Source organism: Podarcis melisellensis (assembly GCF_964234715.1).
Source record: "Podarcis melisellensis genome assembly, chromosome: 14".
Taxonomy (NCBI): domain Eukaryota; kingdom Metazoa; phylum Chordata; class Lepidosauria; order Squamata; family Lacertidae; genus Podarcis; species Podarcis melisellensis.
The window spans coordinates 17,184,563-17,314,573 of record NC_138546.1 but is presented as its reverse complement, the minus strand read 5'-3'; the positions used below and the strand labels follow the sequence as shown (position 1 = coordinate 17,314,573).

The window sequence follows — 130,011 nt, the reverse complement described above, 5'->3', positions numbered from 1 at the left end:
GATGGGGCTGCATGCGTGCTGGTGCACAAAGCTCATGCATTTCCATGCATATTAGGATTTGCGCATCTGAAGATTTTACATTACACGTTACATTACAGTAATTGCTCTACGTTGGAAAAAGGCAAGAAAATGCATTTAAAAGTGCTTAAAAGATTCTTCACTTTTATTGTGTGTGCATCCCACCTTCTCTCTGGGAACACAAGGCAGCAATACATGGCATTACAAGTTATTTCCCATTCTGGCCTGGGCCAGCCCCAGACTGACTTTGTTTCAGCAAGGTCGCTACCTCGTGGACCTTCAGACTGTTGCCTGCTCCTTATCAACTGTCCCTCTGGAACTGAGTAAAACACATGTCTGATACAGAGTAGACACTACAAGCCTTCAAAACTACAAACTACAAGCTTTTGATATTGTGGTTTTAAAGCCTCTCTGCCCCCCATTACAAATGTGCTTTTCTGCTGCTGGGGAAAGATTCAAGATGATGGGGGGAGGTACACAGAACAGAGTAATATAGCACATTCATTTGAATGCCTTTCAAGATTAAGGTTTAAATCCACCCAGCATTCCTGCCTAGGTAGTTATGTACTGGTTAGAGCCAAGGTTACAGCATTCACCCATGAGAGGAAGAAGAACCCAATCCGTAGATGTATTGTATAGCAGAGTGGCTAAGCCTTAAATTGCGTCCTGTGGAGGCCCGAATCAAGTTCCACTCCACCGCAGACCTCCCCATCATCTATAGCACTGAGCAATAACAGCAACCTACCTTTCTGAATTGTACTCCTTTCCACAGGTTTCATGTATGTGAAATAAATGAAAGCACTTCTTAAAGAAGCTAAGTATGGGCATGTTTCCTTCTTGTAATCCACTCTGGAACTTCAAAAAGTGGCCAGGTTATGTTCCAGATCTTAAAAAATTAGCCTTCAATTCTGCACCCATTTTGCTAATTTCTAGTATGGAGCACATTGGAAAATATAATGACCCAATTTTATTTTTATTTACTGCTAAATGGTTTAGTGTTACATGCATGAGCCTGGGGCTACTAACAAAGGAGAACAGGGTGGGTATAAGCCCTGGCTCACTCATGTAGCACTAATACATAGTTTAGCACTGTCTCTAAAATAGCCAAAACGAGCTGCTTAAATTGGCATCCTAGGTTGCATGCAAGTTTCTCCACACTGTCATTTGAAAGAGTGCATCAGGGACTGCCTACTCTAAAAAAATTAATATTAATGTGTTCTTTCTTTTTTCAGGCTTTCCAGCAGGTATGAAAGCAGCAATTTCTTTTTCTTCTCACCATGTCTGACCCTCCAAGCACCCCTATTTCCCAGGGGTATTCCCAGATTTACAGAAGCCATCCAAGTTTCTGATTTGATCCCAGAATGTCCCACTTTTCCTTAGGACGTCCCTATTTTCATCAGAGAATTGTTGGGAGGGTATGGAGTTATGCGACCCCTGAGCCAAGGACATTAGTAAATATACAACCTTTAAAAGACATATGAAGGCAGCCATGTATAGGGAAGTTTTTTTAATGTTTAGTGGGCAGCATATAAATAATAAAATTATTATGGAATAGGACATCCCTATTTTCACTGGAGAAATGTTGGAGGGCATGCCATGTAAGCTGGGCTCAAAAGGAGAGCAAGGCAGAGACACTGGCTCGTTCCATTGCTGCTGCAGCTCAGTGGTGCAGCGCATGCCTTAACACAAAACAATTGCCCTAGTAAAATCCATGTGGGGCTGCAGCTCTGGAGAACAGCTATCAGTCAGTGTTAGACAACATGGAGCATTGAATTCTGAATTTATTGTTATAAGCTGTTTTTTGTTGCATCAATTGTTTTAAATTTGTTGTTAGCCGCCCTGGGCGCAGTTTTCTGAACCAGGAAGGGCAGGGTATAAATAAAAATTTAGTATTATTACTAGATGGAAGGTCTTCAGGCAGGGGTCAGCAAACTTTTTCAGCAGTGGGCTGGTCCACTGTCCCTCAGACCTTGTGGGGTGCTGGACTATATTTTGAAGGGGGGAAAGAACAAATTCCTATGCCCCACAAATAACCCAGAGATGCATATTAAATAAAAGCACACATTCGTGTAAAAACACGCTGATTCCCGGACAGTCCGCGGGTCGAATTTAGAAGTCAATTGGGCCGGATCCAGCCCCTGGGCCTTAGTTTGCCTAACCATGTCTTAAGGCATTCTCCATTGCTACTAACTTAAGCTGCTCTTCAGCAGCTACATAGTTTTAAGTGGTGGTAAAGGGCAGAATGATAGGGAAGAGTAAGCAAACAAGTGCATTAATGCTCCCCTTGCGGCTTCAGGAAGTACCCTGCACACCCTCGCCCTACGGAGCCTAATCAAAGGAGCTGGTGTGATTTCAGGTGGGTTTGGGAAACAAACAGTCGGAGCAGATGACGCTCTCCTTGTGCAGGACGTTCTGTTTTCTGTACAGATGTCCTCTCTATGTAAGGGGGTGTGGGGAGAGATTTGAAGCAAAACTTAACTGTTGCATGCCTTGGTCACCTCTTCCTCCTTCAAGCACTCCTTAACTGCAGCTGCTGAGAATGGGCTTCTGGATATTTTTTTACATTGAAATCCTCCCAACAAATCAGACAATACAAATGTCTGCTTGATCCAGTTATTTGCAAAGCTCGTTTTAAGGGGAGAAACGTGTTCAACTATCCCCAGGTGATTCTTATCTTTCAAATGCACCGAGAACCGTTGTACCATTTCTGGTTTTTTTCTTCAAGATCCAAGAAGATGCCCAATGGTGATAGTTTGGGTGTTGCTGGTTTTGGGGCTGCTTTCAGTTGATCTATAAAATGTATGTGTATAAACTGCAGTGCTTCACGGGGTTTTTTAAAACAGAGAATCCCTGTCAATTCTGCAAAGAAGCACTAGATATTTCAAAAGCTTACACTGAAAATAAATTGGGTAAGATCTGGCTCATGGAATAATGACTGAATCATGCCTGCTGAACTGTCCTCTGCTCGTATTTTAGTGCATTATCACGTAATTATACGCCATGCTAGTGTGCATTTGCCCCTTGAGAGAGAGACTTGTAAAAACAGATCCTGAGTCTGGCCTGGCTGTCACTCAGGAATACTACAGCCCATAAAATCTCACGGCAGGAGAAATTGCCTCCCTTCTGCCAATTACAGTTTTTGTGCTTTTATTCTCTCTCATCACTTGGAGCAACTACAGTAGTTAAAAATTGAATTGCTCCTGCATTATTATTATTATTATACAAACATCTCTCCTTTTATATACCTACATTTGAAGGATTTATCTAATGTTCAGCAATGAGTTGACATGTTGTAAGTGAATGACATCATAGGAAATAGATATAAGGAAAGAATTATATAAACGGGACCCACTCAGCTGCGGGCTGTTGTCACTCTTACAAAGTTCATTTGAGTGTGGCGCTCCTGTCGTTCAGCTGAGTATCATACTGCGGGTATCATACTGCGGGACGCGGGTGGCGCTGTGGGTAAAACCTCAGCGCCTAGGACTTGCCGATCGCATGGTTGGCGGTTCGAATCCCCACGGCAGGGTGCGCTCCTGTCGTTCGGTCCCAGCGCCTGCCAACCTAGCAGTTCGAAAGCACCCCCGGGTGCAAGTAGATAAATAAGGACCGCTTACCAGCGGGAAGGTAAACGGTGTTCCGTGTGCTGCGCTGGCTCGCCAGATGCAGCTTGTCACGCTGGCCACGTGACCTGGAAGTGTCTGCGGACAGCGCTGGCTCCCGGCCTATAGAGTGAGATGAGTGCACAACCCTAGAGTCTGGCAAGACTGACCTGAACGGGCAGGGGTACCTTTATCTTTACCTATCATACTGCTAACAGCAGCAAAACAGTGTATTGCACAAAAATGGAAAAAGAAAGATCCCCCTACCATAACTGATTGTTTAAGGAAAACTTGGCAATCTGTGTTAATGATAAAACTTACAAATGAGAGAAACACGATACATAATCAAAACAAAAAAAATTCCTTCCAGTAGCACCTTAAAGACCAACTAAGTTAGTTCTTGGTATGAGCTTTCGTGTGCATTCACACTTCTTCAGATACTTCACTTCTTTTTTTGTTTTGACTATGGCAGACCAACACGGCTACCTATCTGTAACTGGAACAATACATAATGTTCAAGAAAACAAAATTAATGAGAGGCGGGCCTTGTTTTTACATTTCTGGAGTGACAAAGTATATGTCAACATTTTCCCTTTTAATTTATTCATGGTGCTATGGAGTTTTGGTTATGTTGTCCTGCTTCCCTCTTCATATACCATTTCTTTGTTTTTTTATTTTCTATTTCACGTGTTTTTTTCTTTGTTTGTTTCTGTTGCATGAGAAGCCAGGCTGTTAATGGTTTTTGCTACATATGGTTACAACAATTTAATATTACTAAAATTTAAAAGGAGAGGAGGAGGAAGAGCCCTGCTGGATCAGGCCAAAGACCCATCTGGTCCTTCGTCCTGTTCTCACAGTGGCTGCCCGGGTGCCCATCGGAAACTGGCAAGCGGGACCTGAGTGCAGTGGCGTAGCGTGGGAGGTGCAGGGGGGCCGGCCGCACCGGGCGCAACATCTGGGGGTTAGGGTTAGGGGGCGCAAATCCACGGGTTAGGGGGTGCAAATTACTTGCCTTGCCCCGGGTGCTGACAACCCACGCTACGCCACTGCCTGAGTGCAAGAGCAATTTCCCCTCCTGCAGTTTCAGCAACTGGTATTCACTGCCTCCAACAGTATTTGTCTAATACTGTATTTGTCTAATCGCTGCCCCCCACCCACCCAAGAAAGAGTCCTAGCCCCAGTTGTATGCATTTTGAGCTGGGCTGTCCCAGACACTGTTGGGCCTGAGGGTGTGTGTGTGTGTGGATGTGCTATCCTTAGCCTCTCTTGTTGTTCCTCCTCTGAGAAAGAGGACAAGCATCCTGGGTCAAAGGGTCACGGCAGAGGTCGTCGGAGCACCTCTGGATCAAACACCAGAGGCAATAACTTCCTGTGGTTGGTGGGCCCCTTTCTCTCTCTCTCTCTCTCTCCCACCCGCCCTGCTCCATTCCTCCAGCACGGCCTGTCTCAGCTCCCTTGATCCTGCGCTCTCGCTTTTGATCTCTGTGGCATGGGTGTGAGGTATCTAAGGATTGCTTGTGAAACGCAGGCGTGGGGCAGGGGGAGCGTCCAACCGCACTGCTGCTGCTGCTCCTCTGTTAAAAGGCCCTGTTCCTCCTTTCTCTCTGGACACAGTTTCTTCCCTCTGTTTTTTTACACCGGTGGAAGAGACCACAGGGGAGATTTTGATGGATTGGAGAGAAGGAAGGTGTTTGATGTGAGCTAGGCTTTGCCTGGGAAATCCTCTTCCTGTCCCCCATTCTATTAATTTGTAACTAATATCCTCCTATTACAGTGGTACCTCAGGTTAAGTACTTAATTCATTCCAGAGTTCTGTTCTTAACCCAAAACTGTTCTTAACCTGAAGCACCACTTTAGCTAATGCGGCCTCCCGCTGCTGCCGTGCCGCCGGAGCACGATTTCAGTTCTCATCCTGAAGCAAAGTTCTTAACCTGAGGTACTATTTCTGGGTTAGTGGAGTCTGTAACCTGAAGTATCTGTAACATGAAGCATATGTAACCTGAGGTACCACTGTATATGGGGCCCATCGGGCTGACACCACTCAACTTTGGCAAGTCTGCAATTTCAGGTCCTCCTCTCAAATTGCTGTATTTCTCCCTTCCTCCTCCTCCTCCTCCTCTACCCCACCCCCCAGAGCCCAAAGCAGGTGGTCTCTAAACATGTTCAGAGTGTCTCTCACCACTCAGAAGCTTGATGAAGACAAACCAAGCACCTTTCTCACAAATCTGCGTGGTTTTTTGCTTAGGGAAGTTCTCAACAGTAATTTTAGTCTGACTTACCCATCGCTAATGTATTCAGCTTCCAGCCTGAGAGCTTTGATTCTGGCAAAATCCTCCTTTTCTTTGCACTCAGGAGGGCATGTGTTTGAAAAACTCTCTTGAGCAGGAATTGGGAACCAATAGCCCGCCAGATGCCGTCACTCCAACTCCCATCAGCCCCAGCCAGCATTGTCAATAGTCAGGAGCGATGAGAGTTCTGGTCCAAAATATTTGCAGGGCACCAAGTTGGCAAAGGCTGCTTTCTGCTCCCAACGCCTTCTACTTGGGTTTTACACTGCCATAGCTATCTGTATGTTGTCAGGGACAGATTGAGGGGCAGGCGACTCAGGTGCCCGCCTTGGCTGCCAAACTCGGGGGAATCCTATCAAGGACTCTCTGTTCAACTATTTACTCAACAGCTGAAATAAAAATAGTACAAACCTTCGTTTGACCCACATGGGCAGCATTGCATTAATGCTTTGTGTGTTTTTTGATTCGTGGGAAAATTTACGATGTGGCTGCCTGCTCGACAAACTGTGTGTGTGTGTGTGTGTGTGTGTGTGTGTGTGAGAGAGAGAGAGAGAGAGAGAGAGAGAGAGAGAGAGAGAGAGAGGAGAGAGAGAGAGAGAGAGATTTGCACACTAGGATCTCATCATCTTAAATGACAGGGATAAGCCACTTGCACAAATCATGCATCCAAGCCTGAAAATGCAATTTAAAAAATGAAAGAGTTCAAAAAGTTGTACGAATGATGGAGTGTGTGCATGTGCAAGATGCATCTCACCTGGGCCATCATTTGCTCTATGGCTGGTCCTGTATGCTCTGTCTCTGCACAAGAACAGAATATGTTATTGGGTGTCATATTTAGGTCCCCAAGAATCTCTGCTCTTCCTTGATTAAGAAGTCAAGTTTCTAGTTCTTATTGTTCATGTGTGTGCACACATTAGTGCTTTCTGGCAAAATCTCAGAAGCTCAGAGGGATTGCTGAATCAGATCAGGGAGTGGGGTTTCAGTGGCTTAAAGCTCTGCTCTCTGCTTCTCCTCTGTCTCTTGCAGAAGCAGAACAAATGATGAAAAATGCTTTTAAAAGGAAAGGGAAATGAATGCAGCTGTGCAAATTTGGATGTTGAGTGACAACAATGCATTGGTGACACATAAGGTGGCCCTTTTTGCTCTGGCGGCAAAAAAGATCAGGAAGAAGGAATTGGATAAAATAGCCATAAACTGTAAGGGGATTCAGAGGACTTAGTTGCCACTCAGTAGTGTAGACGCGGCGGCATCCCTGTTACTGGATATCTTCCACTGCCTCTCTACTGCTTTTATTTGCAGGTGGCTGAATTATATTTTAAACCAATTGGGATTGTATAGAATTGTCATGGCCTTTGACTAGTACAATAAACTTATTTTGAGGTGTGTAAATTAAATAAATTTGTGTAATTAATGCATGTCATGGAATATGGGTTCAGGCTTCCAATTGTCCCTTTTTTTCACAGAATGCATTCAAGACACACTTTGCACTAGGGCTGTCTCTATTACAGTGATACCTTGGGTTAAGTACTTAATTTGTTCCGGAGGTCCGTTCTTAACCTGAAACTGTTCTTAACCTGAAGCACCACTTTAGCTAATGGGGCCTCCTGCTGCCACCACGCCGCTGGAGCACAATTTCTGTTCTCATCCTGAAGCAAAGTTCTTAACCCGAGGTACTATTTCTGGGTTAGCGCAGTGTGTAACCTGAAGCGTATGTTACCTGAAGTGTATGTAAACCAAGGTACCACTGTAAAGGTAAAGGTAAAAGGACCCCTGACCATTAGGTCCAGTCGTGACCGACTCTGGGGTTGCGGCGCTCATCTCGCTTTATTGGCTGAGGGAGCCGGCGTCCAGCTTCCGGGTCATGTGGCCAACAAGACTAAGCCGCTTCTGGCAAACCAGAGCAGCGCATGGAAACGCCGTTTACCTTCCCGCTGGAGTGGTACCGATTTATCTACTTGCACTTTGATGTGCTTTTGAACTGCTAGATTGGCAGGAGCAGGGACCGAGCAACGGGAGTTCACCCCGTCGCAGGGATTCGAACTGCTGACCTTCTGATCAGCAAGTCCTAGGCTCTGTGGTTTAACCCACAGTGCCACCCACGTTCCACTGTACTACTATACTACCACTGTACGACTCCAGAAAAAGAAGCTGTAGTCTGAATGAACCTGCAAGTGTGGATGCATGCATGCACAATCACCCCCAGTGTTTGCTGGCAGTGAGGCTTTTGTGTGCAGTCCTCCAGTCTGGTCCCATTAACAGGAGGACATTGGTGCTTTCCATAAGTCACTTCTTTAAACAGGAGACTCCCGGAACAAAAGTCATTCTCTGGCCCTCTGCAGCTGAGACATGAAAATGGAGGGCGGGGGGGGGGGGAGAGGCATCAACTTTGCAATGGAGCAAAGCTGAATCTCCAACCGGCAGGTACCTTGAAGCTGTTTTGTTGGCTGATAACTCTTCCTAGCAACAGACAGCACACACACTTCTCCCTGGGGATTTATTTTAGCTCTACCAACTGTTATATGTAGTGCTAGACTTTCTTTTTCTTTTTCCATCACAGCTCTTTAGAAGCTTAACAGCAGCCAACAACAGGCTTTCCCAGGCAGCTCTGTCCCCAATCCCTTAGCAGGCTATATTGCTACTTTCCCAGGGGTCTGGAAGGAACCCAGCTGTAAATATGACGCCTTTGATTTAAATTAGCAGCAGCTCTCTTGATGAGAGACAGACAGACATATGCTGTCTATCATTACAAGGATGTCCCACTTTTCCTGCAAGCAGCTCAAGGTGGCATATGAAGTTCTTCCCATTTTATCTTCACAACAACCCTGTGAGCTACTTTAGGCTGAAAGATGTTGCCTGGCCCCAAGTTGCCCAGTGAGTTGCAATTTGAACCCTGGTCCTTTTCCAGTTTACTCCTATTAGCTAAATTCATGGAGGTACGACTAACAATGGCTGTCAATCATATTCCTGTGTGCACGCCAATCTCTGAGTGCCGAGAAATTTCAGGGGTGGTGGCGTATACCTCAGACTTGGTTTCCTTAGAATGGAAGTCACTGGAGAAGGCAGCGTCTTTGTGATTATGTGGTTTTATTTACACACAAATATATAAGCCGAGCATAAGATGGAAGGGCTCACAGCATATCAACCAGATCTTGCTCCCCCACCCCTTAGGTTTTGGGAGTGAGATGGTCCCAAAGTCATAGTCTTGGAATTGGCATGGAGAGCAAGTCAAGTTGTTCTCCATCCAGGTGAGAGGAGGGAAGACCTGCTCCCTTTGGAAAGCATCACTAGCTAGTCATTCCTATGGCAACACATATGTACTCGGCCAACTCTTTAGTCATGCAAATGGGACTTGGTTAGGGCCATTAAGAAAACAGACTGGTGTGACCATTTCAGCAGGTTTCTCCTTCTGCTGGCTTGAAGTGGCCCCAAAGATGACACCCAAACTAGTCTTCCCAGCCTGTAACGATGTCCAATCCCCAGGTTCAGAGGCACAAACTGAGGAGCAGGCTGTAGATTATAGGCCCGGCTTGTGTGCTTGCCAGAGTCATCTGGCTGGTTACTGATGGAAAGGCGATGCTACTAGCTGGACCATTGGGACAATCCATTCAGCAGGGTCCATCTAATAGCCTTGGCATAACTCAGTAGCATCGCATCTGTCTTGCATGGAGAAGATCCCAGGTTCAATCCCTGGGCATCTCTCTTCAGGCAGAGCTGGGGAAGACCCTGGATAGCGGCTGCCAGACAGTGTAGAAAGTACTGAGCTAAAATAGATCCGATGGTTTGACTCAGGGTAAGGCAAATTAATTCCTATGTTTATATGATGGTTTTTGGTTATTGATTGCACATTGTGATTAAGTTGATTGTGTCAGCTTTTATGTAGTAGGAAGTGTTAGAGGTGCGCTCTTTTTTGTATTTATAGATAATATTTTTGCTGTTTTTATTTTAAATTTTGTATATTTTATGTATCTTTTTTTGTAAGCTGCCATGAGTCTTCTTTTCTTGAGATGGTGCCTGCAAAAGATATTCCCAGGGTAGAATTTCCCCTGTGAAACCCTCCTGACCCCTTCCTTGGAGGCATTTTGGGTGCATAGTTTTTCGCAAAGCTCTTGGACAATGCTGCAGTTCATCACAGTCACTTACATTTTTTGGTCCCTTAGCTATGAATTTCAGGAGGTGGGAACAGGGTGATTTGGTGAAACCTGGGGAGAGTAAACATGGAATTTGCTTATTTAATTAAGGACTTCCCTAATTCCCACCCCCTTAATAATCTAAGCACTGGAATGCTAGGCTGGTTAATGTATTTATCCAGGCTAAGTTAGTTGAAATTAACTCCCACTTATATACATGAGATAAGTTAAACATCTCTAGGGATGAGGAAGAAATTCAATTCAGTTTGCATTTAAAGGTGAACCTACCAAATTCTCATGTTCTGAAACAATGTATGGTCAGAGTAATGTATAAGAAAATGCACATTGAGTGGGTAAAGTGTGCATAAGAATACATATATTAGTGAAAAAAGAAAATACAGAAGTGCAATACACTGTGGAAATAGCATTGCAAAAATGTGCATAATAGGCAACATTGCATTAAAAATTTGTTAATTAGGAGAAATTTGCGGTAAAACGTCAATGAATTTTCATGAGCATTAAAAATCTTGTGTGTTTGTGAATGTGCGAATTGATGCAAAGTGCGGGGAACTGAATTTAAGACTGGGAAAATGGGAAACTGGGTGAACTAGAATTGAAAGTACCTTCCTTCTTTAGCCATGATTAACTTGGAACTAATTTCTAAATGAACGACTCGGATGCGTTTTAAGTCTGAATACACAGCCCCAGATTGAAAGATGGAGTAAAATTGTTGAAGACAGGGGGTACTGCCAACTTGAAGAAAACTTAGTTGATTAATTGTATGGTTTTTAGTTGATTGATCAAATGAGGGGCGGAACTAGGCTTTATTTCACCTCAAAGACCCTGTTTGGCAAAAAAAACCCCCCAAAACCCCCAACCACACATTTGTGTACAGACACACACAGGCTGGGAGCTTCAATGGCACCCTTCTGGAAGTTTCACCTGAAGCAAAAAAAAAACCAGCAAAAAAATCCACATAGGAGTAGGGAAATACCAAGGAAGTTGGCTTGGGTTTTCTTTGTTTTTGGATCATGTGTCAACCCTGTTGCAATGTGACACCATTTTAGAAGAGGCATCCTGCTGTGTGTGTGTGTGTGTGTGTGTGTGTGTGTGTGTGTGTGTGTGTGAATGAGAGAGAGAGAATGACTCTCTTAAGAAGCTGCCTGCTACTCACATTTTTGTCAGTTCTTGAATAAAAATCATAAACAAAAAACGGTGTTACAATTGCAGTGAGCTCAGCAGCAGAACGGTAGAGCTTTGCATGCAGAAAGTCCTAGATTTCATTTCAGGCATCTCCAGTTACGGCTGGGAGAGACTGACTCCCTGAGACCTTGGAGATCCTTTGCCAGTTAGTTGGCAATACTGAGCTAGGTGGACCAGGGGCCAGACTCAACACAAGGCAGCTTCCTATGATCCCAACAGGGGATAAGAGCCTTGCTGCATCAGGCCATCTATGTATGCCTATCTAGTCCAGCATTCTGATAGGAGCACAGTAGCTCTCTTGACCCCCAGGAACTGGTATTTTACCTCTCCTACTGGAGGTGATAGCCTTGTCCTCCATGAATTTATCTGACCGCCCTGTAAAGTTGTCTGTCCTGAATCCCCCAGCCTTCAACTCAATCAGATGACCATGAGTTCCAGTCTTAATGAGAGACAGATCCGATAAATAGTTCAACCCTAGGCATAAACAAAGCCGTCTTGTCATTTTTTTAAAAGGCCTTCATTTTGAACACCCTTGTTGTGGCTAAGAAGAACAGTACATGCCGGGTTTAAGCTGCGCTGTGGTTGGCTGTCAAAAGCAAAATCAGAAAGTCTTGTGGGTGAAGCGGCAACAGGAGATGTTGCTGTCAAAAGGCAGCCAAGGTAAAAGTGAGTTTTGCGACAACCCTTTTCTGGCAATGGCCTTGCAAAGCTCAGTACTCCTGTGCTGCCCTAACCTGTGGTGAAGGGTGCTATGACAGGTAATCTCAGTCTCATGTGTCTAGCTGGGATGTTCATCAAAGAGTCAAACACCCATGACTACGCGCATACAGTCGTACCTTGGTTTTCGAACAGCTTAGTTCTCGAACGTTTTGGCTCCCAAACGCAGCAAACCCAGAAGTGAGTGTTCCAGTTTGCGAATGTATTTTGGAAGCCGAATATCCGACGCAGCTTCCCATTGAGTACAGGAAGCTCCTGTAGCCAATCGGAAGCCACGTCTTGGTTTTATAATGTTTTTGGAAGTCGAACGGACTTCCAGAACAGATTCTGTTTGAGAACCAAGGTACGACTGTACAGTGTTTAAAGCACATGACTTCCATCCTCCCCAAGAATCCTGAGAACTGTAGTTTTTGATGCATGCTGGGAGTTGTAGCTGGGTGGAAGAGTTTTGCTTGCAGTTCATGGCTAGCCAGAGAGAAGCACTCTGTACATGCTCAGGTGAACTTTCTGCTTTGAATACTGGAGAGTGGACCCCTGGCATTTAAACAGATTTCTAGGTGAGTAAGTTCCAGTACTGAATCCTGACCTAGATTTACACTTCATGATCCCCAGCAAAGTAGATTAACTTTTTTCACATAAATCGGCTGTGACTTGCACAGCCTGGCTTAGCACGGGAAACAGAACTCTGTTGCAAATGTGTTGCTAGGATGATTAACAGACATGCTTAGCATAGCGAATCAGTCCCAGCCAGCATGCTCAGTAGTCAGGGATGATGGCAGCTGTAGTCCAAAAACATCTGGAGGGCTGCAGGTTTCCCACTCCTGCTTTAAACTAAAGATGAGCTGAAATGAAGGGAGGGCATCTGGTTGGCATGCTGCTGCAGGTCAGTGTAGACAATACTGCACTAGATGGACTAACTTGGTCTTGGAGTAAGGCAGATTTTTTATGTTCCTATCCCAACTTTTTGCTGGCTCCCTCGGCCAGTAAAGCGAGATGAGTGCCGCACCCCCAGAGTCGGTCACGACTGGACCTAATGGTCAGGGGTCCCTTTACCTTTACCTTAGGCCTCGATACAGGCCCATCTAGAGAGCCAGTGTGGTGTAGTGGTTAGTGTGTTAGACTAGGACCTAGGGGACCAGGGTTCAAATCCCAACTGAGCCATGGAGCTTGCCGAGTTACCTTGGGCCAGTCTGTCTGCCTAACCTACCTCAAGCGTTGCCACAAAGGATGGAACGGGGAAATGCAGAGAACGATCTTAACCACCTTGAGCTCTTTGGAGGAATGATGGGATATATATGTACAGAAAAATAAAATACAGAGTGATTCCCAGCTATCCATTCTGGGCCTCTTCTAGTAGGCTTTCAAACTTCCATTCCAGCCTCTTTGATCCTATATCACCTGCCGTCACCTCAGCCCACCTGCCTCTTGCTGCGGCTGCAGATTACGGCTGCCTGAATCATCGCTCACCTTTTAAAGGAAAGAGAGGCAATTTGGGGAGAAGCCAGTCTCCAAAATGCCCTGTGGAAGAGGTCTGGGCTTGCCCGGGCCCTTGGAGGCCTGGTATGGTCAGCATCGCCACCAGTGGCCAAGAGGCCTTTGGGCTGTTCTCTCATTCTGAAAGAATTCCCCCCACTTGGTGGGTCTCGGTGGTGTCTGTCTCTCGGTTTTGGAAGGCTCTGCAGCTCCCTCCCTCTCTCTTCTCCCCCCACCCCCCTTTGATCTCCTCCGAGTGTTTGCCCAGTCGATCAACCCAGACAGGGTTAGCGTCTGAGGTCAGTCGCTTTTCCATTCCAAACTCCCAGCCCATCGGTGAGAGGGGAGGAGATTCCGGTTACACCCCCCTCCTCGCCTCTCTTTTTCTGCTCACCCCAGACACACACACCCAGGAGAGCTGCTTTATAACTCTGTTCCTCCCTGACCCAGGAACTTAATTTCCCTGTTGATGTGCTCGCTCGCTCTTTCTCTCTCCCCAAGGTTGTTCACCAAGCCATCTTCCTTTCCTAGAGAACCTTCTTCCCCTTAGCCTCTGGCCTGCTAGCTCCAAAAGATCCAGCACTTTGCCATTTGCCCCTGGGCCTGGATTTTATTATTTTTATTTTAAAAAAAGAAACTGGAAGAGAAGGCATTGAGTGAAGAGAAGAGGAGCAGGAGGGTGAACCCCACAACTGGATGAAGTTTGAGGGAAGAGACTGGGAGCCCCATTTGCTGGTGAAACATGGACCTTTCCCTCTCGACGGCTGCGCTTTAAGTGATGCTGCTTTTTGGAAGGCCTCGTGTCTGGCTGCTGGTGGCAGAAGGCAGAATGGACACTGGCGCGTCCAGGACAGGCGATAAAATGAGGAGTGTGTGAGCCGAGGGGAGGGAAAAAGAAGAGCTTTCTTTGGTTTCTTGTTATTTCCCCCTCCTCCTCCCTTCCCTTCACCTTCCTCTCCCCACTCTCTTTCTCTCCCCCCCCCCACCCGCAGCCTCCTTGCAAATGTGATTGTTTTGTCTATCACACAAGGCAAAAGTGGAAGACTCTCCCTGGGTTTTGGGGGTGGGGGAAACACACACAAAAAAAGGAAGGAGGCGCAGCAGTGGCTGGCAGGAGCTTGGTGGCGCGGCTGGATGCCTTTTTGGACTTTCCTCGGGAAGGGCTCGAAGCGAGAGGGCGGCCAGCGACGGCTCGGAGGGGAGCAGCACCTTCGCGACCCCATGCTGCCTTCACTCATCCTGTCTCTGCTGTCTCTCCTGGCAGAAGGGGCCAGCCTGCAGCCAATCAGGATGAGCCACCTGGGGGTGTGCCCCAACCAGCTGAACCCCAACCTGTGGGTGGATGCGCAGAGCACCTGCGAGAGGGAGTGCCAGGCCGATCAGGTGAGTCGGGGACGCTGTAGGTGAGCTGTCTCGCCCGCCCGCTTTGCGAGAGCTTCGGCGCGCAGTTCCGGGCCTAGCCAGCAGGGGGTGGTGCTGTGCTCCCCTCGGGTGAAATGCCCTTCTATGGCAAAAGAGTAATAGCTCAGCCCGGGAGGTCGCATCGCTCAAGGGTTTGTCACCGAGGGAGGCTTAGGAAGGTGCCTCATTTGAAAAGCGCAGGAGTGGCTCCCCTGCGTTCGGGATCTCTCGGGATTCAACCTGGGACCACCTGCATGTAAAGCAGATGCTCTGCCCTTGAGCCACAGCTCTTCCCTGGTTTGTAGGCAGAAGGTCTGAGGATCAGCCCCTGGCGTTTCCAGTTAAAACAGTCCCCGATAGGCATCGTTCATTCCCAACTCTGCTGAGACCACTGCCAGTCAGAGTGGACAGTGCTGTCCTAGACAGACCAATGATCTGGCACAGCATCAGGCAGCTTTATGTGCTCAATAAACTTTATGGTGCAGCTGAGAATCTGGCTTCCCTCGAGTTTTTTCGTTTTTGTTTTTTAAGACCTTCTGTTAAGAGGTCTGGAAAGAACCCTTATCTGAGACACAGGAGGATCTTGATAGACCCAGTGGTCTGACCCAGAATTCAGCAGCTTCCTATGTTCCTTCTCTCTGCCAGCAAGGGCAAAGCGACGGTGCCTGCATTTACTCAGCACTCTGTACATGCTCAAAGGATCTATTTTATTTGCTTCTCTGGGTGCTTCAGAGATACTGCAGATTGTTAGGCTAATAAGCCTACACCATTTTAGGATTATTTTTCCATTTCTTTTCAGAAGCTACACACCTACCCTCTTTTGCATAAAACTCAAAACATCAATGTGCCTGTGTATAAAAGTTGCAGCTGTAATCAATTCTCCCTCCATTTGTTTTGGGTTTGTGTGTGTGTGTGTTTTGCGCACCTTCTCTCATGCACAATTCCCAGATGCAGGATGTCCTTTAGTCTAGATGGGTCACAGAAATAGGGGAGTCCAATCAAGACATTGGGGCATGTAGTACCCCCTCTTCACCTAACGATATGTTGTGCCCGTGGAGCAGTACAGGGGAACTGACTCCTGAAGTGGTGACAGGTGTTTGGGTGCCAGTAAGGATGGCAGAATGGGAGAGAGAAACAGTTCTGACCCATGGGGCACAATCAACCACAGAACTCTTGTGTGCAATGAAACTCGCAGGAGCTTTGGATGAGCGCAAATGATATTTGCATAAGAGAACTCCCCGGTGCTAATCTGTCATGGCTCAGTGACAGGGCACATATTTGCACACCAAAGAACTCTGGTTCACTTCTCCAACATCTTCAAGTTGGGCTGGGAAATTATCCTGTATGGGAGCCGGTTTTAGACAAAGCTGAGCTAGATGGATCAATGGTCTGAGTAAGGCAGCTTTTGGTGTACCTCTGAGAAGGAGATAATATCTCGGGTCATCCTTGAGCAAATGCTGCATTTCCAAGGGGGTGGGCAGTGGAGGAGCCAACGCTCGTGAATGTGTGCATGAATACATTCCAGTTTGGGAAACTGTAACATTTTACTCAGCCTTAGGACTAAGCCGAAAGGCTGGTTCACATTGTCCCTTTTTCTCCTCCATGTGAACAGCCAGGGTCATGGGAACTTCTGCACCTTATCTGTAGGCAGCCTGCAGTGTGCGTGGGTGCCTGCGGGCATGATAGTAGGTATATGCATAGCTCAGAATGAGCCAGGCGGCTGAAGGAGAAAAGGATGTTGCTTTGTAAACCACACAGTCCAAGGGCAGTATCAAACGGTACTCCATCAAGTGTGGAAGTTGCTACACTGTGCCTCATTCCCACACTCCTGAGACATGTGGAAGAAGCCAACACTGTGGCTCTTTCTCACACTTGCATTGCCCCAGGACAGGTGGCGCTGGCATGGCAAGTAGACATATCACTGGTGTTGTTAGTACAGCACAGGTGGGCATAGTGCCAGTGCCCCTTGGGACTGGTGGGGTGGAGAGCAGAGAGGCAAATGGTAGGTGGAGCACGAGCCAATGACAGGCAGTGCCAAATAATTCTCTCATGCACCCCACCCCACCCTCTCCTCTCCTCTGCTGAGTTTTACAAGGGCAATACTGAAACTCAGGAAGCTGATAGGCAGTACAACCCCCTAGATAAGAGGAACAGTGGGAAAGAGGCGACTGAGAGGAGATATGATAGCCATCTTCCAATATCTTAAGGGCTGTCACATGGAGGATGGAGCAAGCCTGTTTTGTCCTGCTCTGGAGGGACATGAACAAATGGCTTCAGGTTACAAGGAAGGAGATTCCGACTAAACATCAAGAAGAACTTTCTGACAGTAAGAGCCGTTTGATAGTGGAGTGGACTCTCCTTCCTCTGAGGTTTTTAAGCGGAAGTTAGATGGCCCTTTGTCATGGATGCTTTTGTTGAGATTCTTGCATTGCAGGGGGCTGGACTAGATGACCCTCGGGGTCCCTTCCAGCTCTACAATTATCTGATTCAAAGAAGGCAGGCAAGTTGGGTGGGCAGACATAGGTTGGTGAGGCCGTTCCCTGTTCTCCCTAATGGAGCTGTGCCCATTCATGAGAATGGTGCAGTCGCCACTGACAGATGGGAATGGTAATTGCTGCTGAGGGAATGGAAGCCCCTACATCACTTCCATGGGGAGAATTCCATGCATCGTCATCGTTTTCATTATTACATTTGAAACCATTAAGGAGCTCAAGGCAGCACACATGCTTTCTTGCTCCTCCCCTCCCCCCTTTATCCTCACAACAATCCTGTGAGGGAGGCTAGACAGAGAGAGAGAGAGACACTCAAGGGTCACCCAGTCAGCTGAGTGTGGATTTAAACCTGCATCTCCCCACTCCTAATATGACACAGTATAAACCATCACATAGGAAACAACACACAATATGTTTCCATGTGGGAAAGTCTTTCTTGTGTGAAGCGGTCCTTCCTTCCTTGGGAGGTGCAAGCGGTTGCTAGGAAACCAGAATAGGGTCCTCCCTGACTCTGGCTTTAACACCCACCCTCAAATACTTGGTTAAGCCCCATCCTCTGCTTTTGCCATCCATCTCTCTTATCAGTCCCCCGCATAACTGGAAATTTATATATTTGCATATGTGATGGCAACTGGAGGAGGAGAAAGAGAGGACAGAGGATGTGAGCGGAGGTGGGGACCTTCTTCCCAAACTTTGGACCTCCTGGGAAACTCGGCAAACCTGCTGTACCTGGAACTGGGTGTGGAGAGTACAGTTGAATGGGACACAGAGAAGGTGCCATCCACCTGCCTACAGAAAGCAAGTCTAGAGTGAGAGACTAGGGTGATGTCTGCTGTATCCAGGAACTCTACTCCCTGTAATACATTTGTGGATGATCCGAGAGTTTGTTTGGACCCTGGGTGAGAATCTGGAGGCTGAGAGGGAGGGCGTGTCAGAAGGAAAATGAACTGATTTTTAAAATGTATTAGTAACTTTCTATTAATTTTTATATGCAGCTGTTTATTTTTGTAATATTTTGATTAAGTTGTCTGTTGTGGCTTCAGTTTTCTATAAACCGCTTAGAATTATTTTTTAACATATTAAGCGGTATAGAAATCAGTCAATCAGCTTTGTCAAATTGTGGCTGTGCTACCTCATTTTTGTCTGGGAAGTGAGTTGAAAAATTCTTTCCAATTAACCCCTCCCTTCCTCTCATTCCCTTGTGTGAGAGACCGTCCAAAAACATCTTTTTTGCTCAAAGTGGTAAACTGGTCCCCCCATCCCCACCCTAGTCAGGGTCAATTTCAGTCAAGCAACTTCTTACGTGATAAGGAAGCAGCAATGCCACCCCTCCCCTCCGCCCCCGGTGAGAGCACAAGTACCTCAGAGGTAAAATTGTACCTCATAGCTTAGAGCATGGTTGGGGCTTGTGGTCCTCCAAACATTGTTGAACAACGCCTCCCATCAGCCCAGCACGACCAACGTGGCCAATGGTCTGGGATGATAGGAGATGGATTCTGACAACACCTGGAGGGCCACAGGTTCCCCAGGCCAAAGCCATATCTAGAGGAGCACAAATGGTTCAGTTGCACTAGGTGCAGAGCTTCTGGGACAGGTGCCGCAACTATGAAATGCAACAGGAGGCAAAGGGGCAGATTTTGGCGTTGCACAAGGCACCACTGAAATTTGAGATTCCAAGGTCCTCCACTGCCCAGGCCTGGTTAAGGGAACTGAAGGGTCAATGGAGCCAGAGCCAACTGAATTAAACTGCAAGCAGAGCCACTAATTCTGGTTTAGTCCCCCTCTTCCTCCTCCTCCCTGTTGAGTTCTACAGTGACAACACTGAGACTCAGGAAGGAAGAGGAAGATGACAGGCAGGACAGCTCCCAGGACTGGTTGCAATAAGAATGCAGGCAGGTGGCTTCAGGCAAGCTCAGATTGATGTGCCACATTCACCCTTATGGACCAGCCTGCACTGTAGATGTGTGTATTAGAGGCAGGTTGCTTGACAGCGGCATTTATAGGAAGACTTTGGGATGCTGCTTCTGCTAGGTCACAACCATAGCTGTCAACGTTTCCCTTTTTTTAAGGGAAATTCCCTTATTCTGAATAGGATTCCACACAAGAAAAGGGAAAAGTTGACAGCTATGGTCACAACCCAGAGGAGGCCCGTAGGCCCCATCTGCACTATGTGCTTAAATCACTATCACTGATTTTTAAATATGACTTTTAAACAGTCATGGCTGTTTAAGGTGGTTATGCTGCTGCTGTAATTGCACCGAGGAGATGGGGCCTTACACAGGCTGCTATGTATTTAGACACAGGGGCAGAGCACAGGTGAAGCGGCCTACTACCGGGGTGTCCATTTTGTTCTCCCTCACACGAGTTGATTCACGAGGTTAAAAAAAGAAAAAGGCCCTTTCCGCAAAAGCTGGGAGTTCGCCAGGAGATGCTTCTCCTGCCTGAGCCCCTCCTGAGCTCTCTCTGCCTCCCTTTTTTGCTTCAATGGGATGCCAGAGGGAGGTGCTGACAGCCCTAGACAGGCCATGCTGCTTCATCCAGAGATGGGTGGCATTCTCTGGACCACAGACTTCCCTCCCTTCAAGCCAAATAATTCATCCCTGAACCTGCTCTAGTTCTCACTGAGGTGTTAAAAGGTAGTTGGGGGAAAACCGAAGGGGCCTCCATATTTGAATTTTTAAAATCCCCCTTGTGTGCGGAGGATTACTCCATCTAGGCCCTTTCCTTCCTTGCTTGTTTCAAGGAGTTTGTGGTTTAGGCCGCAATCCTAAAGCAAGATGAATGTCAGCTGAGGGGCCAATAGATGCTGCTAAACTGCTGCTCTGCCAACAGAGGGAGGCTCCCACGCAGAAAGGCACTTAACATCACTGGCACACCTACAGAAAACCCTCAGAAGCTGCCTTATACCGAATCAGGCCCATTGGTCCATTTAGCTCGGTAATTTCTACACTGGCTGGCAGTGGCTCTTCAGCCTTTCAGGAAAGGATCTCCCCCAGCAGCACTTGGGAGAGGCCAGAATTTGAACCTGGGAGCTTCCGCACGCAAAGCAGATTTAGAGCTATGACTGAGCTACTATGGTCTTCCCGCAAAAGCAAAATAAGCAGCCTTATATTGAATCCATCCAGCTCAGTTCTGTTGACACTGACTGGCAGCCGCTCTCCAGGGGTTCCAGGCAGGGGACATTCCCAGTCCTAACCTGGAGGTGCTGGGTATCGAACCTGGGACCTTTGACATGGGTTGATGTATCCGTGGTAGTGCGTATAGGTGTGGAAACAGGGCACTTTGGGGGCAAATGAGAATCAGCAAGACCTCTTTGTTGACCTTCATGCTCCCACAAAGGGGCCCTCGAGTATGTCAGTCCTGCAGCTGATGTAACTAATTTACCACAACTTGTATGGGAGAAGCGGAATGTGGGGGTTAAGAAAAATCATGGCCACAATTTAGAGAAGAAAAGGCACCGCAACACCACTCTGGCTGCAGTGAGCCAGCAAGGTTTTGAAAACCACCACAGAAGTGTCCCCTCAGCACCAGCATAGAATTAATTTATTTGCCCAGGTTTCTCCTGACCCATGAAATTGGGCCCTGGTTTATGTGTATGAAGCCCCTGAATCTGTTTTATTTGCTGTTTATGTTTGTTTTATTGATTTTAAGCTGTACAGTACATTAATTGTTGTTTTTTGTTAGGCTGTTTTAATGGGAGCTGATTTCATTTTGCACTTAGTGTGCACTCACTGCTTACACACACACACACACACACACACATATATATATATAGTGGTTTAGAATAAAGGCTTCCAGAATAAAAGTAAGATACAAAACCACACATAACTGATTAATAAGAAGCCAGCCAAACCACCACCCAGCCCCCAAATACAAAAATCCAGCTAAAACTCACCAGCTGTCCAATAAAACAACAGGATTACTCTGCCAAATAGTAGCAGGGTTTTTTGTTGTTAAACTTCTGGTTGTGAACTATTTTTTAATGTCATTTAATTGTTATAGGAGACGCCATTTCTTGCATATTTTGTTATTTCCGTGGAGTGGGAACTGCCTTGAGAATGGCTGCAGTTCCATAATAGAGCATCTGCTTTGCATGCAGGAGGTCTCAAATCCCTGGCAGGGCTGGGATAGTTCCTTGTCTGAAATCCTTGTCTGAACTAGTTGGGCCTTAAGTTGGACTCCAGTATAAGTTGGACTCCTATATGCATATTTATTTATTTATTTATTTATTTATTTATTTATTGAATTTGATTTCATACCCCACCTTCCTCCCTAAGGAGCCCTGGGTGGCAAACAGTTACACAACTTAAAAACAAAGGAGAAACATTCTTAAAATGTTAAAACTTACAATTGAAAACATTCTAAAAGCAATAGCAGTTAAAAGCATACTTCCATCTAGCTATCATATAATTGTAAAGTTGGGAGGGATCACAAGGATCTAGTCCAACCACCTGCAATGCAGGAATCTTTTGCCCAACGTGGGGCTCAAACCCAAGACCCTGAGATTAGAGTCTCATGCTCTGCCAACTTAGCTATTTTATCTCAGGATTACCAGAAACAGTATTCTTCAACTACCAGATATGTTTGTGTGAACAGGTGTGTTTTAAAATTCTTCCCAAAAGTTAATGGGTGGAGACAGGCTCACCTCACAACAGAGGGCATTCCACAACTGGGGAACCATCACCCAAAAGGCCCTGTCACACCTAGTTTGATGGGAAAAAACGATGCCGATTCACTCAAATCTAAAAGTTCTGCTCCTCCTCCTCCTCTGCAGGACTGCGAAGGCTTTGAGAAATGCTGCACCAACGTCTGTGGCCTGCGGAGCTGCGTGGCAGCCCGCTATGCGGACGGAAGCCTCTCCTCGCTGGAGCTGGTGCAAGAGGCCACATGCGAGAGCTTTGTGTGCACGCAACAGGGCTCGGACTGTGACATCTGGGATGGGCAGCCCGTCTGCAAGTGCAAGGACAGGTGCGAGAAGGAACCCAACTTCACCTGCGCCTCCGACGGACTCACCTACTACAACAAGTGCTACATGGACGCCGAGGCCTGCATCCGGGGCATCAGCCTGGCTGTGGTGCCATGCAAATACATTTTCACCTGGCCCAACACCAGCCCGGTGCCGATGGAGACCACGGCTCACCCGACGCCCGGCGCAGGCACTGAGCTGCCCATACCGCCGGCCCTCTACAACAACCCTTTCCATCAGTTGGTCTACGTGGGGGGCACGGTCAGCTTTCACTGCGATGTGAGTGGGCGGCCGCGCCCCGACATCACGTGGGAGAAGCAGAGCGACCACCAGGAAAACTTCATCATGCGGCCCGACCAGATGTATGGCAACGTGGTTGTGACCAACATCGGCCAGCTGGTCATCTACAACGCCCAGCCGGAGGATGCCGGGATCTACACTTGCACGGCCAGGAACTCCGCCGGCCTCCTGCGGGCAGACTTCCCGCTGTCTGTTGTCAAGAGAGAGTACTCCAGAGGGGAGCCGAAGGCATCCAGCCCTCCTCAGCTCCCGCCCGGCGAGTGCCTAAAGGAGCCCGACAAGCAGGAATGCGAGGCCTACCAAGTCCGCTGGCATTTTGACTCCAAGAGAGGCTTGTGCACCACTTTCCGCTATGGCGGTTGTGGGGCTAACCAGAACCACTTCGATACCTACGAAGAGTGCCAATTGGCCTGTGTCAATAACGCCGTCAACCTCTGCACTCTGCCCATCGTGCAGGGCCCCTGTAAGAACTGGGAGCCCCGCTGGGCCTACAACCACCTGATGAAGCAGTGCCACTCCTTCATCTACGGCGGCTGTGAGGGCAATGAGAACAACTTTGATGGCAAGGAGAGCTGCGAGGACGTCTGCCCATTCCCCAAGACGCTGCAGTGCAAAGCCTGCCGCCTGAAGAGCAAGATGGTGCCCAGCCTCTGCCGCAGCGACTTCGCCATCGTGGGACGGCTGATGGAGATCATCGAGGACCAGGATTCTGGCATTGCCCGCTTTGCCCTGGATGACATCCTCAAGGACGAGAAGATGGGCCTCAAATTCTTCAACATCAAGTACCTGGAGGTGACCTTGACAGATATGGACTGGAACTGCCCCTGCCCCAACATGACCACCGAGGACGGGCCCCTCATCATCATGGGCGAGGTGCAGGAAGGCATGGCGGTCCTCGACCCCAACAGCTACGTCCGGGCCGCTAATGATAAGCGGGTCAAGAAGATCCACGAACTGCTGGAGAAGAAGACGTGCGAACTTCTCAACCGGTTTCAGGACTAGCACGGGCGGCAGTGACAGCTGCTGCTTGTCTGTGGCAGAGAAGGGAAGGCAGACGAAGGCTGATGTCCCTTTCCCCAAGAGACTCTGCTCTCCTTTTCTTGTGCTGTGCTGCAGCTATGCAAGGACTGGGTTGGAGACTGGCAGGACAAATCTGGCGCTCCTGGAAAGCCCATGAAGCCTCCAAGTGGGTCCAGAGTGCAGAGGGGCGAATCCTTATTCCATGCCACCTCCACGGACCTGCCTCTCATTTTTAGATGTTTTCAGTTATTATCATTACTGTTTCAATGAGCTCCATTATTGCTTGTAACTACCTATTGTCTGTTTTTGTGTGTGAGAGAGAGCTGTAATTTATCTGCGCCTGTGACATCCCTCCAGCCCAGCCTATGTGGAATTAATAATAATAATAACAACGAAAAGGAAATCCTGTGTTCCTTATACACTGGAGGTTGTTCTCTACCAGCCCCTTTCTTTCCTGTTGTAAATGCAAATTCTGCTTTTAGCCCAGCATTACTAGCTAAAAAGGTCATGAGGACTAGCCTCCCATCAAATCATGGCAAAGGGGAGAGGGAGAAACAGGCTTACTGTAGCCGCATGCGGGTGGGGAGCAGAGTTTGCAACATGTGACAGGGACCTTCCTAAGGAAGGAAGAACAATTGCTAAGGGAGAAACAGAAAATGACAACCACCTGTCCCAAATGTGGCTTTGGCATTGATTTGCAGTGCTCATGTGGCTATTCCACTTTGGGACTTGTTCTTAAGGCAGGGATGGGGAAATTGCCCTCCACATGGCCAGGGATGGTGGATGTTGTAGTTCAGCAGCATCAAAGGACTGAAGGATCCCCAGCCTGTCTTAAAGCAATATTGTGGGCCTACAGCAGCGCTAGCCAAAGCAGAATTGCCTCCCAGTCACAAGCAATCCTATGCAGAGCCACACTTATTTGGATAATCAGTTTGGGGTTATTTTGCTGTGTGCAGCAATGGACGGAAAAACAACCACTTAAAGTCTGCACAAACCCTTTCTGGTTCTACTGTGGGAGAGAAAATGCTTCTGATGACTGCCTGATGCTGGAAGCTCAAGAGCGGAGAGTGCTCTTGCTCTCAGGTCCTGTTTGAGTCTCCCTGCCTGGGCAACTGTCAGAACAGGATACTGGACTAGGTGGGTCCAGTAGGTGATCCAGTAGGCTCTTATATTCAGAGATGGATTCTGGATCAAATTTTATCTTCTCAGGTTACATATTGCAAGGTTTACTCCTTTGTTATGTAAGCTGCTCTGAACATTATTATAACAGAAAAGTGGGGGTACAAATATTTAATCTAAACTTTGGCTTTGCTTGTCATCAACCTATACTACGTAGGAGAGTAAAGCTCTGGTACTTCAATCGAGTACAGTAAATGAATACATTTCTCACAAAGCAATACCCAAGCAATATATTTATTTGCACTCAAATGCAGCAGAGTCCACACAGTATTACATCCACACAGATCTCCCTGGCAAAGTTCTTCCTCCTTGCTATTCCCGCAAGCTCAGCCCTTAGCTATACATTGTTGCTGCTCTAGTGGCTGATCACCACTAGAGGGAGCTATTACTTCATACATATTTTTTTTAAAGATGTGCTGGAGTGATTTGCTACCTCTTTTGAGGAACACTTGGGACAGGCAAAGAGGGGGGAAATTACTCAGCTGAAGACATGTTAAAGCTGCTAGACTGTAAGCTAACCTACAGGTGCAGGTGGGTATGATGTTATTGGGGTGGTAGCGTTTCAGAATACAGGTGTGGAATGACATGATTGAATACCCAGTATTTTAACAACTTTGTTAAAACTCTCTTGAATTCAGAAAACGAAACTCTTGGGGGGAAAGGCTAGCATAGTGCCATTTCCCTTCACATCCTAGTTTTCCCTGGGTAGGGAGATTTTGAATGGGGGGGGGGATTCAATTGTGCAACCCACACCTGCAGTCCCAAATGGTACAGACCCAGCAATCTCATAACATGCCATTTATCTGGATGTGTCTGGTGTTGTATTGTCAGAATTCATGTGGTGTAAAATCCTAATCATGAGTGCAGAGGAGGAATCTGCAGGACTACATATCGCCAAAAAAAATAATAACAAAGTCTCCCCCACAGCCACCCTTTCATAAGCAGAGTAATGAGGCTGATGAGATTTTGCCCAGGGAGATGGCTAACCTGTGGCCCTCCAGATGACGCTGGGGCTGATGGGAGTTGGAGTCCAACAACCACTGAAGGGCCAAAGAGTTCCCATTCTCCTTTACTGGGTGGGTTGTTGGCACATTGTGGCATTGACTTTTGCTCTAAGGAGCATGGGAAGAAAAGGAACACAGCAGAATTTGGAGGGCGGGGTGGGAAGGGGGAGGAAAGGAAAATAGTCCCAGCCTCTTCCAATAGGAGGACTGTAAAGAGTACTAGTCATCAAATCCATCTAGCTCTGCACGATAGCCTCCAGTTACTTGGCGAAGTGTCATTCTGAGCTTTCCTTTCTCCCATATTATGTAATATTTTCTACTCTGAAATCCCCTCTTAACCCAAAAGTCACAGCTACAGGGTCAAAAGACATTGAGGTCTCCATCAAAGAAGGCCTGAAAACAAAGCCTTCACTGAAGCAGGCGAAAGGTAATAACCATGCACAAGAGACAAAGGTGGTTTGAGATGGGTACATGGATGCCCATGTCTAACCCACAATGTCGAAACCAGCAGCAAATACCAAAATCAAAGCATGAATGGGCTAGCTGGGGGACCGGCAGGCCCTCCAGATGTGCTTGGGCTCACAGTTCCCTCCATCCCTGCCTCCTCCCCGGCCGTGCTGCCTGGGGGCCAATGGGAACTGGGAGTCCAAGCACATCTGGGATGACTGCAGCTCCTCCATCCCTGTGCCAGCTCAACACTGGCCAGAAACATTTGGGCAAAGCTCCATTCTCTGTAAAGGCTTTTCTCTCCTGATGCAGATCTTCATACAGGACATCATTCCCATCTCACCAAGAGCTATTTTCACCCAGGAGCTGAAGAAGCTACTAGAAACCTGGTGGGCTTGAGCACGACAGACACAGAGCAAATTTGGCGACGGCAGACGACACTTTGACCGTCCTTGGTGGTCCCTTCTCCTTGGCAGAGAAAGTGGGTGGGCTGGCTTAGTGTTTGCGGAAAACAAGACACTTGTTGTTTGCAGGCATGTCGACCTGGAAGCAGAAAATCCTGAGGTTACTTGAGATACTTGGCAGCCACATTATACGGACGCAGGCACACAGTTCAACCAAAGACACCATTAGGCCTCTTCAGGTGTCTCCCCCTCCAAGCCAGATTCTCCTTGCAGGGGGTGGGGAGAGTGAGGGGCACGTTTCCTAGACCCTCTTCTTCCCTTGTACGACTTTCTCCTCTCCTGCAACTCTCCACATGTTGGGGGCTGAACTTCTGCACCGGCAAACCTGCCCTGCTCCTGTAGACAATGACAATAATTCGGTGGTAGGGCATCTACCTGGCATGCAGAAGGTCCCACACTCAATCCCTAGCATCTCTGGGCATCCCTGGCACAGAACCCTTTCTGACATTCTGGAGAACCAGTCAAGTGCAGGCAATATAGAACTGGGTGTACTAATGGTCTGACTCAATATAAGGCAGTTCCTTAGGCTCTCCATGCAACTCAGAACCCTGGAGGGTCAGGAACCTAAATTGCTTGGAGAGCCCAGCATGTGTGGGGAACCTCTGGAAGAGGCTGTTGTAGGGTGGTGGAACCGGTGCAGTGATACTGGGTGCCACACTGCAGGGGCGCCAGAACAATGCTGAAGAATGGAATGTGGGGACATCAAATTTTAGTGCTGCACTGGAATTTAAGAGCCCAAAGTCTGCAACCCCCTTTAGCCATCCAGCTGTTGAAGAACTATACAACTCCCACTGCCCCTGGTCATTGGCCATGCTTGCTGGGGCTGATGGGAGTTGTAGTCCAGTAACATCTGGAGGGCCAAAGGTTCCTCACACCTGACCCACAAGAATGTCTACTACACTGCTTCAGAACATTACAAGATGAGCCCTGCTGGATCCGACCAAAGGCCCATCCAGCCCTGCATTCTCACCATGACGAACCAGAAGACTGCCAGGAGAACCTCAGCTACACACTCCCTCCAGCTGCTGTTCCCAGCAACTGATTCCCAGTGGAGGGAGAACACAGCCATGGTGTTTTCATAGTGAAGGCACTCGCCAAGAGACAAATTTGCTCCTCCCAAAACTATTTGCAACACATATTTTCCCCTCCCTCACCCACAGACATCCTGCTGCCATTCGCGGGGCTGGGCTACTCCACACCTGGCCAACAACACTTCAGTGGTGGGAGAAACCAGCTGGGGAACCCCAAAGGAACTCCCAGGGGAAGAAGGCTCAGAGCCAAGGGGTTGGTGGTGGGATGACAAAGAGTAGTCAGAGGCAGAAGAAGGAGCAAACTGGGAGGAGGTGTCGGAAGATGAAGGGGCAACAGGGTTTGGTGAGCAGGAAGAGGCTGTGGCAGAGAGCAGTCCAGAAGAGGAGACTGGAGAGGAGAGGGGCCAAGAAGCAGAGATGAGTCAGGCTGGTGAAGAAGTCAGGGTGTCACCCGCTCCTGCTGTGACCAGATCCCCTCCCCACTGGTCTCCCAGAACCAGAATAGGGAGGAGCTTGGGAAGGACCCTGGGGAGGAGGAGATTTAGAGAGCTGTGGAAGGCAGGGACCTTCAGTTATCGCAACTGCCTCATTAGGGCAAGATCTATTGGGAAGAGTTGCTGTGATTATTACTCCTAGCCTCCTAAGGAGAACTTGCTTCCTTGAATAAAGAGTCAACTTTACTAATGCCGTGTGACTTATGCTCCTGACACCCATCCCTGACAGGTGCCCATCTTCCCAGATCCTTGAGCCACGCTAGCCGGAGCTAATAGGAGCCAAACAACAGTTGTGGGGCAGCACACTCCCCCTTCCCCAAAACCTATTCTTTAGGTTCCTATGACCACCTACCATCCTCTCCAACCACATCCTATTGATCTCAGCAAGCTGCTGCAGCAAAGCGGTGTCCCGAAGGCCCCAGGCTGGGTTTCTGTGGTTGGGAGTGGGGGGGGGGGGAGAAGAGAGAGAATGAAGTTAATCACTGCATTCAAGAGGTCCTTCCATACAGAAAGCAACACTGCTGCCTCCACATGAGGGTTTCCTATCCACACATGTCAGAAACCTGCTTGAGGTGATGCCTACAATGGCTTAACAATCACTCCCTCTTCCCAGGGAACTCTGGGAATTGTAGCTCTGCGTGTGTGGCTAACGATGGCCTGAATTGGGCCATGTCTGTGCTTTATATTCCAAGCAGTGTTATACTGCTTTAGCAGTCATGACTTCCCCAAGTGTGGCCAGGAGACCCCGACTTCCCTCACAGAGCTACAGAGTCAAGAGTGGTGTAACTGTCAATCCCTCTTCCCAGGGAACTCTGGGAACTGTAGTTCTGTGAGGGGAATGGGGACCTCCTAACAATACTCAATGAACTACAATCTTGAGGATGCTTAGAGGTAAGTCATGACTGTTTAAAGTGGTATAAGAGTGCTTTGAATGGATGGTGCAGATGTCAACCAAGTAAAACTCAGGAGTAGAGCCACACTACTCTTCCTTATTTTATATACTGTTCAATCAAAAATAAATAAATCTCTAAGCCATTTGCATAAAATGGTATAAAATAAACATTTAAAAATAGCAAAGATAACCCCAAAACATAAATAAAACCATCCAAATATACATAAAAAACCAACAGATCTTTGAGTCTGATAAAATGACATATCAGCAGGCAGGGAGTTCCTAATGGTACCTACTGCCATGCTGAAAGTGAAGATTCCTTGCAGTTGCAGAATGAACATTATGGAGGACTTTTGAAAGTGCCTTTTCTGCAGATGGAAACAGCTGAGAGGGCACGGTAAACTAGTTCCAAAGCTGCTGAGGGCTTTATATGCTATGAGTAACTCCTTTGATTTGGCCTAGCTCCTCCTTACCTCTGCCTCAAGTAGGAATCAAAGTCCACGTTGCTCTGTGGGTAGATGCAGCCATTCACAGCATAAGGCTTGGGGTGGAATCAGGCAGGGGGAAAACACACCAAACAGTTTAAGACAAAGTGATATCAAACAATCAAATGATTTTTTTTAAGTGTTTTGTTTTTTAAAAAAAATCAAATAATGTGTGGGTTCTTTGTCCTGCCACCCCTTAACTCAGAACTGGAAAAAACTAAGAATTGAGACAGCTACGTTCCTCTTAATGAAGCTTTCAGAAGTTATGGGGGGCTTAGATTACAGAAAGCTTTAAAAAAAAAAAAAACAGCAACCAGTTACTTCAAAGTTGCCAGTGTTAGAAAATGCACCTTGGATTTTCCGCAGAGCCAAGGGTTGCCACTAGGGGGGGACATGGCATACTGTTGGCAACGAATGCGACCAACTTCCAAAAAAACCCCAAAAACCCGAGACCGAAGCAAAACATCACATGAATCTCTATACACAGAATCACTAGGCTGTTGCAAAGGATAAACCCGCAGCCCTCAAGAGGTGGTTACTTCAGCTGCCCTCATTCTTAGCCAGAGTGACCAACAGCCTAGGATGTTGGGAGTTGTGGTCCAGTTACATCTGGATTGGCACAGGTTCTGCACCACCACCAGAGGCCCAAGAACAGCAGCTATGCGTTCTGGTTACTTTAGAGCAGCCTTCCCTGAGCTGGTGCCGTCCAGATGTTTCAGCCTACAATTTATATTCCAAAACATCTGGAGGGTGCCAGATTGAGGGAAGGCTGTTCTAAGGAGACATTATCTAAAGGAGTTCAGGGTCCTTGTACCATAACGCCCAGGGTCAAAACTACATGTGGCATTAAAAGCACCTGGGCGGGGGGGGGGGGATTCAAGGGTTTTTTAAAAGAAGTAAATATAATTTTCCCCACTCCTTTTTAAGTCCTGAGAAAGATCCTTCCTCTGCTGCTACTTGCAAATGGAAGGAAATTTCCCAGTGCATTATCTGTATGTAGCCAAATTCATACAACAGAGGGAGAATTTAGCAAGCTGGGAGGAACTGCAAGTTTTGCACAACGTTTCTTGTTTTCTTTAACTGCTGCCTGGAGCTGATGGGAGTTGTGGCCCAAAATATTTAGAGGCCACCCACTTGACAAAGGCTGCTTCAGCAAAAGCAGCATCTAGATTACAAGGAACCTGACTGACAGCTTACCCCGTATGTGACCATCACTGCTTTAGGCTTTAACAGCTTTCCTGCTCCTCTGAACAAACCCTGTGGTTGGGGGCGGGGGAGGCAGGGAACAATTAAACAAAATGCAAAAGAAATAGGTTAAGAAGCTCATTTGGAAAGAGCGGATTTCATGAGAATCACAAAGCATTTACAGGATATGTATAAAAATTAGCAAGAAAGTGACAACTGATCTTTCCAGTAGGATTTTTCCTGTGTATCTAAATTCTGTTTCTTGCAGATTCCTTACGGAATAGTAAAAGAAGACAATGTAAGTTTTGCAAAATTGTGGTTGGTTTCCAGAGCAAGAGGCACCTTAGACTACCTCCTCTCCATAGATGCAGTTGGTCAACAATGGTGAGGGAAATGGACTCAAGGGTGCTTCCTCTAAGCATGTGCAGAGCGCATTTCTCTCACTGTTGCATCAGTTTATTTGTAGGAATGCACACAGGTCCCGCTTTCTGAACATTCAACGTGTGAAAATTCACTTATCCATACACAGTGAATTAGTACTCAAACCTTACTATACACACCACAGATTCAGATATCAAAACAAAACATTTCTTTTTTATTTCCTTGTTTGCCTTTTACTGATTGGCTGAGGAACAGAGGGAAGAAGGGAGGGATTGGACAAAATCAGAGAGCATTTTTTTATATTTTTTGCTTTCGGGGGTCAAAATTCTGTGGGCATGAGCACATTATAAATTTCCCCACAGGAATCAATGGAAATTATCAACTCATTATGCAAACACTCTCATAACTAAAAATCTCTAGGAAACACATTGTTTTCGATAAGCGAGACCTGCGTGTACTTCTAACCTGACAAATCACTGAAAAAGGTCTCATGGCAGTGTAATAATACATTTGTTAAACCACCATAAAATTACAAAATCATAAGATACAGGAGATATGACCAACACTGAATCAAATTAATTCTCTAAAATCACTTGGGAAAACAGAAGCATTTTCTGCAGGCAGCAAAATTGTTAGTGTTGGTCTGATTTCAAAGGGAATGGCATTCCAAAGGCCTGGTGCTGCTATACTAAAAGCCTCAGCTGGCCGTATGGTGCACCATTTGTAGGTGTATAAGCAACTGGGAGCAACACACTAGATTTCTGCTATTGGTGATGCCGGTTCCCTAAATTAGCAAACAGCCCAGGAAAGGTTGTTAGCTAGAAGTACATCCGACCAAGAACCACAAGATGGCGCTTGCGTTAGCTACACAGAGACCACTCAAATCCAAAAGCAAGGAAAGTGTAACTGCCTTCATTGCAACTCACTGATGGGAGGCTGGAGAAGGCATATCCAATCAGGGCAGCAGCAAAGACCAAGGGTTAAAGCCCTCAACTCAACCTTCTCCCAATCCAGCTCACTCCCCTCTCTTTGCAATGACTATTTGTTTCTGGAAAATCTTGAATGCCATAGCTGACCATTTGGGCTGCAAAAAGTCCAGGAGTTGGTAGGAACTCTTGGCTTGAAGATTAAGCAAAAATACAAAAACAAAAGTGGGGACTGATAGGACTAATACCCTTAACTCCACAGAACACATTCCCCGTTCCATTATTCCAATGAGCAAACTAAGGTTTGTCTCCTTCCTTCCAGTTTTTGTTTGGGCGCTTAACATGCAGCCTGCTGAAGAACCCAAACAAACCTGAAAGTTTGCTTTCCCTAACAGAACATTTGATATAAAGGGATTACTCTACTGTTATTTTGGCTTTCATCCCCTCTCAAATGGATCATTTGAGCATATTCTGAGAACTTTCAAATCGACCATCTAAATCAGGTGTAGTCAACCTTTTTATACCTACAGCCCACTAACACATATTTCTTGATGGTAAAATTTCCTTACCGCCCACCAGTGCTCAATGGAAGGAGGATTCAGCTTGTGCCATAGATCCCCCTACCGCCCACCTAGAATCCTGCAACACCCACTAGTGGGCAGTAGGGACAAGGTTGACAATCCCTGGTCTAAATGGATGTTGCTTCATTTAAAAGCAGATTGTTAAAATCTTATCTGGGGGGGGGGGGTTAAGTACCACGGTTCTTGGCGCTGTCTATGATTATATGGACAAGGCTTGGTAACATAAGTAACTAGAGAGTACAAGGTTCTGCTGCTAGCACACAGCTAAACATGCATCTACTACTACTTCTTAGTGCAACACACTTACTGACTTTAAAAGGAATTAAAAATCACTTTTTTCTTCCAGTTTAGAAGCATTTTCTGACTTAATGGCCTGTTGTTGCTTACCAGTAGAAACCAGTTAAGGAGCTACCTAGGTATGATTTGGACCTACTGCCAGGAAGCTTCTAAGATGTCAAATCAAAATACTGTATTTTTCGCTCTATAACACACACCCGACCATAACACGTACATAGTTTTTAGAGGAGGAAAATCCGTAGGCATGCCACCCGTAGGCATTCCCTCCATAACACGCACAGACATTTCCCCTTACTTTTTCGGAGGAAAAAAGTGAGTGTTATGGTGCAAAAAATACGGTAGTTAGCGTCATCTTTCCCCAACCTGCAGAATTGGATTTAGGGTTGTGCAGGCGGTTCCCCTGCACAGGGCATTGAGCCAAGGGGCCATAAAATTGAGAAGATCCATACTTAAGAAGATCCAATTGGCCCCTGCCAACCTGATACCCGCTTCCAGATGGGGCTGATGGGAGTTGGAGTTCAGCAGCATTTGGAGAGCCAGTGTTGGGCCAGGTACATGGTCCAGCAAGCATTTGGCTCAGGTGGTGCTTGGCAGTCTGATTCTGGTGGGCGGGGTCAAAGGCAATCGTGGGTGGAGTCATTAATGTAAATTTTACCTTTGTACAGCTGACTACTTTCTTCATTCACACACCCCTTTCTCTCCCTTGATCAGGCAGGCAAAAGGCATTATCCAAATTACCCTGATAGAAATGGGCAGAAAAAAGTTCCCCGTTCCCACTATGTGCACTTACCTGGGAGTAAGAGGTGAAGAAGCTCCTTTTTCCCTTCTGGCACCCTAGATGGATATTTTAGGGCCTTACCTTATTCCTGTGATTGCGTTTTAAATTTTAATAAATTGCTTTCTTTTGCCACATATAACATTACAAACTTAAAAGAGATACAGAAATGAACAATGGCTTGCCTGTTTGGTGCCATATGGTCCACAACTTTAAAAAGAAAATGATACAGAGTGGACAAATGGTTATTGCAGAGACATAAATCCAATGCTACAAATAATATTATGATTCCATGGAAGCGCAACGCAGCGGTTGTTAATAAGTCCTGGGATGCAATCAAATTCACATAAAATCATACTTTGCAAGAACTTCCTGTAGCACCACATTTCAAACTGTTTTTAGCATGGTGTTTCTGTTGTTCTAACCTGCCCTGGCACCTTAGGGTGAAGGTTGGGTAAATAAATCAGAATAATTCAGTCCCATTCAGCTCAGTGGGCTTGACTTCCCAGCAGACACAGTACAGGCTTTCACTGCCAAGCGGGCTGACAGGAGTGTGGCCTCACCTCCGTGCAGCTCATGTCCGAGATATGAATCATGTTGATGTTGACAATGAGGTCCAGAGAGTCCGGGCGCAAGCCGCCCCACGTCTCCCAGCTGCGCGATGCATCCAAGTAAATGGGTGGTTTGACATTCGGGAGGCGGTACGCCCTGATAAATTCAGAAATGCTAGAAAGAGAAGGAAGAGAGCCAGACTGCAGATGGGGCAAGGGTCAACGGTAGAGCCGGCACCAGCAGTTTGCTCTCAGTAGGGACAGGGGTGCCATCAGGGTAGGAGACTCTGGGGTACAAGTCCAGGGCCCTTCCGGGGTACAAGTCCAGGGCCATTTAAAGAGGAGGCCTTGCACCAGTCCATTAACTGCACAGTCTGAATGTGGGACCATAGGAGGCAACTTTTGGTCCACCAAGCTCAGTATTTTCTACAAACTATGGCAGCAGCTCTTTGGGGGTTTCATAAGGCCCTACCTGGAGATGCCGGGGACTGAACCTGGGGCCTTCTGCATGCAAGGCAGATAATCCTGACACTGAGCTAAAGGCCCATTCCTAAAATGGCTTCATTGCACTACCAAACCAACCAGTTGAAAGCATAAAGCAAATCTAGCCGATAAATGAAGTGCAAAGGAGGTTGGTTGTGTTACCAGCAAAGCTGCTGAAGAGTTCAGAAGAACCCTTCCAATTAATCAATTAAACCTGCGTAAATTGTGCATGGGGGGAAATGACCCACAGCTTTCCTAAAAAAAGGAAAAAGCAGCCAACGTTGCCCTTAAAGAGGGGCTTCTCACAGACAGAATGCCTCTTCCCAGATCACACTTGCCATCCACAGCTTTCATAAACACTTTTAAAATGAAAAGGGCCACTGCGAGGCTGTCTCTCCCCCCCCCCCACTAGAAAGGGGAGGCTGACCTGTCCTCATCCATTGGCCAATTAAGCAGCAGCTCCTCTCCCTATCCTGTTTCCCTTTTATAGCATGTCTTTCAGAGTGTTAGCTTAATATATGAATGTTCTTAGTGCATTTTAGGTGCCAATGGATACTTTGATTTCAGTGGAAAGAGCAAGCTGTGTGATTTTTTTTTGGGGGGGGGGGCTGTTTCTGGATCAGAACTGCAGTGGGAATGAAGTAGTAAGGCCCCTGTACCCATCAACCCATCCTACCAGGAACCCAATTCAGATTCTGTGACTATAATTTACTTTAATTAACAAAACAAAAAAGTGCCAACCACTAAAGCAATTGCTAAATACACAAGTGATGTAATATTAGTTTGGTACTAAATTCAAAGAATTATAGGCCTGGCACTAAACTATGGTCTGCGCTATCCCCTAAACTAGGGGCTGGGCTGACTTCAGCCATGCGTGGTATCCTTTCCTCCCCAGCCCCACCTGCCCCAAGGATATGTTTCAGATTTGCAAAACCAGAATGAATACTGAGATTTGCTGAAGAGTTAACGTGTAACAGAGCAGTGCTCAGTGATCCTGTGTTTAGAGGCAAAGGAGATGCTTTGCTGGACCTGGTCAAGGTCCACTTAGACCAGCCTTCGTAGCAAGAATCAGAGCAACCAACTAACCATGAAGCTGGCCAATCATTATGGACAAGCTCACTTTCAAGTACAATCTAAGGGACACTTTTTAACCGCTGCTTTACATTATTTTGCCCTCCCTCAACTGTCACCTAGAAACAGCCATTCCACCAGGCTTTTGGATTTGCTTCCATCCCTGTTGGTCATTTTGAGAACAGCAGCTTCAAAAGCTGGAGCTTGAGTTTGCTTTTTTCCTCCTCCTTCCCCACTCTTTTTTCCTTGCGTGTTATCACTTTTTTAGTATCTGTTTTTTTGTTTGTTTTGTAAAGCTGAAGGGAAAAAAGAAAGAAACCTCCAAGATGCTCTTTCAGTTTAAGACCAGTTAAAGATGCTTAGAAGAAGAAGAAAAAACAAGCAAACAAATACAATAACGCTCACTACACGGGGTTGTCTTTAAAGGAAACTCAAAAATACCATTTCATACAGAACAAAGCTGCCACGAAGCTAGAGGCCAGACTTATTATGCCAATCCTGTATCGCTTACATTGGGTGCCAGTTTGTTTCCAGGTTCAGTTTTAAGGCACCCTTAATTTAAATCCCTTTAAATAAATATTTTATACTGACCACAGCCCTAAAACCATTAATTTCCAGCATTAGTCTTACAGGCGGGCACAGGTTAATAAGACATTTATTTCTTAACTATTGTCTATAATGCAGAGAAGATTCTGTAAGTCCATTCTGCGGGGTGGGGGAGCGACAGAGAAGGGGAGAGACCGGAAAGCCATAGCGCCATCCCCTTATGGATGCAATAACTTCACCATGGTGGGTGGGGAACTGCTGATCCCTTTCCCCCTAACCAAGCCCACCTGCTGCCAATCTGCTGGTGTCATTGGGTGACGTCAGGTCATGGGCGGGGTAGTGGTGGCGGTGGGGCTCAATCCCGCCGGGCACGGCTGCTTCGCCAGTGTGTCTCCTGCACGGAACTCACTGACAGAGCAGACTCCCGCCCCCGCCAGCCAGCTGTGAAAAGTGGGTGGGAGGAGCAACACCCACCAGCCACATGGCATAGTCCGTGCATTCAATGTATATAGTGCACATGAGGCCTGAAGCGCGTCAAGAACACGTTTCAGACGAGACCTAGGATGCAGAGAGGGTCCTCCTCGTGTCCAGACTGGACCGGCGGGGAATCCCGTGCAAGTCCACTCCGACGATCCGTCCCAGGTCCGCCCCAGCAGCGAGGCTCCTACGCCTCGCCTTACCTCTCGATGCATTTCGGATCCACATCCGAGGGCTGCCAGAGCACGTTGGGCATCATTTGGGCAAAGTGGGCCGCGTGCTGCCCGGAGCCTGAAGCCACTTCCAGCACCTGGACTTGCGGCTGGCAGGGGTTCACGTAGTCCCGGAGGACCCTCAGGATAGGCTCCTTGTTCCTCTCCCCCGCCGCTGCTACGAACGCGGCACTCATCCTGCAAAAGAGCGGTGAGGGGGTCCTTGGAAGGGACTTGCCGCTTGCAGAGCAGAAGGAGAGCCGCAGGGCGCCTTGCAACAGTTTGGCTGCAGGATCCGCAAGCAGCCTGCAAGGACTTTCCTTCTCGTCCTCTAGGTCTACCTTTAAGGAGGCTCGCACCCCCGCACCCAAGGATTGCAGGCTGGGAATTTTGTCCTCAGAGCTGCTGGGAGGGAGGGAGGGAGGGAAGGAGATCGAGGAAGTTATATGAAGCCACAAAGCAAAAGACTACGATTCCCAGAATGCAGCGCGGGGGGGGGGGAACGTGGGTATTGGTTCCACTTCTGCCCCTCCTCCTGGTATAGATGGTTTTGCAAGCGGGTGCTTAGAAAGTCCGGAAACCAAGTTTCTGGAGGGAATCTTGATTTTCAAACGATAGGAAGCGTGGGCTTCTTGAATGTGTGTTTGGACTTAGCAAATAAACCATAGATTTACTCCCTAGTAAGTGTCTGCGCTGCTGTAGCTAATTCATGCCTTACTTACAGGTTCCTTTGACATTTCGGCTGCAAAAAAGAAACGGGATATTTCAAGGTGCTAGTCCGCAGGGCTCTTTATTCCTTTTTGCTGCAGTAGCCGGTGAACTGGTGTACTCCTCTGAGACATTGTTTTTAATAATAATAATAATAATAATTTATTATTTATACCCCGCCCATCTGGCTGGGCCCCCCCAGCCACTCTGGGCGGCTTCCATAGAAACCAGGAAACACTAAAATATCATACATTAAAAACTTCCCTGAACAAAAACTATTATTATTATTATTATTATTATTATTATTATTATTAAGTTTTCTTGTGTTGAAAGACATAGTCACTGTCTATACAACAACCCTGTAAGATAGGTTTGCATTATCCTTTACAAATACTCTACAGAACTAAATTGTATTGGAAAACAGGTTATTCTGGATGTAATGAATGGGGGTGAGCCCTGAATATAAATAGCTTTTCCCCGTTCGTATATACTCGAAAGTAATGCCCTTCTTCTGGGTTTAAGTGGGGGTTCTTCCCATCTAAATATGCACGTAGACTTTAAAATCATGGAGCGGATATAGACGCAAAGCAGGCGCATGACACAAAGGAGGAGAAGTGGGAAACTGTTATCACGAGTTTGCGCATGCAAATATTATATACTTATAGTGTTTGCGAAGTAAAACGAAACCAAAAATTAAAAAAATCCTGCGCCGCCCGGGAATCGAACCCGGGTCGCAAGAATGGGAATCTTGCATGATACCACTACACCAGCGGCGCGGTTAGGAAATTCTTGCTCTGGGGGTTCCTATCAAGCCGTAAGAGGGAGCCACCTATAGGTACGCAATGGTAAGTATCTTGTAATTGTCTCATTAGTTTCATGAAAAAATAACATGCTCCAGACTTTTCAGTGGTTTTTTTTATTTTATACCAAAAAAAAGGGCAAATGACAAAATGTAACTTTTTTTCTGAGTTTGCAAACATTTAAAACTTACTTTGTTAATGCCAATGTAGGTAAAGTCCATCATTATTAAACCCCATATTTTTCAGTGGGAAGGAAGGTGGATGGAAGTATAAGTTATGTCAGACTTTTTTGTTATACCCATTTTGCTGAAGGGACCATCCTGGAATGTCTTAGTATTATTATTAAATGTCTGTATCCCTTCCTTCCTCCCAAAGGAGCCCAGGGCAGCAAAACAATACAGCTTAAAATAATACATACTTTAAACAATTCAAACTCTCCTAAACTTTTAAAAACTATTATGTTGTTAGCTGTTGTGGCTAATGTCATAGGCCAGTAGTTTTCAAACTTTCTTTTTCTGGGCCACAGTTTCGGAATAAAAAATTGCTTGCATCACGCCAAATGTTTTATCGGTAAGAAATACATTAGAAAAGAAAAAGAAAAAACTAGCAGTGCTGGAGAACACAGAACACAACTATTTTATAATTTGATCATGGGGCGTCCAGAAAGTATAAAACAATGCAGCTACATAAGAAATGAATTATTCCCAAAATATAGTTGTAAACAAGCCTCTTACATATGTACCTTACAAACTAAGAGATGTGAGCTTGCTTTTTCTAGGTAACCTCATTTATATTGGGTCTGATTTGAGACAAACAAGCTCTCATCTCCTCATCAACACAAATAAGACTTTCTCTTTTCCGATCTTTAAAATTTGTTGGAATTGAAAATCCCCGCCCACAACAATATGCTGTGGAGAATCATAGAAGAGTAGCCAATGCTCTTGAAGAGAGGCGCAGATAATGTTTCTGATGGTATATCCGAAAAGATTTATTTTGAAACTATAGGATAGTACACTGAAATGTTTAAATGTTTCTTTGACTGTCCTTGAATCTTCCTGCCACACTTGCCATCCTCTCCTGCCATATCCTTTGAGAACCACTCAGTGGTGTAGCGTGGGTTGTCAGCACCCGGGGCAAGGCAAGTAATTTGCGCCCCCTAACCCGTGGATTTGCGCCCCTAACCCCCAGATGTTGCGCCCGCTACGGCCGGCCCCCCCTGCACCCCCCACGCTATGCCACTGGAACCACTGTCCTATGCACTCGGCTTCAAACACCAGCAGTGGGAGAGCACTGGAGCCAGAATGAAAAGTAATGTGTGCACAGCCATAATCTCTCAACTGGACAACCCTGCAATTTAGAAGATTGTCGCCTATAATGTAGGACACTTGTTTGTGTCCCCCTGCTCCCAGAAGGGTGGAACTCTTGGATTAATTTTGCATCCGTATGAATAGGGGGCCCGATACATAAGAAAGATGATCTGCCCACAACTTACGAAAGCTTCCGCATACCTTGGGATAATCTGTAAACTGTTTTCACCTATGGCCCAGACATTGGTAAATCCAGCTCTGAATCCACTTCATTCATGTAAACAAGCTCAGCTTCCAGGAGGACATGGACCTTGGAACATTTCCAGCTACCGGTGCAATTACCGTATATAATTTTTAAAGCACCACCAATATTGCTCTCTGATGTGAATCCAGCAGACCCTCAAAAATCCATGCTGTAAGAATTGGTGTTTCATGAGAATTGGGGTGCTACTGCAAGCACACACACCCCTGTTGTCATTATGAAATGTTGAAAGGTATGTACTGGGATTTCCCTTTTCCCGAATTGCTCAAGGGCATAGCTGTCAAGTGTCCCTTATTTGAAGGGACAGTCCCTTATTCCAGTGCCATGTCCTGCTGCTGTCCCTTATTGATGGATGTCCCTTAAATGTCCCTTAAATGATGTCCCTTAAATTTCAAAGGAAGCAGCTCCTCTTCCTCCCTCCCTGCCAGCCAGGGAGGAGGGAGGCTCCAACTGTGTTGCTTGGCTGTGTTACTCACCCAATAAGAAGTCTAAGAATGACTGGGGGCGGAGCTTGCATGCCTTGTGTGTGGCTAGTTAATGCAAGCTGAGGGAGTTTTTGAATGCTGGACGCCATTTTGTTGCACGTGCTGCTACAAACTTTGCAGTGCAAAGCCAGGCTGGGGAGCCATCTTAAGTTGAGGCTGCATAGGCCTTGTGGTGCATGTGATTCAGATTCTATTCAGTTGAACCTCTGGTTACAAAGTTGGTTGAACAGTGTTCTCGAAGCTACCAGCATGAGTTTGACCAGACTGCAGGAGGACAGGAAGACTGGAGTGCCTGAAACAGGTGAGGCTGCAGGTCCCTTATTTTGGCTGCTGGTCCCTTATTTTCAAATCTGTAAGTTGACAGCTATGCTCAAGGATCAGAGTAGACATCTTTGCATCAAAATGCAAGTTCCCATTTCCATTTACTCCACATCCAACAGGCTCCCATGGCTAAATTTTGAAGCCACATTCGCACAAACTTAGCCACAATCCATATTGATCCTGTAGATTCTTGACAAATACTGCTGTCTTTTTCTCAAACCAGCTCCAATCCGGTTAGAAAAGCAGATGCAGGGTAATATGAACATTTGAGCCAGCTGCTTGGCACAATGCACGTTTAGCTGAATAGGTATGCAAAGATGACAGCTTTGTGGATAGATTTTGTTTGGGGGGGGAGGCTGTAGGGGCAGGGAAACCAAAAAGGCCATCCTTCTCAGTAGAAGACCTCCTCAGCTGCTTTCTGATGAGATGAAACTTTGTGCAAATGTGGCTTGAAACCCAGCTGTAAGAAGGGATGACAATGTGATAGCTCAGTCAGTAGAATATGAGATTCTAAATCTCTGGGTTGTGGGTTTGAGCCCCATCTTGGGCTAAAGATTGCTGCATTGCGGGGGGGCGGGTGTCCCTTCCAGCTCTACAATTCTATGGCTCTAGGACTTTGCTGTGTCTTAAGTCCAGGGCCATCTTTAGCAGATGCAGCACCGGGGTGCAAATATCTGCCCAGCGCCCCCAAATTACAATGGATAAGGGGGGGCCAAAGCTGCGCACTGCCAGCCATGGAGGGGGGGGTGCAGCTTCCATCCTAAGTCTCTGCAGGGATTGCTCTCCTCCCGTGGAGGCTTGGGAGGCAAGCTGCATGCCCGCCAGCCATATGGTTGAGGAGTCTTGGTTGACCACAAACTTGACATGAGCCATCAGTGTGACGCGGCAGCTAAAAAAGCCAATGCAATTCTGGGCTGCATCAATAGGAGTATAGCATGTAGATCAAGGGAAGTAATAGTGCCACTGTATTCTGCTCTGGTCAGACCTCACCTGGAGTATTGTGTCCAGTTCTGGGCACCACAGTTCAAGAAGGACACTGACAAACTGGAACATGTCCAGAGGAGGGCAACCAAAATGGTCAAAGGCCTGGAAACGATGCCTTATGAGGAACGGATAAGGGAGCTGGGCATGTTTAGCCTGGAGAAGAGGAGGTTAAGGGGTGATAAATATAAGCCATGTTCAAATATATAAAAGGATGTCACATAGAGGAGGGAGAAAGGTTGTTTTCTGCTGCTCCAGAGAAGCGGACACGGAGCAATGGATCCAAACTACAAGAAAGAAGATTCCACCTAAACATTAGGAAGAACTTCCTGACAGTAAGAGCTGTTCGACAGTGGAATTTGCTGCCAAGGAGTGTGGTGGAGTCTCCTTCTTCAGAGGTCTTTAAGCAGAGGCTTGACAACCATATGTCAGGAGTGCTCTGATGGTGTTTCCTGCTTGGCAGGGGGTTGGACTCGATGGCCCTTGTGGTCTCTTCCAACTCTATGATTCTATGATTCTATGGTTGACGGGGCGCAGCTGGCAAGCATACAGGGAAAGGGGAGGCCACCAGCAAAACCGCGCAGCTCTCCCACTCATTGTGGTGCCCCTGAGAGGCCAGCACCCTGGCGCAACGCACCACTAAGCCCTATGGGAAAGACGGCTCTGCTTAAGTCACTAATTTGGACATAACTTAACATGCAGCTTTTGTTATATTATTATTAGGATTGTAGCAGGAAGGGAGGTGAAACATTTGCAGTTTCAAGGGGGAAACCATCCTTTTTTTAAAAAAACTGCCACTTGTTTTTGAGTGGGTGTGCAGGGGAGTCACTGCATCTTGGCCAAAGTGGGGGGGGGGCACTTCTTCTCAATGCAAAATACTGTACCAGTTTCAGAAGAGTTTCCTCAGTGCTGAAGAAGGGGAAGAAAGGCTTAAAATCCCACTACATATGGTCTTGTGAATTACCAGCCCTTCCCAGCTGTCGCAATCTACATTTTAAATATATATTATTAATAAATTAGTTAATTAAAAACTGCTTGTGAGGTGCAAAGAGGCATCCATCTAATTTAATTTTTTCTGTAGTTTGGCCTCGAGTGCTGGTTAGGTAGGCTGGATTTGAATAGTAGTCAATTGACTAGAGGGCATGCAATGCAACAGCAGGAGGAAGGTGGCACCTTTCACCTACAAACAGACAAAGTCACCCTTGCAACATTGCCGACCTTTGGCTAGCTAGAGCAGGAATTCCCAAGGTCATCTCTGAACTTGGCTCACCTTGGAGCACATGGAGAAAGGTGAAGGCAAGGCAGAGCCCACTCGCTTTCCCATTAAGCACTTCTCTTAATATACATAGGAATATAAGAAGATGCATGATACTGGCTGAGTCATACTATTGGTCCATCAAGCTCTGTATTGTCCACACTGACTGGCAGCAGCTTTCTGGGATTTCAGGCAGGGTTCTCTCTCCCAGCCATACCCTGCAGATGCGGGGGCCTGAACCTGGGAACTTCTGCACACAGAAGCAGCTGCTCCGACAGTGAGCATCTGCCATCCTTCTTGAAGGATCTCAGACTGCAGGAAACAGCAGCACATAAGTCTAATTGGTTTTATTTCCAGCTTTGGTGAGAGTAGAATCCTCTTCAGCAGAAGCACCTTTGGCAGAAAATGCAGGAGGGGGAAAATCATAATATTTTGACGAAGCATTGAATTTGATTAATCGTGTTTTTCCTTTCATTTATGCATTGCTTCCTACAAAACATCATGAAGCAGTTTTACAAGAAAACTGCAAAACCATAAAGCAATGTCATGTATCAAAACAATGAAAATTATTTCACATATTCACAGAGTGAGATAAAAAAAATCACTTCAAAGGTTTGCTGAAAAGGAAGGTATTCAACAGGCACCAGACAGCAGAGACTGTGCTTGTCTGGTATATAATGGGAGGGAATTCCAAAGATATGTTCTGCTGCACTAAAAGCTGGCTCCTGTATCATAGGCAAGGTATCTCCTAATGAGATGATGCCTGCAGAATGCTCTCTCCTGTAGAGCTCAGTGATAAGCTGGCTATATTTTGTTAAATTTATATGCAGTTTTTTGGCCCAAAGACTCCCCAAACAGTAAACTGGTGGTGTAGCAAGAAAGGATAGTGTAGCAGGAAGATTCAAGGACACTCAAAGAAACATTTAAACATTCCAGTGTAATATTGTATACTATAGTATCAATTGCTTTTTTATTATTTGCAGAATATGGATAGAGATATTTTCAAAATGAGAACAAGAACATAAAGTGATCACAACTAGGATTGCCATTCAAACAGTTTGAATACAGACTTGCCATTCAAACAGAGTGCTAGAAAAGACTAATTTATAATTATATTTTGGGAATGGTTCAAGAGCATCCTACAGTTCTCCATGACATAATGCTGTGAACAAGGATTTTCAACAAATATGAAAGGTCAGAAAAGAGAAGGGCTTCTTTGTGTTGGTGAGGAGTTGAGAGATTGCTCGTTTCAACTTAGACATAATATAAATGAGATTACCCAACAAAAGCAACCTCACAGCTCTCCCTGAGTTTGTATACATACTTAGGGCACACATGTACATATTACAGAGTGTGAAATACTGTTGCTTTCCTGCTATTGTCATCATTATCACAAATAGGATGCAACAAAATATTGCATGTCCCGAATTCCAGCCACTCCATTCCATTCTCCTCTCCCGTTTCTTTTATTCTCCCCTGAACACAATCAGGCAGCATTCGATGGTCTCCAAACATTTTCAGCCCTCCCTGTCTGTTTTTGAGTCCCTCCTGTTGTACATTCCCCACGGCTGTTGTGTTTTGTGCTTCTGTGAATCATGGGAAGCTGCCTGCTACTGAGTCATACTGCTAATCTATTTAGCTCAGTATTGTCTGCACTGACAAGCAGCAGCTCTCCAGAGTTTCAGGCTGAGGATATTCCCAGCCCTACCTGGAGAAGCCAGGGATTGAACCGGGACTGTCTGCATGCAAATCACTGAGTTACTGCTCCCCCCACTGCAGGCCAGCTGATGCCTCCCATTTTGTGTTTGTGTGTGGTTCCATATTTTGGCAACATAAGGAATGGCACTCACAGCCTGAACATCAGAAACAGAGCGAATTTTTTATTATTATTTTGTGTTAAGAATACACAAAAAGCAAGCTGGTCTATGGGACCATATTGCTTGACTCAGCAGGCTAGTTCTTAAGATGTTTTCACTGCACACAGGAACATTAAAGATTGATCAGGAAATAGGAAGAAATGTCTGCTGATTGGCACATGCATAAACATCCCTTGATTTCTCTGCATTCAGTTCCTCTACTCCAGCCTGGCTACACATTTGGCCCTGAATCAGCAAGGAGAATAACTGCTCTCTTTTCTCTAGACATGGGGCAGAATAAGGGGGTAAAACACAGCACAACACTTAGGAACAGAATGAAATTTTTAAATCCTCCTTTCCATTAAAGATAAGTTAAAAACATAGCCATCTGTGACACTTTAAAGACAAACGCTTTTATTATGTGGCCCACAATCCACTTCATCAGATGTATGACGTGTTATCCCAGTTATCCCATCAGTGTATACCTGCAACTCAATATAACACTTACCTGAATCTGCTAAAGTGGACTGCAAGACCTGAAAGCATATGTCATAACAAATGTGTTAAGTCTTGTAAGGTGCCACAAGACTCCTTGCGTTTTTTGCTGCAATAGTTCACACAGGAAGCTACTCTCCTTAAAAGCAGATATCTAGTATGTGTGGGTGTACTGGACTACAGCCCTGATGTGGTAGTTTTCTCCTTGCAGGGAATTATTTACATAATGAAACATCCCAGATATTATTCCTGGGCAGCTGCCATGAAGCGGTCCAGCCCACTTTTATGCAGCTCAGGATTGCTGTTGGGGTGCCGAGAATCCCAGAACCTGCTGCACGCGCGTGCTCGTGTGAATCAAGCCCAAGAGAGCCAAGAGAGTAGCCTAGCGGTGCACCTTCTCCCGCAGTTTCAAAGCCTGCTGTGCAATTGCGCAACGCATGAAAAGGGACCTCTGACTTCGAAAAGTTCTTGCACCGTCATCGGCAGACCTCCAGGCTGAGCCAAGCGCCGCGCTGCGCCTTTAAGAGGCGCGAAGGGCGGGAGGGCGTGTTGCAGGCATGCCTCCTTCGCTCGCGCTCCCACTCGCCTAGTTAAAGGAGAACCGCGCCGCGTCCAGCTGCCGCCGCCGCCGAGAAGTTAAAGTCAAAGGCAAGCCGGGAAGACTTTGCCATTGCAACAGGCGGCAGCAGCAGCAAAAACAACAACACTTGGGAAGGTTTGCGGGGGAACCACCATCAGCGCAACGTGGGGCAGAAAGGAGAGCGCACAGAGGCATCTAATTATGATTACGTATTATTGCTATTAAAAAAAACACCTTGCCATGTAAAGTTGTGTGTGCAGGACACACACTTTTTTATTTTTAAAAACTAAACTATTCTAGTTGGGCGCGCGCGTGCGGCAGATCGGCCCCCCCCTTTCCCTGCCTCGACCCACATTTCATTCATCTGGTGCTGCTTGGAGACGCAGATGATGTACACCATCACTAAGGGACCTAGCAAGTTAGCCACCCAACGGAGGACAGGTAAGGACGGGACAAGGAGGTGGGCGTTTATGTGTGGGGATGAATCTGCATGTGCGTAAGTGCCTCCTCTCTCGCCCCCCCCCCGCTGCCAACTCGGTTGTGCTTTGAGAGGGAGGGAGGAGGGAGCAGGACCCTCCGGAATCCTCCGCAGCCCGTGCCTCGGGGAAACTTCCTTCCTTCCTTTGCAAAATTGATCCGTGTGTGTGTGTGTGTGTTGGGGGGACGTATCCCTTCCTTTAAGCTCCGATCATTCAGCTCTCCCTCCAGGCCTGATGGGGCTCCTCTGGGCGGAGGTCGCGCTGCTCTGGCCCCCACCCCTTAAGGACGTTGCCTCGATTTCCCCCGCGCAGGTCCCACGCAGCAGGTGGAGAGCAAACTGGCCGACCTGAAATGCCGCCGGCGGCAGCAGCAGCAGCAGAACAGCGAGTGGCCTCTGTCAAGGTGAGCGAAGGCGGCCCTGGGGTTCCCCCTACCCACGCGCAGCCAGGGACGGGACCGCGGAGCCGGGTCCCAATGGCCGCCTGGGCAGCGGTGGTGGAAATCCTGCCCGGGCGGCCGGAGAGGACGATCCGGAGCGGCGGTGACCTTGCGCGCCGCGTGCGAGGCGATCTCCTTAATGCGGCGCCGCCTCCTCCTCCTCCTGCTGCTGGGCCCTTCCAGTGACAGCCGCCCGGGGGAGGAGGAGGGGTGTGCGTAATCGCTGCCATCCCGCCTGGGCCGACTTGCTTGGGGAGGGGGCGTGAGTGGGGGGGGGCCGAGGCATCGCTGCGGCATGCAGCCCTCCGGTGTTTGGGGCGGGGGGGGGAGACGGGGGAGGGGGGTGACCTTGTGGAAAGGTTACCGGGGTTGTCCTTGCCCCATGGCTCCCACGTGGAGGGCGGGCTGCTTTCGTAGGGAACGAGTAAGAGGCGAGTCGGGGGGGTGGGCCCGTGAGGGTGGGAGTGGGCGCAGGGCCCGCTGGGTGCAGCAGGGAGGCCAGTGGCACGTGCGTGCGCGTGTTGGGCTGCGAGGGGATCTCCTTCGCTACGGCGGGGGTGTTTGGAGGCGACGTCATTGGAGCTGGGGAAGGAGGGGGCGCGCGCGTGTTTCTAGATCGATCGCGAGCCCGTGCAGCAGCGGGCGACCTTTCCCCTGGAAAGCGCCGAGGAAGCGGACACACCCCCTTGCAAGGGGGCGGGGCAAAGGAGGGGGTCCCAAAGACGGGGCGGGGCCAAGCCCAGCGGGACCCCCTTCGGAGTTGGTGCCGGCGCAGGAATCTGGAGCGGAGGAGATCCTTGCCTCTTGCATCCTTGACCCCTCGGAGGCAAAAGGTCCTAGGAAACCGCGGAAGTGGTGCGCTCGCGAGGTTTTGTAGAAGCGATCTTGTGAGCCCTTAATGTTAAAGCTAGCTCATATTCACTCTCTGTTTCTATTTATCCTGTTGGCTATTGCATTTAGCTCACACCCTTCCTCCAAGGGCTCAAGGTGGCAAATTTGTATTTTTATCCCCCCTCCCCTATCATAATTAAATTTGTTACTCACCCTCATGGGTGTAGCCAGGGGGGGGCAGAACCAACGTGATTTGGTCAGTTAGATAAGTATTTCTATTGTCTTGCTCTGCCCCCCCCCCCACCCCTTGGCTATATCCATGCTCATCCTTCACTGGAAAGTTATCTTCACAGCAACCCTCTGAGCTTTATGAGGAGCAAGGATTTGAGGAATAGAGGGTGAGGCTCTGAAGTTGTGGTCTGGCACTCCAACTCCTAGAGAACTCTGCCTCTATTAGCCTGGTGGGTGGCGTCCTCTTTTACTGTTGAAATTTAGCCCAGATGGAACTCCTCAGAGCCGGGACTTTCCTGCTACACACACACACACACACACACACACACACACACACACACGCGTCTTGGATCTTCTTAGAAAGCCCTGGAAATTTGATTTTTAAATGGATAGTGTTAATTTGTGAGTTTCGATCCATCAAAAATTGGGTGAAGTTATGTCAAAGGCACATTTTGGTCTGCCATCTTGATTCAGAATGGCGCCTGGTGTCCAAATGTTGGCAAAGACATCACCCCCACACTGGGAACCCTCATGCCAAGTTTGGTGACAATATCTTGAGAGGCAGCCCAACCTACAGAAAACAGACAGACAAACTGTTTCCCAAATATATAGTAGCCAGCAAGATGGATAGATAGATCAAGCTTGCATCAAGGAACACTGATAGTGTATACAGGACTTCAGGCAGGGAATATCTCCCCGCCTTACCAGGCAATGCCCAGGATTGAACCCACAACCAAGGATTGAACCCACATGCCAAGCAGATGCTCTGCCACTGCACTGGGGCCCTTTCTTCATTGCAGTTATCCTCCTTGTTGATTGCATTTCATAATGCAGGTAGCAGTAACAACAACTCACAACAAAATAGGCTCTTATTTTTGTTTATTTTTTAAAGTAAAGGGATCTGTATCATTTGGCCAACATGCCTGGTCCGATAGATCCATTTCACCGATAACCGTAGCTATTCAGAGTGCATAGCCTGTGAGCTGAGGAGAGAGACTGGCAACTTTGAGACTGGCATAATCCTGTACCATAGGAAATGGGGATGAAGGGGTGTGTCTTGGCAGCCCTGTTGCTTCCCCCAGCTCACCTGACATGGTCCACTTGGCTTGCACAAGTGTGTGCTTGTTAATTCTGGATTAATTATTTTGATGATGCAAAATACACTAACATGGGGTTAGATTCCTTGCTCCATACCTAAATGTATGTTGAAATAGTAGGATGAGATGGGGGAATAATCCTTACTCTTTCCCAATAGTGTGATCACCTATCCGTGGAAGTTTTCCTGACACACGTTTATTCCACTGATCACAAATGGAGCATGAGTCCAAATCTGTATTTGCCCTCAGTGAAGACTGGTCCATTAGGGCAAATGGGACCCTGCCCCCATCAAGATCAGTCTGCTTTTGGCCACCCCCACCTGCCTGCCTCCGTACTTACAACCCGTCCAGGGGGAGGTCCTGCCTGCCAGTTTCTTCCTCTTTAGTCTCAGTGTTGCCCTTGTAGAACTTAGCGAGGAGCTGGAGAATGGGGACCAAACCAGAATAATTCATCTCCGCTTCTCATTGGCTCTTTCCCCTACTGCTGGGCTCCCTACCTTTTGCCCTAGGAGCCCCAGTGGGCACCAGCCTTCCCTGTTCCCCATGCACCTAACATTTGGGAGAGATAGTGAACTGGGCATGGAAGGAAAAGCAAGGAACGTGGCAATTGCTCCATTTTTGGGGACTGCTGGATTTGGCCTGGGGACAATCAGGTCACGGTTGCGGTCTCCTGATCTAGAGAACTAATGGATTTGGAAGATGTTCAGCATTGCATCCTTGATACAGTACGTTCTTGAACACAAAGACAGCTCTTTCTTTAAAAAAATTAAATCAACGAGTTTCCTTGTATGACATTCTGGTTTTTTTGTATGAGCTGGGGGAAACTTGGGTGGCCTCCAGACTATTAGGATTTTGCAGCAGGGATTCAGTTGCAGGCCATAAGTTTAAGGTTTGCTCAATTAAAGCACTGCAAAGTCCTATTTTTATAAACAGGCTTTTTGCAGTCAGGAAAGTGATGGGGAAATGCATTGAAAAGTGTGGGGTGAACAAATGACTAATGGGAAGACCTAAACCACTGTACAGGCAAAGTGGGCTGAATGGCCATTGACATATAACCACCCCAAAAGCAAATGAGAATGGACAGTCAATAAAGACTGGATGTAGTTTGACCACTGCATAAGCTTTGTGGAAGCAGATCAGGATGAAAACATAATAAATGGGTTATGTGGAGGAGCCTGGCAAATTCCTTATTCCATCACATTGTTAAGGTTCCCTTATCAAATCAACTTCAGTTTCAGGATACAATGGGCACCACATGGCTCTCCCCACTTCCCCTTCCATTCTCACAACAACTCTGTAAGGTAGGTCATGCCCAGAGACTATTCCCAGCAAGGGGAGGTTTGAACCCTGGTCTGCCAGCTCCTAGTCCAGGATTCAAGACACTACATGCCCTTGGCACACCTATTTGTTCCTTGTTTCAAATCTTCAATGCCTTGCTTTACATACACAATTTATCCCTGCAAAATTTGCAAGCAGCGATCTGTAGATCTTTGATTTATTCATGTTGGATGAGCAGATTGCACTCTTTTTTTCCTCAGCAGCTGAGTGGATAGTTGAGTATAATAGCTCATGACAGGAACCCCACCCCCACCCCAATCCAGCACCGCCTTGAGCCCAGTGCCCGGGGCAACCACCAGGGTTCCCATAGAAATCTATTCTGCGGCTGATCTTTTTGAAGAATTTATAACTCACCCACCTCCGCTCATAGCTAAGATGCTCTGATTGCCCTCAAGCAAGTATTACGGTAGGTGCCAGGCCAGGTATTGCTTTGTAAGCCCAGCAGTTTACTGAACAATAAAACCATTTTTATTGGGCACCTGAGATGGAGTGTTATAAACATATTGCGCGTTGCCTTCCCTCACCATGGGCAGGTTGCAGGGCTGCTGTTCTCAGCAACAGCCTTACAGGAGGTGTCAAATCCTTCTGTGCCTTATTTGGGCAGTGGACAAAGATAGACATAATCTTTCCTAGCTGGGGAGAAAGAAAATACTGCAGAGCAGGGAAGCACCACAAGCAGGTTCCCCCTCCAAGGGAGGCACAGGGAGTGGCAACAAGCGACAAGGGCCGTTCTAGTTGTGGCTTCCCTTCTGTGGAATGCTCTCCCCAGCGAGGTCCACCTGGCACCTTCACTGACATCTTTTTAACACCAGGCCTTTTGACAGACTGAGATAATGTTGGTTTGTTATTAGCATCCTGCCAGAATTCCTGTGCGGGTTGTTTGTTCTGATTTTATTGCATTATGTACTTAGATTTATGTACTTAGATTTATGTTTTTAATGTGTCAGTCATTTGGAGACATAAGGCTAATAATTAATAATAATAAAATGAATGAATGAATGAATGAATGTAGTATTTGAGGTGTGTCTGGTTTCCTCACTGTACATCTTTTGGCAAATGCTTTGCTTTGAATGGTTGAATAACAACAACAGTGATGACTGTGGAAGAATAACACTCTCAGCTTCTGTTTTGGCAGCCCAGCTCCAAAGCTCGTGTTCAACAGGGTAAATGGCAAGAGACCCCCACTCATGACCCCCCCTACGTTGGCCACAGAGGAAAACTACACCGTGGCACATGAAGAAAATGTTCGGTTTGTGTATGAAGGTAGGTGAGCTGCTCTGTTGAGCCCAGGAACAAGGTCTTTAACCTGTGCTTGTTTCCTTGCAGCTTGGATGGAAATGCTTCTGTCTAGGTGTGGAGTTTGGGATCAGCAGTGGTTGGCTTAATTTCACAGGGCCCTCAGCGACACCTGTCTCACCAGTCAATGTGAGCTGTCTGTTGCTCTCTGGATTCTTCCTTCAGGGAACTGGTTCCTCTTCCACTTTGCGGTTGTGCACATGCCAGAGAGAAAAGCAATCCTGCAAAACTGCAAGCTCTGCCCACCTCTGCCTCTGGCCACACCCAGACTCCCTTTTCCTATTGGTCAGTGGCCCTGAATAGGTAAATGGCCCTCATCACCCATCTATGGCAGCCTGGTCTAAGGAGATCTGGTGTAAAGGAGTTCAGGGTCCTCACACCATCATGCCTATGGTTAAAACTATATCTGACGTTTAACGTGTGCCTGCAGATTAAAAAAAAATGTAAATAGATTTTTTAAAAGGGGAAGTTCAACAGGTGTTGCTTTCCTTTCTCCCCACCTACCCAGCAGGTCTAAGCTTTAGATTGTAAGGGTTCATCTACAATTCTTTTCCTGTACCTAGAAAGCATGTGTCTGCCCCACCACGTTCCCTGGGAAAACCCACTCTTTACTGCTGAATCAGAGCAAATGTTAATAAGTGGGAAACCTGATTGGCGTTTGCTCTGATTCAGCGGTAGAGAGCAGGTTTCCCCAGAGGAAAGTGGCAAGAGAAGCGGAGGTCTGGACGACTCCTGGGATAAGAAAACGAGCCAGCAGATGTTAGTGAAGGTCAGTCCATTAGGTCAAGTGGGGCACTTCTCCCGCCAGCATCAGCCTGCTTTCAGCCAGCCTCTACCTCCTGTTTCCTTCTTTCCAACCGGTCCAGAGGGTGACACTGGCTGTCAGTCTCCTCCTGCTTAGATTCAGTGTTGCCTTTGTAAAACTCAGCGGGAAGGATTGGGACAAATATAGAATTAGTTGGCTATGCCTGTCTGTTATTAGCTCCATCTACTTTTGGGCTAAGGGGACGCGGGTGGCGCTGTGGGTTAAACCACAGAGCCTAGGACTTGCTGATCAGAAGGTCGGTGGTTCAAAACCCTGCGATGGGGTCAGCTTCCGTTGCTCGGTCCCTGCTCCTCCCAACCTAGCAGTTCGAAAGCACGTCAAAGTGCAAGTAGATAAATAGGTACTGCTCCGGAGGGAAGGTAAACGGCGTTTCCGTGCGCTGCTCTGGTTCGCCAAAAGCGGCTTAGTCATGCTGGCCACATGACCCGAAAGCTGTATACCGGCTCCCTCGGCCAATAAAGCGAGATGAGCACCGCAACCCCAGAGTCGGTCACGACTGGACCTAATGGTCAGGGGTACCTTTGCTTTTACTTACTTTTGGGCTAATGCCCTCCCAGTCCCAATGGGTATTAGCCACCACTGTCTGACATCACTGTGCCATCATGTGATTGACAGGTGAGTAGCCCCACCCACCTGTCAGACTTGATCTACAGGCAAAGGATGATAAGGATCTGGCCCATAGGCTGGATCTGGTTCCCCACTGAAAGCTACGTAGTCTTTCGCCTGCAAAGGGGCCAAAGCCTTCTTCAGGAAAAGCGTCAGCAGCTCGAGTTCTTGTCAGCCAGAAAATGGGGCCTGAATGAGGTTTGCTGCTTTGGAGTGTCCTTCTCTCTTCATGTGCCCTCCTCTCTCCCACCCTCCAGCTTGGCAACAGGTGCAGCAGCAGCTGGATGGCGTCCAGCAAGGGGACAGCAGATCTGGTCCAGTCCAATACACAGAAAAGACACCTGGCCCTGAATTGAAAGGTAAGTAAGTGCATGTGGCCTGCCTTCAAGGAGTGGCATGGAATCAAGCGCCGTGGGATACACAAGAGATGTCAGCCAGATCCTCAGAACCAAGAGGCAACCTTTAAAGCCCCTAGATTCTTCCCTGGCTCAGATTAAAAAATCCAAGCTGGAAAATAATTCTCAGCTTTCTTCCCTTGCCCGCACCCTGTCCCCCATTCCATGATACTTAGAAGAGCCATTGTTTAGTGGTAAAATGCCAAATTTGCATCTATATTCTAGTGAATCCCTACTCAGTTCACTAGGACATATTGCAAGGAGACCCCCCTGGTCCTCTTCCAGAACCACAGTTCCCAGACTTCCCTGTGAACAGGGATTGGTTGTTAAACAAACAACCCCTCTGGAAATGGTTACCAGGATTATTGCACCTCTTTACCCTGGTCTTTGCACTATTATAAAAATTCCTCCAGGCTGGAGAGGCCCTCAATCTCCTCTTTCTAGCATAGTAATTGGGTTGATGGATACAAAATAAGTTCCTTCTTTCTGTGGGCAGGTTGTGTTCTACAGCATTTTAATGTATATACAGTCGTACCTTGGAAGTCAAACGGAATCCGTTCCGGAAGTCCGTTCGAATTTCAAAACGTTCGAAAACAAAATCGCAGCTTCTGATTGGCTGCAGGAAGCTCCTACAGCCAATCAGAAGCTGTGGAAGCCCTGTTCAGGTTCCGAAAGAACGTTCGCAAACCAGAATTGTCACTTCTGGGTTTGCAGCGTTTGGGAGCCAAAACATCAAAGTTCCAGGGTGTTCAACAACCAAGGTATGACTGAACTTTTACTTTACTTTATATTGGTTTTAATTTCTGTGGCCATTTTGAGTTTGTCTCTTGTATACAAAAGAAACTAAGTTATTTGAGAAGCTGTAGTTTTGATATTTTCTTAGCCTAATCCTTCAGATTTTGCAGACAGATTTTTGTTCTGCACATGCTCTTAAATTGACCCAATCTTCTCTCTCTTTCAGATTTTGTGCCCATAGACCTTGAGGACTGGTGGGCCCAACAGTTCCTGGCAAAAATCGAGAACGGATCTTAACAAGGGGTTATGCAGAAAGCTTAAAACAAAAAAGTTTTAAATTTACCGTAAGGAAAATATGCACCCGTCCAAGCAAAGAGAAAAGAGAGAGAAAATGGGGAACCCCTTGGCAGTCCCCCACCCTGGAGCCCACTTTGGGGGGCAGGAAGGAGAGCGACCGACAGCGAACTGCTTCCTTAGAAGCTCTGGATTTTTTTCCACCGGAAGATTCAGACAGACTGAATGTCTGGAAGTGCCATGGCAACGTGGGTTTGGGGGGGGAGGTTTAGGGGAGGGTCTGGCAACCCTGTCCTACTCCCACTTGGAGCTGGCACCTTCTGGAAAGCCAGCGCTACCCTGTAAAGCCAAGACTGTATTCTCAATAAAAGCACCAATGTGCCAGTGGAACAAGGCCATATTGCGTGGGGAGGAATTATGGCTGGGAGTGGGCCAAGGACGCCACTCCTGCAAAAAAGGAAACGATTACAAAAGCCTTTGCTGGTGGTGTTCTGCTGGCTAGCAGATCAAGGGCAGGGGGGAGCTGGTGGCGCAGGGGAATTCAGGTTCGCTTTTGCCTCAGCTGCTAAGTGTTACGCTGCCGTTTGGTCAAGGCAGGGATGTAGAATCGTGTAGTCCAACCGCCCTGCAATGCAGGAATATGCAGCTGTCCCAGACAGGGGATTGAACCTGCAACCTTGGCGTTATCAGACCATGTTCTAACCAACTGAGCTATCTCTTCTGACAGTATTGTTGCTTTTCACTCTGTACATCATCCAACTCCCCCCCCCCCCCATGCATGTTGGGAGGTAATACAAGTGCTTAGGCAGGAACAACACAGAGTGCAAAGTCCTGCTCTTGCTTCAAGTTTTAGCTTAGGGGAGGATAGTTTCTATGTTCTTGGGTACAGTGGTACCCCGGGTTAAGTACTTAATTCATTCTGGAGGTCCGTTCTTAACCTGAAGCACCACTTTAGCTAATGGGACCTCCCGCTGCTGCTGCTCCACCGGAGCACGATTTCTGTTCTCATCCTGAAGCAAATTTCTTAACCCGAGGTATTATTTCTGGGTTAGTGGTGCCTGTAACCTGAAGCGTATGTAACCCGGGGTACCACTGTATTGTTCTATTTAGGAACATCAGGGTTTCCTAACTGGATCAGGCCAAGGACCCATTTAGCCCACCACCCTGTTCTCACAGTGGCCCACCAGATGCCTCAAGCAGCATTTGAGCACAAGAGAGTTCTCACCTTCTGTTGGTTTCCAATAACTGGTACTCAGAGGCATTCCTGCCTCCAAACTGTGGCAGCAGAGCAGAGCTATGATTCTCGCAGAGCAGCAGCTGATGCCATGTAGTTATGCACAGCACACACACAGACACACACCTGCTAAGTATGTTACACTCTCTGGGATGTCGGTGTGTATGCATGTGCTCGCACACACACACAAATACATACCCCCCCTTCTACCATGACAGGGGAAAAATGCAGAGTCATTATTTTGAAAATCCAGTTTATTTTTTGAGATGGGGGAAAATGTCACCACTACAACTGACTGCAGTACATAAGAGCCATTGAAGAGCAGATGAACACACACTCACATGTCTGAGACATGGACTAACCCTGCACCCCTCCCTTTCAGAAGTCCCTGTATCCTCCTTAGTGTTTAAAAATGTATTTTCATAGGCAGGCGCGCGCACACACACACACACACACAAAAAACCCAACACAAATAAAAAGTGAAATATTGGGGGGGGGGGTCAGAAAAGGGGCACATACATTGGGAGGATGCAATACCTAATGGGTGGCTTTCGTGGTTTTGATTAGTGCTCAGTTTGCCACTGTCATCATGTGACCAAAGCAGCAAGAGGCGATCTCCGCTGGTTCCGTTTGCCTTTGCAGCAAAAACATTTCAGTACATTGTGTTTGGGGGGTTGGTGCAACAACAGACCTGAGAAATTTCAGAGCACAAACTGGATCCATAAACACACACACATACAATTGTGCAAAAATGCAGTGACTTGTGCAAGACGAAGGGATTTGCTGTGTAAGTCAAAGTACTGAAAACAACAAAACTGTGGCTATTTTACACTCTCGAGACATCTAAAGCAGTGGTTGTCAAAACTCCTGATCCTCAGGGAACCAGTCTGCTTGCATGGAAGCCTCACCATTGCCCCTGTGAAGTAACTGAGTGCATACCTGGGAACATAGTGGGGACACCCCCCCATCCTCTGCTTTACTTATTTATTTCAGGGTTCTGCTGCCATTCACAGCAACTGCGTTGTGCAGGGGCAGAACCAATGAAACAAAAAAGTGAGAAACACCTCAAAGTCCTCTGTGGTAGCACAGGGATATTGCTAATAGCAGGTGAACCACCTTCCAAGGAAGCCTGTTGGCCATTAGTGATCTCACTGAGGAAGGCCTACTGAAGAAGGTTCCTCAAGAAACCCAGGGAGGTTTAAAAAACCCCAGATCTAGATCCCATGTGGATGGACAAGCAGGGGGGGTCCCAGGGGAGGGGAACGGCTGCAGAGTTTAGTGTATGGTAAAGCAAAAAGTGGACCAAGCAAGAGTGAACACACCCCCTCCATAAAAGGTACATTCCACATAACACTTGAAGACTTGCACCAGTTAGATGCACCAGCTCCCTGGCAAATATCCACTGTTTAGAGAGGACCTGGTGGGTGACTGCCACATGCTTATAAATAGTGGTGGTTGCAGCCCATTGGGGCTGGTAGGGCAGAAGGCAGGGAGCCCAACAGTAGGGGGAGCCAAAGGACAGGCATTCTAGTTTTGTCCCCATCCTCCTCCTTGCAGAGTTCTAGAAGGGCCAACACTGAGACGGAGGAGGAGGAGGAGGAAGAAGGCTGTGCCACCTTGTTGGGCTGGATGAAGTAAGAAGGCTGGCAGCTGGAGCTTGGCAGAAGTTGACGAGGCAGCACCCAGTTTGCCCAAATGAAGCAACCTCTGCTGTTGCCTAGAAAAGCCAGTGTTGAGTGTCTGTAAAAACCTGAAGCAGTTCTGAAAGTGGATCAGCCCTTATTAAGAGCAAAGGCTGTTATCCAATCTGCTTGAAGCAGATCAGACTTTCCCTTTGGCTTTGCAACTCTTTTGTTCGCCAGAAAGCACCTGGGGGTGTGTGCGAAAAAAGGCCCAGGGGCCCAGGAGGGAAGGAAGGCAATGGAGCAAAGAAGCACCTGCACAGTCCTCTACTGGCTCTCCCTGCAAAAGGGGAGCTGCTTCTCCACCAATGAACCTTGCAAATTTCAGCTAAAGCCTGCACCAAGTAATGAGCAGCTGAACCTGGTGTTGGCCCTGCCTAGGTTAGGTGAGGTGGCTGCTGCTTCTGGTATATTTTTAATATACCAAGGACGGTGGAGTGGGGGATAAGACAGGCGGACTGAGCATCTCCATGTCAAGAGAGGCCACAACAACCCCATACATTTAAAGAGCATGGCTTTCCCCCAAAGGATCTGGGGAACAGCAGTTGCTGGGAATTGTAGCTCCATGAGGATTAAACTATAGCTCCCAGGATTCCTGGAGGGAAGCAATGCATTTTAAAACGTATGTTGTGCATGCAAGTCATGGCTCGTGCAGGAGAACCTCTTGGTGAACTGTGTCTGGGTTCACTAGGAGGAGTGGCACCTTAGGCTGGCCTTGGCCAAACTGGACGGAATGTGATTGAACACGGAAAATAGAGACAAACCACTGGAAACGGACAAAAAAAGGACACCACTAATACACTCTTATAAAGGAAGACAACAAGGAACATGCACCACCTGAAATAAGTAGTTTGAAGCGCCTTTCTTGAGTGGGTGGCTTTGTAAGCCAAAGGCAGGGTGGTGATAGAAAGGACCGACTAGCTCCCCGCTCCACCCCATTTGCTCACAGACATCATAGGATTGGGTTTCTGCCACATGGAAGAGGCTAAGCAAACGATGCACACAATGCACAGAACTCTTGGATGCACCTAGGGCAGTTCGACTTGTGCCTGGGGGTGACCCAAAGGCACCCCTTGGAAAATGCATAGTTGGGTTATTCTGAAGAGCCCTGGTGGCCAACCTGATGCAGGGAAGTGCTCTAACCATACCGTGATAATCTCACCCCCGTTTCTGCACCTTTCCCAGTACTAGAATAGCCTTTTGTGGGACGGAGCAACCAGAACTACTCTTATTTAAATAATAATAGAATTATAAAATTGTACAGTTGGAAGGGACCCCAAGAGTCATCCAGTCCAAAACCCTGCAATGCAGGAAATCTCAACTAAAGCATCCATGACAGATGGCCATCCAACCTCTGTTTAAAATTGTGGCCACATGACATCACAGTTATTAAAAGGCCAATGAGGTGGCCATGAGAAGTTTTGAAAACAACAATCCACAATGCCACACACAAGGCTGTTGAGTGGCAAAATTAGCCCTCTGTCTTCCAACTCTTTAAGCAATCTGATACAATCCCAACCAGCGATGTTGGTCTGCAGATACGCACTTTCTAGAGCACGGACCATCTTCATACTGGTCCTACAGTGCAACCTATTGACAAACAACTACAAGCACAAAGGAACCCCAGAATAAAGTACTGGCTCCTCCCTCTTTGCCACCTCCAGAAACCTGATCCCTTCCACTCCAGGGTCAGCTAACCAGTATGCAGATGGCTAGCTCCTCAAAGATTGGCAATACACTCGTCCATATCAAGAGGGGTCCAATTCTCCTTGGCCTGAAGAACCCATTCAGGCAGCTGTCAGTTTTTAAGCCAACTGCCTGAAGTAGTGTAGTTTGAAGGAGTACTTTTCTGGCACCAAACATGATTAGGAATCATGGCCATCCCCTCCATGGAATTCCCTGTATAAGAAGAAAGGGGGCAGATGGAGCCAAAAATACTGTGTGCCTAAAAGACCCAGATTCTTCTCTAACGACAGGCATAGCTAACACATCTAGATGTGTTACATTAACGTGCCTACATTTGCCTATTTCATTCCACTTCTGCCAAGCCATGTGCAGGGACAAATTATGAAGAGCACTAGAAACATCACTCCCTCAGAACTGGGGCGGCCTGCATAGCCCGTCACACGTCTTCTGATATTTCAACTGCATTTCCAAGCTTATTTCTGGAGCACTAAGGGATCAAAACTTTTTTTATGGTAATACAAATTAAGGATTCTGCAGATGTGGAATTCTCTTCCAGATTTCAAATTTTACTCGGCTGCAGGTGCGAGGAAATGCATGAACCCAACAAGGACTAGCCAATGGCTAAGGGTTGGTGGCCAGGAATTATCTCCTTGCTAGAGGGCCTGGGAATGAAGAACTAGGCCACTTCCTGCCTGATCTGCTGACAATCTCCGAGTCTCATTAAAACCTTGAGCACTGCAACTGCCATCATTGCCTTTGCAAAAATAGGATGCATTAAAGGAGGGACAAAATGGAAGGGTTTGTTTTCGTTTTTTTGCTGGGTTCCCCTCTGCCCAACTTGGAGCTGCAGATTTGGGTGGGCTTTGTGTTTTTGGTGATCTAGCAAGCAGCAGACAGAGGGCTCAGTGCAGAGCAGATGCTTAGTTAGCAGGTGCTGTTCAAGTCTTGACAGGTGCATGCAGTTAGGCCCACATTTATCTAAGGCAGGATTGTTAAAAAATTTTGCCGGGATGGGCACTTGGGCTGCAGCACACCTGGCCCTACAAAATGCTAGTCTCCAGAGTTCCCCATTTGGACAAGCAGAATAACCCCTTCACTCTGTTCCTTAATCTTTCCTCAATGCAATACAAAAGGCAGGTTTTAACATGGTGATTTCTATAAGGCGCCCCCATGTGGGGAAAGCAAGGGACAACCACAAGAATGTCTGCTATGACATGGTGGGATTTCTCTCATTTTTCCCCCCAAGGGGAATGTGCTAACTCACCCTAACAGAGGTGATAAGGCTGCCATGGGGAGCCTGTCTTCCTAATGTTCTTGGGCTGCAGCTCCCATCACCTCCTGCCTGCATGGCCAACAGTTTTGGGATGATGGGAACTGGGGTCCAAGAGGCATTTGGAGAGTCTCAGGATTCCCCTGCCCTGCATTGGGAACATCCTTCATTCTGGGGAACCAAGGGCTGAGCTGGCCCTAAGTGGGAACACATCCTGGTCATCTGTTGAGACAAATGCAGCACTACAACAGAACATATCCTACAGTGCAGGTGAGCACCTTGAAACCGGGCGTGAACTTCCTCCTCACTCCAACTTCTTGGAGGGATTCAAAAGCCCTGGTTCCAGCAGAGCACCTTAATATAAGTGGCCACCTGTCACCAACACCTTCACGGCCTATTCTTTCCAGATTTCAGAGGAGGAGGACGACAACACGGAGATGCTTCCACCTGACAACAGCCTCAGCTTCTGCAAGGCTGACTTGGCTGCTACAAACCCCAAAAGTGCAGGACAATGTTCCCACCTGGGTCCAGAACCAAGCCGTAACAGAGCACATGATTAGTTGGTCCTGGAGCATACACAGACAAAATGACAGGTTGCCAAGTGGCAGTTCCACTTCTTTGCAATTGGCTAGGATTTCATACAGCAGAGAACTCTCCCATGATCCGTGGCTGATGGAAGCTTTTGGCTAGTTCTCTAAATCAGGTCTCTTCAGCCTTTGGTCCCCAGATGGTGCTGGACTCTTGACTCCCACCATCCCCAGCCAGCTTAACTAATGGTTAGGGATCATAGATTTGAAGAATTGTAGAGTTGGAAGGAACCCAAAGGGTCCTTGAGTTACAACTCAATCATCCCTGACAGATGACCATCCAACCTCTGTTTAAAAACCTCCAGAGAAAGAGAGCCCAGCACCTTCTGAAGTAGCTGAATAAGCTCTTACTGCCAGAAAGTTCTTAGTCAGAATCTCTTTTTTTGTAATTTGGATCCATTGGTTTTGGTTCTACCCTCTGGAGCAGGAGAAAACAAGGTTGCTCCCTCTTCCACGTGGCAGCCCTTTAGATATTTGAAGGTGGCTGTCATATCTCCTCTCCCTTTCTTCTTATCCTGGCTAAACCTACCCACAACCTCTCACAACCGTTCCTCGTAAGGCTTGGTATCTTTACCATCTTGGCTGTCCTTCTCTACTCATCTTCCAGCTTGCTTATATCCCTGCAGGTGATAGGAAGCATAAGCAAACAACATCTGGGGATGACCAAAGGTTGAAGAACATTGCTCTAAACTACAGCAAAACCACCTCAAAGGAGATTCTCCATGAACATTTAAGGTTAGTGACATGGATGAAGGAATGTGCAAGGGTGGTGCCCGTGGGATTCCTACTACGCTAAACTCAGCCTCACAGTTGTCGGAAAAGCAAAATGCATTATCTCTCCCCACCCCCACCCCGGCACCTTGTGGAAAATAAATAAATAATCCCAGATCTGATGGGAACCTCAGAGTGAGGTGGGGACTGTGACCGGTTGCATGCTGCCCTCCTCGTCTCGCTCCACCTGAGGAAAGCGAGTGGCGAAAAGGAAGTCGGGCTGGACGGATACGCCACACGGGGGACGTTTTGTTTCCTCATACAGACATGGGCTGCAGACAGACAGACGTGTGCGTTGCCAGTGCCTCATTTGCAGAGGCACACTGGGCCAATGACATAGATGTTGACCCAGTGGAAGTCCTGGAGGAGAGGATGCAAAAGACAGGCTCCACCAGTCATCCCAGGACCAGGAATGCATTACCTGCGTGGTGGTGCAACACTGTCCTCTCTGGTTGGCTTAAAGGCGGAGGGAGAGCTAGTTAAGACCCACAGGCTGGCTGTGCTGCCTTGAGATGCAGCCCTTTGCTGCTCTTTCCCATGCCTCGCCGCATGCGGACGTACACCATGACACACACGCACACATCATGCATGCTCTTCCTCTTGATCCCGGCACTGCGGAGAGCAGGAGATCTCGCCTGCCCCACCCCCGCTTCGTTGAGAATGTCTGTCCTTTTGATGCATTGTTGAAGACATGGCTGATAATATAAATTACTGTCTCTATATATACTATGTATAGGCAGCAGGGTCAGTCCGTGCGGAGCAGGCAGAGGGGTTCCGCCTCATTTCCCTTGATCCTCTGTGTAGTGCTGGAAACGGGTGAAGCTCATGAAGACTTGCTCCAAGGAGATTTGGCTGACGGAATAATCCTCCATGCAGTACTTCTCTTTGGCTTTCTCTAGTGCCCCGAACACCTGGGAGAAGAAAGGAGACAGAAAAATCTTGGTGAGAGGCTGAGGAGGGAAGCACCTTCCTTCAAGCAGCGCTTTTGAAAGGTTTGTAAGAGGCCTTGGGTTGCTTTTCCAAGATCTTCCCTTCTCCCCAAGAACAAGCCAGCGCCTCCTCTTACTATGATCTATTCTTACTGTAACATCCATAATATGGTAGGGGATGTTTTATCCCATGTTGGTGGTCTTTCAGCTGATTCCCTGGTGGCCCGCTGGAATGCGGAGTTAACCAGAACTATCAACTGTCTGGCTCCAAAGCGCCCTCTCCAACTGCATGGAGCCTGGATAGCCCCGTGGTTTTCTCCAGGGCTTAGGGTGATGAAACAATTGCTGAGATGGCTAGAGCACTGGTGGTGGAAAACTCATTCTGAATCGGACCAGACACAGATTAGAGCTCAATGTCAAGCCTACCAAGTGGCGATAGCGACAGTGAAAAGGACCTTCTTCACCGCCTCTATTGCATCTGCAGAAAACAGCAGCAGGAGACTTTTTTAGGTAGTTTGCAATCTAATGGAACCACCTTTGCCATCAGGGCCCGGTAAGGACCCCAAGATCTCCTGCAAGTATTTTGCAAATAAAGTCGCTCAGATTCGGAAGGCGGTAGAGAGCAGGGCTGGGGTGGGAGAGTGCTAGAGTCCTGTCTAGTCAAGTTGCATGGGATCAATTCCAATCTGTTACCTCTGAGGATGTGGACAGGCTGCTTGGACCAGGGAAACCTATCCTTGCCCCTCCTGGCTCATAAAAGAGAGCCAGGAATGGCTGGGTGATGGGCTCTGTGGGGTGGTGAATGCTTCCCTCTGTGAGGGAGCCTTCCCAGACCCACTGAAAGAGGCGGTCATTAAACCGCTTCTTAAAAAAACATCTTTGGACCCGGCTAATATGGCCAACTATCGCCCAGTCTCAAATCTTCCATTCTTGGGCAAGGTGATTGAGTGGGTGGTTACTGAACAACTCCAGGCAAGCCTGGAAAATGTGGACCATTTGGACCCCTTCTAATCAGGATTCAGGCCTCATCATGGGAATGAAACTGCTTTGGTTGCACTGGTTGATGATCTCCGGCGGGCTAGGGACAAAGGTGAAAGCTGGTTCCTAGTTCTGCTGGATCTCTCAGCGGCCTTTGATATCATCAACCATAACATCCTTCTGGACTGTCTAGAGTAGCTGGGAGCTGGGAGCTGGGGGCACTGTTATACAGTGGTTCCACTCCTTCCTCCTGGGCCGTGTCCAGAAAGTGGTGATGGGGGATGAGTGTTCAGACCCCTGGGCTCTCAATTGTGGGGTGCCTCAGGATTCTGTCCTCTCCCCCATGCTTTTTAATGTATATATGAAACTGCTGGGAGAGATCCTCAGGGGGTTTGGGCTGGGTGTTCATCAGTATGCGGATGATACCCAACTCTACCTTTCTTTTAAACCAGAACCAGTGAAGGCGGTGAAGGTCCTGTGTGAGTGTCTGGCTGGAGGATGGATAGTGGCTAACGGATTGAGGCTGAATCCTGACAAGACAGAAGAACTGTTTTGGGGGGATAGGGGGTGGGCTAGTGTGGAGGACTCCCTGGTCCTGGATGGGGTAACTGTGCCCCTGAAGAACCAGGTGTGCAGCCTGGGAGTCATTTTGGACTCCCAGCAGTCCATGGATGCACAGTTCAATTCCGTGTCAGCTCCATTTGGTACACAGGCTGAGACCCTACCTGCCTGTAGACTGTCTCGTCAGAGTGGTGCACGCTCTAGTAATCCCCCGCTTGGACTACTGCAATGCACTCTACATGGGGCTACCTTTGAAGGTGACCTGGAAACTCCACAACTAATCCAGAATGCAGCAGTGAGACTGGTGACTGGGAGTGGCCACCAAGACCATATAACACTGGTCCTGAAAGACCTACATTGGCTCCCAGTACGTTTCCAAGCACAATTCAAAGTGTTGGTGCTGACCTTTAAAGCCCTAAACAGTATCAGCCCAGAATACCTGAAGGAGCGTCTCCACCCCCATTGTTCTGTCCTGACACTGAGGTTCAGCTCCAAGGGTCTTCTGTTGGTTCCCTCACTGTGAGAAGTAAAGCTATAGGGAACCAGGCAGAGGGCTTTCTCAGCAGTGGTGCCTACCCTGTGGAATGCCCTCCCATCAGATGTCATGGAAAGTTTTTAATGTTTGATTCTATTTTTAATATTCTGTTGGGAGCCGCCCAGAGTGGCTGGGAAAACCCAGCCAGATGGGCAGGGTATATATGTATGTATGTATAAATAAAGAGCTAGATAGACGATAGATGATAGATAGATAGAGATAGATAGATGATAGATAGATGATAGATAGTGTAGTAAAGTTAGTAATATTTAGAAAATTATTCTTTGGCCAAGCAAAAAGAGTGAGGCCTTGTGGGAGATTCATCAGCCACAAGGACCCTGGGAAAGGAGTTGTGTGTCTTTAAAATCTCAGACTAACTGGCTCCTCAGTTGAAAGTTTTATTAGAACCCAGGATGTCTTGATTAATGAAAGAACTAGCACCTGAGTTCGATGGTGTAAACATCTTCCCCCCCAGTGTTGTTATCTGCCCTTGAATTGCCTGGGAATGTGTCTCTGGCTAATTTCCTTGGAAGGGAGGAAGCCCTTTGATTTAAAGTTTGAATTCTAAATTGGCCCAGCTGTCAAGAGGTAAATTGATTGACCCGCAAGCCGGTCATTGGTGTATTTGAAAATAATTTGAGTCTTATGATTGGCTTGGAAGTTACGACGCAGATCGTGAATTGTGGATAAAAGATCAAGCAATTGTCTTGCTCTTTGCTCTCTGCTTTTGCTCTGCAAATCGCAAAGATGCCAGGCTCTATTGTTCCAGCTTAATAGGCCGCTATTCATCTTTTGAGATGGAGATCTTCAATCGTCGTCTATTTGCAGAGTCCTAAAGAACTTCAGCTATCCTATCTTTGTGTTAGATTTGTGAGTATGTAATCTTAGCTATCCTATGTAGCTTTGTTGTTTTCTTATCTGTAACGTTTCAAAAGATGTGCCTGCTATTTTAGCATGTTTCTTATGTTATTTTAAAATAAACATTTTAAAGATGAAACTGTTTTAGTTGTGTGCCTTTCCAAAGGGAATAGCTAAGTCCTCGCCTTACGCTGGGTTACGCTCTACCGTAGAATTTCTGCCTGCAAGACTGTGGATGCAGCTTGTGGAGTAGGGGGACGGCCAAGCTAACGGGTCACAGCCTTCTCCCTGGGTTGTGATTTTGGGCCCCCTGGAATATAGGGAGTGGTGGCAGCCCTACCGGGTTTTGTTTGTTTTGTTTTGCTAAAAAGTAATTTCGTCCGCCAACCCTGTCCTGGGCGTCCTGGTCTGGCCGGAGAGCAGAGACCAGAGAAGGGAGGGGCAAGAGGTTGGGGACGAGCATTACTACAGATAGATAGATAGATAGATAGATAGATAGATAGATAGATAGATAGTATTATTATTAATCACCTACCCTTCACCCAGGGTGGGTGACAATGAAAGCAACTTACAATCACAGAAATTTTAAGAAATTGAGACCTAATAATATTCATCTCATAGAATCATAGAGTTGGAAGAGACCACAAGGGCCATCGAGTCCAACCCCCTGCCAAGCAGAAATCTCAAGTGTCAAAAGCCAGGAGCTGTATAATGAAGGAGTCCCACAATTTAGGGGCTGCTACACCACCACCCCAAGCTCAAGAGGGCAGAGGAAAAGGCCCTCAGAAGTTTTTCCAGGTGGAAATGTAGCCCTCGGGCTGCAAAAGGTTCCCCACCTTTGGTCTAGCAACCCTGCCCCCCCCCCGAGGACCCCTGCAAATTATCATGAACGGACAATAAGGAGGACATTTAGGTGGGCCTTCAGAGATGGCCACTGCTCAAGCCCACCAGCAGATTCCCTTTAGCCCTTACCTGTGCCCAGCTGAGGTTCTTGTTGGTGAGGTGATAATGGACCATGCTCTGATGTTCATGCTTCAGGATGCTCCCTGGAAGAGGAGAAGCAGAGATATATAGCCAGCATAATAACACCAGAAAATTCCTGCTGGGATCGGGCCAATGACCCATGCAGTCCCACATCTTGTTTTCACAGTGGCTAAGCTGATGACTCGATGGAAAGCCAGCAGGAAGGACCTGCTCAGAGCAGCACTCTGCCCACCTGTGATTCCCAGCCACTGGCATTCAAGCTGGTTGGTGGTGAGGAGGAGAGGAGCTACAGACAAGTGTAGCTAAGATGCCGAGCTACAAATCAGGAAGCCTCTGCTTCAGGCTGCCATTCATTCCCCAAGTGGCCTTTGGAGACAGAAACAATGCTCCCCACCCCCCACCCCCCATCCTGCAATCTCCCAGCTTAAGCTTTCCAACCCCAAATATGGAGGTAAAACAGACCAGCCTTATAAGGTTGTCGTAAAGATTTACAAGATAGATAGATAATAAACAAACAAACAAACAAACAAAGTCGATTTCACGTGATGAGTGCTTTTAACTCTCAAAAGCCCTAAGTGAATCCTAAGGATCATAAACAAAGCAATAACGTTTGATCAATTAATTATACAAAACTGATTCAAAAACTTTTAAACAGCTAAAAAGATTCTCCACATTATTCAGGAGGCAGGTTTTTAAATATTTAGTTTAATATAAAGCAAATACAAACTGCTTACACACACACACACACACACACACACACAGTAGCTCCATCTGAAAATGGGCAATTAATCTATGTTCAATCATTTCTTTAATACCATATGCTTAAGCATTCTTTACTGCATTTGCTATTTATATATTGTAAAGCTTTATTAAAAATGGATGGAGGCATCTCCCCTTCTCTCACACAATAGAAAGAATGCTCTCTTCTAAGGCAATGTTGGTTATGAGACAACACGCATGTGCTTCATCTTGCTTCAGAATCACTTAAGTCACATGCAAATGTATGCAAATACATACGCAAATTCAAACACATTTGTATAGTAAAATTGTACAAAGTCAACTGATTGTTTAACTAAAACTCCTTTGACTACATAAAAAAAGAGAATTGTTTAATTTATACCCTAATTATTATGATTTAGGTCCTCATGAGCTTGTCTGTACGTACCTGGGAAAGTCTTCTCTATAAATGTTTTGAAGGCCTGAAGGTTGTCCTCATCATCGCTGTGGGTTTTTGCCAGCAGGGTGTACCCACTGCCAAATTTGCTCTTCAGGTGCTGTGGGCTCCCCAGGCATTTGAACTGCCCATTCACCATGATGGCCAGCCGGGTGCACAAAGCTTCACATTCTTCCATGCTGTTGAAAAGAGACAAGGATATAAATACTTATAGTCACTATTTTTTAAAAAAAGAAAACCCAAAAAGTAACTCAAACCAAATTACGTTAAAACGAACATACAAGCCATGGAACATGCAGTGGTCGTGCAAACATGCATACAGATTTGGGGAAGATGTGATAGAGGAGATTTCTGAAATTACTGGAGCCCAAACTGTCTTTCATTAATTTTCAGCGGGTTGAATAAGCACTGCCTCTTTTCTCCCTCGACACCCCTTCCCTTCCCACCATGCTAGTGCAGGTGAAGAAAATGGTCCCAACCTGTGTGAAGTGATAATGATGGACTTCCCGCACTCCCGCGTCCTGGCAACTGCATCCCACAGTAGGCGCCTGGCAACAGGATCCATGCCGGTGGAGGGCTCATCCAGGAAGATGACAGGGGGGCCACCAATCAGGGCTATCCCTGCGCTCAGTTTCCGCTTGTTGCCGCCGCTGTGGAAGGAGAAGGTATCAATGGACTTTGCCTGTTACAAAGCCATCAAGGGATCGTTCTGCCCTGGCTGCCTTCACCCACCATTTACCTATTAACAATGGACTTGGGGCGAGACACTAAATGAATCTTTGAATCGGCAGCTAGGATTACCCCTTCTCTCGTTTTTTTTTAACGAGCAGATGCGTGAGGAGGAACAGGGGGTGGGAGGCAAGCAACTCTTGTCCCGGGGGGCACATTCCCTTGAGAAGTTCTCCTGCACAAGCCTCTCTGAAACGAACTCCTGTTCTGCACAAGAGCGAGAGGAAAGCTCTCCAGCTCAGGGGTGGGTCAACCTGGTCAGCGGCGTAGCATGGGTTGTCAGCACCCGGGGCAAGGCAAGTAATTTGCGCCCCCTAACCCCTAACCTGCCGCTGCTGCCAGCTTCTTCTTGCTGCTGCCTGGTCTGGTCTGGTGTGGTTCTCTCCCGCATTCAGCGCTGCGCTCTCTCTCCGCACCGCACGCCTGGCACCCACCCCCTCCACAGTGGGCGGCGACCCGGCAGCCCGGATCGGATTCGCACAGCCAGCACTGCAGTGAGAGTGAGTGAGTGAGCCAGGTAGGGGCAGAGAGCTGCAAGTGTGAGCGCGCCCCCCAAATGTTGCGCCCGGTGCGGCCGGCCCCCCCTGCACCCCACGCTACGCCACTGAACCTGGTGCCTGTACAACTGTGTGGTGAGGACTCTCTGGACTGGACCCACGGCAGGGGGCTGACCTTTGGAGGCCAGCATCTCTCTGCCTCACCTGTACGTCCTGATGAGCTTGTTCGCATGTGGCTCTAAGAGCAGGCCTCGGAGCATGTTCTCCACACAGCTGCCAATGTAGCGCTCAGGGATCCCTCGCAGCCGGGCGTACATGCTCAAGGTCTCCCTCCCGGTCATGTGATCCAAAAGGGCATCAAACTGAGGGCAGTAGCCAATCCGCTGCTGGACCTGAATGTAAACGATAGACCAAAGTCAACAGAATTGCCCGAGAACCTCCCTATTGATGGTTTCAGTGCCCTACCAAACTCAAAACAGCCACTTCTGGACCTGCCCTTGATGAAGGTCATCCAGGCTGTTCTAGTTTGCTTCTGTTAATCTGAGCTTCGAAGAGAGAAGCCCTGAATGTGAAACAGGGAGGCCACAAAACCTGGCACCCACCAGCGACTATAGGGTTGGTTCCAGGGTTTGGAGGGGGTGCAGGTCTGGTGACAAATAAAACTAAGGAATCCAGTTTGTATAAAGCAGAAGGAGCTGCAGAACAGAAGTGACAGCCAACAACTTGGAAAAAATGACTGGACAAATTCATGGAGGATAAGACTTATCAATGGTTTCTAGCCATGGTGGCCTTGTTCTGCTTTCACTGTCGGAGGCAATATGCCTCTAAATACCAGTTTCCAGGGATCGCAAGTAGGGAGAGTGCTAATGCGCTCATTGTATTTATTTATCTATGTATCGCATTTACATACTACCTCTCCCCCCCCCTCAACTCAAGGTGGCATACATGGCCTTGCCCTCCTCATTTGACAACCCTGTGAGGTAGGTTAGCCTGAGAGGCCGTGACTCTCACCCAGTGAGCTTCATGGCAGAGTTGAGATTCTAGCCCATCTCTCTAACCCACACTGGCTCTCTCATGCTAGGCTTGTGGTTTCCCAGAGACATCTCAGAGGCCACTTTGACGACAGGATGCTGAATTGAGACAAGGTCTTTAGCCTGATCCAGCAGGGCTCTTCCTACTGTTTCAACCCTTACCTTTTTGATGTTGGCCAGGATGCTGTGGCCATCCACATAGGCGTCTCCCGATGTGATGCTCTCATCCCCTGTCAGCATCTTGAAGGTGGTGGTCTTCCCTGCCCCGTTGAAGCCAAGAAGCCCAAAACACTCCCCTTTGTTGACTGCCAAGGATATTCTGTCCACAGCCAGGCATGAGTCCCTGTTGCTGTACACCTGGAAGAGCAAAACAAACATACAAACAAACTGCTGGGTTGCAAGATGACTCCTCCTCATTCCTCCCAGAGAAGTGATGCCATAACTTGTGTGACTGGTGCCCACTGGGACTGGAAGGGTGGAAGGCAGGGAGACCAACAGCAGGTGGAGCCAGAGCAAGAGGAAGAGCCACCCCTTGATTGGAAGAAGCTGGGTGGGGAAGTGGTGGGAGGTGGCTGAAGGCATATTGAAGTTGGTGGGGCAGTGCCCCAATTGCCCTAGTGGACCAGTCTCTACTGGTATCTTTCCACTTAGAAATGGGACTTCCTCCAGAAGTTGGGAGGACAAGACAGCAAACAATCATCTCACATTGCCTCCAACTGGGCGTATAAATAAATGAGAATAGTGGTCATGTTGTGGTTGTTGGAGCCTGGCTAGTCTTACAGCCTTGAAAATGGTCTGATTTGGTCACATCTACACTATACCTTTAAAGCACATTTAACACACATGGTGTTGGGCTTTTTCACTGACAGGACCAGTGTTGCAGAATGCCCTCCCTGTTCAAGAGGCCCCCACTGGTATTGGGATTCTGCCGTCTCCTGAATACACACATTTCAGGAAAACGTTCCTCTGAATTTGAACTTCCTGACTTAATTGTTGTAGTTGTTTTAAGCTGTTTTTATTGCTATGCTTTTTAACTGGTTTGTTTTATTGTGTATAGCAGGCTTCTTCAAACTCATCCCTCCAGATGTTTTTGGCCTACAACTCCCATGATCCCTAGCTAGCAGGACCAGTGGTCAGGGATGATGGGAACTGTAGTCTCAAAACATCTGGAGGGCCGAGGCTGAGGAAGCCTGGTATATAGCATAGTACAATTGATTTTATACTGGTAAACTGCTTAGAAGCCATTTTGGCATGTAAGAGGTATAAAAATTAAACAACAACAACAATATCTTCAAAGAGAGGCTAAGCTTTAGAAACCACAAGGAGGGCCAGACGTTTACCTTGGTAAGCTCCTTGATGACTAAGGGACTATTCAGTGATGAAAGGGATGCTGTTGGTGACTCCAAAACCTTCTTCCTCTCATCTGCAACATCCCGGTCTTCTGGAAGGACAGGGACTCTGTTCAGCAGCATCACCTGTTGTAGAAAAAGCCAACAGAAAATGGACGATGAGTATACTGCAATAATGCAAGATTCTGGCACAGCTGAACAAGTAATTAGCCTGGTTCACACATAATACTAAGCCATGGTTTGTTTACTCAACTACAGCTTAACCACCCAGAATTGTTTCTCCGAAGCTTGGTTTGTTTTCCAGCTGGTTCTGCCTTGTGACTCTGTAGCTTGATGAATATCTTACACTGTATACACACAGCCCACTGGGAAGCTTGGCTTACAATTCTGTCAACCCAGGAACACTTCTTCCTTCCAGGAAATCCTTACCCACTTCCGCCTCCGATGCACGTTGCAGACAAGGTTCTTCAGTCTCCAAAGGATGTTGGTCTCAATGAGGAAGAGGAGGATGAGGAACACCAGCCCCTGTACAGCCATGGCAGTCAAGTATTTGCCAATCCCAGGGCTCTCCCATGCAAAGTAATTGGTTTGGAAAGTAATATCTGGAATGGTAGGAGAGAGGAGAGAGAAAAAATACTGAAGGGCACTGTCCAATCCCAAACCAGTACTTTTAACTCAGTGGCGTAGCGTGGGTTGTCAGCACCCGGGGCAAGGCAAGTAATTTGCGCCCCCTAACCCATGGATTTGCGCCCCCTAACCCTACCCCCCAGATGTTGTGCCTGGTGCGGCCGGGCCCCCCTGCACCCCCCACGCTGCACCACTATTTTAACTCCCCAAATCCCCTCACAGAGCTAAATAGTAATAGGAAGAAGAAGAAGAAGAAGAAGAAGAAGAAGAAGAAGAAGAAGAAGAAGAAGAAGAAGAAGAAGAAGAAGATGATGATGATGTTTTGGCTTGCCACAGAAGCCAGAGACAAAAAGATTACCGTATTTTTCTCCCCATAGGACGCACTTTTCCCCCTCCAAAAATGAAGGGGAAATGTGTGTGCGTCCTATGGGGCGAATGCAGGCTTTCGCTGAAGCCTGGAGAGCGAGAGGGGTCGGGGCGCACCGACCCCTCTCGCTCTCCAGACTTCACGCAGCTCTCCGCAAGGCGCAGGAGCCCTGCGCTGGGCTCCCATGTCTTGTGGAGAGTTGCCTGCATGCTGAAGGCTGGGTGCGCTGAGCTCAGCGCCCAGACTTCGCACAGCTCTCCGCAAGGCGCGGGAGCCCAGCGCTGGGCTCCCGCAGCTTGCAGAGAGTTGCCTGTTCTGGGGCCTGGGGTCGGGGGAAGCTCGGGCTTCCCCCGCCCCAGCCCCGTGCCTGGGGGAAACATAATTTCCCCCCCTTTATTTCCCCCCAAAAAAACTAGGTGCGCCTTATGGGATGGTGCGTCCTATAGGGCGAAAAATACGGTAATTCTGGATACTCACTAAACACTTTGCAGACAAGGAGAGACTCGATTGAGGAGGTGCAGAACTGAATGAACTCATAGTTCTGGTAGAATTTGCTGATGCTTTGTCCCAAGCAGTAATTGGGTAGGATTAAGAAGACTTTATCCAACATCCTTGAGAGATCCACCATTCCAAGTTCTGGAAGAAAAACATGGGAAGGTCAGGGAAGTGGCCTTTGATAGTCAGGTATATTAATGAATCTGCCCTGTTCATACATAGAGGATGGCTATGCTTGTGTCTAATAATTCTTTTTCTCCTCCTCCTTTTTACATCAGGCTCTTTTTTCTCTTGCCCAGTTTTGGGAGCTGGGCTGCGTACTTTAAGAAACAGAGCACAGTGATTCTGAAAACAATGACAATTAAAAACTTTTTAAAAAGTAATTCAGCATTAATACACACATATTATGAATATACAAGTATACAAACATACATTTCATACAATCCTTAAAAATGTTCAAACATACCTGAATTATTTTAATAATAAAACCTTTTTTTTAAAAAAAAAAAACTTTTTTAAAAGTAGTTAAACACATTCTTCCATCCAATGATCTGAGGGTTACCAGGAGCAGTATTTTGCAACCACCAAATTGGTGGGTTTGAAAACAAGCAAGGTGTTCAAATTCATCTCGAAAGTTAATGAGAGGGACACATCACTAGGGAGGGCATTCCACAACTGCGGAACCACCAGCAAAAAGGCCCTGTCATGGGTCAGTGATAACCAGGCAGCCCTGGTTGTGACATCTCCAATCTCGGTTGTGATAAAGCTTTAGGATTTGTAGGTGTTTTGCTTTTATGGGGTTGGCTTATATACTTGCGTTAGCCATTAGGAAGGGACATAATTATAAATATTTTAAACAAACAAACAATGAATGTTAAAATGTATTCTGGATGGTGTTAAAGCTGGACATTTGCCAGGGCCCCACAAGATCAGAAGAAGGCCCACCATGCTAACAGCATTGCAAATTTCCACCTTGTAGAGAGTATCAAATATCAGATCTAGCCTTAGATATAGCTCCTCCAGACTAGTGCTTATGTTGCAAATGTATTCTGCAGCATGGTCCTGACACAATAAAAGTGTGTTAAGGGTGGGTTTGTTCTGCTTTTTTAGTTGCATTTATTGCCGCCCAGAGGGGCAATAGTGCAATGAAAGTGGGACATACACCCTCACCCTAAATCCCAGGTCCTTTGTGGTGTGAAAGGTTATAGGAGTTCAGCAACATATTGCATAATTTTGCACTGATTGGGAATGAAGCAGTATGACCGCCCCAAAACTTTCTCAGACACAAACAGCATTGGGGGGAAAGGCTCGCATATGACTAGCCCAATAGTATTATTAGCACAAATTGTCATAGAAAGGATGAATGGAGTGTTCCTGCCTCTTCCAGGTTAGAGTGCCGTGCCCTGGAAACAGCACTGACTGGAATCACTCTTTGTGTGCCCAAGGATATTGTTGAGACTTGGAAATGCGATCCGCAACAGGGATGGGGGTCCCTGATCCCTTACCTTGAATGCTCATGATAGTGACTGCCAGGAAGGTGGCTGTCCCTGAGAAGATGTTGAAGATGGTGAGGCGTGTGTAGGCCGTAGAAGCCACAGAGAAGAAGAAGCTGAGCAGATACATGAGGGGGATAGTGGCCCAGCCGTAAAGGAGGAAGATCTGCATCACATCAACAAGGTGGTTGTCCTGGGTGAAGGCTTTCACGTCAAAGGCTTGGAATATCACCTGGAGGGAGGGATCAACCAATGAAGGGGGGGGGGGTATTTCAGCAGAAAATGAACACAAAAATACACATTTTAGGGGGAGAAATTCATACTATTTAAACATTATTTCGGTTATGTAGGTTTTTTGGGGGGGGGGGGTTAATTGCAGAAGAATGGGCACATACAAGACTGAGATGAACTAGAAAAGAGTGATCCATTCATCCCTGTCAGGTATAGGGCTTTCCCATTCCTGATTCTTTTAAATGAAGATCATGCAACCAGACAGTTTGAAGGGATCCTGAAGGTCATCCAGCCCAGCCCTGGAACTGCAGATGCCTGAAACTGAGTGTAGGATTTTCTGCATGCAAAATGTCTGTCACTGGCCCGGTTTGGGACTGATATGAGCACCATGGCTATAAGGAGGCGTATGAATTTACACCTCTTAGGAATAGTCAGCGTTCCTTTGCTTGAATGTTCAGCTTTCATTTGGGGGGGGGGGGATGATCTCTAGGATTCTTTGGGGGGGGGGAGAGAATACATCCAGGCAGTATTCTATCCAATTGCTAAGTAAATGAGTTTTTGATTCAATTTTTAGTGATTGGTTCAGTCATTGATTTACTTAATCTAATAAACATAAACAAATCAGAGTGTTTGAATTTATGTTTTGCTGGTTTGCACTGATTATAATGCTCTTCCCCACACAAATCTAGAAAATAGGAGCACGGAAAGTTGCCTTACATTGAGTCAGATCATTGGGTCCATCAAGTTCAGTATTGCCTACACCAGGGTTTCCCAAACTTGAGTCTCCAGATGTTTTTGGACTACACTGGTCCTGCTAGCTAGGGATGATGGGAGATGTAGTCCAAAAGTAGCTGAAGAACCAAGTTTGGGAAACCCTGGCCTATGCTGAATGCCAGTGGCTGTCCAGTATTCCAGATGGGGAGTCTCCCCCAGCCCTATGTGAAGATTCTGGGGATCAAACCTGGGACCTTCTGCATGCAAAGTGGATCTCTACCACTGAGCCAGTTTGCTTATGTGCCTGATTAGCATGTCCCACCCCTGCCCCTCTGCTAGATTCTTTCAGCATACATCTCCTGGTACATTTTTGCCAAACCACCAGCAAAGAACTTCCTGGGGACTGCAGTTGAGCTGACTTACCAGCATGAGCACACAGGGCGTGAGGTAGTTGATGAGGTCCCACAGGAGGGCTGAGAGCCAGAAATTGACGACATAGACTCCGCTGACAAACTGGACGTGCTTGGCCTTGATGGCCCTCTCGCTGACGAGCAGGAGAGCGAAGGTGCTGGACAACGACGCCATTCCATAGAGCAAGTTGATTGCAATGGCGAAACCCGTCTGGCCTCTGATGGGACATTAAAGACAGCAAGGTGAGCAGGACCAGGGATGTTTATTTAAAGGAGCAGCCCACCTACCCAAAAGGCTTAAGGCAAGCAAGAGCAAGAAAAGATCCAATCAGGGGTTTTATAATGTAGAACAAGTATATCCTAGGAACTTCAGCGCAACAGGGTGAGCAACTGGCAGGCCCTGGACCAAGTCTAGCTCATGAAGGGGTGACACTTGCACTTTCTCCATCTTCCCAATCCAAGGGGAAAAGGCAGGTGTGCAGGGAGCAGCAGGGATGAGAAAGGGATAAAGCCAGATTTCACCAACCATTGGACGCCATCAGGACTCCAACTCCCATCACCCCCAACCAGCAGGGATGATTTGGGAGTCATCCAGAGGGCACCAAGCAGGGGAAGACTGGAATAGGTCCTACTGGGGGTGGGGGCAATCCCCTTTCCCATCCTTAAAAGGACCCTCTGGAAGAACATTTCTATCCTGCTATTTCAGCATAAAGGCACCCAAAGCAGTTCACAAAACAATTTAAAAACAAAACACAATTAATACAGTAAAGGTAAAGGTAAAGGGGCCCCTGAACATTAGGTTCAGTCGTGGATGACTCTGGGGTTGCGGCACTCATCTCGCTTTATTGGCCAAGGGAGCTGGCGTACAGCTTCCGAGTCATGTGGCCAGCATGACTAAGCTGCTTCTGGCAAACCAGAGCAGCACACGGAAACACCGTTTACCTTCCCACTGGAGTGGTACCTATTTATCTACTTGCACTTTGACGTGCTTTTGAACTGCTAGGTTGGCAGGAGCTGAGACCGAGCAATGGGAGCTCACCCTGTCGCGGGGATTCGAACCGCCGACCTTTTGATTGGCAGGTCCTAGGCTCTGTGGTTTAACCCACAGCGCCACCCATGTCCCAAATTAATACGGTACAAAGTAATAATTTTTAAAAAGACAGCCATCCTTCACTATTTTTGCTAATATCAGGAAAGTCAGATTTTCAGGTGCCAGGCCTTGCATAGCCAACAGAACTGCAAATGCCATGTGTAAGAGAGAGTGGTAGTGACAGACTCAAGAATCCTGAGGTTTGTACGGGGGAAATTTGAGGAGAAGGGGGAAAGGGAACTCTCCAAAAACACTGAGTATGCTCCGTGGGCATGGAATGGTGGCTGACTGCCCTGGGAGGGAAATGGAATAGAGTCGCAGGAGAGCTGCTCTTTAAGTGGCAGCCTCAGAGGGTTGTTGTAAGGCTAAAAAGAGAGGCGAGAGGACTATGCACACCACTTTCAGCTCTTTGGAGGAAAGGCAACACAGTATATAAAGGAATTAAATAAAGAGTGAATTTATCGTTGTTCAAAAGAGAGGAAGAATCAACTCACTCCATGAGCTGGTCCTTTGCAGTCTCTGTTGTGTTGCGGGGCTGTGGGTAGTTAGCCACGGAGATGGAAGCATTGGGGTCAACCAGCAGCTTCAACAGGGCGTTGTCAACCAGGAGAAGGGCTGCGGCAGACGAGTGGAACGCCTGGTTGTTGAAGAGAGCCGTCACCTTCACGAGATCCCCGGTTTCTTCGAAGGAAGCGGCCGCAATGTAGCGCTCGTTGAAGGCTCCCCCTTCTTCAGCTGCTCGAGAAATCAGGTATTCCTGCAGGTCACCTGCAACAACACTTTCGTCAATGCAGCAGGCCTCCTAAGTGGTCCTTCTGTTGGCCAATCAGATGCCATTTGAGATGAGCCATTAGAGGTCTAGAAACCCTGAGGTCTAGAAACATGCTGTTTGAACAGAAACGGGGATTTCCAGGAAACCGATATGTGCCAGAAGCTGGAAACTAGGCCAAATTTTGGCATGATCTGAAGCCTCAAGTAAAGCAGAATATCTATAAATAATGTACATGAACAGCCTACTGAAGCTTGGTGTTTGCTGACAGCATCTTGTTTTTAAGACTCCAGCAGCCCCAAAGTTGGTTGGGTGTTTAACTTTACATGGAAGTCTATCTTCCTCCTCTTTTTGCTCCCTTACTCCCCCACAGCCTTCCACCCTAATCCCTTGCTCACCAGTCTCCCTATCTGCCAAATGCACCAAGGCAGGCACACACCAGTCACTATTGTTCTCTCCCTCCCCTTCCAGCATCTACTTTGAGATTGCACATTCTGTGACTGGGCCTTCTCCCTCAGGTACTTCCAATGCCCATGAGCATTTTGCCATATCCCAGCTGCTGAGCCACAGCAAGCATTTCGGCAGAAGCTCCTATTTGTTCTCCTGCAAACCCAGAAGATTTGGAGCATCTCTTCTTGCTGAAAGGCCTTAAAAACAGACTAAATATCTGTTCTCTGCCTTGGTTCGGCTACTCACCCACTACCTCCAGTGGCCCTTGGTGCTGAGAGTCCACGATATCCTTATACTGCTCTCCTAGTCTCTGGGCCAGGGTGGATTCTTGGGAGACAGAAAAGGGCACTGTAGTCTGTCCATACGGATTTAAGGTCATCTTGAGCAGGGAAGAGTCTCGTGGGCCTGGAAAGGTCTTGGCCACAATCAGGGCGAAGGCAGTGAAGATCAGAGGCACCAGGAACTGCGCTGCCACCATCTTCCAGTTGCGCCAACTGTAGACAGCCCTCTTCATAAACATAGCATAGAACTGCTGGCAGCAGAGGTAGAACTATGAAGACAAAGAGCAGGCTAAGGATACTGATAAGGTGGATCCCCTTGGAAGATTAGATTAACTCTGATATTAACAGGGCATTGTTGCTGTTATTATTTATATCCAGGCGGTGACCATTCCCTGTGAGGGTTCCATTCCTAGCCCCCGCATCTGTCGGTGGAGCGTATATAAGCACATCCCGCTCTGTCCTTGTTCTGCCTTCTTCTGCGTCCAAAGGACCTGTACATCAGCAATCACACATCCATTGCACACCACCTGTATTTTGTTTGTATACTGCTTCAATGTAAAAACCTTTGAGGGGTTTACATAAAATATGCATTAGCAATTATTGATAAAAGTTGAAGCATTCCCCCTTTTCATTTATATGTTTTTTTTAAAAAAAAAATAGTGATGTGTTTTTAAAACTACAACGCCATTCTTGGATATGTTTAAGTACACAGTTGCGCCTAACACTTCCAAGAAATTTCACACCAGCCGTCAATAAGCAATATTATTATTATGAGTGCTTGACAAAATCACCCACGCTGAATTTGTCTGGCTTTGTATACGTATGCAGCAGTAATGAGCATTCATTTAGGTCATATACAGTGGTACCTCCAGTTGCGGACGGGATCTGTTCCGGAGGTCCAGTCGGATCCTGAGGTTTCCGCAACCTCAGGACTACTTCTGCGCATGCAGCGAAACCTGGTCAAATACTTCCGGGTTTGCCGCTTTCTCATCCTGAAGTTTACGTAACCAGAAGGTTATGTAACCGGAGGTACTACTCTATTTGCAAAAGCAGTTTGAGCATGTGAAGAACCATGGATGAGAATTTTAGTCAAATATAAAATCAGGCAATTATCCTAGAAACAATGATAATCTTCCCAGGAGGCTGAAGACTCCAGTGTCCTTGGTGCTCTGGCTAATGGTAGAGGCTGGATTCAACTTTAGGAATAAATAGGAAAGGGGCTAGAAATAAAACTCTTCAGAATTAAGGCATGGCCACATTCGGGGTACTACTCATTCAAGCCACGCAGTATGGTGAATTCCATTTTTGTCAACAACCAAGATTAGTCAATTGCTATGTTCACAAGGGCTGACGGGTCCCCATGACACCAGAGCTCACCCCTGTGTTCAGCTTGATGTTGGAGCAATCTTCCGTGATCAGAGCCCCGCTGTCATCCGTCATGTCCGTCATCCCACTCAGGCTGCTGGAGTCGTCCATGGCCCAGTCGTTGGATCGCCGTTCATGCTGGTACTGCAAAGCTGGCAGCTGGATGGCTTGGATGTCCATGCTGGAATCAACCAGCTTGCCAACTCTTAAAGGAAGAGAGTGAATCCATGTAAGCGAATGCTTAGGTGGAGTTTGTGGTTTTTTAAAAATTAAGTCACCCCAGAGGTTAGCTTCCAACAACCTCAGCGTCATACCTGTATACAAGCCTCTTCTGGAAGCTCACTTGCCACATTTCTGAGTCATGCACAATGTTCTGGACCCATTTCTGCTTGAAGCAGAAATGGGCTTTCACAGAGTATGCATTGGGCAGGTCTGATTGGTTGCCCCTTGCTTCAATCATAGAACAACCCTCCCTCTTTTCAAAGCATGGCTGTGCATGATGCTGATCGATCAGCTGTGATGCCAATCATGAAGCCACTGTCCCTCCTTCTCTGTGCTTTCCCCCCCAAATTGCACCAAAAGGTGGCAGTGCATGTGGGTTGCTCATCTGATGCAGAGGGAGAAGGGAGGGCAGGTTGTTCAGACTGCAGAGAAACAGGGATTTGACCAGAGGTTCAAGGCATTGACCCATAATTTGAGGAGAAATGTTTTTGTGAAATTATTTCCACCACTGCCAAATTTTGTTTTGCCAAATCATTTCATCATCTCGTTTACTTGAGTCCCAATGAACTCAATGGGGATTTCTTCCAAACTGCACTGTTAATAGAACTGCACTGTTAATCTCAGATTCCCTCACCCTCAATATACATCCAAATCTTATTTCAGAAATAAATTAAATCCAATCCAGAAATAAATTAAATCCAAGTGCAAGTTTTAACTCACACTTAGTCCTGCTGAAAGAGCACGTTTACCTTCCTTGCTAGTTTCCCCAATGCCCTACCTGAGAAAAACTTCCTCCATAGTGGTGACTGAGGCTCCGTAACTGGCAATGCCCAGCTCTTCCCGGCGTAACTCCAACTCCGTGAACAGAGCCTCAAACCTGGAAAAGCAGCAGGAAAGAGGAAAGAACTTCAGCATTCAAAGCGTATCCCTAACATTCCCTATATTACACAGAGAAAGCACTTCCTACCCCTTTGGACAAAGGCCTGTAATCTGGGGTTCTTGTGGGGGAGTAGGGAATGTGCTTTCCATGCACTTCCATTGTACGGTGTGCACACAAGAGTTTACCAGCTGCGGGGAAAGCAATTTGCAAGGCAGTTCTTGCCAGTCCAATTTCACAATTTGGCTACACCCACTCTTGGCACGTGATCCTTGGAGGGTGAAGTCTTCGCCTAGAGAAAGTGAGCTCTCACTGGCTTAGACACATGCCCCAAATTTGCAAATGCTAGACAGAGCCCCGGAACTGCAGTTTCACAACAGACAAATCTCCCACACCAATGACGACCTGGCAAGCCATCTTCAGTTGTTGCAGAGGGTGACACTACCTGTGCGTACTCTCTTTGGGAAGGATGAAGGACAGCTCCGCCCCAGCGTTGCTCTCCAGGGTGGCGTTGGGCACATAGTGATAGATGAGACGGGAGATTTCGCCAAGGTTGCAGCACGGCTCCTTCACCATCACCATGTGGTATCCTGCACCTGAAAGGGAGCAGATGGAGATTTTATTTTGTTTCACTTCCCTGACATTTTACCTAACTGTTAATTTCCACATTATATTGGAGCTTTAATGTGATGTAAAACCACTTCTGGAAATCTAATGGAATGCAGTGATTTCTTTGTTGTTTGATTCCATTAAAAACTGTCTGTGCCCCTTAACCCCTAAAATCACTAAAGTGGTGAAATTTGGGGAAGGATATTGGCATACTATTTTTAATTCTCTGTGTTTGTTCATCAGGAAAACTAATAAAAAACAAAAAATAAAAATAAAAAGCGTATTGACATACAATTCTTTCCTGCCCTTTTTTATGGGGGGAATCATGGGGAAACAAAAGCAGGTATATGAGGAAAGGGTTGGTGAGGAACACTGTTGTCCAATTATGTTGGATCTTATGTCACTGCACATCCACTTGGTGTGAATTTAATTTAGTGTGACATGTCAGTATATCAGTAAAAAAGCCACAGTCCCACAACAGGCACTGCAGTATGAAAGTGACATTGAAAATATTTAATAATAATAATAATAATAATAATAATAATAATAATAATATGGGTTTCCCCAGCCACTCTGGCTGGCTTCCAACAGGAGATTAAAAATACATTAAAACATCAGTCATTTAAAAAAAAAACACCTTCCCTAAACAAGACAGAAGTGCTAGCGTTATAATCAGGAAAATGAACGAAATATTTCCCATGTCTGAATGCACCAGACTGTTGGTCTATCTAGCACAGCACGGTTTAATAGTACTGCCTGGCAGCAGCAATCCAGTGTCTGAGACCAAGGATCTTTCCCTGCTTGCAGATGCTGGGGATTAGATCATAGAAATACAAAGGTGGAAGGGACCCCAGGGGTCATCTAGTTCAACCCCCTGCAATGCAGGAATTTTTTGCTCAACCTGAGGCTCGAACCCACAGTCCTGAGATTAAGAGTCTCATGCTTGGACATGGGACCTTCTGCAAACAAAGCAGATGATCTACCACTGAACTCCACCCAGTCCCCAAAAGGGGTGTTCAAACTACATACCAACAGGCTGCCCTGCAATAACAATTGCTATGTTGAAATTGCCAGGTGCCTGACAGGTTTTTAATTTTTTTTTAAATGCAGAATATATACACACCATTGGTGAGGGCACCCACATTTAAAGCCCCTCTTCCATACAGGTCACTAGGCTCTTCCCCTTCCAAGTGAAATAATTCTGTGAATGCTACCAAAGGGGAATGCCACCCACTGCAAGGTCCTTATTTATTTGTGGGCTTCTTCAAGTCAGGTGCTGGCACAAGGGGGATTCTCCTTACCGTATTTATGCTTGAGAAAGAGCGAAGACCCACAGCACTGGAGCTCCCCCTTCGCCATAATCGCAATGCGGTCGCCCAGCAGATCTGCTTCGTCCATGAAGTGTGTGGTGAGCAGGATGGTGCGAGTGCTCCGTTGCTGCTGCAAAAGCTCCCAGGTGGCCCGGCGGGAAACTGGATCCATGCCTGAGGTTGGCTCGTCTAGCATCACCACCTAGACAGTGCAGAGGGAAGAGGCCTCAGTGCAAGGTGAAACACAGCTGGCGTAAGATATGAAGGGCACATACCGTATTTTTCGCTCTATAAGACACACTTTTTCCCTCCTAAAAAGTAAGGGGAAATGTGTGTACGTCTTATGGAGCAAATGCAGGCTGCGCAGCTATCGCTGAAGCCAGAACAGAAGAGGGAGAGCTGAACAGCAATCCCTCTTGCTGTTCTGGCTTCAGGGGTAGCCGCGCAAACCTCTTCAACAACATTTGATTCAGAATATTTTTTTCCTTGTTTTCCTCCTCTAAAAACTAGGTGCGTCTTATAGAGCGAAAAATACGGTACCTGGAATACAGAGGATAGACAGTGTGACGCAATTGTTAGAGAAGTGGGGGGCAGCCTGAGGCCTAATTTCATGCAGCGGCAGGGGGAAATGGAAGCAAATGGGGTGGCAGAAAGAATAACGAAGAAAGAAAACAGAGGACTCTCAAGACTCACTTTGGAGTCTCCAATGAGTGCGATGCCAATGGAGAGCTTCCGTTTCATCCCCCCAGACAATGCTTTAGACAGAGAGAAGCGTTTCTCCTGTAGGTTCAGGATGTGCAGGATGCGGGTAATCTCCTCTAGACATTTCTCCGCAGGAAAACCTTTCAACTGAGAGGAAATAGAATGGAAAAAGAGTTAGCACATGGGATGACAAAAAATTTTTTTTTGATGCTGCTGCTGCTGCTTTCATTTAAATCAGGGTTGGGGAATGTGTGACCCATCCCTAGCTATTGGTCATGCTGGCTGGGGCTGATGGGAGTTGGAGTCAAACAGCATCTGGAGGACCAGAGATTCCTAAACCCCAGTTAGACAAAAAGGTTAAAAAAAACCCAAACAGGTTTCTAGTCCCTGTAGTTGACAACTGCTGACCCCAGAGTCCTATTGCACTTTGTCCACATTGTGGCATCGACCTGAAGGTGCATCAATGCTGCACATAGGAAAAGCTCATGTGTGCATTCACAAGCCCAAGAAATGTGCATCCATCATCTGCATCTCCCTCCAGCCTGAGAGATAACCTTGGTGTTTGTACGGCCTTTGCTTTTACAGAAGATCGTGATTGCCGGTGTTCTAAGTGAGAATATACACCATTCATTTAATGTAGGTTATCTCCTGAAGAGTTACACCATGCTATGTAACAAAGGATAAAAAGAAGCCTCGCAATATTTATCCGAGATTACCCCAGCGTAGAAGTACAGGTGCTCTTCCACTGTCATTTGGTCAAAGAGGACGTCGTGCTGAGGGCAGAGGCCAAGACTTTTCCGGATCAGATTCATGTCCTGGGAGATCTCATAGCCATTGATGTATGCTTGGCCACTTGTTGGAGGATACAGTCCTGGGGGAAAGGAACAGCCTTCAGATTAGCGGCCATTAGATTAGATGGATCCCCTAAAGTCCAAGAAGGTTTAAAAGGCATTTTATAGTATCCCTGCCAAGACTGCCCACAACTCTCTCTTGGGGGTATCCAATCCCAGTTTGCTGCCTGTGTGGTACATAAACTGAATCTCAACCATTTCAAACCCTGTTAATTGCTGTAACATATTATCAGGTAGGGGTTGTGAATTCCCACATTTTGTAAGCAAATATAGCGCATTTTTCTATCTTCGTTAATATGCTCCTTTTTATGCACACTTGCTCCTAACAGATGCGTTTTTGTAAATATAGCCTTGACTCATTATTCAGGCTCAGCATGGTGATGATGATGATCATAGGCGCCTAAGGAAGCTGTCTTATGCTGAGTCAGACCTTTTGGTCCCTCTAGTTCAGTATTATCTACACTGACTGGCAGCCGCTGTCTAGGGTTTCAGGCAGGTAATCTATCCCAGTCCTACCTGGAGAAGCTAGGGATTGAACCTGGGACCTTCCACATGCAAAGCAGATAATCTACCACTGTGCTACAGCCCTTCCAGCCTAGTCCCAACAGCCCAACCTCACCTGTGAGCATGGACAAAGTTGTCGTCTTCCCAGCACCATTGTGCCCCAGAAGCACTGTGATTTGCCCCTCATACATGTTCAGGGTCAGGTCCCTTACGGCTTCCTTGGTTTTGTTCCCCATCTTGAACACCTGAGGACAGCCAAGTGAGATGTATACATAAACAGGCATTCAGGTGCTCTTTCCATAAGCTGCTGTTGCACAACTCAGCTTTCAGAGTGCGGCATCCCAGAAGAACCCACCTTGGACAGGTGCTTAATTTTGATCCCTGAAACCAGGTCCGACGGCTCCTCTTCTATGTACTGGCTTTTCAGGGCCTTCTCTGGGTCCTCCTCCTCTTCTTTCTCCTTTCCCAGCACTGTCTGAGGACTCCCACACCAATACGAAGGCTAAGGAGAGACAAACAGGGAGGCTCTTATTGTTGCAAACAATTGGAGTTTGCCAATTATTTCATTGATGGGGTGAGGCAGCTTTTTCAGTCTGAGGGCCACATTCACTCTTCCAGGGGCCACATACCAGATGCTCAAAAGAATAAATTGCAATAAACTATTGACTTGCTTTTGTTTTAGTATGTATTTTGTGTTCTCATTTTGTATTTTTACGTTGTAGACTACCCTATGATCTTTGGATGAAGGGTGGTAAACAAATCTCTCACTCTCTCATACTCTACTACTTATTTATGCCAGCTGAGGTCCTCTGTCTATTTTGTTTGGTTCCAATGAAACAGGGTGAACTTCTACCCCCAGCGCCAGCCATTCCCAATCTGGTGTCCTCCAGATGCTTTGGACTACAGCTCCCATCAGCCCCAGCCTGCATGATGCAAGTGTAAGAATGAGCACCAGGGATTCATGAAGAGTCAATATTCATTTTAGCTATTCATAGATACCAAATGGAGCTCACATATATCCACTTGGTCAGATCAGGAAGCCGGGTAGCAGAACAAGTTGTTGCCACTAATTGCTATTATGATGTCTTCTAATGAAGACAGAAATAGATCAGCTACTATGCCTTGTTTATTTGCCTAAAACAGAGGTTTTAAACCTATTTGAGTCCATGGCTCCCTTGACCAACTACATTCTTTCTGCGGCACCCCTGTGGGGCTCAGTAGCCCAGTTAAATCACCCCTGGCAGCCTCTCACTCTTTTTCGAACAACCTCCCTTGTGGAGTGTTCCCTCAGCCTCCTCCCCTCTCCCCTCTCCTTGGGAGTTGTCTGGCCAACCGCTGCTGCCACCCCTGATCACTGAGCTACCCACCCACCCCAAAGTAAGGTGCTTCCTCACACTGCTCCACAGAGGCCTGGGAAGCATCCCCTAGCCAGCCCCAGAGGCACCATTTGCCTGGGGAGCTTATAACCAGGGCTGCTGCAACAAACAGCTGTGCAAGTCTCTGGGAGGCAGAGACGCAAGAGGGCATCAGAGGAGGGAGGGAAGGAAAGAGGGACAGAGGCCAGTGTTGCCCACAGCACGCCCAACCATCATTCAAGGCACCCTAGGGTGCCACAGCACACTGGTTGAAAGCCACTGGCCTAAAACAATGGCCTGGCTCACAAGCCACGCTGGGTCAAACCAAGTCCCGGCATAAACATGGCCATGTACTTCCTAGAAGAGGAGATCACAGTTGCTTTGCTCCTCTTCCAGTCACTTCTCTGCTGGTTTGGTTTAGCCTGCCATTCAATACCAGAATCATGGTTTGGCTCTCTGGACAAATCATGAGTTGTAAATCATAAAAGAAACCTTGGTGGCAGCTTATGGCTAGTCCAGAGATAGTAAAACCAGGTGTCCAGGTTTGGGTGACAAACAAACCACAAACGTTCCATTTCTCAGTTCCACAACTTGCTCTTTTTCTGTGCTCCTGAGAATCGTCACAGCATAATCTGAGCCCTGGACTCTTCCCCGTTACTAAGCTCCAGATGTTTTCAATTACCACTTGCGAGTTGTCGTCCAAAACAACTGGAGGGAGCGGGTTGGCACAGGCTAGGCTACACAACAGCTGGTCATTGGGAGAGAGAAAAGCACAGGACTCACCATCAAGAAGAAGTACCAGGGCTGTGGGATGCCATACTCTCCTGGGAAGACGGCCTCCACATACCAGGCCACCAAGCCATACAGCACCGAGTCCAGGAGTAGCATCCCTAGGACGTGAGCCACAGTGAAGTTATCGTCCACGCTGACTGGTTTCAGAAGGTCCCTCCACTGCACCCCAGTGCCTGGAAAACAGAATAATAATAATAATAATAATAATAATAATAATAATAATAATAATAATTTATTTATACCCCACCCATCTGGCTGGGCTTCCCCAGCCACTCTGGGCGGCTTCCAACAAAATATTAAAATACAGTAATGCATCAAACATTAAAAGCTTCCCTAAACATGGCTGCCTTCAGATGTCTTCTAAAAGTCTGGTAGTAGTTGTTCACTTTGATATCTGGTGGAAGGGTATTCCACAGGGCGGGTGCCACTACCGAGAAGGCCCTCTGCCTGGTTCCCTGTAACTTGGCTTCTCGCAGTGAGGGAACCGCCAGAAGGCCCTCAGCACTGGACCTCAGTGTCCAGGCAGAACGATGGGGGTGGAGATGCTCCTTCAGATATACTGGACCAAGGCCGTTTAGGGCTTTGAAGGTCAGCACCAACACTTTGAATTGTGCTCCAAAACGTACTGGGAGTCAATGCAGGTCTTTCAAGTGTTATGTGGTCTCGGTATCAAAGTTCTGTTCTGCATCCAACAGCGCAAAGTGAAAGCAGGCTGCTAATACATTACTGAGACCTGAAATGTGAGGGGCCAGGGTGGGGAGCAAGACATCCCTTTCTTCTGACCCTCTCCTCCCGAATTAGGGATCCCAAAGTTGTTTTTGTTTTAAATACTTAATGCTACATCATTGTGGAGGATATTTACTAGCCGGTTTGGAGTATACAAGAAATATTTCAACACAACAAAAAATTCTGAGTGTCCTAACCACATTGCATGCACTATCTTGGGTAGTCTTACAACAAGGTAGTCCAGTATGATGGTGGATTAAGAACCTAAGAATGTGAAAAGAGCCTGCTGGATCAGGCCAATTACCCATCTAGTCCAGCACCCTGTTCTCACAGTGGCCAAACAGAAGCTTGTGGGAAACCAGCAAGCAGGATTCAAGCACAGGAGACCTCTCCCCTCCTGCAGTTTCCAGCAAATGGTATTTCGCAGCATTTCTGCCTCCAACTGTGGAAACAGAGTGCACAGATTTCATGGTTATTGCAGATAAGGACCTGAGACAGGATGGGTGGCTAAGGAGAAGATGGGGACAAAGCTAGGATTAGTTGCCATGGGCTCTGGCTCCACCTGCTGTTGAGCTTCTTGCCTTCTGCCCTGCCACTCCCAATGGGCACCAGCCGCCACTGATTGTGGTGGATACTTGCAGACCTGATTGACTCTCCCTTGATCCTTCACACTCCAACATCTGCCTACGAGAGAGCCTCCAGGCCATCGCCTTACTTACTTCAAGTCCCTTCTCAAAAACAGTTCTTCCAGGAATCGTTCAGACAAGGGGCAGTCAACATGGTGACCTCTCATCAGCCCTGACCATCAACCATGCTGGCGGGAGTGGGTGGGGATTTGAACCCTGGTCTCGCAGGTCCTAGCCTAACACTTTAATCACCACAATGCCACAGGTGATTCCAAAAGGCATGTTTATCAGCTGACAGGCTCCTGACTGTGCGCTGGAAGCCACATTCCTCTCTGCCCCCACACCTGACATCACTTGCGACATCAGGTGCTGAGCAGATGGCCATGGTTTTGAGGAAATGGCTGCACCAGCTAAACTTCTTTCCCTGTTTATCCCTGTCTCCATTATTCCTCCCTGTACTTTCCCTGTACGTGTTTTAGACTGGAAACCTCTTGGACTAGATACCTATCAAACCTGTTCTTTGCAGAGCACCATGTGAGGCAGTAAACTGCGGGAGGCAGTGGAAGACAGAAGTGCCTGGCGTGCTCTGGTCTATGGGGTCACAAAGAGTCGGACACGACTAAACGACTAAACAACAACAACAATGTACACAGAATACGCTTATAAATAAAAAACATTTTAGCCCACTCTAGCCCAATGGTTGCTATTAATTTGATTTTGAATTGATTTTAGAATGAATTGATTTTAGAATGTATTTCAATTAATTGATTGTGATTTTATATAAACTGTGTTATTTTTACTGTTGTGAGCCGTTCTGAGCCCGGCTTCAGCTGGGGAGGACAGGATATAAATAAAATTTTACTATTATTAATTATTATTATTATTATTATTATTATTATTATTATTATTATTATATGCTGCACTTTTGTTTGTTTGTGGGTTTTTTCCAGGAGAAAGAAAGAAAAATAGAATATTCAGCCCGCTTTTAATTCCAGCCAGAGCTGGAACAACAAGAGTATTGCAGCTGAACAAACATTTACCAGTTGCTCAATAACCAGCTGGTAAGTCATGTGAGTTGGTCTCACACTGATTCCTGCTTGCAAGAGATACAGCAACAGATACAGAGCCCAGCCCAGGACAAACCTATGGCTGCCTGTCTCCTGATGATTGTTAGGCAATTCACACCGTGGGTGAATACATTCTTTCAAAGAGTACTAATCTCACCACCCTCTTTTTGGAGCTAATCCCGACCAACGCAGCAAACAATCAACATTTCCTGCCATTCTGTTATGGTACAATCTGCATTAATACAATTAAATTCCAACTTTCCTCCAAGGATCAAGGTTACTGCTCCAAGGGGACACCCAGTGAGCTACATAGCTTAGTGGGGATTCGAACCCCGGTTTCCCAGGGTCCTGGGCCAGCGTTCTAACCACTACACCACACTGGTTGCTGCAGCCCATGCCATGCCATAAAGATATAAGAAGAGCCTGATGGATCAGCCCAATGGCCCATCTAGTCCAGCATTCTGTTCTTGCAGTGGCCAACCAGATGTCTGTGGGAACCTGAGCACAAGAGCACTTTCCTTTCCTGTGGTTTCCAGCAACTGGCATTCAGAAGAATTGCCTATGGCGGAGTAGGGCTGGCCGATGTCGGCCTTTCAGCATCACAGTATATCACCAACCAAACATTGCGGTCTGGCGATGTTCAAAAACAAGCTGCACTGGCCTCAGCAACTAGCAAAACTGACTGGAAAACTTAAGAGGAATGTCAAACCAAAAGGTATTTAGGGAATGGAAAATATATAAAGAATACTTGAAAATGTACTGTACGAACTTGCAGAAATAGAGTGATACTGATAACCAAGAATTGTTCAAAATGTAATAGTGGATTATATACCTATATACAAAATAAAATAATGTGAATCTGTGCAAGGAATACAGATAACATAAGTAGTATAATGAGAATTATTGGAAGTTACATATTTTAATTTGTTATGAAAGTGTAATATATTGTATTTGCTTATGTTTGTTTTTTCTAACTTTCCTTACTTTATTGTTTTTATTCATTTGTATCGTCTTTTGTACTATATGTTATGTATATTTGTCTATGTGAAAATTATTAAAGATTTTCAAAAGAAAAAAAGGAAAGAAATTGCTGCAGCTCTCGCCGTGGGAGCTGAGGAGGGTTTATCCCAGCGCCTAGCGGGCTGGGACAAGGCAGCTTGTTTGTACAGCTCACCTGGGGCACGGGAGGCTCCCAATCCCCAGCTCAGTCATCCCCGGTGCTCTCCCCGCTCACGGATGAGTAGGGAGAGCAGCGGGGCTCCTTTGGGCAGCTCTGCCAGCGATGGGGAGGGGTCCCCATCTCCAGTTGAGTCATCCCTGGTGCTTCCCCCACCCCCGCTTGCGCAGGAACCAGCGCTGGACTGGGGGATCCTTTAACTGCTCAGCTGAGGGGAGCAGCAACCACACACTCCTCAGCCAAGCAGTTAAAAGATGCAGAGGAACAAGCTGTTATCGGTGCCTCGCCAATGAAGCTTTTTTCTCCTTCTGCGCAGTATGAGGGCAGAGTGTGATGGCAACACTCGCTGGAAGAAGTACAGGGGTACCTCGGGTTACAGACGCTTCAGGTTACAGACGCTTCAGGTTACAGACTCCACTAACCCAGAAATAGTACCTCGGGTAAAGAACTTTGCTTCAGGATGAGAACAGAAATCACGTGGCGGCAGAAGGAGGCCCCATTGGCTAAAGTGGTGCTTCAGGTTAAGAACAGTTTCAGGTTAAGAACGGACCCCCAGAATGAATTAAGTTCTTAACCCGAGGTACCACTGTAGCTAGCAGAGGGACTCGGAAGTAGTGGCGGTTTCACCAGCGATATACCATTGAGTGAAGCTGACATCATGGTCTACTCCTTGTACCAATCCTGGGTGATATATTGATATATTGACCAGGGCTACTGTCAGAGCACTGCCATCACGGCTAGTAGCCATCTATAGTCTTATCCTCCATGAACTAGCCCAATCTTTTTTAAAAACCACCCAAGTTGGCAGCCACATTGCCTCCTGTGCGGCAGAGTTCCATAGTTTAACAATGGGCTCTGTGCATTCCTGCACGTACACAAAGAGCAAAAGCAGCTCGACTGTTTCTGCCAAAGGAGGATTTGCATCCAGAAAAACTGGCAGCCAGCCAAAAGGGTGGGATTCTCGCCTGGCCAGAAGCATCCTAGCCAACTCACCTTTCCCTTCGAACATGCCGATCAACTGCGCTCCCATAGCCATGGCGACGTTGGAAATGAGGCACGACGAAAGCTTCTGGTTGTGTGTCATCGTGTCGTAGCGTGGGGAGATGAAGAAGTATGGAATGTAGGAGAAGAAGTAGAGGAAGCCCCCAGCAGCTGCCGCCACGTTTGCTGGGAATGCAAACGAGAGAGACAATATTCAGAGAAAATAACGGCAAGAATTCCTGTGCACTAACAAATTCAATAGGAACTCTTTGTGTCGTGGAAACCCAACTCGTGGCATCAAAGCCAGTGTATGAAGGGAGGGGCAAAAGAGGGTCATGCAGTCCTGACACCTTTTCCCCTAGGCTCCTTAAACTGTGGTAGAAACTGTGGAGAAAAATGCAATATGAAGGGGGACCTGCAAAAAAGGTTTGAAGCATGGAGTGCTGCGGCTCAGCACTCTAGCAAGATAACAGCTTTTTCCTGGACACTCCACTGAAGTCTTCTTTTCCTTCCCTGTTTCCCCAAAACAGTCAGTCAGCATTCTGTGTACACTGAGCATGTTCATTACTCCTATATGCGGTTCCAACCCCCTGTGACAGACTTATAAAGTAAAGGTAAAGGGACCCCTGACCATTAGGTCCAGTCGTGACCGACTCTGGGGTTGTGGCGCTCATCTCACTTTATTGGCCGAGGGAGCTGGAGTACAGCTTCCGGGTCATGTGGCCAGCATGACTAAGCCGCTTCTGGCGAACCAGAGCAGCGCACGAAAACGCTGTTTACCTTCCCGCCGGAGTGGTACCTATTTATCTACTTGCACTTTGATGTGCTTTTGAACTGCTAGGTTGGCAGGAGCAGGGACCGAGCAACGGGAGGTCACTCTGTTGCGGGGATTTGAACCGCCAACCTTCTGATCAGCAAGTCCTAGGCTCTGTAGTTTAACCCACAGCACCACCCGCGTCCCGCCAGACTTATACTGTATGTCTAAATCTTTTTTAAAAAAAGAAATATATATATGTATATATGGTGTCTATAAAACCTTTCCAGGAGTGTATCACTTCAGACTGCAGGTGGGACAGTCTGAACATGATCTGAACACTCCGCCAAGTTAAAACACACATACACACAACTCTCTGCATTTGGAAAGCTAGCACATCAAGGAGAAGGTCAGGCTCAAACTCTTCTCCTTGACATACTCACACTCCATAGGCAGGGAAACTTTTGACTGGATGCATGCTTGACACACATTATATCACTGTTTATATAATAAGTAACAATGTTTTTATTTGTTAACTTTTTCATCTGTTAAAAACGATCAAAGCGCAATTAAAAATGGCATTGCTTTTGTGATTTGATGTGCAGTGTTTTCTACTAAGAAGAAAGTGTTGTTAATGCACAATGACAGGTACATTAAACTTGTAAAACTCAAATGAATTACTGTCTGCTTGGCTGGAAAGTTTCAGTATAAAAAGCATCAAAATGAAAAACTCTTGCATGGGTGGGCTGAACAAGGGTCTGCTTCTGCATTCCCACAGCGACAAACTTGTTCACTGTGCTTAGTCACATCCCGCCTCTTCCAGAGAGTGAATTACAGGCGCAACTCTGAAAACCAGGGGCAAACAAGTCTTTCAAGTTTTACTGTTGCAGTGACACACTAGACCTGGCTGTTTCTCACTCTGCAATCTGTTCCTAGCATAGTCACTGCTTAGGCCTCAAATTCCTGGAGTTGCTTTTGACATGTAAACATTGCAATCCATTAAACTGCCCAAGGTGGAGTGGGGTGGGGTGTTACTGCTGGCACCTTCAACAGGTGCCATTTGCAGCTGATTCCAGTGGGATTTCCAGGAACTGGGTTCAAATCCAAATTTAGCAAGGACCAGCTGCACTCGGAAAAAGGACACCTACCAAATCAGGAGCCTCGTCAGGCCTGATTAGGCTCATGGGCTAGAAGTCCCCAGCATTGCGTTAAAGCGAGGCATACTATCCCAGGGTTGGCTTAGAGCATAACAATGAAATTTGTTGTGCTGAAAATTCTGGTTTTCTTACTCCCTACATATAACTGCATTTCCTCCCCTTACAACTTGTGCTTTAAAGCTGTGATCCAATTAATACCATAAGCATGCCATGGGGGAGGGGGAGGGAGAACAAAGCTCAAAGCCCTCTGTTTCCACAGGCAGCTGCTTCAAATGCTGAAGAGGCAAGCCACATTTCATTTCAGATTTGAAAGTGGAAAGGTGGCTTGCCTCTTCGGAATGCAGTGGCTGAGTCAAAGAAACCTCTAGCTCTTTGGCATCTTCCTGTGCGATGATAACCAAAGTCTTGGGACTAGTCGAAAACACACCAGGGACTAGCGGTGGTTCTCAGGGCAGCACTTACGAATTCGTCTGAAAGGAAGCCATGTACAGCTCCTCTTCCTTGATATTCTCCACCCAAACACCCCACATAATAATAATAATAATAATAATAATAATAATAATAATAATAATAATAATAAACCCATCTGGCTGGGTTTCCCCAGCTACTCTGGGCGGCTTCCAACAAAATATTAAAATACAATAGTAAATTTAAAAAACAATGTAAGTTAAATGTGGCATACTTTGCAATGCTCAAATCTAGCAATGCCATCATCTCAGGGACCATTCCACACCCTTATTTCCACTGCATGGAAAAAAAATTGATGCGAGTGGGGATGCATAATGTTGCAAAGGAGGGAAATTCAGTATTATCAGCTACTGTGGGAAACAGAATACTCTACTGGACTAGCTAAGCCTTTGGTATGACCTAGAGGGTTCCTTTCTTATGCTTTATTTAGGGGGAGAAAGCTGAGCCTAGTATTCAGCAGTACAGCAGCAAATACTATACGTGCATGGATATTATTGAGACCTCCCAGTTCTTAATTCACTTCTATTCTAATATGTGATGGTGGGGAAGCAAAAAGGAATCAAGGGACATGACAGTTAGTTTTGCAAAAAAAATAAATAAAAAAAAATAGGAAAAAAGTCCTGAGCTGCTCTGATGCTTGAAATAGCAACTTGATCTTCACAAACGAGCAGGGGAAGATTTTGCAGTCCCAGTGGCAACAAGCACTATCAACTACAAATCGAGCTGCCATAGGAACCATGGCTAAGTTACATGCAATGGGTAACCCAACCTACTTCCCTGTCTGGGACAATCCTGTATCTTGAGCGGGCCAAAGCAGTAGAAGAAAAAGGCATGTGTTTTTAGGTTTACAAAGAGGCAGTCCACACCCCTGGGGAATTTCCACTCAGCTGCTCGTCTGTTATCAGCTATCATGCACATCACTGATGCTCCTGCATAACCTCATAATTAACATTTCAAATCCGGAATATGATGAGACAAAAGCGCTACCAACTTCCTGGCCTTATGATCACCCTGGGAAACTAGGAGGGGGAAATTGTCAGGCAAAAGCAAAGCAAAACAAAACAAAACAAAACATGGCTTCTTGTACTTTCAACTTGGAAGCAATAAAGCTGTGGAATGCCGCACCAGGGGGGTGAATAAACAGGAGGTAACTGCCTCTGCAACTTAAGAGCACAGTCCTACCCATATCTGCTCAGAAATAAGTCCTACGGGATTCATTTCGGATTGCTCACAGATAAGTGAGATTAAGCTTGTGGCCGACTCTCTGTGGATTGCAAGAGGACATCCTATCGTTGGGCTAAAAACAAACAAGGGATGTGCATGTGCTTCCGTTCCTCCCCACAACCTTGGGCCAAGAAAGGAACCATCATGTGAAGCCCAGAATTTTGAGTACCAGAACTGAACTGAACTCAAAGTCCTTCCAAGCAAAAATCCATGGCTGGCCACCCTCTCTTTCCCATCGCCTTAGCTTACTTCATCTCACTAGTGTCATAGCTGTCAACTTTTCCCTTTTCTTCCGAAGAATCCTATTCGGAATAAGGGAATTTCCCTTTAAAAAGGGGAAACGTTGACAGGTATGACTAGTATAATTTGCAGGGAGAGCAGTCATTTCCTTCTTTTTTCCTTTCAAAACTACTTATTATCCTTAAACCCCGCAGTATAGGAAGAAGAAATCACAGCCAAGCTATAAAATGCAAATCAAATAGCTGAAAACCATAAAACCCAACAGGAAATGGGACCCAAAAAAAACACAGGTGAGATTATTACACATTACAGCTGATAACAATTTGCGTGCCTTTGCTGGCACAACAAATAAACTGACATTAGCCTTTCCCTGTCTTGCTAACTGGACAAGAGAGTCAACCAAGGCAGTCAAATTGTTTTCTGCCAGGATGGTGGATGTCTCCCAGTATCAGATGTTGATGTACACAAAAAGGGTGCCCAGACTGCACTGTGGTTCATTGGGTTTGATTTGCCTTTCGTGGTTCTTATATTATTGGTAACCTTCTCTAACAGGGCAATAATCCAGCATCTGTCATACCATTTATCAACTGAAATTTCATTATCCGCTTTCTAGTAATGTGAAATTGAGAGCTTAGCGTCCATTAACATAATATGAATGTGATCTTTATTGGGTAGGGCTTCATTAGTGAGGTCCATTTTCTTGCTGCCATTCTTGGAATATTTCCCAATCTCCTCCAGGCACCCATGTTTATCTGCTTCGAGGCACAAAGGGATCTGCCAGCAGATCTGGATCTACTTTCTGCCTTCCACTGACCAAAAGCAGGGCCTGAAAGGCAACAAACTTTTCAAACGTGGGCTAAGCAGCAGCCAGCAGATTCTGCCAGCCTGAGAGAAGTGGTTGTGCAAATCAGTCACTCTTTCATCCTGACCGACAAACAGCCAAGGACACTTTGCTTACCTTTGGAGAAGAAGGTGCTGACCATGAAGCTGAAGGAGATGGATGCGATGGAGAAGACTGTCAAGAAGGTAAACACCAGAGTGGGGTCACTATTTGTGAGCACCGCTCCCTGTTTGCTCACCTGCAAAAATCAATACCCTGCGGTTAGTCCCATTATCTACTCAGAACTCAGCAGCAACGTACAGACTAAAGAAAATGGAAGGCAGAGTGTGCTGCCAACCCTGATGTGTGTGTTAAGTTTCAACGCCAGCTGGGAGATGCTCACCTTTACGCAGAAGAGGATGGTGACAAAGAAGTTGGAGACCAAGAGGAAGAGGAAGAACATGAGGAACCAGGCACTCCAGTGCAGCCAGTTACTGAGGCCCATCATTCGCATGTACTCCTGCGGATGCAAAAAATCAGCATTGGGTTATTCTAACATTGACTCCTTCCCAACATTATTCATCCCTTGAATCCCATAGCCAGGAGCACTTATGAACATTTACAGTTCTTTTCAACAGATAAGGGCAATCAGCAAACACTGGACACATTCTTCTGCCTTAGTTTGTCTTTTCTAATCTTTCAAAACCAGCCGTACCCCTTCAGTTCCATGCAAAAGATTGGTCAATATAGATTGCTATTCAGTTTTCCTGCTCACTGTAAGATCACTTACTGTTTCCAAAACATATGCAAGCAAGAAGCGAGCAGTTACCTGCCTTTTTATATGAAATATGACTTCTTTAAAAGTATAGTGCAGATGGGACCTCAATCTCTTTCCAAAAAATGGATGGAAGCCAAGGATGGTATCCAGCTAAGACCTACTCAGAGAACACACACTGAAATTAATGAACATGACTAACTCAGGTCCAGTGGGTTTACTCTGAGTAGGACCTAGTTGGAACCAACCCTATGATTCTCCAGGGATAATAAATTCTGGGATTAGATTCCCAAAGTCAATAGGAGTTTGGTGCAACTGCAAATTCAGTTATATACCCGGCAGATGCAGAAATCCACACAGATAGACTTGCTGCCTAGCCTGGACTGTCAGAAGTACTTATCACTGCATTACCTTCAGCTTCTTCTCTTTCTCATGCACCACAGCACGGACTATGTTGAGCGAGGTATAGGTGAAGCTCAGCATGAGCAGCAGGGGAAGCTGGTTCTGAATGGCCAGCACAAAGAGGTCATTGACGTAGGGTGGGTAGGGAAAACGGCGAATGACCACCATGAACCTTTCCAGCAGACTTTCCGCAGAAGTGTTGGTGTGGGACTGCAGGATTGCCATGTCCACAGCATGCTGCACTGCCAGGAAGCCTTCTCGGTAATACCCTACGGAAGCAAGAGGAGGGGGTCAGAAAGGACATCACAGAAGTTGTCTGATACTGAGGCCACATCCACACCACAAATCACTATCATACCACTTTAAACAATCAGGGCTCTTCCCTCCAACCCCCCCCCCCAGACTTCTGGGAGCCACAACTTGTTAAGGGTGCTGAGAGTCCTCAGGAGACCCCAGAGTGGTTCTACAGCCAATCCCTCTTCACTGTGAAATCTGGGAACTGTAGTAACTCAGTGAGGGGAATAGGGGTCTCTTAACATCTCTCATCACTGTTCAGTGGTGCAGTCACCTCAGGTGGCAGGCTGGGGACAGCCGCGGGGGGCAAGTCTGGGCCCTCAGGAAGACACTGCTTGCTGCCTCCTGCATTTCTCCTCCTCCTCCTCCTCTTCCTCCCCCTGCGTGTTCCTCTCTAGCCTCCTTTCTGCCCCCCTCCAGGCCTGGATTAAAACAGCTGGAGGCCCAGGGCTAGGAGGTCTCCTGATCATGAGAAATAAAACCTCATCCTCTTCTTTATCTGCTCAATGGAAGTAGAACGTTGCTGAATTTTCAGCATTAATTAAAATATTGTTTATACATTTATAACCTTTAATAAGTTTACAGAAGTATGGAATTAATGAAGACATTCACACAGAACATTCATAGGGGAATCATACCTATATTATAACATTTCACTATATACAAAGTCAGAACAGTTTCCTTCAAGCTCTTTTTGACGCAAACTTCTCCATTATATCATTAAAATCAGGAAGTCACAGTTTATCATTTTCGATGCAGTAGAATGCTTAGATCAGACAACCATTCTGTTTGTAACCATTAAATACAAGAACAATCTGAAAATTGCTTCCACATTTGGAAAAGCGATCCAAATTTTCTCCTGGAATATTATTTGATATATATCTTGGTGGCTTTTCAGCATAAGCCTGTACAGGTGGCAGTGAAAAGGTCATTTTTGGATACTCTTGCACCAACATCTCAATGCCTTTGTGAATCTGTTCCTTGGTTGCTTGCAGCTACAACAAAAATGAAAAATTGCCAGCCACACTCCTATTCACTGCTGCTCTTCTGTCTAGATTGGCTTCAAAAGCATCCATGACAGGGATAAATGAATTTACCCTAAACTTATCTCTTGGAGAAAGTTCATCTAGGCCTATGGGTGCTGTCCCATCATTAGGCTCCCCCCCATACTTTCTGCCTTCTTTTGAAAGTTTTGTACTCTACATCTGGTACAGTAAATTTTGCTTGCTATTCACTCTCAGTCACAAAGGTATGTGCCTCCAAGCAATCTTGCGATGCTTTGATTCACTCTTCGAGTGTTGATGAGAGCATTTGACCACACTTGCTTGCTTAAGTGTGTTAGCATAGAGTTCATATGATTTTTAGAGTTTGAACAAGATAAGCCTGATGCCAATCAACGAATCCAGTAGAAGCTAAAGCAGTAGTTGAGGAAGTTTAACTAGAGAAAAGTGTGCACACCAAATTTTCCCCAGTCTCCTGCAGTGGCCTCAGGCAGAGAAGGAGGAGGCGCCATTTTCTTTTTTGCCTCAAGCGGCAAAACACGCTGGGCTGGCCCTACTCATCATCCTAAACAAATTACAGTTCCCAGAATTCTCTGGGGGAAGCCAAGGCTGTTTAAAATGGTATAGTGTTTGGGTCCTGCCTGATGGTTTCCCACAGGCATCTGGGAGAAGGGGACGCTAGACTAGATAGGCCATTGGCTTGACCTAGCCAGCTCTTATTATGTTCTTACAATGCAGAACTGCTCCATAAACAAATCAAAATGAATGCTCAATAAAAATGAGATATAATCTAATCCCTGCATAAACTTCGTGTAAGCAAATCAGGATGAGTGCTGAATAAACAGGTTACAGGGAGGTCAGCGCCTCTCAAGAAATGACCAGGCTCCCATGCCCTGTCTAATTAAGTGACTTATTTTAACTGTGGGGCTATCTTCCTCCACTCCCTTCCTCTTGCCTTTGCTTCACATGTCTATTAACACTACAATCCTGCAGGCAATATAGTGCAATTATTGTTAGTAATCAACAAGGAAGGCTAAGTTATAGTAGGATGTTCGGACTCTTAACAAAATACGGGAATTTATTTAAAACAAGCAACAAGGCTTCAGCCCAAAAAAAGCCTGTAAATCAAGCAAATACATCTCACTTGGCAAACATTTGCATAACTTCTTATGCCAGCTACTGAAGTTCAGTGTGGAATTACAGGCCTCTCCTAGCCACTCCCACAGTTTAAGGCCTATTAGTTCCAGCACTCTCTATGATCTCTACTCACCATTATAATTACATACTCAATCGCCAACCTAGTATTTTATTACAACAATGAAGTAATGTCTCACCATTTACATCACCTCAACAGTTTATACTATTGGTGGTATATAAATAATTCTGCAAATGCATACATACATGCGGACATGAGACTTCAAAGGTCACATCCACACCAATGCATTTAAAGCACATTTAACACACATTTAAAGTGCATAGCTTCCCCCAAAGAATCCTGGGAACTGTAGTTTACTCATCCCAGAGCTGCAATTCCCAGCACCCTCAACAAACTACAGTTTCCAGGGTTTGTCTGGGGAAGCCTTGGGTGTTAAATGTGCTTTAAACGTATCATGTGAGTGTCATCAAAAGCTGCAGTGTGCTCTCTGGGATCCTCAAACTTCTTGGAAACCTAAATTCCTACAAGTTAGAATCACAGCTGAGATATTATCTGTAAGCTGCCTTGAGTCCATGCCAGGGGAAAGGGCAGGGTATAAATCAATATCACTATCACCATCACCTCTGTATTTTCTTTCCAAGCCCCCTATCCTCCTACCCACATAAATTCCCTTCTATTGTTGAAATGACATATCCATGCAGTTTGCAGCTAGACCTAAGATGTGCATATTAGCCGCCTAATGTCATTGTGTCTTTGCAGCAGAAGAATTTCACCAACCCTGTTCCAATTAGGAGATGACTAACACGGAAACATGCCAAGCCTAGGTGCCGGCAGTTCTGCCAACTCTCTGCAACTGCAGCCATTTGTTAAGCTGCTAATTAAATGCATTCCGCCGCTCACTCCTCCAGCGTAAGTGAGCCAAGGAGACAATGAAAGTGGGTTCGAGAGAGAGGCAGGCGATGCACACAGCTTGTCCTTTCAATGATAAACAAGCAGTCAGCTGGAAACGAGACCTCCTGCTTCTCACAGCCTGTGCCGGCCAGCAATGCCCTAGTTTTGTGCCGGTGTCTGCCACCAGAGGCTTCGTGGAGCAGCGTGGCTGTGTGTGTGCAATGCAGAGTGGGCCTGCTTTTAAGCAGTTTCTAGTTGCTTTGGAAAAAACAGCCATTTATGGATTGTGTATTTACCCAAAAAGCCTTGCTTGCCATCTGATGAGGGGAGCCCTCACCCACATCTATAGCCACACAGTTCATTAAGTTAACAGCACAATTTGTTCTAGGAAGATCATACATCAGCTATGACAGCTGAATGCAAATTCAATTTATTTATTTTTAAGAAGGGGGCATTATATTTTTATCTTTCCTCCAAGGATCTCAGGATGGCTGCGAGATTCTACTCACCTCCATTTTGTCTTCACAACCACAACAGCAAGAGTGGAGAACTGGTCACCTTCCAGGCATTTGTTGGACTACAGCCCCCATCAGCCCTGACTGAGGGCTAAGGGAGCAGGAGTCCATCTACATTTGCAGGGCCACAGACTCCCCAGTGGTAGCTGGTGCCCACTGGAACTCGTAGGGCAGGAGGCACGGAGACTCACTTTGGGTGGAGTCAGTGTCAATGATAGGTGGAACCAATTCTAGTTTTGTCTCCATCCTCCTAGCTACTGAGCTCTACAAAGCCAGGTGGCAATAATGCAGTCAAATTGGGGACGTATTGCAGAACAATTCAATGTATTAGTACAGTGGTACCTCGGGTTGTGGGACGCGGGTGGCGCTGTGGGTTAATCCACAGAGCCTAGGACTTGCTGATCAGAAGGTCGGCGGTTCGAATCCCCACAATGGGGTGAGCGCCCATTGCTCGGTCCCTGCTCCTGCCAACCTAGCAGTTCGAAAGCACCTCAAAGTGCAAGTAGATAAATAGGTACCGCTCCGGCAGGAAGGTAAACGGCCGTTCCGTGTGCTGTTTTGGTTCGCCAGAAGCAGCTTAGTCATGCTGGCCACATGACCCGGAAGCTGTACGCCAGCTCCCTCGGCCAATAAAGCAAGATGAGCACCGCAACCCCAGAGTCGGTCACGACTGGACCTAATGATCAGGGGTCCCCTTTACCTTTACCTTTTACCTCGGGTTACATATGCTTCAGGTTACATACACTTCAGGTTACAGACTCCGCTAATAAAGAAATAGTGCTTCAGGTTAAGAACTTTGCTTCAGGATGAGAACAGGAATCGCACAGTGGTGGCAGTGGGAGGCACCATTAGCTAAAGTGGTGTCTCAGGTTAAGAACAGTTTCAGGTTAAGAACGGACCTCCAGAACGAATTAAGTACTTAACCCGAGGTACCACTGTATTAGCATGCAAGGTCCTAAATGGCCTCAGATGCAAGAACCTAAAGTAACACCTTCTTCAATAAAAACCGCAGAACAGAATACATACACACAGAAAATCAGCCTGGTAGATCCTTTTGGGGAGGGACCATCGTTCATGTTACAGATAACTTTCTTTGCACACAAGACGTCCCAGGTTTCATGCTTGCCATCTCCAGTTTAAAATGTACTAGGCGGCACAGAATATGAGAAGCCTCTGCCTGAGACTCTCCTGAGCTACTGCCAGTCAGGGGGAGGCTGTGCTAATCTATGGTGCTCCAAGAGTCTGACCTGGTCTAAGGTAGCTTCCTCGGTTCCTGTGCCCTGATGCCCATGTGGTTAACTTTCCCCATGAACTCCCAGCCCAGAGATTACTCACCTGGTGTTCCTCCATCGTGCAAGTTGGGTTCTCTGGGTCCTGGTAACTGGAACAGCGGGAAGAGGTAGCTGGTGTGCCAATCACGGTCCAGGTTAGGGTTCAGGCCTGTCTGCTCACTCCGAGGGGCATTCCTAGGGCTGTATTTGAAACGTAGTTGGTAACTCACCTGCAAGAAGAATTAATTTTTTAAAAACCTACATAACAATATAGAAAAACGGGCAAAAGCCAATCTCCCAGCAAACAAATCAGAATGATTACTCATTACAGTGGAACCTTGATCCCCAAATGGCTTAGTTGCTGAACAATTGGCTTCTGAAAGCTGCAACCTGGAAGTAATTGTTCCAGTTTTTGGAACATTTTCAGAAGCCAAACATCAGACGCAGCTTCCGTTTGAGTGCAGAACGTTCCTGCAGCCAATCGGGAGCTGTGCCTTGGTTTCCGAATGGTTTCAAACAGACTCCCGGAACAGATTAAGTTTGACAACCAAGGTACCACTGTAAATAGCCAATATCATCTAACCTCCCTGCAACAAAGCAAAATGAATGCTCACTATAACAGGCTGGAAGCACCTGCTAATTAACTGTGCATTAATAGCTGCCACTCACTGGCCAAGTTAAATTTTCCAAGATGGCTCCCAGCCACACATGCCCACAAAAGTCCCCCACCCCTGCTTTATCAACTTGAGGAACCCTGGGTGAAACCTGCCCTCGTAAGACCTTACCTGCAGTGGCAGGGGCTCTTGACTGTGAGCTAAGAGGTTTTCGAAGACAATGCCAGCCAAAACATTGCCAGAGCGGTTGTCAAACCTGATGTAGTCTTCAAAGGCTTTCTCAGAAGGGAAGCCTCGAACTGCAAGGAAAACAAAATACACAATGAGTGTGAGAGGTGGGGGGGGGGGAGGAACAGGAGCGGCAAGGTGTTTCATTCAAGAAGTGGTGACTGGTGTCTATGGGTTTTTGTAGGGAGGAAGGCAGAGAGTCCAGCAGCAGGTGGAGCCAGATCCAGTGACAAGCAGAGCCAGGTAACTCCAGACTTTCCCCCATCCAGTGGCAACTGGTGCCCATTAGGACTGGTTGAGCAGAAGGTAAGGAGCCCAACAGTAGGCGGAGCCAAAGCCAAAGACTAAGAAAGAACACCAAGGGGGTGTTATGCTACAGAGAAGCAAACATTTGCACATGCAGACAACCTGCCTAGTTCCTGACCTTTGGTATTGATTTCCAGTGCCTTCGCCACAGTCTCCACGATGCTCTTCACAGCCGTGTTGTTAGCGGGGACATAGGCCAGCTCCAAGTTGTATGGGTGCCAATGAGGGGAGACAGGAAGCTTAGACACCGGAAGGCTGTGATAGGTGGTAGCATTCGGGTGGTCAACCGCCTGTACTCTGTGACGGAGGGCAATGAGGATGGCAGCAAACAACAATGGCAGGCAGATCTCTATGATCGTGACCAAGATCTGTCGCTTCTGCAAAACAAACCAGGTATATGTGTTTAGCTTGGCATTGAATCCTTTCCCCTGGGTGGGAAACGGCTGCAAGTGTAGATCAGGTGTTGCTATCCATGCTGCACCCCCAGCAAGTTACTCTTTGCTGCTGCTAAAACTTAAGAATTGACATGCTGAGCCATCAGCGAGGGGCTGTCTGCTAGCAACCGACATGAGAACAGGCCTTCTCAGTGCTGGCTCCCTGCATATGGAATGCTCTTCCCAGGGAGGCACATCTGACACCATTGTTGCCTATCTTTAGGTGCCAGGTCAAAATGTTTCTTTTATGCCAGGCCTTTGTTGTTGGCATTCGTCTTTAATTATCTATTGTGCCCTTCAGTAGGTGGGATGTTTTAGGCCTCCTTTTTTATAAATTTGAATGTGTTTTTAGCTTTAAGCGTGTTTTAGTTCTATGTTGCTTTTACTGTATGTGCTATTTTGTTGTAAATCACTTTGAGTTACATTTTGTAAAAAAAAAGTGACTAAGTTCATTAATTAAAAATATTAATAACGATGATGACAACACAACTTTCTGTTTCTGCGGTAAATTATTTGCCAACTTATTGAACTATTTCTAAAAAGCAATTCCAGGGCACTGAATTTTCATCTTGGCCATTTCTCTTTCATACCTGTAATCAAGTGAGATCAAGATTGTGTCCAAGGGATCACCTCTAGATCAAGTCCAAAGAGCATTGTAGCATCTTTGGGACCAATAACCTTTTCAGCTTAATAAACTGAGATATGGGGATGACTTGCTCCTCTGCATGTAGCCATTTCGTGCCTCCTTTGAGCTAGCAAACAAAGCATAGAGAGCCAGTCTCTGCTCATGCGCCTTTACAGCAACTGCAGATAGAACTTGCCAAGGCATCTAGGCACCCAAGGAGAAGAGCTGCCAATCCAGTCATAAATGCTGTAGACATGCGATCAGCAGTGACCACAGCTTTTGTAATTGCCTTACATATGTATTACTACACTCTACATATATTACTACACTCTACACAAGACTTTGCAAGCACATCAAGTTACATGGCAGATACAAGGAGGCCAAGAAATGGGGCTCTGGGGGTGGGGTTGGTTTGGATGAAAAAGGTGGGTGGAATGGGTGGATGTTTCGGGAAGACATTTATTCATTAAGTAAAGTACAGGCAGTTCTGCAATCTCCAAAACAAACAAAAACGATAATGGTTAAGCAATGAATTGCCAAGGAAATTCATAAAGCATTTAAACCATTTGCCTATTCCTCCTCTTTGCTGGGTTTATCAATGTGCAGCGTACGTAGGATTTCTTGTACCTATCAGAGTGGGCTAGGAATCCCATACATTCACATAATGTGCTGGGATCAAGCGGAACCTTTTCCTCTGCAGTCATAATGCAATTCTCTCACCTGTGGCTTGAATCAGGATAAATCACACGGACACACTACTTGAGCCAGTTACCTAACCAAGGTCAGGATGTCTGTGTATTGTGGGATTGGTGCATGAAGCATTCTCCCTCCTCCCCTTGCAGCATCCACATGACACTGATAGCATCAAAATGCCACCCTGTAGCACCCCCCCCCATGAATCAGAATTTACCCTTTCCATGGAAAATCCAGTAAGTTCAAGAAACTTGTTTGCCAGTAACTTGTTTGCAATAGGTGAATGACTTATTTGAAGTATTAAACCCTTGCCTGGAGGTGCCTTCTGTGAATGGCCATTGCTTATTATATAATTGTTACTGTCAAACTTCAGTCTTAATAATCTGGATTGTTGGTACTCTAGGGTTTGGCAATTTGCCCTCCTTAACAAGAGTGCTCATAAACTAAAAGTATCTAAATGGCAGAACTCAAATGAACCTCCCCCCCCCCCGTATGGCATGACGTAATTTCTTATACAAAAACTGAGGCACATACTCACTCGGTAACACTAGTATATATATATAAATGTCTGGCTCATCTATGACTTTATAGAACCTTTATTCTCAATGATGGAATTCACAGGTGAATTGATACATTGATTTTTACATATCTTTATTATTTGTGAAGGGAATATTTGTATAAGTTAATATTTTATTATCCCTTTGGAGATATCCCTTTGTACTTTTGCCCTTCCTGGTTTTGACACTTTATGGTTGACATTTCTCTCCCTCTCCCAAGCATATGTATTTATACTAGCAAGGCAGGAAAATGCTTCATGCACTGGGTAATTTGAGCTATTCTCCACTAATTTGTTAAATGTGCCACAAGATTGTTGTTTACACCAGTGGCTCCCAAACTTTCTCCCCCACTTGAAAATTCCTGAGGGTCTTGATGGAACACGGGATAATTTTTCTGCCTGTTGTAGCAACTGTAATGCATTGTGCTAGATGCTGTATGATTTTTAATTGCATTTTTACGGATGCCACTTGAATAAAGCCTGTGGTTTGGGAAGCCTTGGTTTATGCAACCTTTGTTTCATATGCAGTGTACAATCATCGTTGGGAGGAAGTCACAGCTCTGGAGTAGAGCACATGCTTTGATGCAGAAGGCTCCATATCCCATCCTGAGCATCTCCACTGAAAAGGATTTCAAGCCACAGAGCTTGGAAAAGTTGCACACAACCCTTCAGAAGCTTTGCCAGTCCCCTGGTCAAGGAGGATTGATGGTCAAGATGGACTTGGTATAAAACCAGCCTTCTGTGCAAACTGACCTCTGATACAGTGCAGATGAGGCAGCTGAGTTGTGCAACCAACACACTGATACACAATTGTAGGCCACCACCTTATGACCTAGTGGGCTCTTTGATTTGCAATGGAAGATCCATTTACACCTGACAGGTGCAATAAGAGAGAGACTAAAGGAGATTAACCTTGGCACGGGATAATAGGATTAGTCCATAGCCAAAGTCTCAAGTAAGCATCTTTCAATCCAGCCCACAGAGACATATCAACGTTTAATGCAAAGCAAAACAAACACACCTTAGTTAGATATGTTTGCATTGCCCAAGTCTTGTACGAGCTACACAGGAAGAAACACTTTCCTTCCCAACTGTTCGCATTGGTTATTTGCTTTGCTTTGCTCTTGAAATAACGCTTTGTTGAAATTTTATTATTTCATTTATCGCTAGATCAAGATGGCGAACAATTCCCAAAGTGGTTTAACAGTCAATCCCTCTTTCCAATGAACTCTGGAAACTGTAACTCTATGAGGGGAGTAGGGGTCTCCTAATAACTCTCAGCAGCCTTAACAAACTAGACTTCCCAGGAAGCCACAACTACTTAAAGTGGTATGTCACAGCTTTAAATATATGTACTGTATAGTGCAGATGGGGCCTTAAAGCAAGGTACATTGGCAGCAAGAATGCAGAGGTCTGACCTCCACATCTCTGTTCTCCATTTCCACCCTCTTGCCCATGTTGTACGACTCTCTGTAATCTTACCTGCAAGATGTAATTCTTCCAGAGAAGAAGCCCAAACTGCCGTAGCAGAACCATCTTTCACTTCGGAAGGGAGGAGCCACAAGATTCCAGGACTCTGAGGAAGAAAATGGTTTGAGCTTTCAGTTAATCATGCAAAGCAAATTCACAACCAGACAGTCATCTTATAGAGAGACCTACTCCAAGAAGTGTTCTGCTGTCTCCTGTGATGGAATAAATGGGCAAAATTAGAAAACAAAGAGTTGCATGTCTCAAGAAGAGTCTAGGATTAGAGCTGGAAAATACTCTAGATACTACACTTGACCTTAGCCAAAAGAGCTGGGAAATATTCTAGAAGTCATTTAGCTCAAACTGTCATCCCCTTGGCTACTGGAAGATTCAGGAGAGATAAAAGGAAGTACCTCTCTTCACATATAATGCGCGATAAGCCTATGGAACTCACACCCACCGGAGGAGGCGATGGCCAGCAATTCAGATGGCTTTAAAGGAGGATTGGACAAATTTGTGGAGAGTAAGGCTATGAATGGCTACTAGCCAGGATGACTATGTTCTACCCTCACTGTCAGAGGTCGTATGAGAGAATAGCCCCTGCTAACTCCAGCATGAAAGCCCTGAACAATAGACTTGGGTGTAGATGAATAGGAATCCCGGCAGCAAAACTGATGCAACAAAATAGCCTGCTTTAATAGGACGCAAGGCAAGGCAAGCCTGAACTCGCCCTGCATTCAGGAGCTGGCCGGAATCAGATATCAGTAAATTCCCTTTTGGAGATAGATGTTTTCTAATTCAGACAAGGACTGAGAGAGAAGATGAGAAACAGAACCTGCAACAAAATGCTGCAGTTTAGATCACACACATCATATGGGGACTTCCGGCGAGGAAAAACGGTGGGCACCACAGCAGCGAGCAGCTCCTGAAGCCAGCCAGAGCCAACTGCGCTACCAGGCTGGCTCCGGGCTGCTGAGGCTGCTGCTGTCACGTTTCCCAGGGACAGATCTGCAAATCCGGGGACTGTCCCCGGAAACCGGGGGCGTCTGGTAACCCTATACCAAACATGCTGTGACTTCATTGGGTTGGTCTGTTCTTTGATGGGAGTGTGTGAGAGAGAGACACCCGCCCCTTCAGGGTTTTTCCCCCCTGAAGGATTTTTGTGCTTCTGTAAACCTCTGGCATGGGACGCAGGTGGCGTATGGGACACGGGTGGCGCTGTGAGTTAAACCATAGAGCCTAGGGCTTACCGATCAGAAGGTCGGCGGTTCGAATCCCCATGATGGGGTGAGCTCCCGTTGCTCGGTCCCTGCTCCTGCCAGCCTAGCAGTTTGAAAGCACGTCAAAGTGCAAGTAGATAAATAGGTACTGCTCCAGCAGGAAGGTAAACGGTGTTTCCATGCGCTGCTCTGGTTCGTCAGAAGCGGCTTAGTCATGCTAGCCACATGACCCGGAAGCTGTACGCCGGCTCCCTCAGCCAATAAAGCGAGATGAGCACTGCAACCCCAGAGTCGTCTGTGACTGGACCTAATGGTCAGGGGTCCCTTTACCCTTTACTAAACCTCTGGCATTTTGCTGAACATCTTCCTTCTGTCTGGGTGGTGTCATTTTGGCTACATTAGGATCAGCACCAGCAGAATGAGCTTGTTACGAGTTATGTACGATATTTAATCTCTGAAACTTAAAACATGACACCAGTCCTCCATGCAAAGGCCTGCTTCTCTTCCAGAAAGCGAAGCAGAGAAGAACTCTTTGGTCACATTCGCACTATACATTTAAATCACTATGATATCCCTTTGATGGTCATGGCTTCCTAGTTTGTTAAGAGGGGTGGGGATAAGTTGTTAGGAGACCCCCTATTTTCCATCAGAGAGCTACAGTTCCCAGAGTTCCCTGGGAAGAAGGACTGAGCATTAAACCACTATATAAGGGAACACTGTTTCCCAAAAATATGTATTTAGCTTCTTCTACTGAAGAGGCTCTTCCCTAGGATGCAGATTTGGGGTTGGAAGGTACTGGTGAAAGCACTCTTGGGTCTCAAGCTATTTGGGGCTTTGTACTAACACCTTGAATTGGACCTAGTAGCTCAGAAACAGTTGGAGTAGTGGTACAATGACAGGCAGTGCTATGATCTCCATTTGCTGCACAGTGCAGTAACTTGGAAATTGCATTCTGCAGTATCTCCAACTTCTAGAATATCATCCAGAGAAGTCCCATGAAGAGTGCATTACAGTACCTGAGAAATTACTAGAGCATGAATCTCCGAGGCTAAATGCTCTCAGTCCAAGAAAGGCTGCAGCTGGTGAACCAGGCAGAACAGGGCAATGTAGGGAAATCCTTAAGTCTGAGAACTTCTGATCTGGGATGCTGTCTAAAAGACTGCACTCAAAAGGTCAAGGGGAAAGGGGGGAAAGGGGGGGAGACATTCAGTCCAGTCATTCCAGATGCTACATTGATCAGGATCAAAGCACACCATACATTCATCCCACCACAAAATACATTTGTACCATTTGTACCATTTTGCATGTGTCTGTGTCTTCTATATTTATGCAAAGTATATTTATGCAAAAGGGAAATAAAGTGGAATTCTATTACCATGGGCTTTGATTTCAGCAAAGGCTCCCTTTTTTGTACTGTGCAGGCAAAATGAAAAACACTTTGCAGAACCAATAATAAGAGACTTTATAAACTCTGACGGCCTGAGAGACAGACGGCACAAACCTCCACAAAACACATCTTTGCACAACTAGTCTCCATGTCCGGAGGCAACAACAAACAGCCATCAAAGATAAAGGTCAGCATCAGTTTCAAAAATAAATAACAAGAGACACAACAGATGAAAACATCTCGCTCCCTAAAAAGGTACCTGAAGCAAGGAAATCTCTTGTGGGCCCCAAAGCCACATCACGGAGTGTGTAGGAACTATATGTTGTAGACCATAATGATAAATTTTTATGATACAGTGGTATATAAATATTATTTTACAAATTACATACTGGCATTGGCCCATGTGTTGCTACATCCTCAGCCTGCCTACTAGTGGAAAGCTCATCTAACACCAGCGTCACAGGGGGCAAGAGTTGCAGCTCAGTGACAGAGCCTCCGCCTTGCATACACAAGGTCCCAGGTTCAATCCCCAGCATCTCCAGGTAGGATTGGGAGAATGTCTCCTGCCTGAACCCCAGTAGAGATGCTGCCAGTCAGTGCACACAACACTGAGTTGATGGACCAATTGTCTGACTCAGTATAAGACAACTTCCTATGATCCTATGCACTACAATAACCCAAGTATTATTTTGAATTCTTAATTATCTGTTGTAAGAAGAAAAGAAACCTCCTACACCTTTCCATAACAACAGAAACCGCCCTCTTGTCTTTCAAATCAGCTTAGGGCAGCTTACTGAAGAGGAAAGAAACACAACAGGCTAAGAACTTCCTTCTGAGTGAGAGGAGACAGCCCAGGGCTTGGGCAGAATAGGCTCCAAACAACACCTCTATCTTCACCTGTGTAGTGTCCTGCAGACCAGAAAATGCTCTTTGCAACACCTAGAACATTATACAGTGGTACCTCGGGTTACATACGCTTCAGGTTACAGACATTTCAGGTTACAGACTCTGCTAACCCAGAAATAGTACCTTGGGTTAAGAACTTTGCTTCAGGATGAGAACAGAAATTGTGCTCCAGTAGCACGGCGGCAGCAGGAGGCCCCATTAGCTAAAGTGGTGCTTCAGGTTAATAACAGTTTCAGGTTAAGTACGGACCTACAGAACGAATTAAGTACTTAACCCGAGGTACCACTGCATTTGGTTTTAAGTGTGCAGTTTGAGAGTACATTCATACCAAACTTCTAAAGCACTACGATTCAACTTTAAACTGTCATGGCTCCCCCTAAAGAATTATGGGAGCTGTAGTTTATTAAGGGTGCTGAGAGTTGTTGGGGAACCCCTATGCCCCTTCTGGAGCTCCAGTTTCCAGAGTGGTTTAACAACCAATTGAATTATAGCTCTGGGAGCGAAGTGTGGCCTAGCAACTTTCAATGCCCTTAACAAACTACGGCTCCCAGAATTCTTTAGGGGAAGCCATGACTGTTTAAAGAGATATCATAGTGCTTTAAATGCATCATGTGACCTGAATTTGCCAGGATAGGATTGAATTCCAACCCAAAACTGTGAGAGTCTGGTAGAGTCCAGTAGTCTAATTCCTTGCTGATCTTCACTCATCCAAATAGTACATACTGGAGAATTAGCAGAGTCTGCACAGAATGGGTAGAATTTCAATGCAAATAACTTACCCAGATAGTTCTTGCATCTGCAAGGTTAGTGCTAAATAGCATAATAAGCAACAAGAGGCTGTTTGAACAAAGTCCAACATTTATCTTATTATTTATGCTGCCTGGGTCAGCTCAGCTGAGAACAGCTAAAGTGCTACTTCCTAGCGATACGAAATCTAGAAAGGCAGCACCAGTCAGGATCCCTTTGAAAGTGCACCTTTCTGGAGTGGTGGGACAGATAACAGACCCTGGGTGAAAGGCAAAACACAGTTTTTAGAATGGCAAGGGCTCAAGCAAAGCCATGTGCACTGGCAATATCTGTGCAACTAACTGGTCTAAATTGGACCAGATGTCTACAAAGCAGAGTACTTTGAACCCTAGCCCAGAAGCCTGTGACATTGTGTTGCAATGAAGCAAGGCTAAATAATGTACTGTAATCATGCAATGCAATTTTCTCTTACCATACTGCAAATCCACAGCATGGATGTAACACCCGCTCAGGTGACACATATTGCCAATAAGAGCAATATTACAAAAGTTTAAGGGAAGAGCCACTGAGGGATGAAAACCTGGTTGAAGTAACACCAATGGGAAAAGCTCTGTGGTAACAGCAGCCTTTAAAACTTTGCATCTGCTCAGCAGTATTTTATCTCTTATTTTGAAGTTTGACTATACTTTCAAAATGACTATGCGGTGGAGCAGGAGACTGGGATAAATGAAGCAGGTAATGTTTAGCACCCATGCACTACATTTGCCAGCACTGACAGGTTGCAAAGTTTTTAATTTTGATTGTTTCACATTTTTAATACCAGAGCCTTTCCTGATCCCAGTATAGCTATTTTATGGCCTATGAAAGTCAAGTGCTTTGGTCCCTCACTATAAATCACAATGACTTCCATAATCTTCCTAAAGACATTTGGGGTAAATAATTTTTCTATTTTGCAGCTGTTATGTTTCAGCATACTGTGGGTTGAGTACAGTGTTTATTTTCCCAGAATATAATTCTAAGGCTCTTGCGTAACAAGTACTTAAGGGGTTATAAATCCTAAGGACTTTGCTGGGTTTGCAGGTCATTAACCAGTCGGAAACTGATACAGTCCCCTGAGGTGTGCCAGAAGCAAGCTTCACCTTGCCCACATTATTTTTTCACCAACACAAAGGGATAGAAAAACTAAAAGAGCAATAAATAGAAACTATTTTCTAAGAAGGGAATACCATGAAGATGATGCTCAAGATCTCAAGGCCAGGGAGGGATGTGAGGCCTGCCTTAAAGCACGTTCTGATGCAGATTTGGCTGATATGTCGGGAGAGTTCAAGGGGCGGCCATTTTGAAGTCGATCCAGTGGTTAATTTTCATGATTGAGGTGGGATGAGGATATCAGCCCACTTCTTTTCAGGCAGACATAATTTAATTTGGCTTCACTATCATCTCACTTTGAGCCATGCTGCTGAGTGACAACATCCCTCGCAAATTCACCAGAGTTTTTAAGGTTGAACTTCTGAAGGGTTTATGGGGCAGGGCTAAATAACAGTTGCTCTGTCTTGTTCCTCTGTTCAATTTATTGGCCCTTACCCAGCCCATAGCCACTTCCAGGCACTGATTTAGGGATAAAGTGGAACCCTGAAGGAACGCCAAATGCAGAAATTCACCAACAGCACCTTCTGAGCCAAACGCTACCCCTATAGTAAACAGGATCCCCCCCCCTTGTGGAGCAAATAAGCAGCATCAAGGTGGAAAGGGGGAAAAGTCAAACCAGCCTTTCCCCAAATGTTACAGTCCCATTCTGACTTCCCCTTGCCCTGGGACTGTTTTTACCTTTTGGGGGGAAATCCCCAGGACAGAAGATCCAGCCCCTGGCCTTTTGTTTTCAGCATTCAAGAAGGATTTATTTTCTTTCTTTTTAAAAACATGGTTACAGGAAAGTAGTAAAGCATGCACCCCCAACCATCTGAAATGGTCTGGTCTTGGGAGGACTTTGTTGTTGTTGTTGTAGTTTAGCTGTTTAGTCGTGTCCGACTCTTCATGACCCCATGGACCAGAGCACTCCAGGCACTCCTGTCTTCCACTGCCTCCCGCAGTTTGGTCAGACTCATGTTTGCATCTTCGAGAACACTGTCCAACCATCTCGTCCTCTGTCGTCCCCTTCTTCTTGTGCCCTCCATCTTTCCCAACATCAGGGTCTTTTCCAGGGCGTCTTCTCTTCTCATGAGGTGGCCAAAATATTGGAGACTCAGCTTCAATCTGTCCTTCCAGTGAGCACTCAGGACTGATTTCCTTCAGAATGGATAGGTTTGATCTTCTTGCAGTCCATGGGACTCTCAAGAGTCTCCTCCAGCACCATAATTCAAAAGCATCAATTCTTTGGCGATCAGCCTTCTTTATGGTCCAGCTCTCACTTCCATACCATGCAATTTCTCTAAACAAGTAGACCGGCACTAAGTCCAACATTACAGATCAGGGATGGGGAATTTTGATCACCCTGAGGACTACATCCCCTTTTGGGCAACCCAGGGGCTACGTGGCAGTGGTGGGTGGGGCCAGAGGCAAACATAGGCAGAGCAACAAATACTGCCTCTGTACAGCAGGCTAGTTCCTACACACATCTCTTTCTGTCCTCTAACCAGGGAGGCAAGAGGCATGATCAGAGTGCAAGGACGCAATCCAGCCAGGCAAGAACACACAAGGAGGGCAAAACAGGACTTGGGATAGGTATGGCCTGGGACAAAGGGGAGTGGCTAGGGAGGAGGTGTGGCCTCAGGAGATTCCCAAGGACCAGATAAAAAGGATTGGAGGGCTGCATTTGGCCTTGGGGCTGAAACCCCCCACCCGTATTCTAGATCTCAGCACAGCTATTTCTGGAGTTCTCATAAGAAATGGAATGGTGCTGTAAAAAGTGAGTGAGAGAGCTCCTTTATCTCGCTCATGCATTTTCCCCTCTCTACCTGTTTCCCAAAACCAAAATAGCCTCATCTTTGTTGCAGGAAGAGAAGTTGTCAATTTAAAGGGAAATAAAGGAATAGCAGCTTGCCCAGGCCCCCCCTAACATCAGACAATTCTGCTATCCTCCTTTCACAACACAAAGGACAGCTTTCCTCTTATTGATTTAAGCGGGTACCCATGAACCGACAAGAGGCCTTAATGTTACCTTTTCCTTGTCTGAAAACCAAAAATGCCCTCATCAAAGAGATGGGCTTCCAGAGACAAAACCACCATAATCTCACTTTAAGCCTCAAACCACCAGAGGCCCACGCTTATGGCATCGAAGGAAACCAGACAAATCAATGAAAGGCTAACAAAGCACCATCTCTGATCTTTCCCGAGACAAGGATGCTACAGAGGCAACAAGGGATGAAGGAGGAATTTGATTCAGTTTACATTTAAAGGCAAACCTACTGAATCCAGATTTGCTGAAACAAAACACGAACTGAAACACAGCCATCCTTTAAAATTCACATTTATCCAAATGCTGAAAGCAGAATGCACAAAAATGCATCCCATCCCCTGTTTTAGACATGATTAGGAGGGGGAAAAGAAATTTAATGGTTTGCACTTAAAGGTGAACGTATTTAATTTTCACTTCCTGAAATAACACACTAGCTGAAACACAGACATTCTTTGAAATTTGCACTTACCTGAATTTTATAATGCAGTTCTCCAGCTAAGTAGAGTGTACAAATATGCACAGAATGGGGGTAAAGAGTGCATAAAAATGCATATATCTGTGAAAGTGACATACTAAAAAGCATTACAGTAGGAAAAACTGGTTTGCAAAAAAAAAACACGTGTCTGTGTGTGTATAAATTAATACTATAATGCTGGTGAAATTTCATAAGGACTTTATTTTATACTGCAAACCAATGTGGAAATGTAGAAAACTCTACTTAAGATTGGGAAAAATGAGAAACTGAAATGGACAAATCCACCCACTTCAAAAGGCAACACTTTGCAGGTCTTTGCAGCCTGAATTGATTTGATCTATGAAGAGATTCCCATGGCAAAGAAGCAAAAGCAGAAAGAGCAGCTATCCATGCACAAATGAGCCTTTTCTGTGGCAGCACCCGGCTTGTAGAATCACAAGAACAGCTCCACCCCTGGGGACAACAGGAGTCAAATAAGCAAGATTTCCACAATGGAGGCTTCCTCTCAATGCAAAGAGGGATGCCATTTTTACCAGGACTATGGCACAGGGTGGAAGGAATAGATTCTCCCTCCTCCATGGTTCCGATTCTACTCCTCCCACCCGCCATAACCTCTGCACATTAATGGAATTCACACAATTAACATCGCATCTACTAAGCCCTGAGGCTCAAAAGACATGCATAAGAAAGCAACCTCGATTATGCCCTGAGTTCCGTTACCTTGATTCATTATGCACATAAACATGCATAAATTTATTCTGCATAAATAATCTGTTCTGCTAGTAACAAGGAGAGGTTAAGAGATATGTAAAACCCTTAGTATTAATAGCTAGAATCCTTTCCTGTGCAGCTCACCTAAGATTTTAACGAGAACCACCCATGCAGGTATCTTCATCAAGCTAACCTTTGCAGGACTGAGGACTAGAAACTTGCCTTTTAGAATAAAAGCAGTCATGCTCAGGTGCTGCTGTTGTGGGTATGTAATGCATCTCTGCATGTAGTCAGAGGTTTCTACACAGCCATACACAGACACAAACTTCTCCAATCTCTATCCAAACAAGGAAGAGGCATTATTGCAATTCAGAAATGCACTCCAGCCAGTCAAAAGGCTCAAAGAAGGACTGGTGAGGAGTGGAGGCTGTGAGGGTCCAGAGGGTTGAAATTTGGAGGGCTGCATTTGGGACCTGGGCTTGAGATTCCCCACACTTGCTATAACCAAAAATGCCATGTGTCAAAACCTGGGCAACTACTGAGTTATGGACCCACCAGCTGGGACAGTGGGGACAGATCAGGCTAGAGAAAAGAGCAGTGCTGCAGCTAGGTAATTTTAGACTCCCTACTTCTTTAGATGGTATTGTTATTTATTGATTTATATACAGCTTACTTGCCAAACATAGTTATGTTTTTAAGTAATGTGTACAATTTCACATTTGGGGGGCTCATTATGCTGAATGAAACTTGACCTTCTGTTGCAGAGTTCCATAGCCGCCTGACCAGGAATTCTCATGGGCAAAGTCTTCCATTTCTGTCAGCCCTAAAGAGGAGATGGATGCGCACTCCCTGGTCTATCCTTTGTGGGGGATCCTGAAGCCCTTATCTTCTTCCCCAATGAGACCCCTCTGCCACTAGATTCTCATTACTGATCCAGCAGTTGTAGGGAAAAGTACTGCCCCTTTAACTGACCAAGTACCGGTATTCAGTATTCATGAGGTAAGCTGGGGCTTCTAGCAACTGAATACCTAATCATGTGATAAAGATCTGCCAGTTATTACAGGGCATTGCTGAGACAACATCCACTTTATGTCTCAACTGCAGACTCACCGGCTGTGGTCCTGAAACCCATACCATGATCCCTCTCCAAGGTGCTGATCTTGCCTTGTCTTGCCTCTTGGGAATGACTGGCCTCCCTTTGCTTGGCCTCCCTTTAACTACAGTGGTGGGAACCCCTGTGGATTAGGACACAAAGTCCTGACCTGACAGCATCACTAGGAATGAGACACATGTGCACTGTGCATGTTGAATAGTTCACCTCTCCTTAGCCCTTCATAGCCATCCTCTGGGCTTACCTTTGCCTCTCCACATTATGTGTAAGCTCTGCTTTCTCTCAGCATCAGTAACACACTGATGCAATAGCTAGAAATCCAAAGGCTGCCATAAGGACATACAGCACTGTATTATTCTGCGCTAGAAATAAATCACAAAAGATGTCTTCCCTGAAAGGAATTAGACCATTTCTCTACACAGCATTTGATCTATATAGCAATCTTGGAAAAGATAGCATTCAGACTGAAACAGGGTAAAGCAAAGCTGCAAGGACTTCATTCAATCTACCATGGATCAAAATATGTACATCTCTTAGCCAGAAATAGCCAAGTCTGTGTGAACATGATAGATTATGCCTACAGACTTTTGATGACTGTCCCACTTCCTCTCTGTTACCTGCGCAGCTGAGTCAAAACAATAGCTTTTTAAAAGAGAGAGAACATTTATTATATATAATAATAATGCATTAGATCCTCAGCTACACCAACGTTTGGTTATATGCCTTTTCTTCTTCATATCTGTAGTCTTATCTTGAAAATCAATAAAAAATACATTAAAACACAAAATATGAGTTCCCAGCCACATGGCTGGCTACAGATGAGCTCTGCTGCCAAGCTATCGCATTGCAAGGAGGGCAAGCAAGTTCAAAAGCAGCTTGTGGAGAGACAAGAGGTTCCTTTAAAGCCCTCGCCACGTTCTTCGCTCTTCTGATGCACCGTTTCCATAGGAACTGGGGCTGCAAAAAAGGCAGCGTTTCAGCTCACTTTGATGCAGCCGTAAGGTCTGGAGAAGCTGGGATTCTGACCTGAACGGTTACACCAGACAGCCTTGCATCATGGGAACCTCATCTCTGCCTGTTTTAGCAGCATCAGGACCACTTCCTGTCAAGTTTTAGGGGTTGGGAAGGCAAAGGCAACCCTGAGGCCAGATAGCCTCTCACAAGAGCCATCAAGGAGAAAATAATGGAGTCATTTAGCAACACTTGTGTACCGTGGGTTATTTTGCTCCCTCCCCCTTTTGGTCCCACGGGCCTTGAGCATTTAACAGGGTACAGATAGAGCATTTAATGTGGCACAGATAAGAGAGGTCAGTGCAAGCATAGAAAGCTGCCCTTACAATGAGTCTAGACCATTGGGCTCATATGGCTTAGTACCATCCACACTGACTGGCAGCAGCCCTTCTGGGTTTCTTTCTCTTCCTTGGAGATGCCAGGGATTGAAGCCAGGACTTTCTGCATTCATTCATTTAATAGAATTTATACACCACTCGATTGCTGAAGAACCCTCAAAGCAGGTCTCTTACTCAGAGCTTTGGGCCTTCTGCATTGGGACACCAGCGTAAGATAAGCTTGCCACCACCACCACCAGCAAGCAGGCTGAAGAGGTAGAAACATTCTTTTACAGGGGGACCCTTGAAAAACTCCAGCAAATATGATGGGAGGGACATCACTTATGTCTGGGGAATTTCAACAAGTTAGTACACATTGTACTCAAGATCTCTGGAACAGAAGGAAAACAGGGATTCTTTGTTCTGCTTTTAAGAACACATCTGCTTGGGAGAGTCAAGAGCCATGCGGTTACCACATAAGAGGCAGAGAGTCAATTTCCCCTGGTTTTGCTAGAGACTTCCTCTCTGGTCTTCGGCAACAGACCCTGTAGTGACACACTTCCCCTTCTGCCTAAAGAGCCAAGTTCTTAGGAAAGGTACAGGCTCCTTCACCCTCTCCAGCTCTCTCATCCGGCTCTCTTAAGAATAATATGGTTAAAAACAGGGGCAGTTTGTCCCTTATCACCAAATCATTTATTTCTGTATTAAATTTATATCCGGCCCTTCCTCCCAAAAGGAGCCCCAGGCAGCAAACAGCAGGAGATAGACTTTAAAACAATTCCAATATATAGACAGTCTTGGAAAGATCTCAACTTAAAAGGCTTGTTGAATGCCTTCAGTATTTGCTGAAAAATTCCATGCCTCTAATTTTCCAAGGGCAGGTACCGCAACATTAATGGTCCAATTCCTGCTATATTGTGTGGAGCAGACGTCCTGATAAGATGGCATCTGCCAAGATGGCATCTGCCCTTGTCTGCAGACCACAGTGATCAATTGGTTATATGATTACAATATGTGGGACAGAGACAGAGACTGTTAACGCCCCAGATGTAAGCAAAGATGAACAGTCACAACATCTGCCAAAGAGAGAGACTTAAGATCTGGAATCTTTTTACATCCATTTGTTTACAGAGACCAAAGCTCTAGATCAAGGATGGGCAACCTGTGGTGCTCTAGATTTTGTTTGACTCCAACTCCCATCAGCCCCAGACAATGTGGGCACAGGTCACAGCTGATAGGAGTTGCAGTTCCCAAAAATATATGGAGAGCCACAGGTTCTCTCCATCCCAGGCTTAGCTTGCATGCTTTGGTATGTGGCATGAATAAAAAGCAACAGGAGGACTTTTGGTTCAGAGATAGCTCTTTAGCCAGTTTTGTGTGAACTCTCCCCAGCAGAGTTGGTTTTGCTAGCATAACACTCCATCATCAAGATCCATTACACTAGAGATAAGAAACAGCAATGAACAGATGGACAGACAGAATTTTCCACTAAGGACACAATTTCTTTCTGTCCTGCTGGTCAAACAGGTTTTGTAGGTTTCTGGAGCATGACAGAAACCTGCATATAACCTGTCAACAAAGATAAGATGAGATCAATCCCTCCCTCTCAGGGGAAAATAAAATCAGTTTCCATCTTTACTGCTGTCTAAATTTCACTTAGAGTCACACAGCACACTACATAATTACAGTAGTACCTCTGGTTAAGAACTTAATTCATTCCGGAGGTCCATTCTTAACTTGAAACTGTTCTTAACCTGAGGTACCACTTTAGCTAATGGGGCCTCCCACAGCTGCCATGCCGCCACTGCATGATTTCTGTTCTCATCCTGAAGCAAAGTTCTTAACCCAAGGTACTACTTCCGGGTTAGCAGAGTCTGTAACCTGAAGCGTCTGTAACCCGAGGTACCATTGTACTCACAAAACTGTAAAGGGAATAGGCTTTTCAAACAATGTGGCTCCAAGGAATGTGTTCAGCAAGAACTGCAAACTGATCCAGAATCAATTCCCACTCAGCCATGAACCCTGGACCAGTCACTGCCTCTCAGCCTAGCCTACCTCACAGGGCTGTTGTAATGATTAAATGGGAAAACCATGCAGGCCTGTGCAGAGCTTGTTTGAGGCCCCAGGAGGGAATCTAATGCTTGGCCTGACATCGTAAGTCCAGCAGGCCGCTGGCGGGGGCACCCAGCTAGCTTTCCCCCTTTGATGTCCGGGACAAGTGTACCCAGCTGCCCCTGCCTTCTCTGCACAGGCCTGGAACCACATGTACTACTTTGCGCTCCTGAGAGGAAACACGAGGATAGTCACAAGTGAGAGAGCTCTGCTGTCTTGTTTGCAGGCTCTCCATTGGCGCAGCTGATGGTCCACTGTGAAAACAGGATGCTGTGGCTAGACAGGACCTTTGGCCTGATCCAGCAGAGTGAGAAGCAATGAAAGCACTCCCAGTGCCCACGTGAGAAAAGAGGAAGATGATGTAGCTAAATAGAAAGTGGCACAGTGTGGTTACTGTTGGAGACGCTCGGCAATACAGTGGTACCTCGGGTTAAGTACTTAATTCGTCCCGGAGGTTCATACTTAACCTGAAACTGTTCTTAACCTGAAGCACCACTTTATCTAATGGGGCCTCCTGCTGCTGTTGCGCCAAACCCCGCCCCCCCCCCCCGCAATTTCTGTTCTCATCCTGAAGTAAAGTTCTTAACCCGAAGCAATATTTCTGGGTTAGCGGAGTCTGTAACCTGAAGCGTATGTAACCTGAAGCGTATGTAACCTGAGGTACCACTGTACAGGGGTTTCCAAAATATTAAAGGTGCTGAGAGTTGCTAGGAGACCTCTATTTCCCTCCCAGAGCTACAATTCCCAGAGGGGGTTTAACAACCAGACCCTCTTTCTAGGGAACCCTGCAGACTATAGCTCTTTTGAGGGAAATAAGGGGTGTGTATGTTTCTCTCAACAACTCTCAGAACCCTTAAAACAAATCAGAGCTCCCAGGATTCTTTGGGGGAAGCCATGACTGTTTAAAGCAGTATGTTATGAATCTGTAGGTGCAGATGGGTTCTGAGCCAGATTTTGACATTGGTGCAGCAACTCGGAAAAGTAAGAGTGATAACTGCTTGTACACAGGGACTGGCAGGCAGGCTAAAGAAAAGGAAATCAAAATGATTTATTCAATTAATAAGATTTACGTCCTGCTTGATTGTGAATAGGGGTTTATCTCAGGGGTTTATCAACAAATAAGTTGTACATCTTCCTCCATTCGCTGAAGGCATTCACTAGGTCTGGTATAACTTACGCTCTTGCATTATGAATAAAATTGGGAACAAATGCAGGAAGAAATAAAATGTTCTCCTGAACACTCTTATTATCCAATGACATACCTCTCAAACACACTCTCTCTCTCAAACACACGCACACAAGCTGTGGTTTAAAAGGGACAGCAAATGAATAATTGCCACTCCAAAAGTAGTACCTGGAAATCTCCTGACAGCAGGAGGAAGAGATTAAAACTGTCAGTCGCGCAGAGAAGTAGGTGAGGTGTTCTAAGGCCAATGCGAAGGAGATCTTAAGGGAAACCTGTAACAACTTGCTGAAATATCCCAGACATATTTGCTGGTGTTTTCCAGGATCTTTTTAAAAGAATATCCTCAGCCTGCCTATTACTGGCAAGATCACCTATCACTGATGTCACAGTAGGGAAGGCCCACAGTTCAGGGGCAGAACAGCTGCTTCACATGCAGAAGGTCTCAGGCTCAATTCCTGGCATCTCTAGGTAGGGCTGGAAGAATGTCCCATCCCATGCCTGAACCCCTGGAGAGCCACTGCCAGTCAGTGTAGACAATACTGAGCTAGATGGACCAATAGTCTACCTCAGTATAAGACAGCTTCCTACGTGTTCAAAGGACCCATCCACGTGGCTGGAATCAATGTCACAACTCTTGCAGAATCAAATGGGCTGGTCAGGAATTCACACCGAAGAGCTTGCCGCTCAGGACCAAATGGCATGGTGTATTAAATATGTTATTGCTAGGGAGGAGCAGATCATTCTGTTTCCAGACTTGCATCACTCGTGATCATGTGCTCACCCATAGGTATGCTCCATCCCATCTCTGTGCATATAAGAGTCTCTCTCTGCTGTGAACATACCCTGAAAGAATATTCCACATCCATTGGTCGTAAGTATTACGTATTTTGGAAAGTGGTTTGCCTGCCTGTCTCTCTGTCCATCCATTCTCTATGCATTTAGATATTGTTGCCCCGTTTGGCAATGAGGTTCCCCAGTGGAGAAACTGGTTTCTGTCTTTGTTTGGAAACCCTCCATATGGGGTTTTTTAAAAACCCTAATTGAACAACATGCCTCCCCCAATAATTATTTGACCCAGATGCAGATTGGGCCAGTCCATGGCTCCAGATCGGGACCCTAAGTCAGGTGTGCACAGCCCTAGAAACTAGCAAATGACACTTTCTGAGCCACACCAGGTGCTTTCCACTAGTAGTATGTAAGGGAAAATTGTATCTATCACTCTCCATACTATAATTTCCAAAACAAGACATCAAGCACAACCGCTGCATTTTTAAAGGATGTAACTCAGGTCTAGACAGCTGGGGGGCAGAGGGCAGACAACCCAGCAATCAGGTTTGACCTTACATTCAGTTCGCTGCTCTATCATCACTGGCTCATTTCTTTTTCAGAATATCAGAATGATGCTTTCAGCAAATGCCCAAACAGCATCTGGAGACGTCAGCTGGTTCAGAATATGGCAGTCAGATTACTGACAGGGACCCATTATATTAAAAAAAAAGAAGAAGCTTGTTTTATCAGCATTAAGAGATTTACCATGTGCTCCCAGGTGGAATTCAGAGTGCTGATGATCGCATTTGAGTTGGAAGTGATTCTGGGGGTCATCTAGCCGAAAGCTACCTGCACACAATCTTAATGGAGGGTATGGTACAACTGCACTACCCCTGGGAAATGGCTGACCAGTCTCTGCTGAAATGCCTCTCATGTTGTGGCCCCTGTATCCAGAAGTGGCCTGGACAAAGAATTTATTCAATTTCTTACTTGTCCTTCACCACAAGGTCCCATGACATCAATATATATATACATACATACACCCAAAGTGGAAAACTGTTTTAGTGATAATTATAATGATAAGATCAATTACCAACTATTAAATTAAATGATGGTTTAAATGTCGTAACATGTTACCCACCGGAAGTGTTACAAGGAATGTGGGCTGTGTGGTGATAGATTAACTTTTCCAGTATGTCTCTGCCCATATCAAGTTTCCCTTTCCCAATATGTCCCTGCCCATACCAAAACCCCACCCTTAAAACAAAACAACAGAAAAATAGAGCTGAAGGCATCCACATCTGTGGAGATTGAATTACCCTTCAATTCTTCAGCATGGGGGTGAGGTGGGGGGTTGACTTTCTGCAGTCTAAGAAAAGTTGGAAGAACCACTGGGAAGTTAGGACACGAGTGGACAAAGCAGGGCAATTCTGCATTAAATGCATGGTAGAGAAGCACCTGAGCTAGACTTGAGTTCATGAATGCTTATGCCAGGGGTTGCCAGTGTTGTGCCTGAAAGCACACATGTACCCAGAGAGGCATTCCCTGGTGGGAATGTGCTCACAACAGCTTCTCCAGTTTGCAAACATGCCCAAAAAGGTTAATGACCCTTCACTAACGCCATAATGAATTTGTTAATAAAGCATCACAAGACTCTTTAGTTGCTTTTGCTACACATACTGGCATGGCTACTTCTCTGGAAATTGTTTTATAGTGTTGTTGGAACTGATTTATTTTGCTTTTTTATATATTTAAAAAAACCCGGTTAACTGCCTTGCACAGCTTCTTTACAAAATGAGTATTTCCTGACCTATTATTTCAATTTGTAGTACCAACCTGGAAAATTCTCTGTGGTCTCCCTGGGATGCTTTGAATTCTAGTGGCTTTGAAGTCTTCTATTCCCTGCACTTTTGCATGCCTAGCTTGCTCGCAAGGAAAGAGCTTTTGCAGCAGACGGAACTCCAAAGTAAAACTGCAGAAATCTACATTTCCTCCCCCCCCCCCCAACCACTGTGCACTGCAGTATCAAGATAACTCGCCCTGGAGTAACCTGCAGTAAAAAGGCAAAAGGGAAATTGTGCCAAAGGAGGAGGAGGAGATGGTGGTGATGATAAGCACCAATGCAAACCACGGCTCCAGACCAGGCGGCACATTTGAGATGGGTTTTATTGGAAATTATGAAACCAAGGCTGTGTGGAAGAGCCTGGAAGAGTGCAGATGGCATAAGACACTTGACATTTCAGAGCGCATTGTGTGTGAGAGACAGTGACCTCATTCAGAGACCTATTGCATCCTAATGAATCCCACAAGGAGGAGGCCCAACGTTACCTTTAGTTAAGCACCACGTTCCACCTTCCTCTCCTGACAAAAGCTCTCTTTTATTCCCAAGGGACTTGTTCCCTCTTAAGAGCCCAATTTTCTAGCTGTTAAAATATTGATCCTTTCATCAACGCCCTCTTCACATTTCCCAGAGTGTTTATTCAGTTGTGCAAGCCACTGAACCCAGCGACAGAGTGTTGGCTCTCTGGGGATGGGTCTCCTCAACCTGAAGCCTTCAGGGTGTGCCAATCCATTCTCCAACCGACCCCATTTGCTAAGCTCACAGTGGCGTCTGACCTGGAGCCTGGATCCATAGAGCTCAGTAGGGCTACAATCCATCAAGCACAACCCCCTCACATACATCCAAATCAATCTACACTACAAACTAGGAGCAGAGGATACACCATGCATTTAGAGCACATGTTCTTCCCCCAAAGAATTCTGGGAATTGTAGTTTGTTAGGGCTGCTGGAGACTGTAGCTCTGTGAGGGTGAAACTAAAGTCCCCAGGATTCGTTGGGGAAGCCTATGTGCATTAAATGTATGGTATGGATCTGCTCTATTGCAAAAGTCCACAGAGACAGGCAGAAATCAAAATCTCTATATGAATCTGGGAGAATGGAAACTATATCACCTGAAATTCAAAAAAGAGGAATTATTTTTTTTAAAAAAACAACAACACAATTACTTTTGATGCCCTCCTTGTTTTCAGACTCTCAAGGGCTTGGAACTATTTTGTAAACAGAGAGCTTTTCTCTGTTTGCATCAGGAGACAAACAAGGTAGATAAGCCGATCTCTGGGCGGGGTGGGGGTGGGCTTTCTGCAATAACCTCTGCTATTCCAGTCTAGAATTTTAAACTCAAATAAAGAGAGACAAAGTGCAAACTAATATTACCAGACTGGAGCAAAGTTCATATGGGTAGATAGACAGACAGACAGACATATACACATATAAACAGGGTCATTGGCTGTCCTGGCCTGAGATGAAGGGAGTTGCAGAAACAACATCTGGAAGGCCACCAATTCCCTATTCCTGATACATGTGTGTTTCCTTTGAAGCTAATAAATGCTGGTGGGGACCAAAAACACCATTGTCACCAAACCTACAACCAGGTAAGAATCATGGTTGGTTTCCAAACAGGGAAACCGATGGAAATTCAAAACTGTCTAGAAATTTCACCCTCAGATTCCCTGCCTATTATCTCCAATGAATGGGGGCAGGCTTTGGTTACTCAGCAGTGAGAAAAGAGCTTTTCACAGGCTCTTCAGAGTCATTCACTGATGTGAACCGAGTCCCTAGCATTATAGATATTGAGGCAACCAGCACAAAACATTCCAGGGCCCAAAGTGCAAAAAGAAGAAGAAAAAGACTACATTTCCTGCTACCACAGGAGCTGGTCCACTTGGAAGTTCTGCTTTGCATATCCCCACTGAAATGAGTGGAAGTTGCACAAGAATATGGTCAGGAAACATAGAGCCCATTTCCCCAAGAAACTTCTCCTACACAAGTCTAGTTGGAATAAAGAATAGTTATGCTCCTGCTGAAAGATCTGAACAAAAAGACCTGGAGAAAGGAAGGTAGAAAGCTGTATACAGAGTCAGACCATTGGTCCATCTAGCTTAGTACTGTCTGCACTGACTGGCAGCAACTCTCCAGGGTTTCAGGCAGGGAACATTCCCTGCCCTATTTGGAGATGCCAGGGATTGAACCTGGGACCATCTGCATGCAAAGCAAATGCTCTACCACTGAACCTTGCCACCCCACCCCCAAAGACCATAGCTCAGTGGTAGAGAACTTATGTTGCATGCAGGAAGTCCCAGGTTCAAATCCTGGAAGTTACTTAAGTTTAAAAAGGCCAGTGAACTAGACAGAGAGGCCAATAGGGCTGCACCTAGCCTGCAGTCAAGTTGTGGAAAACCTCTGCCAGAGATGGAGAACTGATGCCAGGGAGGATAGTGAGCTAGATGGACACTGTGACCCAGTCTATTCCCCTCACTCTGTTGCCATTACGACACCCAACCACTCCCATCTGAAGCAGCCACTGTGGCCAACCACCTGACCTTAAGAGCAGATGCCAAGGTCCAGGCAGAACTCTAGGGACACAGGAAGCTCTTCATAGCAGCTCCGACTATTTGTCCAAGGACTGTCAAATCTGTCTAGCAGCTCCCAGGCAGAGAAGAGTCCTTCTCATCAACTGCTGTTGTGACATCTTTTTTAATGGAAGCTGCCAGGGATGAGCGATGGTCCTTCTCCACAAGTGTTATGGTCCTGAATAAAACTTCTCCAGCACGTACCTTACATAGTCCAGCTACTCCACCTCCCGGAGAATCCTTCTTCCTTACAGAAGTGATATTCTCCTCCCACCCAAAACAAATATCAAACACAGAACTGGAATTATACCTCTATTCAAAATATTATATTCTTCCTCAGCAGAGCTACTTTCAGTGGTGAAGTGGTGGGACTGGAGAGGGAGAAAGTGCAATAAAGAGGAATAATTCCCTTTGAGTTAGTATTGATATTGCTGAACTAAGGAACTCACATCTTATCTGTTACCAGCTGCAGAGATGTTAATGGCTCAAAACTTGAAAGTTGCATTACTCCCTTCTTGGAAAGAACAGCTTTAAAGAAAGTTTGGGATTTGGCTGTAATGGCAACAGTAACCTCATATCTAAGAACTGCAAGTTCTGGGGAAACTGGTTGCCCTGTACAAATATTGTCAATAAAATAATTCCCATGAATGCAAATTCAAGGAGGTTTTGATTTTCTGGCAGGAAATGTTGTAATTTTATATTAAGTCATATTTTCTTACAGGATATTATGGTTTGATCCTTGCAACCACCCCCACCCCAGAGTAGCTTTGTTCATTGTTGTTAACAACTATCAAATGGTTTTAAAAAAATAGAAAAAAGGAGTAAGAAAGGCAAAAGGAGAGGAAGCTGACACCTAGTGCTACCCCTGGCCCTGTGGTAAGGACGAAGGCAGACAGGCAGATGCTGGCTGAGAGCACAGTGAGGCTGCTGGGGCACTGCCCCACTTGCCCATATGCACCAGCCTGCACTGCAAGTCGGGGAACTGCTTTGTTTACAATCCAAGCCAAAGTCTTTAGCCCTCTGGCACAGGCCAGCCCCAGCCCCAACAGCCGGAGCAGATTCATCTGTAGGAGGAGCTCCAGCCAGCTTGACAGGCCCTCTGGCTTCCCCCTGCCTTTGTGTCAGAGCAAAGCAGGCCCCGCCATCCTACCTGAATCTAGACAGAGGGAGGCTAAGCCAATTCCCCCAAGGTCCTACCTGGGTAGCAAGGAACTGGGTCGACACCCCATCCCTGGATGAGGTTCTCACGAGCAGAGGAGGGTGTGACGTCATAGGGAAGGGTGCATGATTCATGCGCTGCTTAGAACATACACCCCCCTCTCTTTGAAAGCGAGGGCGCTCGTGGGGGAGGGGGAGAGGGGAGAACTTGCACGCCGACGACCACCTTTGCACCCCCTCAATGCACCGGGGGTGGGGTGGGATTTCTGGGCAGCAGGAGGAAACACGAACAAAGCACAGAGGAGGAAAGCGGTGCTCCACGGAAATTGAGATGTCTCGTAGGAGGGCGGGCAGGCAGGAAACAAGCAAATTACCTAGGGGAAAGGAGGAAGGCAAGGAGGAAGAGCATTTTGGGAAGCCCTTTGTATGCTGGCAACGCAAGGTGGGTTTTCAGAACGGGTAGGGGGGAGCAGAAGTGCGGGGAACCGGGAGGGGGCTTTCCTTTAGATATACAGCACACAGCCTCAGTCCTGGATGGAGAGAGTGAAAAGGCGAATTCCTCTTTATGGGAATTCAAGAGCTTTCGGGACCAGCGTATTACAAAAGCCACACACACACAAACATATAGCAGCAGAACAAAGGGAAAATCACAGCAGCTGCAAAACCCGGTGAGGGGGCGCGCACACACAAGCAAAGGAAAGGAAGAAGCAGGTGGGATCGAGGCCGGGCAAGGTTATCTAAGCAAGGCAGAGACAAGGCAGGCCGCCCGGGAGTGGCTGTGCCTGGGACGCCGGGGGAGGCTGCACGGCTGGCTGGAGAGCCGTCGGGAGGAAAGGCGGACGAGGCGGGTGGTGCGCCGGCGCCCCTTACCTTCTCAGCACAGCTCTCGGGGTCCTGCAGGCGACGACTCCCCTTTACCGGCTCCGGACGCTGCCGGCACCGTTGCCATCCTGGCTCTGTTGGCTCAGGCCGGGGAGGCGGCCGCTCGTTGCCAGCTGATGCGCCCGGGCGCCGCCTCCCGTGACGCGCCGAGAGGGGAGGAGGCTGGGGAGGGAGGTGGGTGGGGAAGGAGGGGTCAGAGGTGGTGGGGCGCAGGCTTCTCCTTCCCGTCCGCTCCGCCCCCTTGGCTTGCTCTCAACAAGGGGATCTGCCGCAGAAGAGCTCAAAGAGGCACGTCTCTAGGAGCTTTGGGGACACCCCGCAAATACCCACCCCCAGAAGAGAAGGACTTCTTGAGCAAAGCTTGCAGAGCAACTGTTTCGCATGCAAAAGGTCGCAGGTTTAAACCCAGCTGGGTTTTGGACCTAAAGCGCCTTGTGAAAGCTGACTGGCCATCGAAATTACTGGGTTTATTATGAAATGGGTGCTCATTATACATGCATTGATTTTGTAGCGTCCTCGTCCTCGTTGGCAGGGAAAGATCTCTCCCCCGCCACACAATTTTTAATCCGGATTTACCCTTTCCCGGGGAAATTCCATGTTTAAAAAATCTGTTACCAGTGACCCACTTGTGCTTTGTGAATTATTTTATTAAGCACCAAACAGAGCGGCAGCATGTGGCCTTAAATGCAGGGAGCGGGGGACAAACACGAGCCTGCAGTCCTTAGTTGGATCCCACACCTTTATTTTTGCTTGCAATTTGCATAGGAAAGAATAAAATTCCTGACACGCGCAAAGTTGTTGAGCTTTTTGTAGGAAGACCCCCCCAAAATACCTAGTTTTAAGATTTTTGGAGCTGTTTCCACTGCTTTTTTCATCACACATTGCCATACATC

The 130,011-nt window shown here is 46.6% G+C and overlaps 4 protein-coding genes across 6 annotated transcripts; 2 read left to right on the top strand and 2 right to left on the bottom strand.

Moving 5' to 3' along the window:
• Window positions 1-14,316: 14,316 nt before the first annotated feature.
• WFIKKN1 (WAP, follistatin/kazal, immunoglobulin, kunitz and netrin domain containing 1) lies at window positions 14,317-23,997 on the top strand. The gene is made up of 2 exons (XM_081888178.1): window positions 14,317-14,811; window positions 22,096-23,997. Exons 1-2 carry the CDS (start codon window positions 14,563-14,565, stop codon window positions 23,587-23,589), a joined length of 1,743 nt encoding a protein of 580 aa, XP_081744304.1. The 5' UTR covers window positions 14,317-14,562; the 3' UTR covers window positions 23,590-23,997.
• A 1,007-nt stretch (window positions 23,998-25,004) lies between these two features.
• METTL26 (methyltransferase like 26) lies at window positions 25,005-37,528 on the bottom strand. The gene is made up of 6 exons (XM_081888179.1): window positions 37,080-37,528; window positions 34,312-34,474; window positions 30,801-30,860; window positions 29,592-29,659; window positions 28,579-28,657; window positions 25,005-26,780 (listed from the first exon to the last, which is right to left on the bottom strand). The coding sequence occupies exons 1-6, from the start codon at window positions 37,283-37,285 to the stop codon at window positions 26,733-26,735; spliced, it is 624 nt and encodes a 207-aa protein (XP_081744305.1). The 5' UTR covers window positions 37,286-37,528; the 3' UTR covers window positions 25,005-26,732.
• Window positions 37,529-46,124: 8,596 nt separating this feature from the next.
• Window positions 46,125-55,099, top strand: MCRIP2 (MAPK regulated corepressor interacting protein 2). Its single transcript, XM_081888105.1, has 5 exons — window positions 46,125-46,579; window positions 46,930-47,020; window positions 51,689-51,816; window positions 53,539-53,640; window positions 54,638-55,099. The coding sequence occupies exons 1-5, from the start codon at window positions 46,525-46,527 to the stop codon at window positions 54,706-54,708; spliced, it is 447 nt and encodes a 148-aa protein (XP_081744231.1). The 5' UTR covers window positions 46,125-46,524; the 3' UTR covers window positions 54,709-55,099.
• A 1,076-nt stretch (window positions 55,100-56,175) lies between these two features.
• ABCA3 (ATP binding cassette subfamily A member 3) lies at window positions 56,176-129,241 on the bottom strand. Of its 3 annotated transcripts, none has more exons than XM_081887906.1 (31): window positions 129,107-129,241; window positions 107,558-107,651; window positions 103,886-104,144; window positions 103,405-103,532; window positions 102,684-102,849; window positions 97,501-97,760; window positions 96,718-96,834; window positions 96,453-96,573; window positions 91,664-91,837; window positions 87,066-87,247; window positions 85,283-85,429; window positions 85,043-85,172; window positions 84,289-84,443; window positions 83,564-83,719; window positions 82,862-83,072; window positions 81,397-81,547; window positions 80,853-80,951; window positions 79,865-80,057; window positions 78,453-78,756; window positions 77,482-77,755; window positions 75,911-76,115; window positions 74,555-74,774; window positions 73,032-73,190; window positions 71,990-72,162; window positions 71,552-71,686; window positions 70,374-70,568; window positions 69,385-69,572; window positions 68,434-68,604; window positions 67,946-68,133; window positions 66,769-66,842; window positions 56,176-62,846 (listed from the first exon to the last, which is right to left on the bottom strand). In XM_081887906.1, exons 2-31 carry the CDS (start codon window positions 107,609-107,611, stop codon window positions 62,715-62,717), a joined length of 5,121 nt encoding a protein of 1,706 aa, XP_081744032.1. In that variant the 5' UTR covers window positions 107,612-107,651; window positions 129,107-129,241; the 3' UTR covers window positions 56,176-62,714. The 3 variants fall into 3 exon arrangements, with proteins under 3 accessions (XP_081744032.1, XP_081744033.1, XP_081744034.1); XM_081887907.1 differs by lacking the exon at window positions 129,107-129,241 and adding an exon at window positions 124,505-124,616; XM_081887908.1 differs by lacking the exon at window positions 56,176-62,846 and having other exon boundaries at window positions 66,703-66,842.
• Window positions 129,242-130,011: the final 770 nt, after the last annotated feature.

Bases quoted from the DNA above. Each gene is read 5' to 3' on its own strand.
- WFIKKN1 (XM_081888178.1), top strand. From the start codon at position 14,563: ATGCCTTTTTGGACTTTCCTCGGGAAGGGCTCGAAGCGAGAGGGCGGC. The intron at 14,812-22,095 runs GTGAGTCGGGGA...CCTCCTCTGCAG, and splicing joins GGGAGTGCCAGGCCGATCAG to GACTGCGAAGGCTTTGAGAA.
- METTL26 (XM_081888179.1), bottom strand. From the start codon at position 37,285: ATGAGTGCCGCGTTCGTAGCAGCGGCGGGGGAGAGGAACAAGGAGCCT. The intron at 34,475-37,079 runs GTAAGGCGAGGC...TTCTCTTTCTAG, and splicing joins GATCCGAAATGCATCGAGAG to CATTTCTGAATTTATCAGGG. The intron at 28,658-29,591 runs GTAAGGAGGAGC...TCCCAACCACAG, and splicing joins GATTCCTACTTGAGGCAGAG to AAACCCAGCCTGGGGCCTTC.
- MCRIP2 (XM_081888105.1), top strand. From the start codon at position 46,525: ATGATGTACACCATCACTAAGGGACCTAGCAAGTTAGCCACCCAACGG. The intron at 46,580-46,929 runs GTAAGGACGGGA...TCCCCCGCGCAG, and splicing joins AGCCACCCAACGGAGGACAG to GTCCCACGCAGCAGGTGGAG. The intron at 51,817-53,538 runs GTAGGTGAGCTG...CCCACCCTCCAG, and splicing joins TGTTCGGTTTGTGTATGAAG to CTTGGCAACAGGTGCAGCAG.
- ABCA3 (XM_081887906.1), bottom strand. From the start codon at position 107,611: ATGGTTCTGCTACGGCAGTTTGGGCTTCTTCTCTGGAAGAATTACATC. The intron at 103,533-103,885 runs GTCAGGAACTAG...TTTTCCTTGCAG, and splicing joins ACTGGAAATCAATACCAAAG to TTCGAGGCTTCCCTTCTGAG. The intron at 68,134-68,433 runs GTTGGGACCATT...TCTTTTCAACAG, and splicing joins ATCATTATCACTTCACACAG to CATGGAAGAATGTGAAGCTT.